Genomic DNA, 144,179 nt, shown 5'->3' with positions numbered 1-144,179 from the left:
AGGTTTTAATTATTCAGGTGTATTTTATCATGTGGCATTTCAAACAAAACACACTAGACTAATATTGAATCTGGAGATTTGGACTGCAATGTTGGTAATAAATCATGTGCCTGGTTAGTCATGGCTTTGTGCATGGTTATGAATTGATCTTGCAGCACATTGATGTCACACGCCAGTCTGTCTGTACAGTGCCGCATGAAGTTAAGGTTAGAGAGCCCACATAGCGGTTCGGGCAGCATGCATACTTTCCATATGTTGAGGACCTGCACTGATTCAAGCTTTAAACAGATTCTAAGATATGTCTAAGCCAAAGCGTTATCCTCATGAAAACATTTCAGTGATTTGCAGTATTTACAGTCAACCCCAGCATTAGCTTAGTATATTAGAGATGTCTGTAAACACTGTGGTTATGTATGCAACTCATTGTCCCACTGTTATTGGATGTATTTACTGTCTCAGCACTTCCTTGGGTGACAGATCTGCCAGGTGGTGTTTTGTTCTTCGATAGACTTATTCCGCTGATTCATATTTCATTGACCTTAAATGCATTATGACACATTCACTGACTGAGAACAAAACATCATTAATAAACCAACACTGCAGTGCTGTATTGCATCAAGTAAATACTAAAGTTATGAACTTTATAGTGCACCCCAAAAGACTTCACATCAGATGAAGACACATGGATGACAGACAGGCTAGTCTACATAAACATTCAGCTGTACATTTACTAACAGCAAGTATTTTTCATCCCATCACGCCATTTCTATCATAATTGCGAAGGTTGGCAATTTTTGAGATCAGTATCAAAATTTATTGGGTCAGAATAAATGTATTGGGTCATGAATAAAAATGTTGATGGTCTGTCCCTAGACTTTTTACTACTGCATGCAATAGTTACTGTACTGTAATTGGCACATACAAAGGTACATAGAAATGTTAACACATCCAACTGCTTTTTTTATATTTTGATATATTTGTAGCATGAAAAAACAACTCTTATACTCTCTTAATAAGTCAGAATGCATGAAATACCCATGACCCCCCCCCCCCTTTAATATATATGTGATTGCTTGCTAATTGTAGGCAATATGAAGCCATTGTGCAAGAGCAAATGCAACATGTGCTTTCCTCTGTGTTAATACCCCAATTATCCACTAATAGCAGATTCAAAAGTTGATTCATTCTCATCAAATGAACTCATATGTTCTGCAATAATCACGTCTATATGTGATACATGAGACATCTGTGACAGATGCTGGGGCGTAAAGCGTGAAATACTCATCTCTAACAATCGTCTCAAAGCCATGGCTTTCATTCTGAATAGAATAGAATAGAATAGAATAGAATAGAATAGAATAGAATAGAATAGAATAGAATAGAATAGGAGGGTATGCATTAAGGTCACTTTTCCACGTGACCACCACAGAACTCGCCTTGTTGGGTGGCAAAACATCCAACAAAATGGCTGGTTTTCAATGCGGCTGCTGCTAAAACGCCAGTAAAACTGACTATTATCAGCTTAAATTGAATTTAGTTGGCCTTAACAGTGACCCTAACAACTTGCCAAACAACCAGTAGTCTGTGGACATTGTCATATGGCCAGACATTGCTTTTCCTGACATATATGTTTGTCTTGCCTTACACTATTTAACCATTCCACCTTTGTATAAGACAAGGCTCATCATAATGGGTATTTTTTATATATATTTTTTTTGGCAAGTTTTTGCCTTTATTAAACAGTGAGGTTAGGAGAGGGCAGGAAAGTACAGGTAGGAGAGATGGGTATGGGATCGGCAAATGACCACTAGTCGTGAATCGAACTCGGGTCACCGAAAGTGCAAAAGCTCCACATGTTGGAGCGCTGCCCACTACACCATCGGCTCCAAAATAATGGATGTTTTTTAATGCAGACTCACTGACAAAACTTTGCAATTACACAGAATAAAAGTATTCATTGGTGTAGTTTTATAGGATGTGTTTATCCCAAAATGTTATGGCTAATGATACAACATATGGCTAATGCTACTGATTTACTTCTCCTTTGAGTGGCAAAATCTTTTTGCCAGGTATATTACACACGAAAAAATATTTTTTATAACATAAAAGACATTATATTTACAAATATTAAACTAAATGGTGGTTAGGGATGCACCGAAATTAAAAATTATTGGCCAAGGTTGAATAAAATGAAACACTCAGCCGAAGTGTCCCATACCCCTTTCTCCTCCCTGTATTTTCCTGTCCTTTCCTAACCTCACTGTTTAATAAAGCGAAAGAAACAACCAAACATGTTTTTTTTTCTTAATTATTTGACCATTTGCTCACCATTGCACAAGTAAGATTTTCAGGATGTAATTTTTATATTTATTTCACATTATTTAACAATGAAAATTTTTAACATAATAGCAGACATAGGGTCTTTGCACACCTGGTCACTTCTCTGATCAAAAGGCTATCTGACTTGTTAAAACTGTTCCATTTACATTCGACAACATAAATGTTTCTTGGCTAAACGAATATTAATCCGATCTTCATTTACAGCACAAAATGCAAATAACCTATTCATTACTCTGCCTTAAGAGTCTTGCAACAACGCTTATGCAGCACTGTAAAAAATATGGACGTAGTGTCCGTGATGTCACAAATAGGTTTGTGAAGAGCTTTTTTGAAGCCAATAGTTGGTAGAGCCTGACGTCGCCATCTTGGCAGCATATCACCGCACATCACTTGCGAATAACCAAAAATAGGTGATGGAATTTAAAATTTATGAGAAAGAATGAGAGTGAGTGTGTGGACAAAGAGGCAAGTGGTGGAGAGGACGTAACCTTCATGGAAGGAGTTTGGAAAAAGGAAGACGGAGATTTAGGCAGAAACACAGAAGAGATAAGTGCTAAGCCTTTATGCTGTGCTTTTCATGACTATGTGATGTGTCTTGAAGGAACATTGGATGTTTGGAGGACATAGAAAACGGATTAAACTGGAGAAACCATAGAAGAAGGAGAGCGAAGTCAACCCGTTGGTCAATGCTTTGGATTATTTGACATTTGTTATGAGAAGCGAAGTGTGCAAAGTTAAAGGAACAGTCCGACACTTTTGGAACTCCCCCTGCTTGTGTATTACCACCAGTATTTGTGCGGATTTCTTCACAAAAGCCCAAAATTGTAGTGCTGTGCTTTTGTCAGTGTTTGTCAGTGATCGTATTCTAGGGCGAGGAAAGAACCCTGCCCGAGAAGAGCCGAGTGCTGGTGTTGGACAGCCGTTTCTTATATGTACACAACTGGGGACCCGTTCAACCTTCCTCACCATCTGGTGGTGGCGCTGTGGCCATGAAAGTAAGGGCTGACTTCGATTACTGTGCCTGGGGTCAAGAAAGAGAGTGTTTGTATTTACCTGTTGCTGTTGGGAAGTGCACTGGCTGTCTTTGCGCATAACCATTCTCATGTTGAGTGTTTCCAGATGCCAGTTTATGCTCTAACGCCCCGCTCCACTGTTTGAAGAGGAGGAGATTTGAAGCGTTTGGCCTCCCTCCACCAGTGCACTGAACAGTAAGAACCTCCATCTCAACCTACACACCGCTGTGTCCCCTTTCATTGTTACTCGTCTCTGGTATGTGTGCTTGCTTAAAAGCTGAAGAATCACAGCCCTGTGTTCCTACCTGCCTTTTTTGCATGTGTAAAGTGAGGTGCCGTATCTCCCACTGTATGTCCATTGGAGCTAATACTAGTGTATGCACTTGTGTGTCCTCTGCCACCAGCCTGCAGGTTGAAGAGCTAATGCTCTGTATCGTCGCTTGACTGTTCTGCTGTATGTTGAAAAGCCAAAGCCATGGGTACTCGCCGTAAGTCTACCTGCGAGTGGAAAGCTAGGAGCCTTGTTGTCTTGCCTGCACGTCTCCTCCATTCACCTGAGCATCGAAGGGCTAAAGTCCTGTGTATTCACCCACTCGTCTGCCTGTATGTCGAACACACCTGTATACCTCCCCTGTACGGCCAAGAGTTAAAAGCCCAGTGTACTCACCTGTATACCTCCCCTGTACAGCCAGGAGTTAAGAGCCCAATGTACTCACCTGTATACCTCCCCTTTACAGCCAAGAGTTAAGAGCCCAGTGTACTTACCTGTATACCTCCCTGTATGCCCAAGAGCTAAGAGCCCAGTGTACTCACCTGTATACCTCCTGTACGCCCAAAAGCTAAAAGCCCAGTGTACCCACCTCTACACCTCCCCTGTACGGCCAAGAGTTAAGAGCACAATGTACTCACTTGTATACCTCCCTGTATGCCCAAGAGCTAAGAGCTCAGTGTACTCACCTGTATACCTCCCTGTACAGCCAGGAGTTAAGAGCCCAATGTACTCACCTGTATACCTCCCCTTTACAGCCAAGAGTTAAGAGCCCAGTGTACTTACCTGTATACCTCCCTGTATGCCCAAGAGCTAAGAGCCCAGTGTACTCACCTGTATACCTCCTGTACGCCCAAAAGCTAAAAGCCCAGTGTACCCACCTCTACACCTCCCCTGTACGGCCAAGAGTTAAGAGCACAATCTACTCACTTGTATACCTCCCTGTATGCCCAAGAGCTAAGAGCTCAGTGTACTCACCTGTATACCTCCCTGTACGCCCAAGAGCTAAGAGGCTCAGTGTACCCACCTGTATACCACATGTATGCCCAAGAGTCGAAGCCCAGTGTACTCACCTGTATACCGCCTGTACGTACAAGGTTATGTGGATTCTTCCATACATCTACCTGTACGCCCTCTTGTGAGCCTAGGAGACAGAGTCCAGAGTCTTCCTGGATTACTAAAGGACAGCTGCAGGCTAGACAGAATCTGCATTAAAACTATAAGCACTACATTTTGAAAGGAAAACAATGTATAGAGAATAACATTTACATATTCTGAATGTATCTTAAGACATCTAATGACACCCCTATTGCAAAGCTACATGTATGTACAAACAACTAAAGCCAAGTCTTTTTGCAACTCTTTATATCGCTTAAGTATGTGTTGTTTCTCATCTGTTCTTTCTTACCTCCATTGGGATACTTTTGGGTAACAGATGCAGATTACCACTGATTATATGCGGGTACTACTGATGTAGAACTAAAGCAGTCTGACTGACCCCTTGGGTCTAAACAACAGAGATAAAATGACTGGAACTGAAATGTTGACTGAATTCATCATGGTTCTCCTGGGAACATCTATCTGACAACAGCTCAGACATCATGGCTGCCTCCTGGAAACATTTATAGCTGATGTAACTCCTGCAGGCACCTTGTTTTATCTCGTTTTATCTCGTTCTGCTTAGTCATGTAAACTTTTTCCAAGCTGGTGTTCGGAAAAAGAGGGCACCTCAAATAATGCTAATAATTAATAGAATAATGACTTATTTTCCTATAAAAACCATTTAAACACCATCTTCAGCAGTAAGATATGCATGAATAATGTCCAGTTTAATGTATCGTGACAATTGATTTTTGTAAGATCAAATTATTTATCCACAAAGGGATGTCTGTAGGAGTAAATCGATTAGTGTCACCTCAGGTAGGACACAGAAGGGTGGTGTTCTATTGATGTTACTGTACATAACACTCCAATCTGACCATTCATCATTTAAGATTTTAACAATGGCAGTTTAATTTATTCATTAATTTCAAGATTAATATAACTAGCCTTCTCTAAGCCATCCATGAACCAGAAAGATCAGACTGAAATCTCAATACTGTACTTGTAATATATTTAAAAAAAAATACTGACCTATACAATGTCAGCTTCACTCTCATTAAAAACTGTCAATCCGTGTCAGTTGGCCCTGACACTTCTGTGGCTTTGATTTTGTCTCAGCAGCTGTCTGATCTAAATATAAACCCAATTTGCCCAGAAGAATGAATATGGGGTTTTCATACATCTGCTGCCTCTCATAACAATTAATCAAGCAGATCATGCAAGAGATTTTAAGGAATTCTGCCCTCCTTGGAGAGTCAGAGCATTCTAATAACTAATTCTTAGTAAAAGTGTGACTGAAATATAAGCACAATCTCAGGGTCTGTGCACTGTATACTCTCAGAAAAAAGGTACATGAAGGTACAAAAGTTGTCACTGGGGTGGAACCTTTTCAAAAAGTACACATTTGTACATAATAGATACATATAAGATAAACGCGGGTACCTTAGAGGTACTCTGAAAATTCATTATTTAATGTCCATAAGAAAAGATGCCATGCATGAAAATTGCAAAATTGAGGTGTGACCATTAGACAAGAAATCCCCATAAAAAGGTCATAAAAAATAGGATACAAGGAAAAGATAATATACAAAATGATTGTTAGTTATTAAAATTACTGTGGTTTGGAATTGGTAAAAGCTGTTCAGAAAAAAAGTGATCAAAATATTCTGCAAACACTGTAATTGTACTTGTGGCTCTGCCGTGAGACAGCGACTTCATTGTAACATTTATCAGGTCTCAGTGTTATCATAAGTTGGTCAGAATGGTTTGTTTACACATTGTGCACACCCACTAGCTAAGACAATTAGCAGATTTATAAAACCTGCAAAGCCTTACAGTGCTTGTTTGCATTTATTGTAAGTCACGTGTCAGCTCTTGTACTTTTCTACTAAATTATATGTAGTTGGTAGATTGCCTAAAGATGGGTGGTATTTGTGATCCCATGTAGTGGGCTGGTCTGGGCCAAAATGCCAGGGCTGATTTTTTTGTCCCAGTCCAGCCCTGCAAGTAAGTCATGTAAAGTTGTAAAGTTACGCTACAGATATACTAATTAAAAAGAAAGTTTTGTGTATTGAAGTGTATTGAAATAAATGGTGTCTCAAAATGACACAGTTGTGTACACTTAAATGTTTTTTAGAAGTACTAAAGACAAATTTGGTATATTGGTATTATTTGCTACACAATTAGTGCATAAAAAGAATACATTTATTAAGTATACCTAAAAAGTGTATTTTAGTGTTACCTAGGATAGCATTTGTTAACTCTTAACAACCTCACAAATTTTAATACCCTGGTTACCGCTATGTGTAGAATAAAGAATTGTCACCCAAGCTGGTAGGCTAAATATGGTTGTCTTTCTTCACAAAAACATGTAATTGTAAATGAAGTAAGTAAAGAAGATATTCATACACCGACTGTGCAGTCTGCAATTCATACAAATGAACGGCTTGAAAGGATTTAGACTCAGCCTTCACTCTGCGTAGGGTTTTAACGCCACTTTTCTGCAAGCTAATTTTCAAAGAATAACTTTAAAAATATATTTTTTACAATGTTTTCAACTTAAAAATACACACACAAAACTTCAAAAACAGATGTCATAATTAACGTCTAACAAATATTCGAATATACGTTTTTTTAGCTCAAATATTTGAATATTATTAATGAAAAATGCCCATACTTACTCATGTCATCAAAAAAACATTTTATAACAACAGAAGAACACCTTATGACATCAAAAGAATGCTTTATGACATCAGAAGAACACCTAATGACATCAGAAAAACAACTTATGAGTTTAGAAAATATCCGAGAATAAAACCAACAAAGCCATGTGCAGTGAATAACTTTCAGTGAATAACTTTCATTCTGTCAGTAAAATACTAGAACTTGATGTCTTTTAGTTACACATTTTTTTATCTGACTGTTTCCAATTTCACAGAACCAACAAAGGTTGGCAATTTTTTTATCCATTGCTAAAAGAGTTAGAGCTGTTAATCATGTAAGCTTAAGCATTTAGGCACAGGTATGTACAATTTCAGAAATGGTATTAAATCAATGAAGAAACTCTTGATTGATGAATATTAAAAAAGAAGATAATCTCAATAACACCAAGTGCAGTATAGTCAAAGGGCATGAAATGCATGAAAACCCTTCAGATATGGCAGAGGCTAATCAAGCTTAACAAGAAGCTCAAAATCAAAGACGATAATAATGAGATTCATTCCAAGTCAAAACTACAAAAGACAAAAGGATTTTCTTCACACACCAGCTGTTCTTGGTATTTCATTCAGTCTTTATTCTGGGCTTCTTTGTTCATTAAAAAAATTGGATTTTTGACAAATTTAAGTATTTGCTAAATTATATTCCAAACTTTTGAATAATTTGACAGCTAAATATTTTGTAAGCATAGGACTAGTCTATATAAAAGTATTCAATGTTTTATTCCTTATAAATTCGGTAAAGTTCATCAAGTATGACCAGCCTAAAATACTTAAGATCGGTAACTATTAAGCCCAAACCGATACCTAGAAATGTATCACTTCCTAATCCATTAGACATAACAATAAATAAAATTAAAAAATTCACTTCATTCTTACAGGCACCATAGTCTCTTGACAGAACCGTTTCTCACCTTTAGCATGGTTACTGTCTCACCTCAGAATCTAAGCGGATGAAGGACACAGCCTCTCACTGTAAATCCTCTACGGTTCAAAGTTTGTAGCTGTAAATACCATCTAAATGTGACAGCCAACACTCTAATGCCAATGCAGCATTGATTTATTTCAAACCAGTTTGCTGGAGTGCAGAGCCAAACCTGTCGAAATACAATAAAGCCTGCAAAATATATGTGTGAAAAGAGATTTTAATTTTCATCTTATCTGACAAAGAAATCCTTGGTGGCTTGTACTTGCTGTGTGGGATGATTAACTGTTAAGCTAAAACAGAGATCATGGCTATAGTTTAACTACATTTTAACTGTTTGTCATAAAACTCACTTAGGTAACAAAAGAGATATTTTTATATTATTACCTATACAAATGTTGCAGTAAAATAATGTTCCTGCAGTAAAATAATGTATTCTCTGGTAAAGAATGTGTTTTTAAGCGCCTTGTGTAAGATTTCAGCACCTGAGCTATGCCATGAAACAGTTCTGATATTGAGCTTTATTATTTATCTGCTGATGAGAGCTAAATATCAAGCAGAGATCTCCAGCTCAGAGGAAGCAACATTTACCCAGATCTCCCCGGGGACAGGAATCATTCTGTTTGCTACAGAATAACACAGCAGAGGTCAACGTCTAAAAATAAACTAAAGGCTTGAGTTACAGTTGAGTTCTGAGGAGAAATTACTGGGATACGAAGAATATATATGAAGAATTATATGGGTTTACGAATGCAACTGCAAACAATAACACTTTTAGCTCCGAGTGCTAAGGGTTTTGGGTACTTGACTAGGCTGGGAGCCCAGCTTAAGCAGCCTAAACCATCTTAGGTTTAAAAGTGGTGTATTGTATATGCTGTTGATCTAGCAGCATATCAAAACATTCATGCATATCCAGGGCTGGACTGGGACAAAAATTCGGCCCTGGCATTTTGGCCCAAACCGGCCCACACTACATATATTTACAAATACCACCCATCTTTGCACGCCTTTAAGCAATAGCAACTCCAATTCCATAAAAGCACTAAGCCCAATTAATAGCAGGTAGAAAAGAGTGAGAGTTGACACAACAAACACTTCTAGAACGTTTTATTTATTAATGCAGTAAAACTGTATAATCCACATGAATCCTTAAACAAGCTTCATCCTTCAAACATTTGTAAACATTTTTGTTAGGTCCTAAAAACACTATTCACTACACACCGTAGCCTATAATAAATAATGAACACAACAAAAATATTCCTATCTGATTAACTGTCATATTATATGTTGATTACAGTTTTTCTGAATTGCTAAAACACTAAACCCCAATCTCTGAACTAAATTCATAGCGGTCTAAACACATTCGTCATGCACTCTTTTGGCTAAACTCTAAACAAACTTCTGAGTAAAACACACATTTTACACTGCAATGAACTTGTTTTAAAAATGCTAAACACAGGCAGGCTGCTAAAGATGAACACAACTACAACTCAGTTGTCATCAAGCAAACACAACAACTCAAAATTGTACACGCTTTTTTCTAATGGTATTCTTTACCAATTGTGTGGATTGTAAACAGTCTGAGAGGCAGATGAAGAGTACCCTATGATGAAGATCAGGACACCAGAGATGGTGCAATTGGCAAAATTTGCCATTGAATTGCTGACTTTTAACAAAATACAAGTGCTGCTTACAGTAATATTAAAACCTGATTATTACTTGCAGTACTTACAGGAAAGTATTCACTACTACATTCACTGAACTAAACTTGTGTGATTACAGTAATAGAGCTTTTTAACATTATCTGTCAATTGTTATATACAATAAACATATATTTTGTCTGTAAGCAGATGTCCTGGATTGTTTGATTTTGCTTGAAGAGAAATGACACGTTTTGAAACAGACAATCAACGAAAAATCTACGAATCAGATACACTCTCGTAGTCACTAACACAGTCTCACCCCATGTCGTCAATATTTGACGCACTTGACCATTCGTCAATATGTGACGCGGAGGGTATACCTTTCGCGTCATTTTTTGACGAACTGGGGACTTCAATACTATTACGACGTCCGTTGCATTCTCTTCTCCACTTTTCTTACCATTTTCGCGTCGGTTTAGGGTTAGATTACGCAAAATTAAACAGTGTACGCGAAATTAAACAGTGTACGCGAAATTAAACAGTTGTCACCTGGCGTTGGGGTTAGAGTTAGGTTTGGGTAGGGATGTCATTATGTAAATCTAACCCTAAACCGACGCAAAAATGGTAAGAAAATAGGAGAAGAGAATAGTATTGAAGACCCTCCGCGTCACATATTGACGAATGGTCAAGTGTCGTCAAATATTGACTGGGTTGTAGTCACAGAGCAAAGAGTGCAATTATTTTGTTGCAGCTTTATCACCATAATTGTGTGTTTTTGACTTGGTTTTATCAAGGGGTATCTATCTAAACTTGTGTTTTGAAAGCAGTTCTGCTTACCGCAACTCACTTCTCCCTCGTCTCTCTCTCCCTCTCCTCACTGACATTTTGCGTGCTGGTGCTGCCAGTGCCACGCGCCACCATCATCATCATCATCATCACCAGCGACACGAGTTGAAGAAAACAGTTGTGTTATTTTCCAGCGTCTGCCTGAAGAGTCTGTTTCTTTTTGTCGCGCAGTTTTTCTGCACCTCCCTTGAGATTTTTTCTCCATCTCTCTCTCTCTATTTTGACACGTGAACTGACCGACGTTGCACGCTCGCTTGCACAGAGACCAAAGCGGTGATTGGGCCAGCTTTATGTCATTAAAAAAAATAACCAATTGGCTGCTGCTTAAATGTGAGTGGGCCGGTCTATTTAGGGTAAAAAAAGGACGATGACTGGGCTGGTCCGTCATTGGGCCAGCTTAATGTCGTTTAAAAAAAATAACCAATGGGCTGCTGCTTAAATGTCAGTGGGCCGGTCTGTCTAGGAAAAAAAAGACGCTAACTGGGCTGCTCAGACAAAAATAGTATGAGATGGATCGGCCCAAAAAGTACGTCGGCCCACCGGGAAACTGCCCGGTCTGCCAGATGGCCAGTCCGCCCCTGTGCATATCAAATGTTGAGCTTTATTATGTAAAATACCAAACAGAAAGTTTAGAGGGTTTGTATGTGGTTTCAAACTATATGATTTAACTGGTCATACCTCTGCTGACCCCAAGTGAATGAAGATGGCATTGCATATGGACATGTAAAAACGCATCCTTTCATATCTCCAATGCGCTTTTGCTATGTTTGGTATCTGTTCACAGAAGCCTACAAAAACAGACCTTCTTCAATCTCCAGGTGCTCTTGACTGCAGTCTTTCATGCGTCCACAGTTATCTGTTGCAACCGAGCAGGACTCTTAATTCATTTAATTAACTCACCCTAGGCTGAATCAGATGGTTCTGTTTATGGCTGTACCAAACTCCTGAGGACAGTGGCACCCCGGAGATGAGCAGCAATGGACCAAGTGGAATTAAATTCATTTCCAGCAGCTGCTGAGAAAAAACATACTGTCTTTGCATTTAACTCTCAAGAAAGCACATCAGTGAGGAATTGAAACCAGTAACCCTGACACCAGATTAAAAATCACATTCAAGCGATACATATCAGTATGTGGGTCAACGACGTGATGCTTATTTTTTTGTTTATATGGTTTGATTGTATTTAAAAGGGTTAATTTTTTGCAAAATACTTGCATACATTCTCTTTTTTGAGGACCTAAGGCCAGATTAACTAAACAGGCAAATAAGCGTGACAGCACAATTCCAAAAAAAGCGCCAATGGGAGTGATAATATCGGTTTAGGATTATTTACTAAAAAGGCACAATTTAAAAAACACAGGTTAAACAGCTAAATTTCTATAATGACCAACACCATCTACTAAGAGCAGCGCAAATTAGTTCAGGGTCGCAAATAAGCAGAACTGATGCTCCTGCAGGTGCGGGTGATCCTACGCCTGATGCACTTGAGTTCAGCACCACGGACATTGCAGCGGAAAATGCAGGGTGTAAAACCATCCCAACTAATGAATCCATAGTACATTGAAAAGAACTGAAAAACAAAAAAATTAGGTTTACAAGAAGTTTTGGAATACTATGTGTGAATTCTCCTAGTGACTCCTTTTTTATTTCCTCCAGCAAATAAAATAAAATGGCTTGGCAAACAACATTTTTGAATAATGTTCACTGTTAGACTTTTTATTGTATATATGCGGTAACTCACTGGCAACGTGCCCCATTACAGTACCTGTATTTTACAGTATGACACCTTTACCGCAGTTCCATTTTACAGTATAACACCCTTACTGTAACCTAGTTAATACATTGCCTTGAAGGGGAATCGGACCCGGGCCACCCATGTCGTAGGTACATAACACTATCACAGTGTCACAGAGTCACGTGATAAAAGTTACTCGCGAGTCGAGTCGCTACACTCCCCAAGTAGCCTCTTCTGTCACTCTCCTGACACTCCGAGGAGCGAAATCTTGGCGTCACTAGTGTTTTGAAGTCTTGAGGTCAAATTCAAATCTGACGGTCAAGCATTTATCCATAATCCCTTTCTTGTTTCTATCTACAATTCTCAATAAATTATTTACACTGCTGAAAAACAATTCACATTTTGAAATTTGCTTCACTGCTAAAAGCATAACAAATAAAATGTATTTCATTTCATAGATATTTTATTTTTCCATTTTCAACTACAGTAGCACTCAAAACATACAGTAAATAACTTTAAATTAAATGTTAATACCCATAATGCAATGCATATTACAGTAATGAACTGGAAAAGAAAATGATGGTATTTTACTGGGCATTTTGTGGTAAGTAACTGTAGAAATTACAGTTAAGTCTAACAGTGTTCCTGAAAAAATGTTTAATTTTTGAATAATAACTCCTCCTCTTATCAGCAACAATTGCAGCCATTTAAGTGCAAATATCAATAATATTACACACGCACACATTATTAAATCACATTCCGTGAATCATCTAATCTCCTCTCATAAATTTTGCGTCTAAAAGGGAAACTCCTAGAAATGCATGTGCAATAAGGTCAGTCTCAAAATTAACTAGACCACACCTTTTCAGCGCTAAGTATCCACTGCGAGTTTTTATTAAATTTACGCCAAAATTATGGTTTGTGCCGGCCGCAAACTGTTAGGAAATCTGTCCCCAAGTCTTACATTTCTGATTTTAATTAATTTAAGAAAATATTCGGGGGATGATTGCAAAAATGTCTATGTGGAGTTGATACCCCTGCCCTGAGGTCGGCAGACTATTGTTTGACTGTGTCATTACAAGTAGCATACTTGGACTAGCCTGTTTATGGGTCAGTTTATAGTTGCTCAGTGGGTAGCACTTGCAATTTATTGTGCAGCCCTACCTCACAGCAATAAGATGCTCAGTTTGAGGCTCAGCTGAGCCAGGAGGCCCTTCTGTGTAGAGTTTGTACGTTCGTCCAGTGTGGGAGTCTGGGCCATCCTGTTTTCATGAAAAACCAAAGACATGAAGGTAAGCTGGATATGCCAAATTGCATTAGTTTCAGGGGTCTCACAATTGTTACTCTATAAATCAATCAATTTAAGAAACGTCACTGTAAATGTTTTTTTCAAATGCCTTCCTGTAATTTTTCTATTCTTTTATCATTTAACTGTGCTTCAAAAGTTTGCGCTTCAAATAATCACACAATCATTGTTGTTCATCAAAAGGCTCAGCATTCCAGAAAACACTTCTAAGTCACTCAGCAGGAATAAAAAAATCTGCATTAGACTTCTGATAGCTTCATTGAGATCAATATATTTCCACTTAAAAGAGCGAAAAATGTAGGGTGTTATCATGCTGAACAGTTGTTCTGTGAATTCAGTGAAGTTAGTTTTTTCTTTTTATACTAACGCTTTCATAAAGGACTAAGATAGCCATGATTTTAAATGTTATAATTTATATTCAATGGGTTTCGATCGGTTTTCTTCTAGATTGCCTTGTAGAACAACACGCATGCTTGACATGGCAAGTTGGTGAAATAAAGGCTTCACAAAGTGTTTCAAATTATCAGAACAGCTGCACAAAATCAATGCTGTTTAATTATATATGAGTTCATTAACTTGTCTCTGAGAGGTGAAGAAGGGTGTTTTCAAAAAAGATAACTGTTTAGGATCAAAAGTCTAGTTTTTTTTTTTTTTTTTTTTTTTTTGTAAAAAATAAGGTAACCTTAAAATTGTATTTACTGCTCCACATTTCCCACAGATTTAATGCTTTAACAAATACAAACCATTTAAAACAGGTAAAATGCTAACAGCTAAATTTATTTGCTGTAAATACAGAAATAATAAAAAAATAAAGCATCAGGTTGATTTTTAAAAAATGCCATTAGATTATGTAAGCAATAAGGTACGAGAGGCTGTGCTGTATCGTGAATAAGCAGCCCAGTCTTTTGAAAATGCGTATAAATAGCACGAAGTGTAAAACTCGTGCAATACATACGCCAAATTCCACTTTGGCGTGCATATGATACGCAAGTCCTTCCCATTCACTTAAACGGGGCATCTTTTTTGTCGTTTTATTTATTGGTTTCTCAATTTTTTTGCTATTTTTTTACCATTTTCGCTTGGGTTTAAGGCCAGAACAACTTTTTGTTATATAAAAATGACATCCTAACCCAAACCCCAACTCTAACCCCAACTCCAAGCGACCATGGCTTAAATATGGACAAAAACATTGAGAAACCTGTATATTAAATAACCTTATTAAGCTCATCTAAAATCTAACCCTAAACCCAAGCGAAAATGGTTTAAAAAACAGAAAAAAATTGAGAAACCAATATAAAACGACAAAAAAGATGCCCCGTTTAAGTGAATGGGAAGGACTTGCGTATCATATGCACGCCAAAGTGGAATTTGGCGTATGTATTGCACGAGTTTTACACTTCGTGCTATTTATACGCAACCTCAGGAGACTGTACGGCTTCAGCCGTTACTTATTCACGATACAGCACTTGCCTCGAGTTCCTTATTGCTTTTATAAAACGGTTACCACACAATATTAAAGTAAAAAAAAAATTGTGCAACTTTCATGGTTAAATCAATAAAAGCATTCCTTCCGCTAGAAAAAATAGTCCCTGACTGCGAACAACAACATGAAAGCTCAAATAAAAACAACAAACTGTTGTCAGACTTTGTCTCATTATATGTTTATGTGTTGCTAAGGGTGTTGCTAAGGGCGCAGTGATATTAAATAGAACCGTTGGGTGGAGCGGTCATAGCAGTGTTTTATCGTGAATAAAGCACACCTATTGACCAATCAGAATCAAGGATTGGAACTAACCGTTTTATAATATTACATACATATTGTTTTTTTTTTTTTACAATTAGTTGCATCATTTAGAAGATACACAATGCTCATTTCGTGTTAACATCGAACTGATTGGTCTTCAAAAAACTGCATGTTTTATTAAACATTTATTGTAGGCCTACACTACACTGGGTAGTAATATGGACATTCTTGGTTTGGCAGTTTACAACACGATTCAATACAAACGTATCAACTAGTAAAGGCTGCCATCTAGTGGTCGTGCCCTCTTTGTGCAACTCTAAATTCGCAGACCAACCAGAGTTCAGTTCCATTATTGCAATCCAACACAACTTTGCTGCAAACTAACAATACAATTACAACATTTGACAAAATTATGTAGCATCGGCTTAAAGGAGAAAAACCATTATGTTTTAAGAAAAGTTAGGTGTTAAATTAAATTAGATGTACGGCCTGGTTTCACAGGCTTAGTTAAAGCCAGGACTAGACCTTAAGATTTCTAAACATGCCTTAGAAAAAGACGTTGGTGTGTATCTTGAGACAAATCAATGGCACAGCATATTTTAAGATGTCAGTGCAAATTATTTTCAGTTGAGAAAGCTCAAACGTGTATTAGCAAAACAAATGTGTGTTACACTTGTTATTAATTGTGACTGCAAACAGCGAGTATTTAAGTATTACACTTGTGAATATTCATGATTTCTGAACTTAGGCCAGATAATTTCTTGGACTATAAATTTCTAGGGGTGGTTTCCCGGACCAGGATTAGCTTAATCCAGGACTAGGCCTTAGTTTAATTAAGAAATAGAGCTTTAACAAACATGCCATACTAAAAACATTACCTTTGTGCATTTAGAGGTAAAACAAAGGGCATTGATGTATTTTAAGATATGTCAGTGCAAGTTGTTTTCAGTTTGGAGAGCTCTTTAAAGTGTTTAAGTCTAGGACTAGTCTAATCCCTGTCCGGGAAACCACCCCCTGTAACAAAACGTTATTTTTCGTATCCCACCAGAGGTCGCCAGATATGTAACGTTAAACAGCACAAAAGGGCTGAACTTACTATGACTAGTTGAATTTCTTAAAGCTCACATGATTAAATTACTCTTTTTATTGATTAGTATAATAAAGTTGAACATTGTTCGACTAAATGAAATGCATGAAACTAAAATAAAAATATTTACCATGAACACTACATGGGATGGGAGATAGCAAATAATTTATTAAGCACATAACTACATGACCTTTTTAATGGTTAGTCTAATGTGTAATCCTAGTGAAAATCAAATCAAATCTAAGCTAAATAAAAGCTAAATAAAATACGTACAACTAAAACAAACATTCCAACGTGTTAGCAGTTTTTAGAAATTAGTGTATTTATTATTTTATTTGGTTTTAAAAATTAATTTGTTTATAAAGCTGTAGAAAGTACAGTAACAGGGTTTGTCCATCTTGATTTCCTGAACTCCTCCCGGCGGATGACGCCACGCTGTGAAGTGAATCGCTAAACAGACAGACGCGCGCGCTCACAACAGAAGATGCATATAACGGTGAATCTCTCGTGCACGAAGTGACTGTACTGCACCTGGATAAAGTGAGTAAGTTATCATTTACACACTTTTTCCTTTATTTCTTCCTTAGGTTTATAACGTTATCAATTTTTGATGTAGGATCGCGTCTCCTCCCACCTTTCAGCTCGCACTTTCCCGAACTTGCATGTTGTTTTCTGACACTTTTACAATCGTGTTGATTTTTTATTTTATTTTGTTTGACACTTGCAAAGAGTGGTCCTTGTCACTGTGATAGCTTTTTAAATTTCTGCTTCTCGATGTTTTCACAATCCGTTTCAACTTGTCGGAGGTACACCCACCTCGCTGGTGGAGACAGTTACTTGCCTTACATAATGAAGACGGTAAATTTACTCTCTGAGACAGTGAACGACCCTCTATCTCACAATCTTACAAAAGGTCTTTAACAACCTTGACAGTATAGTTTCACATATCTGGCACGAAATTTACAGATTTCTGATCCTCCATGTGATTTTTTTTGTAACGAGTGTAAATGTTATCAGTAGGACTATCTGCTCAAACATTCCCTCAAAAGCTCCAAGTAACATATACTCGTGCTACATCATGTTTAATTTAAACGATATGAATGTTTTTCATTTCTCATATTTTGAAATACGTGGAAAATTCTTTCAGTTAATATACATATTTTGAGGAAAATCTGATTTCTTTTTAACACTTTTTAAATTATTTGATTTAAACAGGATACAATATCACATTTAATTGTATTTATACATTTAATAAGTATTATATATTGTTCAAATATTGTATACAATATAAAGAATATGACTAACATTCAGTTTTATGGGCAAGTTGCATGCATGTCAAAAAGCATTTCCCATTTTGCACTATATCCACAGAGATTTTCAGAAGTTGATAGTTTGATAAGATTGTGAAACAGGAGTTTAGGGAAATGCAGCACATCCTTATTTCACAGGCATTTCCTCTGTTTTCAAAACAAAAGGTGGAACATGTTCTGTCTTTCACAGAGCAGATCCCTTAACCCTCATCTCAAACATTAAACAAATTACTGTTCAATTTAAACAAATAAAATCAAATCAAGTAAAGTCAATTGTTGTAGAAATTTTGTCCACAACTTCTTGTTTTATTATCCTGTTTTCTGGAACATTTTGCTCAGTTCTGTATCAACTAATCTCTAAATGAATTGTGTTTACAAATTACTGTCTCTATTTGTGACCCAGTCTGTGAAAACATAGCTGGTCATTTTTGTGATTTACTGTTTTATTACATAAAATCATTCATAATGTAAAAACCAGTGTGTGAAAATATAACCATACAATCTTTAATACTGACTCAGTAAGGTCATATAAAAGATTCTAATCAATGAAATATATCAAACTTTGGTGCTCCTAATCTTATAATTAGGTTATGAGACTTTGCCCTGGATTTCACAGACAGGGTCACAATTGAATTTCAAGCAAAAACTCTAGATGCTTAAATAATATATGAACAAAACAACATCCTGTGAAATCTGGTTTCTTTCTGTTGTGAAATGCTTTACACAGTTGCTTGGTGGTAAAGTGATGTATCTCTTCAAGAATTGTTTTTCTTGGTTACTTAAACCTAATAGCTTTTTCTTTTACTTAAAGTAAGGCTTCACTGAGATATGAGTTTTAAGATCTCAAAAACAGTGATTTGCTTGAATGATATGATAACCTGATGGACTGCATTAGTTCATGCAGTTTTGTAACATGTCTGATTGTCTGTTTATGTGACACGTTCCCAGTACAGCTGGGCATTTTCTCTGAAGGCGCTTCTCTGTGTGTGCTTTTTTCCCTAAGGTGGTAGCCATGGAAACCACTGATGTGTATTGCTAGAGAGCCTTTTTAGTTCCTGATCAGACTTAAGAGGATTCCCAGTTCCACCCGAACACTATGCTACTTTTGATATCTAAAAGCAAGAGCCGTTTGATCCTCAAACTGATATAGCTGTAGCAGTTCAGATGCAAAAAGATTTGCAATCATTGAAAACATTACAGAAATGTCTTTACAGAAAGCATGCTGAAATCTGTTCTAAACTTAAAAAAAAACCAGGAAAGAAATCCTGTTTTCTCCACAGCATTTTTCTCCTTTTGTGCGTAAGAGGATGTCAGGAATTAAACAGACGTGTCTGGACAAGAATACATATTTCAAACCTTATTAACTGTACTTGGAGGCATGTAGTGGCAAAGTGTGGCCTCTGTATGTTAATAGAAATACATGGAAATGTATACGTAAATATATATGAAGAGTTTGGTTCCAAAAGGCAATAAATCAGTTTTGACTAATTTCGGTAAAAACGTGTTTTCTATACTAAGAAGTGACAAGATGAAAAACACAATTTTCTGTTACAAACTTTCACAAAGCATCTTTAGGTTATAATAACATTAAAAAATTCAAGTCCATAATTTGATTTTCAAATATTTATTATAAAAACTGATTATTTTTTTCAGTAAATTCAATTGCAATAAATCCATGACAATTTTTTTGTTTCAAAATGCTAAAAATCTATTGAATCTATACATAAATGTGCATTCATTTTTGCCATGTTATATTCATTTAGTTGACTAGTGGTATACACTAATAAAAAATAAACATTAATGGCATTAATCAAAACACTTACCATATTAAGAACACTGTCATTGCTGCTGTCATCCTTGGGACGTTGTTGCTGAACTTTTTGAAAGCGATCAGCTGTAAAATGTTTTTTGTCCTGCTCGATTTTCGTTGGCTTTGAGTAATATAATGTAACGTTTTTTGTAAGATCCCGTGGGGTCAATGTGGTAGCATGACAGAAGCTTGATGCTGTCGGGAGAACAAGCAACAGCCGACATTTTTTCAGTTTCCCGAGTGCCTTTTGCATAAATTATTAGATTTTGATGGCTTACGTTTCTTTCCCGTCACAGAAAACCACCACAGGTTTATCAGTGCCATCAAAGTATTATTTTGTTTGTTGACCACGAAGTATAAAGTAGATGAGGAAAACTAGGATTCTGTGTGTATTCAACGCACCGCAATTGCTGTTTACAATGCGTGGAATGGTGCCCTGTGATTTGTTGAGCAGATTAATTGCATTCTGCAGAGAAGGACTAGCGTTTATTGTGTTTTGGGGGAAAAGGGAGAAAAGATGACAGAATAACACGACGGATATTGGATTTTGCATAAAATTAAGAATCCTTTATACAGCAGCATAAAAAAATTAAGAGACCACTACAAGATTATTTTCAGTTTTTCTAAATGTACTAGTTATAGCTATGTGTTTAAGTAATTTTTTTTTCATTCTGCCAACTACCAACAACATATACTTCCGCGGCTGTATATATATTAAATTTCTTATCACTTTCTCACTTTTCTTTACATCAGATACTATGGAAGGCCAATAATCTCTCTCACAGACAGAGGAAAACATGTCAGAGAAAAGCTGAGATCAGAGTTGGAGTGCTGTAGGACCACACACCATGGCTGCCCATCGCATTCGAACAGCAAATCACAGCACTGCGCTGCCTCGATGCAAATCTGAGGGCGCGCTTATCGATATAAGTGAAGGAGTCTCAGAAGCCACCCTTACAGGTGTTCAAATTTTCTTCTCATACCTACCAGATAAATGACTGTATTGTTTGTAAACTTTTTGTCATATTTACCTCATTTTACAGTGCCCACACCTAGTGCCTTACGACTGGATGCCACTGCCTCATTTAGCTCTGTCAGGGAAGTTATTGCCATCAAGGATTACTGTCCGTCCAGCTTTACCACTCTGAAGTTCTCTAAGGGAGACTGTCTTTACGTTATAGATACATCTGGTGGAGAGTGGTGGTATGCACACAACAGTAAAGAGATGGGCTACATCCCAGCTGCCTATGTCCAGCCAGTCAACTGTCGAGATTCCTCGTTCAGCGATAGCGGCATGATTGACAGCCTAGGAGATACTTCAGAAGAGGTGAAAGAAATGGACACCTCTGGGGAGTGGACAGGGCTCTCGAAAGCCACAGATTCATGTTCACAAAATGGAAATCCTTTTATTAATAAGCGGTTGTCAACTAACCCCTTTCTGAATGGTGGGCTTCAAAGCACACCTGACCAAAACGGTAACCAGAAGTCAGCAAATCTGTTGGGTTTTGATAATCTCTCGCCTCCTATCTCAAACAACAACAGCACTATTAACAATAATGGGATTGGAAGTGGGCTATTTAACTCCGGCTCAGGGGCTGGCCAGAAGTTTCGCAGAGACAACCCATTTTTACGGAGCAAGCGTTGCTATAGCATGTCAGAACTATCAATCCTTCAGTCCCAGACTGATGGATCTCAATCTTCTTTCAGTTTCTTTGGTGGCATGAAATCACCTAAACCTGAGCATTTTCAGAGTATAGAGGATTTCAAAACGGCATGGTTAAATCACCGTAAACTGACAAGATCTTGCCATGATCTGGACTCCATAGGTCAAAACCCAGGCTGGGGGCAAACCCAACCCATTGAGACCAACATAGTGTGTAAACTGGACAGCTCGGGTGGTGCGGTGCAGCTACCGAACAGTAGTATCAGTATATATGTCCCCGAGGGCCACGTGGCATCAGGTGATACTCAACAAATATCTTTGAGGGCCATGCTGGACCCACCATTAGAGCTTAACAATGATAAATGTACAACTGTAAGTCCAGTGGTGGAAGTAAAACTCAGTAACTTGGAGACCAAGACTCCTGTCACTTTAGAGATGAAGGTATCTGTCGTGGTGAAGATAGAGAGCCGCAAAACGGCAGAGGTGGTTTGTGTGAGAAGCGACTGCAAGGAAGGGCCTTATGTCCCAATTCCACATGCATACATGTATGGAGATACGGTCCAAGTCACTCTAGACAATTTAGAGCCTTGTATGTATGTATCTGTGGTTGCCCAAGCCCAAGTGTTGGCCCCTTACAACACAGTCTGGGAACACGTCGTAAAAAAAGTTACTCTTGGGGTATATGGGCCAAAACACATCCACCCATCCTTCAAAACAGTGGTCTCTATATTTGGCCACGACTGCGCCCCGAAGACATTATTGGTGAGTGATGTAAAAAAGCACTCACAGTCTACTCCACCTGTCATCCTACAGCTCTGGGGAAAGCACCAGTTTGTCCTTACAAAACCTCAAGATCTTCAGGTCGGCGTCTATTCCAACATGTCCAATTTCGAAGTAAGAGACCTAGAACAGGGAAGAAGCGTAAGGGGCTTTCAGATAAAACTTGGCAAAGTGGCCCGCCTTGTCTACATGATCACAGCCCGTGATTCTGACGAAATCTCCGACTTTACGTTGCGAATTCAGGTCAAGGATGATAATGACTGTATCCTTGCCCAGTTTTGTGTTCAGACTCCACCTCCTCTACCAAAGACAAGCACAGGGAGCTCTGTGCAAAGGCGTTTCCTGAAGAAAAAGGAAGCCAACAAAATTGTATTGTCTCCTCTTGCTGTGACCACAAAGTACCCTGTGTTTCAGGACAGGCTTGTCAAAAACCTGAAATTTGCCAAGTTGCTGAAAACTGTTATAAGACAATCCAAAAGCCAGTATTTGCTGGAGTATCTTAAAGGAGATATAATAACACTTTTGAGTGAGGAAAAAATCAAACTTAAAGGACATTTATGGAACAAGGACTGGTACATTGGCTTCTATCATGGAAGAATTGGGTTGGTGCATGCAAAAAACATTCTTATCATGGGAAAAGTGAAACCTCCGCAATGCAAAGGGCCTGATCTTACCACAACAATCCTTTTAGAGCAAATGCTGAAGCCTTGCATGTGCTTAACTTACATCTACGCTTCAGTTCGGACAATACTGATGGAAAACGTCGCGAGTTGGAGAGCATTTGCTGATGCCCTGGGCTACGTCAATTTGCCTCTGACACATTTCTGCCGGACAGAACCAGACAGCGAGCCAGAGAAAGTTGCCTCTGTTCTTGAGAGGCTTAAGGAGGACTGCAATGCAGCTGAGGGCAAGGAGAGGAAGTCTTTCCAGAAGGAACTCATGAAGGTAAAGCACTGGGGAATTAGGGTGCGTATTGACAGCATCTTTAGGATATATAAATAAAGTAGAGGTTATATTAGACATACTTTGTGTTCAGAGTAGTTTATTACTGTCCCATACATCAATTACATGCTCTTTGCAAAGCCTGCATTATAGGTTCGTAAAACATTCAGCCCTGAAATGTGCTGACGGACTAAACTTATTAAATGACTTGAAATGATGTGGGACATTTTGAAGCATTAGGATCCTTTATGGATAGGATACGCCCATAAATAAAGGTACAAGATACTGTAGTACAAAAGGTGTCACTGGGGCATGCAGTACCTAAAAAAGTAAACTGATATTAGTACGTCAAAGGTACACAGTGGTACATTAGAGGTACATACTGGCCTTTTAAAATACACGGCCAGGAACATGTTTGGCAGACTTTCCCCACATTTTTCTCTTATCGTCTCTGGTCTACATGAATAATAATTCCTTGTGCTTTCGTCCTACTCCTCTTGACTGGGCTTGTTAAGTTTTTGAACTCCCAATGTCCATATTGATTTATATGCGGCAATGGTATTTGTGTTAAAGGAATATTCCATTTTCTTAAAAGAAAAATGTAGATAATTTACTTACCACCATGTCATCCAAAATGTTGATGTCTTTCTTTGTTCAGTCGAGAAGAAATTATGTTTTTTGAGGAAAACATTGCAGAATTTTTCTCATTTTAATGGACTTTAATAGAGCCCAATATTTAATACTTAACTCAACAAGGGTCTTATCTAGCGAAATGAGACGAGAAGTTGTGGTTTAAAAGTGGATATTTTCGCTAGATAAGACCCTTATGCTTCGCTTGGGCTCATTTATAGTCCTTTGAAACTACGTTGAAAAAAACTGTTAAGTGTTGAGTTAAGTATTAAATGTTGGGCTCTATTAAAGTCCATTAAAATGAGAAAAATCCTGCAATGTTTTCCTCAAAAAACATAATTTCTTTTCGACTGAACAAAGAAAGACATCAACATTTTGGATGACATGGTGGTGAGTAAATTATCTGGATTTTTCTTTTAAGAAAATTGAATATTCCTTTAACCTTTTAAGTCAACATGTTTAAAGAAGTCCATAACAAAATTTCTTTAAACAACAATATAAATCTTTTTACAAGTTTTGCATTGATGCTTATGTAGCAATATTCATCATGCATGTAGCACATGTCAGTATGATGAATAGCTCACAGTTTCATTAGTGCAGTCAGTCTGTTGAGAGAATTAAAGTGGTGCTGTAACAGGATTTGGAATATACACACTTTCAGCTGCATATATTTGAGAGGAAAGTAGTTTTTTATGAGCGCTGGAAGTGGGAAAGTCAAAACAGCAATTTATGTGGCCCTGCATGTAAACCACATTTTTAAAACCTGTAAGTCATTTTTTTATTTACTGTTTTCTACATAAATTCATATTACAGAAGAACATTCTGTGAAAATATAACATTGTTATCTTTCATATTGACTGAGTAAGGTCATGTCAAGATTAAATCAAACTTCGATTCTCCTGATCTCATAATTAATTTATATTACTTTAGCCTGGATACAGACAGGGTCACATATTATCAATACAACAATTGCCTAATAAATGTACTGAAGAACCACACACTAATTCACTCATACGGTCAATATGGGTAGAAATGTGTTTTTTAGATTCAGGTTTATCTGGTTGCCACCTTTGCCAGCCTCTGGAGACACTGTGTAAACAAACCGTTCAGTCAACAGGAATCTAAAGAGGATGTTTCTAATGTTGTATTTTAGGCATCTTGTAGATGCGTTTATATGCATGCACTTTGCTTGACTAAAATTAGGGAAGGGTCTTTGACGGTCATTTGCGACCATCTCAAACGTGACGATAGACCTGTGTTTGAAGATGCCGGAAGACTGATGGAGAATCTAAGTTGTGCAGATGTTTCCTTTCTTATTGTTAGCTTCTAAACAAAAGCATCAAATATATGGAATAAGCGTCCTAACTGCCAAACTCTCCACACCCAGAAATCTCCTTCCAAGAAACTGAAAGAGGTTTTGGTCATTAAATTTTGTGATTACAGGATTGTAAGCTGGAATGTTTTACTCCCCGTTAGAATCTGACCAATGTGAGGCATTATCAAAGGTTTGAGTTATTCAAAATTATAAAGAGACAGAGTCTGGAGGCAGGAGATTTTGTTTGCCTGTAGGTTCCTGACTGATGTGACAGGGTCACAGTTGAGACCCTAGGAAGCAGGTGCACATGAAAGGCGTTATCTTACTTCTACTAATGTACATAGTCTGTGTGTACACAATGTGATACATTCACACACAGTTAGCTTTTCTGCACTGATCCCACTATAAGATCATGTACTTGCACCCAGACACAGTTAATCACTGCTCCTATAGACGGTTTTAGCAGCAACAACATACATAAACAGGCTTTTTTGGCCCAAACTTAATTTTCGGTAGACTTCCACAAAGAATCAATACAACAGATTCCCTATAGGGTAAATTATTCTGATAACAAGCACAAGTAAATTACCTTCAAATCATAGCTAAATTCTCAGAAATAAAGTTATAAAAGTTGTCACTGGGACAGTACCCTTTCAAAAAGGTACACCTTTGTACCCAAAGAGTGCATATTAGTACTTCAAAGGTACATATTGGCAGTTCAAAGATACATATTTGTACATAAATAGTGGACCTTTTTTAAAGGGTACTGCCCCAGTGACAGCTTTGTACCTTTATTTTTGACAGTTTATCAACTACTACACTAACTTATATAATAGCTACAGATCCTTGAATTCAAGCAAAAAAGCCTAGTTAAACCAATTGTCAGTTTCTATATAATACTAATTAGCATAAGCACACGTTAGCATGCTAATGACACATTGCATGAACATGTGAGAAGAGATTGATCTTCAAACAGGCATTAACACAGTTAAAGAACTACGTACGTCACATCCACAACTTAACCACAAGCGCCACCCTTCTGCACGATGGTAACCAAACAATTTGTAAAAATATAACACAAACTCTTCTAAATCAATAAGATTAACCAACATTAAACACTAGAAAGTCTTTCTCTAAAAATTAATAAAATAACACTTAATTTAAAAAATTACTCTCCAAAGGCAGTTGCATGCAAAGCATGCTGTGAAATACAGATTCTCGGCCCAGTACGTAATAGCAACAAAAATCATTAATGTGGTCCCAATATAAAATGATTAAGTTTTTTATTTATTTAAGCAGATTGAACATTATAAAAATAGGTTGAGACAAAAAAATGTGTTGTATTTCATTTAAGTAAATTAGACAAGGTGCAAAAATATTTTTGCCTGACAGGTAAACAAACACAGACCAGAAGTTAACTTAGGGAGGCAGGTAACCGTGAGAAAGCGTGTGTGTTCGATGAAATCACCTATAGTCAGTTTGTTTATATTGCTTCTTAATCATGCATGTGTAGAGTCCTTATTTAAGCCATTTTCTAAAAGTATTATTGTCATGTGAACTGGATAAAAGAGAAATGAATCAAGGCTCACCCTCATCTCATTTTTCTGTTTGGGGTCGGTCATTTAGCATGTCTTCTGGGGCATCAGTCCTGTGTTCCTCCCCCTCTGAGCAGACATCCTGTCATTCCAAACATTCCAAGCCATGGAACTGGATCAGAGATTAGCAGGTTTAGGGAGTGTAATGTGTGCTTTTCTGCACTTGCTGCTGTTTTGTGTTAAAATTTATGTTGAACATCTGCAGTTTTCGAACTCTTGTGAAAGGGCAGAGAACAAACAAGACATTAAAAAAATAAAAAATTACATTCATGTTGCTCAACTTAAAGAGAATTGCGGTAGCAAGCGCAAAGGACACGGGATAGAAAATGTTTAGCTTAAATGCACTTTACATTGCGTTTGATAAACATGTCTGTCAAATGCATACACGTCAATCATTGTTTTGTGATGCTAAATACACATCGTGCTAAAATTCCTCTTTCAATTTTTCCTTGCTGTTTTAAGTGGTATGGTCTGCTGCTCTGAGGCATACTTTTTAAGGGAAAAAAATAAAAATGCTAGATTAAAAATTGAAATATATAAATAAGTGCAAGTAGTTACAGAGATCAAGCAATACGTTTAGCTACAAAATATTTATGGGGCTTTTTCCCAGACAGGGCTAATACTACTGTAGTCCCAGACTAAAATGCATGTTTGAGCTTCCTTAATTTAAAAACATCTTGCACTGACATATCTTAAAATATATCAGTGCCATTGTTTTGTCAAAAGATTCACACCAGTATTGTTTTTTGTAAGATATTTCTGTAAAAACTACATATATATTCCTAAGGCCTAGTGCTGGATTAATATAAACCCTGTCCGGGAAACCGCCCCTAAATGTCACACCGACTCTCTGGGGCAAAGGAAGATCACATAATAGAGAGAGTATATGCCAACTGAACAACCGGATATCCCTCCCTAACATTTCCCTCATTCAATGGGACTAGAGTTGCTCTCATTATATTGTGCTCATTAAAGCATGCATCTCACTTCCTGTCCACATATCAGCACATTTATCAAAGCACTGTGATCTTTACTGGTCATAGGGCTTTGTCTTTATCAACCATTGAGATGATTTACAATCATAGTTGTAGTTTGTGTTGTTCTCTATCCATTGAGACTTTTGAAATAGTCAAAGAAATTGTATTGGATCCTGAAGACAGGCATCAACAAGAATACTACACAAGTTTATTTACAAACTACAAAATATATTTCAGACTGTACATACCATTGACTCAAACCGCAGTAGTTTACTTTGAGATTTGGTTTGAATGCTTTACTATGTTAAATATTTGCACAGATTAAATTTCTTCACTTGTCATAAACATATTACTATTGAAAGATCAGATAATTTCTGCATTACTGAGTTCGCACATCAACCAGGTCGAAATCCAGACTTAAAAGGTGTCCAGCATCAGATTTTTTTAAAACCATTGAAGCCAATTTTATTTTTTGCACATATAATATTAAGGTCTTAACTCACTTTAACCATTATTTTTAGAGGATTTAAAAAATATTTCCTATAGAATTATTTACATTTTTTAGATTATCATGATCAAAAATTATCATTACCGCAACATGATATTAGATTAAATATATGAATTTATAAACTCATGTTTCGGTAATGAGAACTATAAAGTTGTCTAGGTACTATGACAAACAAAATTTCAACATTTTTCTAGAAAGAAAAAATAAGAACTGCTTACCTGGTAGCCATTTTGAGTGTCACAGTCAATTATGTCCCTTCCAACTAATTTATTTATTTTTTATATTTTGAAAATGTTAGTTCCTTGAGGGCTTTAACAATGATTAAAAATTGTTGCGGAGGATAAGAATTTTTTTCTTGGACACATTTATATTCCTTATTTTTGTCTCTACATTTATCAATGATCACCAAAAAAACACATGTTTCTTTGCTGTAAATGTTTATAACATGCCCAGTAGCTTTTTATTTTTAAAATGTTTTAATTATAAATATTTCCATGTCAAAGAACTCAAATCCAGTTACGTTAATGAAAATATTCCCCTTAAATGTGGAAAAAAATAAAATTGGTTTGTATGATGTCATTTGAAATCATGTGCAAAATAGTACGTGAAGAGATGTTTGTAACTGTATGCTTCTTATTTTGATACTCTTACTTTACATTTACTTATTTTATCCAAATGTTTCATGACCCCTCATAAGTCTAATTTCGCAAAAATCACCCAACCGCATACCTAGTTTCTACCTTAAAAATCAATTAAAAAGCAGAATAAAGTACCCGTTCTCACCAAGATGCGTACAAATGACACGCAGTGTCATTATCGTGCAATAGATACGCCAAATTCCGATTTTGCGTGCATATGATACGCCAGTCCTTCCCATTCACTTATATGGCGAATCGTTTCGTGACGTTTTATTTATTGTTTTCTCATTTGTTTTCTGTTTTTTAAACCATTTTCGCTTGGGTTTAGGGTTAGATTTCACATTTGTTTGAGCAGGTTATTTAATATACAGGTTTCTCTATGTTTTTATCTATATTTAAGCCATGGTCACTTGGAGTTGGGGTTAGAGTTGGGGTTTGGGTTAGGATGTCATTTTTATATAACAAAAAGTTGTTCTAACCCTAAACCCAAGCGAAAATGGTAAAAAAACAGAAAACAAATGAGAAAACAATAAATAAAACGTCACGAAACGATTCGCCATATAAGTGAATGGGAAGGACTGGCGTATCATATGCACGCAAAATCGGAATTTGGCGTATCTATTGCACGATAATGACACTGCGTGTCATTTGTACGCTTTTTGGTGAGAATGGGTTGGAATAAAAGTAGACCCAGACATGTTCTGCTGTCCTCTGTGTGATAATAAACAGATGGTTTGCTTTATCTGTAATTCAGGCACTTCTGAAGATGGACTGTCAAGGCCTGGTTGCACGACTGACCATGGACTTTGTACTGTTGACCACAGCCGTGGAGGTTGCAGGTCGCTGGAGAGAGCTTGCTGAGAGACTGGCTAAAGTCTCCCGCCAGCAGATGGATGCATATGAGGCTCCACACAGAGACAGTGAAGGACAGCTGGAAAGTGAGGTAAAAAAAAACTCAGAAAAGCCTCACTTTTGTCGCAGGAAATAATATAGAAATGTTTGTTTAGTAATACTGTGTTTTGGGAATTAATAATGTATGTGTCACATAGTTAAATGACAAAATTATATTCCTGCATGAATCAATTTTATTTAAAAAACAAGATAGAAGAAAAGAGGAACAAAATATTTACAAACATCTTGCTACAAGCTTGCTCTCATGCTCTCAGTTTCACTGGTTTAGATTTTAGCATTTACTCTAAGCATAACAACTTTTATGTTGTTGAAACTCAATTTAGGACCACTGCAATATATAATAAATATTTAAAATCACACAATTAGGTGTCAATATAATGTAGTGTTGCAAACCTTTCATATCTGCTTTTGTGTCTCTCTAAGGCCATGTGGAAACCTGCCTATGATTTCCTGGTCACATGGGCAGCTCAAATTGGAGACAGCTATAGAGACGTGATTCAAGAACTTCACACAGGCTTGGATAAAATGAAAAACCCCATCACTAAGCGTTGGAGACACATCACCGGCTCCCTTATTCTTGTCAACTCTCTGGATCTCCTGCGGAGCTCTGCCTTCAGCACCTCCCCTCAAGATGACTGTGCCATATGAGGAGTCTTGTTTATACAATAGTTTTAGTTGTTGGTGTTGCACAACAAATTGAAAGCCAACTGAGTTCTAATGAGATCTGTAGGGGTTTAATACAAAATTTAAAAAAAAAATAAACAAGGGACTTTAATGTGAAAAAAGACTACATCTCTTGTTAAGCATATGTTATTGTTCACTGTAGAATACATGTTTTGTAAATTTTGTTCAAAATGTATAATTTTACGTTTTTAATATATATCATACTTTTTGTTTGTTGTTTTTATGCATGCTGGATGCTAAATCCCTGTTTTAGCTTTTCTCTCTGTTTAAAGTGTTTGGTTTATTGTCGATACAGTTTTGCTAATGCATTAAATACTTTTGTATAAATATAAATGCTGGAATAATAAGTGAAACAGTAAAAAATAAACCATGATGTTACAGAGATCTATATGATGACTGATGAGACTAAGAAATAACTTTTGCTGTAAACAAAATGTAAAACAAAAAAATATATATAGTTCAAATACTGTGTACTATATCATCCAGATTTGGGTCTAGCTGTTTCCTGCATTACAGTTAGAGGCAAAGAAACAATAATGATATTTCTTACTGACATAATAAAGCAGAATATATAAAAATATATTTAAAAAAAAACGTTTTAATAAAAAATCTGCCTAAGATGTTTGCACACTACTGTATACAGTACAATTCTGTAGACATTTTGTATTAACATTATGGAAATGTACGTTATTTTTAATAACATGCACTTTGCTGGTTTACCATGATGATGTTTGTAGTTTATGTAATGTGATTCATGTAACTTGTAAAGACATTTTAATATGCTGTGTGTGTGTATCTAGTATACACTAAGCAAAGTCTTAATTACCATGTGTATTAATTTTCCACAGACAGGCACGTGTCTTTTGTGATATAGAAAATAAAAGAAAGAGTTTTTAAAAAATTTCAATACTTTGACTTTTCTCACTGGACACTTAAGACATCCTGTAAACTTGACTGTATTGCATACAAAGACAAACAGGACAGACTTTGCTTGACAGAATGTTTTCAAGTTCATTTTCTTGAAATGCCAAATGAAAGTTTTACAACTCCCAAGTTCTTTCTAGATGTGAATTCCTGCTTTATCACTCCTGCGGAATTTTTCTCACAGCTTGACAGCTTCTTTCAACAACATTATGACCAAAGCAAACAGTCATCACTGTGGGTTTAAGAAAAATGTACTTATATTTGCCCTTACTGGAGACATGGGCATGAAGGGTGCATAATTCACTTTCACAAGCCTTTAATCAGTTCTCTCTAAACACACACACACACACACACACTGGGGGCTGTTGATAAGAATCCATCAGTGTGATGAGTGTACACATAATAAATGTATACAGTCAGTTGTGTAGTATTTTTATGAATGTGTGCATGATTCTAGAACTATTTGAGCTATCATTTCTCTCTACACAACCCAAACTTTTCATTTAAACACTGCCAATTTCTATTGCAAATCTACCACCTAGTGGACAAAAAGTTAATGTTTATGTTTTATTTTGTAAAGACACCTTTGACTTTCAGATTATGCTGTTCTAGGAAGCATGACACTTTGCTTGCACATAAGTAGTTGAGCTGATGATTTTGATTCAATTGCTTAATTGTAAAATTAAAGGGGAAATGTCCAGCTTCATCAGCAAATTCGCTTTTATCAGATTTTAGTGTCCTTTATCTTTCATGCTATAACAAACAACAGAAGCCATCAAAGAAATACTATTGGTTTCTATTCAAATACATTTAGGAACTTTTAGCTTTTACTATTAAAACCTTTGTCGTGGTGTAGTGTGTTTCTTTTTGTTGTGTGTTTTGGGACATAAAGGAATTAATGATCCCACAAGTAGAACCCCACACATACCAGTAGGGACCATTATAGTGCTAATTACAAACAATAAAATTCCCATTAAATGCATTAATTTAAATAGAATTTCTATGATGATTCATATTGTTTTTTCCAGCATGGTTGTATTTTGGCTCATTTAAATTTGGCAAACACTTCTGGGGTCTTATTTAAAATATCCTTTTGTGAAATGATTTGTTATTAATCTTCACACAAAAGGACATATACAAACTTTGTTAGGGATAAAGTAGCTACTAATATGGACGGCAGGTGGCGCGCTAAATCAAGAATGTTCGTACCTCAGAAATAAAATAGGGTTTCCATATAAAAAAAACGATAATTTCCTTTATATATTTTAAAAACATTCTCGTTTGTTTACAGCTTTTGGATGGTTGATTTGCACAAATAATTTAGTTACTGCAATGAGCACTTTCCCAGTGGCTTACATTATGCTATAATGTCATTATGTAAACAATTTACGACGGGATGTAAACAAAGAGTTTCGACAACAAGTGTCGAGATTAAAATGTGTATTATGTAGAAATGTTTTTCCTCACATAATGATAGCGATCGTGATAAGCAGTGCACAGGGGGGTTGTTTATCACATGAATACGGGCGGAGTTTGTTCAGCGTGTGGGGAGCACAGCTGCTGCTGCAAGGCTTCATTCATTACTATACATTCACTCGTGATCACCACTGCGGGACTACAGACCATTGTCGTGTACCCTTAAAAGATTTTTCAGCGTCTTATTTCTTCACTAATGTCGTAGCGAGCCCAGGGGTCCGAAGAAACTGAACACAAGCCAATCGGGTCCTTCGTGAAGAATTTTAAGCAGTTTGAGAAGAAAATGTTGATGTGAGCTGCGACTGCGACTGCGCAGACTCTGTGATAGAGGAGCAGCAGCAGCAGCTGATCTCAGCAATAAACGCGAAGCAATGATCCCTACAGCAATTTCAATCTAAATTTGGTCGAATTGCTGTTGTTTACCGCAGTGGTTTTTACAAGAGGAAGCGGGATTCAAAATGGGAAACAGTTTCTCCAATATATCCGCGTTTCAGTCTCTCCACATAGTGATGCTTGGCTTGGACTCCGCAGGGAAAACCACGGTTCTCTACAGACTGAAATTTAACGAGTTTGTTAACACCGTGCCCACGATTGGATTCAACACGGAGAAGATCAAGTTAAGTAACGGCACGGCCAAAGGATTAAGTTGTCATTTTTGGGACGTCGGTGGACAGGAGAAACTCCGGCCCTTGTGGAAATCTTACAGTAGGTGCACGGATGGCATTATTTATGTGGTGGACTCTGTCGACGTAGATCGACTGGAAGAAGCTAAGACGGAGCTGCATAAAGTGACCAAATTTGCTGAAAACCAAGGAACGCCATTGTTAGTAATTGCCAATAAACAAGACCTGCCGAAATCTCTGCCCGTGGCGGATATAGAGAAACAACTGGCCCTTCAGGAGCTCACACCAGCCACTACATATCATATCCAACCAGCCTGTGCCATCATTGGCGAGGGACTTCATGAGGGAATGGATAAACTGTATGAAATGATAGTGAAACGACGAAAAGCCCTCAAACAGAAGAAGAAGCGATAACCATCGCTGATACCTTGAGTCATTGGACATGGCATTTTATCATTGCACTGTTGACATTCATGATGTTTGTTTTCAAGATGGACTTGTGTCTGACATTTCAAGCATGTCAATGAACCAAAAATGATTTCTTTTACATAAAAGGGCTGGTTCCCTTTAAGCTGCCAGTAATTTGCATAGCCCGAGTTTGAAGGACTTCTGTACTGAGCACTGTGAAATCCCTGTAACACTGTTATGTGGAAATGCTTTGTATCTCTTTGACTGTTTCACCGAAACAGTTATGTGGAGAACCCAGAATGAATTTGGGGTCTGAGAAAACTCCAATTCAAAATATTACTGTAACGTCACAGGCCTGATGTGACATCATGAAGATGTCTAGAAACTCTGAAGGACGTATGATGGTCCTGATGGATAGGGCTTTGCCTGCAAAACGGTCCATCTCTAAGCACTTTTTTTCTTACTGAGATAATAGTGTACAACACTGTAGAGCAGATATTAGACTGCCGGTGTATTACAGAGTCAAAATGAATCCAAAAGTATTTTTTGCAATTAAAATGTGTGGTAAAGGAAATGTCTCATCTCTCACATTCATTTTGGATCTGCATTAGTAATCTGAGTGTTAAACATATTTATAATGAGTTACGATGTCTAATTCAAGACTAATCTTAAAGTCTTTTACATTTTCCAAGAAAATTAATGTTAGACCAAAGCATCTCTTCATAGATTCTTCAGAAATTCCTAAATAATGAACTGTTTAAAATATATATATATATATATATATATATATATATATATATATATATATATATATATATATATATATATATAATCAGAAAGCTATATAGACATTAACCTATGCATAAACAACAATTGGCCTGTATAAATAAATATGTAAAAAGTTTTGAAGTTTAAACTCTAATGGCTCTAACTTTGAATCTCTTCATCTTCAACACACCTGAATCAAACAAAATAGGCTTATATAGACTATAGACTACAAATATGACGCACTTTCAATAGAGATTAGAAATGCTCCTTTAAGTGAGCGAAATCAACATTCGATTGTTTTTTTACTAAAAACACAATTCTTTTAAGGTTTGCATTTAACTCATTTCTTACAATTTGTGTGCTTGGATACTCATGTCCTCTTTGTTATATCGGCTGCAGGTAATAATACCCCGCCTCGTTCCAGCAATGTTGACAATGGTGTCTTTCTATCCCATTCAACTCTTTTATCTCACAAGGAATAATGCGGTCTATACAAAAACTGCCATTTAGAAACCAGCTGCATTTAGCCAATTGTTGTGTTATTACCTGCTCTTTGAATATGAGTTCCTCAAATCTAATTTTTGTTTTTGTTTTTATGAACAAACTGTTCGTAAAAGTACTGGCTGTACTACATGTGATTATACGAATAGTTAGTTGTTGCATAAATCTCTTAAAAAGAGCATATTTTGTAATAATAAGAGCCGGTTGATCTGATTTGCTATGTGAGATGATAATAGCCTCACCAAACATGAAACTTTCATGAAGATCGGGTTTCAAAGTGGTTTTGTGGAGACAGAAGGCAATTCCCTGTGTACCATTAAATGGACAAGAGATGATGCCATAATGAGGTCATTGAGACGATCATTATTACGTTTGTCAATATAACATCCCTAATGTACAAAATCAATTAGGATTAAACACACGTTCATAAAAATGGAAAGGTGACGACATTTGTGCAGGAAATGCAGACTTGCAGCCAAGTATGTATAATAATGTTCTCCAAACTGTGGCAAATCTTTACTTTGTAAAGATAGTAACAGTAAGTCTGTAATGAGTCAAAGCCTAAAATTTCACTAAATAACTGCTTTGTTAACCTCTCCATCCCCCTTTAGATGTTATCTTTCCTGCTTACCTCAATTAAACCCGCAATGTTTGAAATCAGAAGAAACCTATGAATATTTGAGACTATGACTGTGTGTGTGTTTTGTTTGTAGGCTATTCTTCCACCTGTGGAACATGTTGTCAGTTTGTTTTCTCAGCTGCATTATGGCCTTGGGTTGGATCCTTTTGTTTAAAAGGCTGGCCTTATAATGCTATTATGTGTGTGGATGTCTGCTTGTCTGATAGGAGTACAAGCTTTTGCAAAAATGCAAATACCAGCGATTTTTATTGTGTGAAAATATATATAATTGTTTATTCGCTGGAAATTCGTTTTAAACACATCAATCGGCCCATTTCTGCTCTCAGCTCTGTGTTTGCAGCAAATGTGCCAGCCAGGAGGTCAATCGAATGCAAACCTCTGGCCTTATGTGAGCTCGGCTGGTTTCTGTGTTAATTGTGTGAAAGAGTGGAGGTGCCTGAAAGAATGAAAAGTGTGAGATGGTTGAGTGAGAAATCCAGGGAGGAGGGGAGGCCTGTTTACTTTTCCCTTGAGAGGGGGATGGAGGACAGAGACGCATAATGGCTGTCTGTGTCGGGGGTAGGGTTGGGTGGATATCTTAAGGTTCCTTGAGGGAGTATAAAGACGAAAAACCCCACAGTAAATGGATTCAAATCAATGTCCTCCCTCTCATGGGAGAGAAGTACAGAAGGAGATTCACATCCCCCAACTCTCCCCATCCGGTCAGTTTCACCAAGAATCACGTTTTAAAAATCTTAATAGGCATTTAACATTTATACTCATAAAGCATTATTAAAAGTGGCTTACAAACATGTAATCTGAATTACATGCTTGACATAAAAATGGGATATAAATCAAATGGGATACATAAAATGTGTAAACTTGCTTTTTTGCAGACAGTCAAAACAATTGTGGTTTTCTGTCAGCTCAGTGCTTTATGAAACATTTTTATAAATGTAACAACAACACAGTTAAATAAAAATTACAGAGTGTCTGACACCAAAATGTAACCCATGTTGTTATGTATATTGGTTGGTTGGTTTGTTTGTTTTGAACAGTATAGTCCCTAGAGTTTGATTCCCAGTAGACAATAATTATACCATCAATTTTACATTGTAAGTTGCTTTGGATAAAAGCGTCAGCTGAATGCATGTATTTAGACGTTTTGCATCATCATCATACTTATCTTGCACCACCTGAACAAACATCGGCAGTGAAAACAACACAGTAACATTTCAACATACTCATTTTTATTTTATTTTATATTTCAGCCCTTGAATGTGCCTCCTATTCAATCTACAGTCAGGTTACCCTCTTTTCCCAGCATGCTCTGCTGAAAATGCAGACATTGTTTGGTGTTGGATTGAATTTCTAATTTATAATAAGCACTCTTGAGAGACATATAACTGCATATTATGTAAAAACAATCAAAACAATCAACTGATATATCTTCATGACTGGTTTGCAATTTGTTTGTGTGTTTAACCATTTGGTCTCAGGAGAGAGTGCTTAAAATTTCCCTCAAAAACAAAATCTAAATCACATAGAGACATATACAGTAGCTTGGCTTGGAATAAACAAACACTGCCAGACAAAAGCTGCACTGTACTGCCAAAGCCACAGAGCTCTCTGAAAACCAAAGCAATGGGAGTGTGAGAGAGCCATGATGCTTTATTTCGTTATTCAAAAAGCTGGAGATGAAATATTATCTTATGTACAGGCTTCAGGCAGAACAGGCCTTTCCTGCTAAGGCCAGCTTGACTTTCTTATCATTGACTTTAAATGTAACAGCAACAGAAACCACAAATGGATAATAGATAAATGAGAAACAACAGTTACACCCAACTGTCTTTTGTGTATGAGGTAGAAATCTGGGTCACATCCCATATCCACCTGTGTATCTACTGTAGTCTTTTATGTTTTTAGGTTATTATAAAATAATTTCTTTGGTTGTGTTTAGAGGCCTATGACAATGTAATATAACACTGAGGCTTGAGAACAAAAAGTAAACAAATAGTAATTTTTTTTGATAATGAGTGTTATAGTTAGTTTGGGCAGATCAAACCATGATCATTTTCAACCATGGTTTGATACTTCTATACAGTCATGCTGATGCCACCTCCACTTTCCTTGAAACTGTGAGACAGCTACTGAGGTGAAGATGATTTTCGTCTTCAGCTCTCTCCAGCTCAAGCTGGGAAAGTCCTTTCAGATGGAAATGGAGTGAGTTTTTGTTACCCTGCTCTCTATTGTCTCTCTCTCTCTCTCTCTCTCTCTCTCTCTCTCTCTCTCTCTCTCTCTCTCGCTCTCTCTCTCACATTTGTCACATTGACTGAATTCACAAAAACCTTCTATAAAATTCTATAAAAACCTTTATATTCTATAAAAACCTTTTTGCATTTAAAAGGTTTCGGCTTTTTGTATATGGTTCATTATTTTTTAATGATGATAATTAATTGATAATTATTTGTAATCAAATGTTTTGAGGTGTCACTATACTTTATTTATTTGTTTATTCTTTAGTGTTTAAAAAATAAATTGTAATGCAATTTATGCAATTTACCTATAAAACTGTACTATGTATGTTTTTGAGGGCTTTCAAATTAAAAAAGAAATTGAAAAATTTGAAAAATTCCCACAGGTTATGCAGATTACATAACATGTTGTAACTAAACTTTCTACTTTATACCAGAGATGTGATGTGAGTACATGTTGTACTATTTAATGTTATTTTACATTCATCTGGTCAAGAAAAAAAATCTTGAAAAAAGTTTAATTTTTTCTTAAACATGTACTTCAAGAAAAAAATCTAGAAAAATGTTCTTACACCATTGGCAAATTTGTTTGCTTGTTTTAAGAAAATATTCACTTGAATTTTATATTTTTTGTCTAAAAACTAGTTTTATTTATTTTCTAAGGTCATTTTCAGTGGCGGCTCGTGACTGCTCTTCCAAGGGGCGCAAATTCAAAATATGTGTTCAGAGTGTCATGTGTGTTGCTCATGATTGTGTTTGTTGTGTCGTGTGAACCATTTGCATCACGTGTTTTGTCAGAATAAGTGCCTGCTGCACAAGTGTCAAAACCGTTTATGATAAAAGAGACGCTCACTTTAACAAAATACACTCCCAACACCGTAAACTCTGATTACACATGAGATTATGCAAGTATCTGGCAAATGCAAGCCTCTCTTTATCATAAACCCTTTGGACGCGTCTGCAGCGGGCACTTGTTTTGACGTGACACGTGATGGACACAGGTTCGCTCAACGCGGCGAACACATTTTTGAAATTACAAACCACACACATGACGGGCTACATACATGTTGTCATGAACTTTGCTTCGTGCAACCTCGAAAAAATGTCATTTTGCTCATTAAGAAAGTTCAACTTGATTTAAGATATAATTTAGATATTTGTACTTATACTAAGTAATAAAGTCATTTTTTGCAGTCTTTATAACATTAGACTCATTGTGAATACTTTTTATACCAATTCTGAACAGAGCAATTCAATTGGGTTCTATTTTTCGCCTCTTATAATTCTCAACAAATCTGTCGTTGAGGTGTGGTGCTGCAAACCCGTCTGTTTACTTGTTAAATCAGCTCTTCAGTAATGGATGTCTTGATTATAACTAAAAACAAAGGCTGTGAATTAAAAGGTGTGACTTTGATGAATGTAGAATATACAGGTTTACAGCCCAGAGATAGATAGACATTCTTTAAGTGAATCCTGTCCATTCAGCACTTAACAGTGCCTGTATGAATGGTTTCATATTTTGTGACAAGACTAGCATGATATTTTTGTGTAACTTATACTGAATATAATTCACCACAACCATAAGATCATTCACTCAGAGCTAAATGTGTATGTAACTGGAAAATAAAGTTGAGCCTTATTTTATTATGTAGATTTATTTTTGCATTGTGTGTGTGTGTGGGGGGGGGAGCCCAGTACAAAAATGCCACTTACTAAGGGGTTGAAGGGCAAGCAGCACTATTTGCTTGATTGAGCCTTTTTGCAAAATCTGTCAGAGGTCAAAGGTCAAAGTTCTACGAGTCTGTGCATGGTTGAGTAAACAAATGAGCTTTGGGTGCAGCAGTTAAACTAATGGATCACTCAAATACAAAACCGCAACATCCTGAGGAAACCTCATCCTTCATTATATTCAACAATCCTTTGCTTCAAAGAACACAACAAAAGACATCCCATTTATACAACAAACATTCAATTAGGATTTTCATTATACAACAAGCTTGTATAATAGGTGATTAAACAGGTTAAAATAAGGCCAGTGAAGTGGAATTTTATTTAAGGTATAATTATATACTAAAATATGCAAACTCAACTCCACATAAGTCTGCTGCATGTTTAGGAATAGGAACTTGTTAAACAATCCAACCCAAAATGGGAGAAAGAGTTTTATTATTGATGGCATTGTGACTGACTTCACCTCTCTAGATGAAGTACAAGTGTAGTGATCGTTTTTAATCCGACATGGTGACACAGAGTGTCACGTCTCTATAAATGGATGATTAATGTGCTGGATTACATCGTCTCATTATGACCCAAAATATTCCATGTGACCCCACAGCATGCTCCAAACTGAATGAAAAGCAGTGCAAAACTTAAAAAAAAAAATCAGAATCCTTTGATTTTTCCAGAGGGGAGGAGAGCTGCTGTAAGTAATAAGCATGATCATCTTATTTCTGCTACAATAAGATTCTCAACATGGATGTGAAGGTGTGAAATCAGATCTTATAACTCTAAGCTGCTCACAAATCGCTTTCTAAAAATTCTTTCTACACTGTCTAAAAAAGAAGTACCAAATATATACAGAAATTAAGTGTTAGAAAAATTATTTCAGTACACTAATGACTTTGCATTATAAAAAGTACACTGTAAAAAAATCTTTGCTGCCTTAATTTTTTAATCAGCTCAGATTTACAAGTCATTTTAAGTTACTATTATTTATCTTGACAAGAGACGAGTTGCTACAACTTATAAAATGAAGTTGATAAATTTCAACTAGTTTATAGCAGGGGTTTGTAGTGCCCGCAATGCCCGCCAAAGCACATTCTATTAATAGTCTCAATTGTAATATTTATTTACAACATATTTTTTATATTAGCTTGGCTTGGTTTACGTATTTTACATTTTAATACTAAAACATATCAACAAGTAAAATAAAATAAAATCAACAAGTAAAACAAAAAAGTTTTGAGTAGACTATATCAAAACGTAGCCCTCCAGATTGTTTTATCCATTGTGGTAGCCCTTGCTTACAAAAAGGTTTGAGACCCCTGCTTTATAAGTATAACAACTAATCTCTATAGTGGAATTGACTTGTAAATTTTAAACCAAAAGACCAGTATTAGCTGGTGAGCTGGTTTTAGCTGGTCTCCCAGCTTGGTTTTAGCTGGTATTGCTGGTGTAGCAAGCTGGTATAGTTTTGGTCACTTTTTAAGCTGGTCTAGCTGTGTTTTGGTCACTTTTTAAGCTGGTCTAGCTGGACTTAGCTGGTCAGGCTGAAAGACCAGCTGATCCACCAGCTTGACCAGCTTTGCCAGGCTGAGAGGACCAGCTTAGACCAGCTACTGCCACCTTAAACCAGCTAAAACCAGCTACCAGCTTATGCTGGTCTTTGCTGGATTTTTCAGTAGGGAAGGGAGCAAAAACTTTTAAAGTGTGCAGAACAAATAAAATATTTTCCCCATAATAAGAACTATTAGCAGCACATTTTTTGCATTAATTTATATTGACAGACACCATCCAAACATCACACCTTACCATTCTCATCAGCTGAAATGTGAGAGTGAGACAGAAGGATCTAGTAATGAAATACAGCTTATTTATGATCACCCCACTTTCACAAGAGTGAGAGGGAATCAAGAGGTTGACATGGCAACCAGTCCATCTGGTCACACTCCAGCTGTCTTGAGAGAATCGTAGGATTTCAGACGGGGAAACTATTCACAAGAACGTCTTGAATGTGAAACTCTGTACTTCCAACCTCAGATAACTCGGTGTTCATGTTTAACAGAATAAAAAAGTGTCTGAGCCAACTATTAATATCTTCCCAAAAAAATACATTATAATGTCAATTTGTCAGGTTAAAAACAGCCTAAATTATCAAAAGTACAATATTAGAAGCGATATACGATCTTTGTGAGACATGCTAATACGGTTCACTGTCAAACAAATTCCCAAGTACCATTTAAAAGGGTCTACTATTTTGGTACAGGTATGTATACATTTGGTACTAATAGACCTTTTGCATGTTTGCAAACAGAGATGACGTTTTGTTGTGGGCGGAGCCCAACTGGTGGCAGAAAGTGAATGCTTCTCAATAGCTGTGTGAAGTGTTTTAGCATTAAACTGTGATCTTTAAGAATCCGGTGTTCTGTAGAAGTCTGTTTCCCCTATATTTCCCTTAAGTGTAATGTTTCTTATAACGTTTTCACCAAGTTACGTTTATTTTTTAAATAAATTAAAAGTTTAAATGGTATTGAAATACAGGCTACTAATTGTGTGCATGTATGTAATGTATATGTATTGTTTTTTATTGGTAAATCAATTATTTTCACAATATGAATCGCTGAAGTACTTTTAAGAGCAATACTATCATGTATTCTGTATAATATCATTTTTTAAATATTTCATCATTTTCCTGTTTTCAATTTCTTCCTTATATTTATAGCTTACGTGTTTGATCTAAAACTATTATGTTTACATACAAATTAATTTGTATAGGCCTGTTTATATATTATTAACACTTTACATTGTGTGTGTGTGTGTGTGTGTGTGTGTGTGTGTGTGTGTGCGTGCGCGTGCTATGTTTATATATTTATTAGTAAACATCATGACATAGGCTAAGATATAAGGTAAAAAGAAGTAATAGAAAACGAAAAAAATACGAAAACGTTAAAAATGGTAATATTATTGATATTATGAACTAATTCAAATTTTTAATCTTTCTAAATAAATTATAAACGTAACGTGATGAAAACGCTATAAGAGACACATAGAGGGATCAGACTTCGACAGAACACAGATATATTCTCTAATTATTTTCTATTCAAATTATTAAAAGATTTTCAGATGATTTCATCATTCCAGTCTGTCCGGTTGAGGGCTTTTATTGCAACCATAAACACCTACGTTTATCTTCAAATGGTGTCTTCGACGACGGTATACTATAAAAATGAAGGTCATCTATTTTGGCATTCCTATTCTGACACTCAACAGCACAACAAAACATTTTCTAATGAGTTATATTGTTTGTTTCACTCGTGTCTCATTCATTTCCACTGTTTTTCTGCCACCACATGTGCGCGTGACGTAACTGTGACGTCGACTCGCAAAAGGTCTATATGCACTGGTACCAATATAGGTACTATGAACTTTGTAAGTGCAAATGTGTACTTTTTGTAAGGGTACTACCCTAGTGACAGCAAGAGGGACAATTTCTTTACAATTTTTTCTAATAGTGTTGGTGGCTTTGTTCTTTGCTGGCAGAGAATCCAGCAATAACATTTCTTTGTGCTCTCTATGTATAATCTTTTGTTCTTGAAAGAGCATGTCATTGTGATAACTTACCTGTTTTTGCACAATGTGTTTATTTAGTGGATCCTTCCGCTCTCTCCTTTTATTTACGAGAGAGTTCTTTATATAGTGACAATAAAGAGTTGTATGCGATTTAAACTGGATTGATGGTAAACCTTTTGCCACGGTCTTCTGTGGTCATCGTCTGTTATATCATTTTGCCTCCACAAGTGGTGATTATAGCTGTAGTGGAGTCTTGTGGTTTCCCTGCTTTGGTGTTTCATGGTCTGCAGTCGTTCCTTTTTTGCTCATAAATGGAAAGGTTTAAAGTAAAATCTACAATGTCATCATTCCGTATCATATATTATGGTTAGCCACTGTTTATGCTACATAACATCCATAAACCTTTTTATGTGTAGGTATGTAATTGATTGGCTGATCACATACATTTTCGTAAATACTCTCATCCTGTAATTAACCCCCAAACATTTTTTTTCTCCAAATAAATATCACTTGAAAGAATGTATTAAATTCTTCCTTTGACATAACAAGAACAATTATCTATTTGTTTATGGTTTTTAAATAATTCGGTTTATAAGGCTTTTGTAAAGATTTATTCATTTATCTTTGTGTATACACAATTATGGTAGTACATCAAACGTGATTATTTTTCCATGATAATCATACATTTCATTGGTCAAATGTAACCCTTCACCCAGAGCTTTTGCTGACTCTGAATTTATTTAGCAAAGTTTGTGGAAAAAATAAGAGTGGCTGCTATATTATTGCCAAATCAATAGATTGACTCACTGACCCATTAACAGTGAAAGCATTGTGACTAGTTTGACATTTTGATTTGAATATTTCACAAGACTTTTTTAAGATGTCAAATAAATTTGTGTCCCCAGGGTACGTACGTGAAGTTTTAGCTCATAATTGAATTTATTATAGCATGTTAAATTTGCCACTTTGTAGGTGTGAGCAAAAATGTGCCATTTTGGGTGTGTCCTTTTAAATGCAAATGAGCTGATCTCTACACTAAATGGCAGTGGCGTGGTTGGATAGTGCAGATTAAGGGGCGGTGTTATCCCCTTCTGACATCACAAGGGGAGCCAATTTTCAATTACCAATTTTTTTAACCCAATCTCACGGAGTTGCATATAAATAGCATGAAGTGTGAAAATTGTGCAATACATACGCCAAATTTCACTTTGGCGTGCATATGATACATCAGTCGTTCCCATTCACTTATGGCGCCAATTGAGATTTTTCTTTTTTTTGCTATTTTTTTACCATTGTCGCTTGGGTTTAGGGTTAGAACAACTTTTTGTTTTATAAAAATTACATCCTAACCCAAACCCCATACCCCAACTCCAAGCGACCATGGCTTAAATACAGACAAAAACATTGGGAAACCTCTATATTAAATAACCTCCTTAAACAAATTTCAAATCTAACCCTAAACCCAAGCAAAATGGTATAAAAAACAGAAAAAAATTTAGAAACCAATAAATAAAACAACAAAAAAAGATGCGCCGTTTAAGTGAATGGAAGAACTGGCCTATCATATGCACGCCAAAGTGGAATTTTCACACTTCGTGCTATTTATACGAAACTCCATGAGACTGGGTTCAAAAAATATTGGGTTCAAAAATATGCATCTATATGAGACTGGATACATTTTTTTTACATGCTTGCAGAGAATGGTTTACCAAAACTAAGTTACTGGGTTGATCTTTTTCACATTTTCTAGGTTAATAAAAAAGGGAACCCAATTATAGCACTTAAACATGAAAAAAGTCCCCTTTAAGAAAAATATACACAACTTCACATCCATTCCACTGGACATGTAAGCAGATTAGTTTTTCATCACTGTCCAAATTATGGGAAAAAACATTATAAAATTGTTGAAATTGTTATATTCATGTTGGGTTATTTTCAACTCGGTGTTGGGTCAAAAAGAGACGAGCGCAGTTAACCCAAAAATGTTTATATTTAACAATGGGTTAAAATAACCCAGCATTTTTTAGAGAAAGTAATAAGAATGTTTAGGGAATACAGATCTAACAGCAATGACTAATATAGAGATTTAAATAGATTAAATATTAAAGCCCTAAATTCAATCTACCTTTGCAGGCCCTCCTGGGAAAACATTCCACATGGAGAAAGGGATTTAGTCACTCATTGTTCCTTATAAATCAGGTAAATGACCTTAGAGAGAGAGAGAGAGCGAGCAAGACAGAAACGAATGCTTGTACAAAGACTGATTCATGACTGAGACACCATTAGTCAGTAACAGAAGATCAACTCAACCCTGATGAAAGCTTGTAGGGGCGGAGTTATCAGCACTAAAGAACAAGGTAGGAGATTTTACAGGTAAGGCCACAGGAACCCAAGCTCATCTTTATAGTCTCTTTTAATGTTTCTCAGGCTATAGTTAAATGTACAAACACCTGCGGCATAACACGTTTGTCTTTATTATAGTCATAAGGAGTTATCAAATGAAATACACTCTCATCCCTGAAGAAAAACAGTTAGACATCGCTGAAACTGTATCTTGCTACTTTAGATTAGATGATAGGTGGTTTTGGGAATTACAACAAAGAGTTCTTTGTTCTTTTCTTTGTTCGTCTCTTTTATAACCATTCCCTCTCAGGAAGCAATTCCCACACATGAGCGGCCCTCACTGAGCTAAGACTACAGCCTTGCTCTTTGTGGTACTGAAGGTCAGAGGTTGTTCTGAGGGGTCTCCAGCTGGAGAACGTAAATTCAACTTTGACTGACTGCCCTGGCTTTCGGGTACTTTGATAATTAGCTTTTCAATGTGCAGTTTCTGGGTTACATTTTCTTGCATAAATGGTACTAAATCTGCCTTATGAACATATTTCAGCCAAAAATTGGTTTCTCACCTCAATGTTATTCCAAACTTTTTTTAAGCACACATACTACCACTGAAAAAAAATTATTCATTGAATTTACTCAATTTTTAAGGCAAGTGGTTGCAATCAATTTATTTAAGCTACATTTAAACAAAAAATATTAGTAAAGTAAAATAAAATATAAAACTTTTGTTTAAATGTAGCTTAAATAAATTGATTGCAACTACTTACCTTAAAAAAATTATTAAATTCAATGAATCATTTTTTTCAGTGTACACTTTATAGTCCCTATGGCTGTTAACAGTGAAGATTTTGAAAAACTTTTTTTTTTTTCATTTTATGTACAATTATTTGTGGAATATCTTCCCCTTAGGTTAAATTTCCAAGTCACCCATTTGACCACAGAGGATGTGAGACCCTAATAAAGGAAATCAACTGAGTCATTAAATTTCAGCATGCAGCTGACAGGAGCATTTATTTGTGTGTACAGAGATTGTAAGACGTGCCTTAACTTGTTCTTGCATTTCTAGCAGTGTTTGTATTCTGAGTCAAACATTATCCAGCTTGAATAAGGGCTCTGGGTGTTTCTCAATAACAGGGTGTAACAATCTAAAAGCTCAACTTTCATAATCACATGTGTCCTATTTACATCAAACAAACACATCTAAAGGGCAAACACAGGCAACATAACAGACATACAGTACATATTTATTTAAAATCATGCCTTCCAGTAAAAAATGTGAATGAAACATATCCAATAGATAGATTTTTTTTTTTTTTTTTAGAAAAGTTAGTTATGATAATGTTGCAACAGAATACAGTCCTATAGAAAAGATTGAAATAACACTGTGTGATTGACCTCAACCTGCTGATTGTCCAAAAATAGCAGCTCTATTTACAGTAAAGCCCAAAATGACATGTTTAAACCAACACTGTTTTAAAGCAGATGGAAAGATTATATACCACTGGTATGTAAGTTAACGCTTGCTAGCTCTTGTTATGCTTTAGTTTGCTTGCACGCCTTATTACATAAGCTTAATTATAAATTCTTTATAGTAAACTACCAAATTTAATATCTCCCAATAAATAGCTTCAGTTAGATGTTTTGGTCATGACTCTTATAGGATTACGCAATATGAAGGAGTTCAGTCAAGTATTTCCTCTATTTGTTCACAGTTGCGTTATCGCAGTTATTTTAACAGCATGTTGAAACATTTAGAGGCGTGTCTGAGAGCAAATTACGTACAATCTGCGCAGAGGTCCAGGTAACCACACCTGTTCTCTGTGTTTCTACTTGTTCGTTATTTCAGAGGAAAATGTGTCGGTTATGGAGTGCCGCAGGGATGTCATATTTTTGTAGCGAGTTAGCATTTTAGCACTTCTGGTTGCCAAAGGGTTTTTTGATTGGGGTTTTGGTTAAACACCTTAAATAGGATCTTGGGTTAACATAAGCCCAAGATATTTTTTAAGTTTTATTTTACGACCTAAAACACAGCAGTAATACCCCCACTCGTGACTTTTCAAAGTGTTTTTTAAAGTGCGGTTGCTAAGAAGATGCAACATTGTCTGGGACTTTAAACATCATCACGGATGATTAGGGTGACCATACGTCCCATTCTTCCTGGACGCGTCCTGCGTCTTCCGGAAGTCGTATTTGTTGACTGCATACGTCATAGAGGATTGTTATTATTATTATTATAAAAAAGCAACTGTTACATTTTAAGGTAAGAATGAAACTATGATTGTATGTCTTATGTTTTTAACTGCGTATGCGGTCAACAAATACAACTTCCAGAAGATGCACCGAAATCCTGACAGGGATGCGTCTGGGAAGAATGGCATGTATCGTCAACCTGTCAATCTAAAAACCAATGCAACACGGGCACAATTTTCAACAAACATTCATCCACAGAGTATTTTCTTATCAGGGAACATGTTTTTAAAAATGTGCATAATAAAGTTTGAAAGAGTTGCATGACGTTGATATCGAGAGATCATGGTGTAGTTCCCTTGTAGCTTAAGGTTAGCTTTTACTAGTATTTTGACTTCAAAATCATAAAAGTTATGTTCTTAGGCCTATATAAAGATTATCTTGTTATCTTGGCATACAAAAATACATCATCCCTGCGTCACTATGTTGACTTGAATCTTTAGGGGGCTATCATAAACTTAATTGCTTGAATGCCATTGCCCTCCCCCATTTGCTTTTGTTTGTAAACACTGCATTGGAAACCAGATGCTACATACTAACTTTGGCTATGAAGGACATTGGTGGAACATTTACTCATATGATATGCCCAGTTGCACAAACAAAGGTTGCACATTAACATTCCCAAGGGTGAGGAACTTGGGTTACAATCCTATTCACTTGCAACAGCTGTTTTACTGGCAGCATCCATCATATGTTTATTCCCGAGGCGGATGCATCACGAGAAGGCTCTGGATTGTTTGCTAACTCAGTAAATTTAATAAGCCACAAGTTGTTGATGCTGAAATTTCGACTCATGACTGATGATGGAAGATGGAGATCTGCAATATGAGATCTATTTTTGTCCTTTAATAAGAAATACATTTATATTGCTTTGAATATCATTATGAGATAGGCTGACATTCACCACATGAACTGAGATCTCCAAAGGAATGATTTCGCAGGAAAACCCCTGTCTATTTGCACGGTTGTGCCCTTGAGTCCATCTGCCAACACGTTGCAGACGTCTCTATCCATCAGTGATTGGCATTTATTAGATGCCTGTTTTCACCCTCCCCCTCCATATGGTAGCTTATGGCTGTTGTCATAGCAACAGTTGCACCCCTTTGGTTCCCTATCATACATTCCATGAGCAGCAATGATGTCTTAATCAGCGTTGTTGTTAATAGGATCCTATCCCACTGTAAACTTAAAGGATTAGTCCATTTTCTTAAAAAAAATCCAGATAAATTACTTACCACCATGTCATCCAAAATGTTGAAGTCTTGTTCAGTCGAGAAGAATGTTTTTTAACATTCCAGGATTTTTCTCATTTTACTGGACCCCAACATGCAGTTTAAAATTGCAGTTTCAAAGGACTTTAAACGATCTCAAGCGAGGCATAAGGGTCTTATCTAGCGAAACGATTGTCATTTTTGGCAAGAAAAAAAAAATGCCCTTTTAAACGACAACTTCTCGTCTTCCTCTGGTCATGTGACGCGCCAGCGCGACCTCAGTAATACGTCATCACGTCAAGAGGTCACGGATGACGAATGCGAAACTACACCACAGCGTTTACAAGTGTTGAGAAAGAGGACCGTTCCGACATTGTTGTATGTTGAATGATACTAATTAATGTCTTTGTGTCAGTTTATTGTTTAAAATGGTCCGCAAATGTGCATATCATATATGTAACACGTGACCTTTCCACATCATTACGCAATTACGTGAGGTCGTGCTGGCACGTCACAGGACCGGAGAAAGAAAAGTTGTTGTGGTTTAAAGTGCATATTTTTTTCTTGCCAAAAATGACAATTGTTTCAGACCCTTATGCCTCATTTGGGATCATTTAGAGTCCATTGAAACTGCAATTTTAAACTGCATTAAAGGAATATTCCATTTCCTTAAATGAAAAATCCAGATAATTTACTCACCACCATGTCATCCAAAATGTTGATGTCTTTCTTTGTTCAGTCGAGAAGAAATTATGTTTTTTTGAAGAAAACATTGCAGGATTTTTCTCATTTTAATGGACTTTAATAGACACCAACAATTAATACTTAACTCAACACGTAACAGTTTTTTTCAACAGAGTTTCAAAGGACTATAAACAATCCCAAACGATGCATAAGGGTCTTATCTAGCGAAACGATTGTCATTTTTGACAAGAAAAATAAAAAATATGCTCTTTTAAACCACAACGTTAGGTCTGGTGCAGCGCGACCTAACGTAAATGTGTAGTGAGGTCACGTGTTACATATATAAAGCGCACATTTGCGGACCATTGTAAACAATAAACTGACACAAAGACATTAATTAGTATCAGTTGACATACAACAACGTAGGAACAGTCCTCTTTCTCAACACTTGTAAACACTGGGGTGGAGTTTCGCGCTCGTCCTCTGTGACCTCTTGACGTGATGACGTATTGCGTGGGGTCACGCTAGCGCATCACGACCGGATTTAGACGAGAAGTTGTGCTTTAAAAATGTATATTTGTTATTTTTCTTGTCAAAAATGACAATCGTTTCACTAGATAAGACCCTTATGCCTCGTTTGGGATTGTTTATAGTCCTTTGAAACTTCATTGAAAAAAACTGTTAGGTGTTGAGTTAAGTAGTAATTGTTGGTGTCTATTAAAGTCCATTAAAATGAGAAAAATCCTGCAATGTTTTCCTCAAAAAACATAATTTCTCCTCGACTGAACAAAGAAAGACATCAACATTTTGGATGGTGGTGAGTAAATTATCTGGATTTTTCTTTTAAGAAAATGGAATATTCCTTTAAAACTGTTAAGTGTTGGGGTCCATTAAAGTCCATTAAAATAAGAAAAATCCTGGAATGTTTTTCTTCAAAAAACACAATTTCCTCTCGACTGAACAAAGAAAGACATCAACATGTTGGATAACATGGAGGTGAGTAAATTATCTGGATTTTTAAGAAAATTGACTAATCCATTAAGCATCTAGATATTTTGCCTTTACACCCCTAAACTAGATTCCAGCAGCGTGGTCGTCTGTGCCTTTAAATCAATACAATTCTAAAATCCAGCCCTTTGTCTGGTGTCTCATGAGCATGGTGAAGAGGATTTGTGACTTCAAAACAAGAAGACCAAAACTAATCTTGTGATTATGTGATGGATGGACAACATGGCCTACAGAATACAGAACACAATGTAACGGCAAAGAAACCCAAGCAATGATCAAAGCATGAGCTGATCTCAGTTAATATGTGCATAATAGAAAAAAAAGAGTTTGGAAAAAAGCTTTAGATCCGTAATGAACTTATTGAGCCATTAAAAAATCTGATCTGATAAAAATGAGTTTCAAAACTACTTCTGTTAAAGTCTTATGAATGATGATTGAGTAATTAATGTTAGCAAGCATTCTTTTTTTTTCTTCTATTCCTTTTATAATGCACCATGACTGTCTGGAAGTGCAATACATGGATAGTAAATGATGTTAAGATTAATATATCTGTCAGAAATGTTACCAAACATCTGCAACCATGTGCATTAAAACATCTGCAATACTCATGTCCTCAAAATGCATAAACCACATCAATGCAGTAAAACATTGATTAAGAAGTCGATAAACAGTAGTTTCCTGGATCGGAGCGTGGAGGAAAAGTCATGCCAAAGGAGATAAAGTGTCAGATCTGCAGCTGTGAGCCGTAGCTCATATGATCTTGTGCTGTGGTATGCTTCACATCATCGCTGGAATGCTGCTCCATTCACCGAACAAAGCTTTAACTCTGCATTTAGTTCATCTGTCTTAGTAGGGTGGAGAAAATTGAACAGGTTCTGAGTTACTGTATAGCCTGACCGGCCTGGGAACAAAGTGGAATGAGAAATGTGAACCATGAGAACATTTAACTATCAGCTCCTCGCAGGCATGTACAGTATAGCATGTGAAGAGATGCACCACTCCTCAACTGTGTTATTAACAAGACAGACCCCTTTGATTTCGAGTTTCTTTTTGAGTCTCAGATGTCACTCATTTAAAGCTTTTAAATAGATAATATTTAAAATGATACAAGAATGTGCTATTCTGGGAAAACAGCAACATTGTATCTAAACTAAGCCTCTTTGACATGTGAGAGTTGTGGAATCCGAATAAGTCAAAGACCAGTTTGCATTTATAGACCCTGAGTCCAAAAACAACACTGAACAGCTGTAACAGTCATTTCAAATACGTCAGTCAGGGATTTACACTTGAGACAGGGGAGGAATGGCTCGAGAGATTCCTGTCATTCCCTGTAACTTTGGGGGAGCGTTTAAAAGCTAGACTCCCATCTGAACCTCACTTTCAATCGCCCAAGAGATTTTGGCTTCTGTGGTCCGTCTGTCACCATGGCTCCAAGCTTTAGTTTGACTCTACGCCTGTTTCCAGTGTGAAATCTGTTCATTCAGCAGTCTGACACTGAAAGCTCACGCTGAGCTTCTTGCAGAAGTCCTCTGAAATCCAAGTGTCGGAAACCGGAAAGGCAGATGGTAGTTTCAACAAGTGGTGTTTATTAGACTGAACTGAATTTAAGCTTACTGGGTGTATGTTACTGAATTACGAAAGATTTAACCAAGAGGCAAGCATGTTAAATGTTGCCTATACTGTACTTGGTCATAATAAATCAACGCACAGATCTCTGGGACACTGGTTCTGATTGGTCAGTCCCAGTCCCTTTTCTGATAACAACCATTTAAACTGATAACACACCGCTTTTTTAGGTACTGCGAGTCGGTACAACTATCGATTACATATAAAATCTTTTTTTTTTTACAAATAAGCTAGTAAAATATTTAAAATTGATATTTTATGTTCAGTTATTTAATCATGTTGTATGTAGTCATACAATAAATCAGAGAATGTACATCATGCTTGTTAATGCAATAAACCTCTTGGTCTTCTATCACTATGTCTAAAGGGGTCAATGTTGCGATAATATCCAGCTGCATGTATATTATCTTTTATTTATCATATATCTATTGACAAAAATGCAATCTAATATACATATTTAACTATTATGTTTTTATTACATTAGAATGAACAGTTTTTATCTACATACACCGCGGGCCCCTTAAATAGAAGTTGCCCTTTTGCACCACCATTTCTACAGCAGTGTCCTGAAACGGTGCTGACATCTTGGGTCTTGAGTCTGGGCAGTAGCGATTTCGGGACCAGTCATTGCAGTAATGAACAGAAAGTAAAGCCACGAAATCAAGGCCCCGCTCTCGCAGAATGCGCATATCACCGCTGTCAATCATGACGTGACACCACCGTTTTTATAGCATTAAATAACTAACTAAAAACAAACTTATTTTAAACAAACACTTGAATTTACATCAGCGTGATAAAAACTCATGTAAATAACAGAAAACAGCTTCAGAAAAAAAGATAATTGAAGTTGTTTTAAATTGATTTGTTGGTCTCAAGTCCCATTGAATAACACGGGGGAGGTGGGGTTTATGATCTATACTGGGACCAGTCACTGGAGGGCAATCGAGACGCTTTGGCTTCACTTTTCAGAGCTTGTGCGGCATGCTTGGTTTCGAAAGAGAGGGGTGCACTAAGCCACTGGTTGCAATTCACAATCTCACCACTAGATGTCGCTAAAATCTGCACACTGCACCTTTAACCAGCACTAATATTGAGAAACTATATGTTGTTGTTGGAAAGCTCTCAGATTGAGGTTTTCATATTTCATCATCATTTTGCAAAAATAATGATATAGTACAAATAATTTTCTAAAATGCCAGTGGCCAACAGGTGGGCGCAATGTGTTTTTACATATTTATTATTAGATATCCTATAAACCTGAAATAATCTTGACAAACTAAATATTGTTGTAAAGCTCTAAGAATGTAGTTCTTAGAATGTAGTTCATAATTTTTTATATAAATGATGCAGTGACAGTAATTTATCAATTTGTGATTTGTTAATATGCAGCAAACCGTTGAACGGTTGACACCTAGTGGCCTTAGTTGGTAAAACAACTAAAAGTGTGACAAAAACCTCATTGTTTGTGATTTTAACTTGCAATTTGGATCAAAACTAAATGAGACTCATGGCCTTATTTTCATAGCATATTATGAGTAAAACATTTTCATTTTTATGGGTTTTTAATATCAAATATATACTTAATTGCATTATTTTATTTTAATCATTAAACTTAAACTGCTATTACTATTTTTAAATTTAATATTCACAAATCCAGACACTTCACTGCAAGACTTGGTGTCTTCTTTAAAAAGAGACCCAGATTTTGCTTCTAGACAGAGAGTTAAATTATTTCGAAGGGGAAAGGGTTAATCAAAGTACTATTGTATCCAATACTGTCAACAAGTTTTACCTCACTCTGTACAGAGATCCCACACACTATAGTGCAGTGCAAACTTAGTAATTTGTGAATTTATCTGTGAGAGAAACAATAATTTGTGATGTCTGCAAAGATCACGTGTGAGACACAAATCTGTCATCTTTCTTTCGGTGCCTCCTGCTGGCTGTATAAAGTATAACAAATACATTTGCACCTATTACACATACTTAAATCCTTTAATTTTATATAAACAGTATTTTCTTTACCAAAAATCAAAGAAACAAAGTCCGTAATTACAAACCTGACTTTATTTAATACAATAAAAATGATAATAAATGTGTGTGATTTGTTTAGTATGCAAGTCGTGTAAGTTTTTTTTAACTATTTGATTTGGTGTTTTTTTAACACGTGTGTTTATGTTTATGTCTATATATTTGAGGGTGGCTGGAGGGTTAATTTCTTTGTCATTAGTAAACTATAGTCAGTCTGTTAAACTGGGAGTGTAATTGCTTGTTAACATTCCGCCATCTAGTGTTCAGAAATGATAAGTGCACAACACCTGATGAACAGCAGTCACACAGAAATCAATTTCTGCTTCATTATGGATATCCAACAGATGTAATTATGGTCATAAAAGGATACCTACAACATATTTAACACTGACAGAAAAAAACTACTTTAAATTGGGTCCTGTGTTCTTGTAGCTCAGTTGTTCGAACATTGCATTAGCAGTGCAGAAGTTGTGGGTTTGAATACCAGTGTACAAACATATTGATGAAAAATGTTTACATTAAGTGCCCTGTAAGTTGCTTTTCTACTAAAAGCATAAATGCAATTCAAAGTAAATCCTGCAGCTGTTCAGATGCCTGTGTTAGCAGTGCAAAAGTATGGGTTTGAACTCATGATAAAAATTGTATATTATGAATGCACTGTAATTCAGACTGCCAAATGCATAAATGCAAATTTTAAGTTTTTCCTTTTGCCCTCAGAGTGAATTTAACCCTATGATACATCTATAAAACTATTGACATGTGTTCACTTGTTAGGGTTACTGTTAAAGTGTGCTTATTTGCAATGACACATGTTTTTAGTATAACAGGTGAAAAAACAGAAATGATTAAACACATTTAGACAGTTTTTTTTAAGATTTTATTATTTTTGTACAACTTTTACAGTTAAGCTATTCATCTTTCACATGTTCTACATAAATATAGATATCAGTAGTATTACTAATGAAGTAAATGTACATTCAAAACCTTTCGTCTATGTGCCAGACATGATTTTACATTGGAAATGTTGTGTCTGCATTTGCTTGTGTATGCATGTGCTCATATGTTTGTGCAGCATTTAGTGGGTAAAAGGTTTGTCTACATGCAAAGCACAGCAGTGAGTATTGCTTACGTAAATGCTAAGACTACACTACAGCATTACAACAGACATGTCTTCATGTCTAAGCCAACTAAAACAGGGCCTAACTAGTAGTTTAACAGTTTTATCTTTGGAATCGAGACAGATTTGTGATTTGTACAATCTTTATAAGTTTAACCAGGCCAATATAGGAGTCATACTCATTGTGTGATCCTGTTGATCTTAATAGTAATCCACAAGCAACAATAGCCACTAAAATCTATGACCGTACAACACCATTCTCCAACATTGGTTGATGATACATTAGGATCTACTGTACACATGTGTAGAGATTTACAAACCAGCACAATACGACTAATGAGTTTTCCTGTAGCTCAGTGTTTGAGCATTAACAGTGCAAAAGGTTGTGGATTTGAAGCCAGAGAACATACATAATGTACGTATAATATGCACGTATAAGGTGCTTTGGATAAAAATGCATAAATGTAAATATAGTGACAAATGAGAACAGAATAATGCAAATAAACAATAAAAAGTGATCTGACATTTGAATATTGTTAGTACTTAATACCAAATTGTGTAAACAAAATATAGCATTCGGCACATTAAAATAATATAGTCACCATTGGCAGTGTATACACATATACAGTCTGATTCAATACAGTATGAAACACTGAATTTGAAAAACATTCAAGTTAACAAAATATGTCAATTGATGCATAAATGAAATGAACATAACACCATTGTAATACATCATGTGCCAATAGCTTCACCTGTATATCAATATCCATAATAAATACATTAAAACTAACCATTTTGTCCTGATAATTTAAACAGCACAAATATGTCAAGTTTCCCTCTTGAGATGAAATCACATTCAGCAGTACACAAAAGATTATTTCTAGGCTTGTGATTGTCTGATATTATTGTTGTACTTGATACATCAGTGTGCAATACAGTCAAAAAAATCCTTGGTTGTTTCAACATATAGTTGGGTCAAATATGGACAACAGTTGGGTTTTAATTAACATTATTCTGGGTTGTTGTTACTCAACTAAGGGTTAAACAATCTAGCACATGGGTTGAAATGAACCCAATTGTTGGGTTTGTCAATATTTGACCCTGAAACAACCCAGCATTTGAGTGTAGGTCAGCTGCGAATTCATCACAGTCATGTACATTCAGTTACATTTCAGTCCCAAATGTATGAGACAGACAACAGAAGACGTTTAAAACGATCAAGTGCTGCGTATACACTATATTCTTTATAATAATACATAGTATGTAATGAATAAATACGTGTGTATGATACTTTGTAAAGAAATGTTTCCCACAACTGCTAAATTGCTTTCATCACTAGTAAAAAATAACAGAAATGAATTTACTGTGCTTGTCAGAGGGTTTATCCTGCAGATATATGGGGTTATTATAAATAAACAAATTAAAGATGAAAACTCGTATTTCACATTAGTATTGTTAAACAGTGTGCTACTTAAATGTGCTTCATATTCACAATGTATTGTTTTACATTGTGGACTACACGCCCTCTTCACAAGCTCATCATAACCCACCAATCATTCGTACTTTATCTGTCCCCTAAAGCCAGAATCAATCATTTGTGCATCAGACAATATTTCAACCTGTTCAAGCCATCATCTAACCTGGCACTAAAGAATAGCTGATAAATTCAATTTAAGCTGGCAAACTTTATAATAGATCCCCACATAACAAAAGGTTAATCAGATTAATTGCTGCTTTTAAGATTGCTACATATAAAATAAGACTAACACCCTGTTTTACAGACAATGCTTAAAGGGACATTCCACTTTTTTTGAAAATATGCCCATTTTCCAGCTTCCCTAGAGTTAAACATTTGATTTTTATCCATTCAGCTGATCTCCGGGTCCGGCGCCAGCACCCCCAGCATAGCCCAGCACAATCCACCGAATCCGACCAGACCATTAGCATCGCCCAAAAAAAATTAACCAAAGAGTTTCAATATTTTTCCCACTCAAAACATGACTCCTCTGTAGTTACTCTGCGCAATAAGACCGACAGAAAATCAAAAGCTGCGATCCTCCATGCATATATGGCTAGGAACCACACTCTCACCCTAGCGCAACAATCAAGGACCCCGCTAATGCAACATGGCTGCAGCAGGCGCAGTGACACTATGCACTGCCTGAAAATAGTCCCATCAGGCCCTGTCCCAAATGGCACACTCCGGACATGTGGTCCTCCTCAGAGTCCACACTTTGATGACATCATGTAGTGCAGACTTTAGGGACCCTTGATGTGAGTCTACGTGGGTGCACCAGAGTCGTATTTTGGGACAGACTTGAGCATCACGCCGGAAATACGAAGAGAAGTTTCCCATCAGTGTGAACTCCTCCCTTCCATCGTCTGATTGGTCTGAATACTCTTTCGCAAGGACTTCTGGGTTGGTAAAGTGCGCGAAGCCTGCTGCAGTGCGTGCTTCGCCGAAGATCGCATCAAGGGGGCAAAGGGGGCGCTGATGAGCACACTTCGAAGCGCAAAAATGACAGATGGGACACCCAACGGACTCGTAGACTAAGCAAGCACACGCAATTTAAGGCCACGAGATCGAAAGTCCACATGAAGTGCGCCATTTGGGACAGGGCCTTAGTAACTTTCAATGGTAGGGGACTATTTTCGGCTGCTGCGTAACATCACTGGGCCCCCTGCATCCATGGTTCGGCAGCAAAGTCCTTGATCACCACGCCAGAATGAGAGCACAGTTCCCAGCCACACCTGCCCAGAAAACCGCAACTTCCAAACCTCCGCCAGTCTAAGTACACGATGCAACCACAGAAGAGTCAAGCCCCAAATAGGAAAAATATCGAAACTCTTTGTTTTTGTTTTTAGTTGCGATGCTAATGGTCTAATCAGATCCAATGGACTGTGCCAAGCCATGCCACAAGTGCCAGCGCCAGACCCAGAGATCGGCCGAATGGATTCTAAAATGGTGGGTGTTTTCACACCTAGTTCCCTTGAGCCCTCCAAACACCCCCCTAAAAGGACCCAAAAGCAAACCGAACTCAAACCACGTCTGGAGGTGGTCAAAAGTGTGATGGTCTGAGTACGGTTCGCCTCTGGGTTCTTTTGTGGTTCGATTTCTTTTTGATATGTGAAATCAATTAGGTCCCGGTCCATTTCGCGTGTGGTTTTGACATTGTATCAAAATCACAGAAAGCTGGGGTCTGAGTTCGTATGAAGTTGTGATGTGAACAAGAAAGGGTCTGAGATCACTTCAGTTCTGAAGAGGACTAAAAAAGAACTAGGTCCTCTTTTGAGTCCACTATATTGTGAACACCAAAAGGACTGAGGTCACATTCAGCTAGTTCCTTTTCTGGTTCACTTTAAGTGAACTGGGTTTGGTTCTTTTAAAATGAACTATATGTGAAAACACCCTAAAATGTTTAACTCTAGAGGAGCTGGAAAACCAGCATCTTTTTTAATCGTGCAATGTCCCTTTAAGGCTAGTCCTAGTCACATGTTTGAGCTGTCTCAACTAAAAATAACTTGCACTGACAAATCTTAAAATATATGCCATTAATTGGTCTCAATATACACACCAGTAATGTCTTTTTCTAAGGCATGTTTATAAAAGATTCTTAAATTTAGAAAGAAAACCAGAAATGTTACCACATTTAGCTATTTTTGCTGTATTGGTGATGTTTGGATAGGAGTCAAGCTATTATTAACCACAACTCATATTGAGGGGTTTGTGCTGGTTGAACATTTCCATTATCAACACATACAGGCTCAGTGTAATCGTAATCTGTATTGTTATCCCCCTTCACAGATACCTGTGGACCCTGAACTGTGGATGAGAGAAACCTTTAATATGCACTTGTCGCCCCAGTGCATGTTTAATGTGCTTTCATTATTGAATGAGTACTGGAAGTGCTCTGAAAGATTATATACAATATTTTACAGTCAAATATTAACATACCATACATCGTGTATAATATATTCATTTTGGGAGGGAAGAAACGATGAATGCTGGCTGTCTATAGAGATATCACTAATGCTTAGTGCATTAAAAGCTGCAAATAGTTTTAAATACACATTGACATTAATTATACAGAGATCAAAATTTACTCCAAAATATGAAAGCGAAACAGTATTTAAAAATGTGGCAAGAAGACTATATGGACACTATAAATGCACATCTCTCTTTAAAATCAGAATCTCATGTTAAAGAAAGTGCCTGGACTTAGTGTTTCCCCCTTTAGCTCTGCATTTATGTTAATTCCCCCTTATTCACCCACAAGATTTTATGCTGTGTGAAAGAGGACATCATGAGATCAAAAGTGTGATGAGTACTGATCATGATGCTGAATTGGCTGCCAGCAGACTTTATTCTTGGATGTCTTTGGGTGTGATGAGAGAGAGGCAGGGGAGGAGCAGAGGGTGGGGGTGGTATCTCAGCATGGATGGATCCATACCGTTGCCTTTCTTCTCTGATCCAGGTTTACTCAAAGCGCTCATAGTTTCGAGTCTGTCTTACTCGTGGTACCATGTCAATCAGCAGCCTGCAGGAGAGAAGTGCTATGAGAACCTCAGTGAGACCCGCATTGCAAGGACCAATGCCTTTAAAACCACATTTTCTCTCTAAAAGTTTTAGAGGACATTAAAGGGGATATATGAAGACTTTCGTTGCAAAACGAGATAACTCCGTTTTAAAAAATTTTGTCAAAACATGTTTATTTTCATGTTATTATTTTGTTTTATGGTGCTACTTAGCCGTATTTGAATTGATATTAATTAGAATGCACACCAAAAAATGAGATTTCTGAAAATTTAAAAGATTTAAAAAACAGAGTTATCTCTTTTTGCAACGAAACTCTTCAGAAAATCTGATGTTTTTAAGTGCTATAAGTGGGTCCCCAGTGCTACTATCAACCTAGCTAGAAAATGTGTAAAAGAACAACCCAGTAACTTAGTTTTGGTAAACCATTCTCCACAAGCATGTGAAAAAATAGGTCATTGATATTTGGCTCCCCTTGTGATGTCAGAAGGGGATAATACCGCCCCTTAATCTGCATTATCCAACCACGCCACTGCTATTTATGGCGCTTTTCCATTGCATACTACCCTAAGGTTTGGGTCAGCTTACTTTTGGTGGTTTTTCAACTGGGTGCAGAACGAAGTACTTTTGTAGGACCAAAAAAGTTGGGGATTCAAGCGACCCGAGCTGATACCAAAATGTGATGCGAAAACACTGTAGATCACTGATTGGTCTGAGAGAATTGTCACTACCTGTGTCATCACTATAATGTAAAAGATTAGCTTTACCATCATGCTAGCTTGCGCTGTCTCGAGCAAACATGTTGTCATCTGTACTCTGCTATAAGTTCCCAAACTCCCTTTTAGCAATGAAAAACATCCACAGGTTGACAATCAGGAACACCATACCAGTTTTTTTCCAGACTTGCAGTTTGTGGCAGCCAGTGTTGGGTGTAACTAGTTACTAAGTAATTAGTTACTGTAATTTAATTACTTTTCCCTTGAAAAAGTAAAGTAAGGAATTACTCTTATTTTTCTTGTAATCTAATTACAGTTACTTCTGATGTAACTAAATACTGTGTATGGACTGTAAAACAATTATGTATACTATAATACAATAGTGGATTTAACATGGTTTAAGTTTACAATTCTCACTATTAACTGGTTGATTATTAGCATTAATATTAATGAGATGCTGGCTGTTTATTAATACTTAAAAGCACATATTAATGCCTCATTCTGCAAAACCTTATTCTATGTCCTTAACCGTCCCCAATTCTACCAATACTTAAAATTAACAACTTCTTTAGTATTAATAAGCAGTAGTTGGAGTATATTAAGGCAAAAGTAATAATTAGTTAATAGAGAGAATTGGACACTTAAGTGGGATCAGGTTAATTGATGTATTTTTATATATTATTTCTTCGAGCTATATCAAGCCTATCCTTGTATCATGTACTAAATAGGATTTTGAAAGTAATTAGTAATAAGTAATTAAATAATTTTTGGAGAGAGTAATTTGTAAAGTAATATAATTACATGATTGAAGATGTAATTAGTAACTAGTAATTAATTACTTTTTTGAGTAACTTACCCAACACTGGTGGCAGCACATTGGCGACGCGCACGTCCGCATATATGCTTAAATGCAACTTGAATGAGGCTCAGTGGAGTGTGTTGACTGACGCCACGGGTGTTTGTACAGAAACTGTCATGTGAGACAGAGGAAGTGATAACTGCAATGTGTAAACATCTATTTGCCAATTTTACTTTTGTGGCGGACTGAGAAATAACGTTAAATTAATGTGTATGGGGATGTATTCCAACGACGTTCTCACTTGTATAATGTCACAGCAGTAGGCAGCGCAAATATAACGACGCGCCCATATTCTCTTCCACTCAGAAGTGTTACTAAACTCGATGGAAAAGCTAACCAAGCCAAAGTGAGGTGAGCTGACCTGACCCAAACCAAACCATGGGTTACTATGGAATGGAAAAGCGCCATTAGTGCATAGATGAGCTCATTTGCATTTTAAAGGACACACCCAAAAACGGCACATTTTTGCTCACACCTACAAAGTGTCAATTTTAACATGTTATAATAAATTATCTATATGGTATTTTGAGCTAGAACGTCACATACTGTATGTACTCTGGGGACACCGAAGATTTATTTTACATCTTAAAAAACCCTTGTGAAATGTCCCTTTTAAAACATTATTATGCTCTGCAGGTAATAGATTGAATATTCTTACTTGATCCCATAAGCTAGAATGATGAGTCCAATCAGGACCCCGGCGGTTCCATCCAGATACCAAACATTTTGGTGATGTTTAAACACCTCAGCGCTAATAAGGATTGAAAAGCCCATGATGCCTCCAACCAAAGAATTAAACCCTAATAAAAGAAAATCAAATGCGACATCATTAGATTTTCTGTTAGCTCATCAATCTTCCAAATTATACAGCAAGCTGCCACAAAAATCATTAAATAGGAGAATGATGTTGGTAACACTTTATTGCATTCAGAAAAAGCTCTTTTTTATCAAACTACTCTGTAATAACACGATAATGTCTTTTTACAACACTTTCACAGTTGGTTTTTCTCCTAGATTAAATCTGATCACAAGTGGTCACAGGAGACACTTTTGAAATGCACATGAATAGCAGGTGTAAACAGAAATCTCACTCCTCTCACCACTTGTGATTGGACCCACCAGAGACAAATGTGAGAATAATAGCAAGTGTTAACGCGCCAAACAGACATGTGCAGTCATTTTTTCAGAGGTGTCCTATAGGAGATATTCATGTTTCCTTAGATTCCAACTGTCAGAAGCAGTTTGTTTAAAGGAATAAATACAGATACGTATATGACTCAACAGTTCAAAGTGGTTGGTAATAGACCTACGTCTCATTGGAATTACGTACCTCTGCCTAACCTGAAATACATTGCCCCTGATACATATCTTGCTGCATCTTTCGGTTGGAGTGTCAGTTTTGATGTGGGTTCATTCAAGGTTACAAAGCAGACAATACTGAACATAATTGGCGTATATTCTTTAGTTCATGCTTGTGTGGCTGTAGTGGATAAATGTCATTATTGATCGTGTTCTGATAAGGGTATGTCAAGAACGTGTTTCCAGGAAAATGTATTAATTGGATGTCTTTTATTAAAATTAACCCACAAGGACACCATAAGTCGCTAGGCATGCTGTGCATTTCTGTGCTTCATAACTTTCCACCGTCAAAATTGACAAAAACCAAACACCTCTATTGGACATTCCATTGAAAGATGCTGAAATATGTATATGTGGCGCATTGTATTTACACTCACCTAAAGGATTATTAGGAACACCACACTAATACTGGGTTGGACCCCCCTTTCGCCTTCAGAACTGTTTTAATTCTATGTGGCGTTGATTCAACAAGGTGCTAAAAAGCATTCTTTAGAAATGTTGGCCCATATTGATAGGATAGTATCTTGCAGTTGATGGAGATTTGTAGGATGCACATTCAGGGCACGAAGCTCTCGTTCCACCACATCCCAAAGATGCTCTATTGGGTTGAGATCTGGTGACTGTGGGGGCCATTTTAGTACAGCGAACTCATGTTCAAGAAACCAATTTGAAATGATTTGAGCTTTGTGACATGGTGCATTATCCTGCTGGAAGTAGCCATCAGAGGATGGGTTCATGGTGGTCATAAAGGGATGGACATGGTTTAGAAACAATGCCAAGGTAGGCTGTGGAATTTAAATGATGCCCAATTGGCACTAAGGGGCCTAAAGTGTGCCAAGAAAACATCCGCCATACCATTACACCACCACCACCAGCCTGCAAAGTGGTAACAAAGCATGATGGATCCATGTTCTCATTCTGTTTACGTCAAATTCTGACTCTACCATCTGAATGTCTCAACAGAAATCGAAACTCATCAGACCAAGCAACATTTCTCCAGTCTTCAACTGTCTAATTTTGGTGAGCTCGTGAAAATTGTAGCCTCTTTTTCTTATTTGAAGTGGAGATGAGTGGTACCCGGTGGGGTCTTCTGCTGTTGTAGCCCATCTGCCTCAAGGTTGTGCGTGTTGTGGCTTCACAAATGCTTTGCTGCATACTACAGGTGTAACGAGTGGTTATTTCAGTTAAAGTTGCTCTTGTATCCGCTTAAATCAGTTTGCACATTCTCCTCTGACCTCTAGCATCAACAAGGCATTTTCGTCCCACAGGACGCCGCATATTGGATGTTTTCCCTTTTCACACCATTCTTTGTAAACCCTAGAAATGGTTGTGCGTGAAAATCACAGTAACTGAGCAGACTGTGAAATACTCAGACCGGCCCGTCTGGCACCAACAACCATGCCACACTCAAATCACCTTTTTTCCCCCATTCTGACATTCAGTTTGGAGTTCAGGAGATTGTCTTGACCAGGACACACCCCTAAATGCATTGAAGCAACTGCCATGTGATTGGTTGTTTAGATAATTGCATTAATGAGAAATTTAACAGGTTTTCCTGATAATCCTTTAGGTGAGTGTAGGCTATGCAGAAATATAGGCAGAGGTACGTACTGTATGGCGAGTAAGCTTGGGTTGTTATAGAAACATTGCCTCTAAGGTTTATAAAGACTTGCACTGTAAAAAGTAAAAGTTGGATCAACTAGAAAAAAAAACTTCAATTGGTAAAGCGTGAAATGAAACATTTTTTCAACTTAAATTTTCTTACTAATTAAAAATGTTCACTTGAAGTTTATAAAAATATTTTTAGGTAAGTTTTTTTTAAGTAGAGCAGATTTAACTCTTTACAGTGTAGTACAGGTTGCTAATATTGTGTGTTAATGAGTGTGTGTGCCATACCATCAGTTATGAGGGCTCTGCTGGTCAAAATCCTGCCCAGCATAAACTTGGCAACAGCAAGAATGATACATATGATGCCACTGACAATGGAAACACTAAACAGAAAGTCATCCTGATGAGAGAAGACAAATAAAGCCATTTTCACAGCAGAAATGTAGAGATTAACATACTGTGTATATATACACATATGTTGAAAGGTATAAGGTGTATATATACGAAAGGTGTATATATGAGGTATATATACACACACATATATATATACAACATTACTAAACATCTTTAAAACCAAGAATGTGGATGAAAACCAATTACTTAATTGGTGAATAAATTTTTATGTATAAATTGAACATTTGTAATAAGGATAACACTTATATGTCAAATGTTAGTGTAAGTACAAATGAGAAAATATATAGTCAAGCATTATATATCAGTGGTGCATTATGAAATAAACAATAATGAATGTCCTGTTTATACTACTCAAAAAAATACATCAAAAATGAACTAAAGCTGGTTTTGTCTCTCCTGCTTCTCTTTATTTCTTTCCTGTCTTGCTCACCCACACATATCCAGAACAACTTCTCCTACATTTCTATTCAGCCGGTCTGTTCAGAGACCTTTATCTGTAAGTAACAGCTGAGAGACAAGGGACGTGTTGAAGTTCAGACTTTCATCTCTTAAGCTGCAGACCAGCCAGCTGAGACTGCCAATTTAGATAAATTGGATCACACAGCTGAAGACACCAGAGGTTCAGTGCGTTTGTCAGTGAAGTGTACTGACAGGAAGGGCCAGGTGATTAAATTAAGAGACTAATGAATGTGAGAGGAAAAAAAATTCCAAACGAATGCCAAAAAGAGAGTTTTAAAAATGATGGAAGCCCATTTCCGAATGGAAATTTATCCAAGTGCAACAGAACAAAATGGATGAAATTAGAGGGCTTACAGCCAGCACAAATCCATCATTAAAATCAGCTCCAGTGGAGTTTCATTATGGTGCTTGAACCAAAACATGACAAGAATCCATTCAAAACAAGACAATGTCAGAGTCATCTTTTCATTTATCAAACCGGCCACATATTTAACAGGAAGAGTCATTTATCCAGAAGAGCAGATAATGTTTAACTCCCCTCGGCTTTTTCACAAAGAGCTGAAACTCATGAATGAGTTGAATTACATTATGAAGTAGGACATGCAGAGGAATGTATATTTTGCCACAGACATGCACTGTCAGTGTTGTTTTGTGAGATGCATATGCTGTGATTGGAAACAAACAGTGTAGTGTAACTATTAGCGGTGGCCAGGACTTATTTTTTGAGGGCGAAGCACGTCACAACATGCATTTAGCCCGTTGTGTGTGTTGTTCGTCATATGCACGTCAAGTAAACTTATATGCTTCATGCGTCTTGTCAAAATAAGTGCCTGCTGCACACTCATGATAAAAGTGACGCTCGCGTTTGCCAGATTCTTGCTTAATCTCATGTGTAATCTGAGTTTAGTGTTAAGTAAGTGCCTCGCGAGTATTTCGTGAACATTAAAATCTTTTATCATAAACCCTTTCAAAGCATGTGTAGGCACATATTTTGACAAGAAGCATGATGCACATGGTTTACATGACCCAAGGAACACAAATTTTGAAGTCACGCCACTCGGAAGAGAAGTCACCAGCCACCACTGGTAACTATTTTGTTATAGTCACAAAATCTATTGGTTCATGTTCTTGAACACGATTGTCCTCTTTCTTCATGTCTCTCAGCGCGTGTTTAAAAATGGTCAAAAAGGGTCCCTAGCTGTCACGGGGGTAGCACCCTGTCAAAAAGTACACGTTTGCACCTTAGGAGTGTACATTTACATATTGGTATCAAAGAGTGCATATACCTCAAAGCTACATATTGGTACCAAATGTATGCATATCTGTAGCCTATATGACATAAAGTATCTGACTTTTTTTTAGAGGTTACTGCTCATTGATAGCTTGGACCTATTTTTCTGAAAGTGTAATGTATTTCAACAGAAAGTATTTTTTGTGCCTGCACCAAGTTACAACACAGACGCTGTATTGTTTTTTCTCTCTCTCTCATTTTTAATTTATTTTTAAACCAGTGTCACTCTGACACTCAAATCTCTCAAATCTAAGAGTAAACAGTACCGATGAGTCCACTATAAAAATGGCTGGGTTATTTTTGACTCATAGTCAATGGGTAAATATTGGACAGAACACGTGCTGGGTTAAAAATTGTTCTGTCCAATATTTACCCATTATGGGTCAAAAATAACCCAGCCATTTTTAGAGTGAACCATTACTATGGTGAACGAACCAGCTCAAACTATTGTGCTGAGTGACATGAAAAATACGAAAAGTTTGTGTCCATGAACACGAATCAATAGATTTAAATTTCAAAATTTTACTAAGATACGAACTTCTGTAAGAGTTGCACTGGTGGTTTTGTAGCTTAGCTCTTGTATGTGAGCAGTGGTTCCCAACCTTTTTCCTTGAAAACGCCAATCTGAGCCCCCCCAGCCATTTGCATCCAACTTTCCTCTTGATTTTGCTGTTACATTGAGAAGCAAGTTGAGATAGAGCAAGCAAAATATGTATTATTATTTTATCTTGGCATTGTAAGCATATGATTAAAAAAAGTGTATAAAATGATTAGTGGAACGTTTATGCATCTTTATTTGATAACAAAGTATATCGGATCCTGGGTTGGGAACCAGTGGTCTAGAGTATGTATATGTGAACATAAACATAGATGATACAGTATATTGTGATGCAGAGATGATTGCTCTGGATCTGACCATCAATAAACCTTAGGTTGATAGGGGATTGTGAGAATACATGTTCTGTTGTAGGGTTTTGATAACAGATTTATCAGAAGTGTAAAACAGATTAAATTAAAGAAGATTAAATTGCAAAACCATCACAACCTCTGAAATAATTATCCAGCAGCTCACTGGAATGAAGCCAGTCCCAGAATTATTAATGAATGATGACTGAACAGACTGCTGTTAGCTATATAGTGAAAAATCCACATCTGACTAGTGGGTTTAAAATACTTATTTTAGTTTAGCAAGATTCGCCTTAATAGTTCAACCAAAATTAAAATTCATAATTTTCCCTTATTTTTGTCATTATTAAATCACTCTAATGATGTTCCTAAAAGGAAAAGTAACACTTTACATCCAATACAATATGTGGAGCTTGAAAGCTTCAGTCCCTTACTAATGACATTTTAAAGGGACACTCCACTTTTTTTTGAAAATGTGCTCATTTTTCAGCTCCCCTAGAGTTTAATTGGATTTTTGCCGTTTTGTAATCCATTCAGCTGATCTCCGGGCCTGGCGGTACCACTTTTAGCATGGCTTAGCACAATCCATTGAATCTTATTAGACCATTAGCATCGTGCAAAAATAACCAAATAATTTTGATATGTTTCCTATTTAAAAATTGACTCTTCTGTAGTTACTTCATGTACTAAGGCCGACGGAAAATTAAAAGTTGCAATTTTCTAGGCAGATATGGCTAGGAACTTTACTCTCATTCTGGCGTAATAATAAAAAATCAGAACCGCCTGAAAATAGTCCCCTGCAATTGAAAGTATCCAAGGGGACTATTTTCGGGCAGTGTGTAATATCACTACGCCTGCTGCAGCCATGTTACAGCAGCAAAGTCCTTAATGATTACACCAGTTTGAGAGTATAGTTCTTAGCCATATCTGCCTAAAAAAATCACAACTTTGAATTTTCTGGCGGGCTTAGTACACAATGGAACTACAGAAGAGTCAAGTTTTAAATAGAAAAAATATCGAAACTCTTTGGATATTTTAAGTGTGATGCTAATGGTCTAATAAGATTCAATGGACTATGCTAAGCTATGATAAAAGTGGCAGCGGCAGACCCGGAGACCAGCTGAATGATTCCAAAATGGTAAAAATTAAATGTTTAACTCTAGACGAGCTGGAAAATTAGCATATTTAAAAAAAAAGCGGGGTGTCCCTTTAAAAAAAAAAACACTCATATGATTTTGGACTGACCTGTGTATGAGTAAATGATTCCAGAATTTTCATTTTTGGGTGAACTATTCATTTATTATTACATATTACCATTATATTGACCCACTCACCACTTCAGGAAGAAGCTTGACAGCCAGATCATGGATGGCCTTCCCCAAAATACACAAAGAGGACAAGATGAAAATAACTCCAAGTATCACACAGGCTATGTAGATAGAGAACAGAGGAAGCTCATGTTGATAAGGCCCTTGACTTTCTGTTAACATTTATCCAGATTCAGAGAGGATGACTAAACATCTAAATATATATAGAACTACCAGCCGGATAATTTTTCACAAAGGAAGTGTTAGGGCACATGCAAAATCCACTTTTACAAGGTCTTTGGACATACATGTGTGTGTACGAACTAGGGAAGCAACAATATGCATACAGTTCACGGTTTAATATGTATTCGGTTTAGTTCTAGCCCATTACAAGGTTTTTACATATTCTATAGGTGACAGGAACAGTAAGATGTTAGGAAGGAAAAAAGTTTTAATTGCAATTCTCTTTATTTGACGTAAATCCAAAAATCTACTTTTGATAAATAAACATACAAGAAAATAAACATACATAAATTAGCAATTTTTTTTAGTACTGCAGTACAGTAACTTTCATTTAGATTGCAAAGTGCAACATCATGTTATGCTGTGTTACACAGTACATATATTCATTCGTTCCTTGCTCTATAACTCAGAATTTTACTTTGCATCATGTGAATTTTCCGTTTGAGTTAAAATTCTCCTCAGTCGCATCGCCCTGCGCAAATTTGTGTCTATTTGCATCTTTGCATTGACTTTGTATGTAATCTACTTGAGCAAATAATTAACCCACACTACAAATTTGAAAGACGGCTGAGCAGCCTTGCATTGCTTTCTCTCTTTTCTGCTCGCCATGGTAGAGTGTGTGTGAAATCTGACACCAGCCTCGCAAGCATAGTTAGCCGCCTGTAGCCCATAGTGACTTGATATTTACTAATGCAATTCAGGCGTGTATTAACCCTACAATTAAATAATCCACCCTCTCCTTTTTTAATCCCTATTAAACCAAAGCAGTCTTATGAGATATGCTGTTTTAATTATCTTGTTAATGTGACATCACACAAACAAAGCCCCACCTACGGCCACTGACTGACTGGTTAATTTTACCCAAAAGCCTTTGCTAAATGTGTTCGTTAGCACACTGCTGTCTATTGTCTCAGACATTCACAGGAATCAGATCTATTTTTAACCACTGTCTGTTGGTAATGCTATAACAAATGATCTGTGGGGTATTTTGAGCTAAACTTACTGCCTGCTTTGTAAGATATAGGAAATAGTGAACTAAATCGATTTACAAATACTTTGTTTATATTTTCCGTCCAAGATGAGCGGCCCCTGGTAGACCTACAGAGACCTTCACTTCTTATTCATCATTGCTCTATAAATCTTCCTTTCTGACACACTGACCAAAGAAATGAGATTCACAAGCCCCCTCACAGACTGAAAATGAAACCAGCGCAGAGGCCTTTATGTATGTAATGCTTTTTGAATTGAGACATTCAAGGTGAAAGCCAGAAACAAGGCAGATATTTGATCTCTCAATAAACTTGATAAATGACACAACCATCTTCAGACTGATAAATGCTTTACAGAATTTCTGGCTAAATTTAGTCGATGGGAATGAGACTTTATATCCTAAGATGTTCTTGGTTTAGTAGTGATCAGACTAAAATAAAACATTTATAGACGTTTTATAAATGAATATCTTTAACCTCAGAGCTGCGGTGGAGTCATTTATTAAATATTTAATAATTCATATTACACTATTCCTATTAACTACAGTCATTTACAATGTTACCAAAAAGAGCATTGACAATTCTAAGAATAGGTGATTTTTAAAATAGTGTGCAAAAACATTATCAATCAAAATATTATTGTCAATTATTTAATATTTACTTACATGTATTCTCTATGGGCAGAGTGCACTGCTGCAGCATTGCTATAACGCCACAGCACTATAACAGAGGAGAGAACATCTAACATGGCATCAAACTGAAAAACAACAGTGATTCATTAGTACCATAGAAATGATCAGATCACCTTACCATTTTATATGCAGTCCAGTGATATATTAGTCTGTTGTCTTTTAAAATCAATCCAACATACTGTAGGTTAGAAGATTGGTGTCCAAAACATGGTTTTAAGGCATAATGTAAAAAAAATGTAAGTGAAAATCTAGCCAAATATCAATGTACTCACCGTCAAGCATCCGGAATACATATCTCCATCACCTTTCAGACAAACACATTTGAAGTTATTTTAGTAAGTGTTCTTGCTTTTCCAAGCTTATAATGGGCAAAAACAGGGATGAATGCACGTTTTGCTGTTAAAAGTGAGAAGTTGTTCCCTAAATCCTGTTTCTACCATCTTGGAAGAGCAAGGACATTTACTAAAATAACTCCAAATGTGCTCATCTGAAAGATGATGTGCATTTTTATCTCAGATTGCTTGGGGGTAAGGAAATCATGGAGTAATTTTGATATTTGGCTGCAGTATCTCTTTAATGCTCTCTTATGCAGCTTGTTATATTTGTTTTGACTTACAGCAAATCCAAACGCTGATGCACTGTGCCTCATGAACGATACAGCTGTGGGAAACAAAACAACAGAGAAGAAGTGTAAGAAAAATGCAGCTATATTTATACAATAAACCAGTAGGCTCTGACTCTGAGACTGCATGGTGCAGCACTTTATAGAGTTGACTAATTTACAACACCTTCTTTATATGGTGAAAAGTATAGTAACAAGCGATTGCTACTGTATTTTACAGATTTCTACAAAACACAGTTTACAGTACACTGAAAAGTATACTTATGGTACAACAACAGTTGGGAATCAATGTGTTCCTGAGACAACATTAAACAGGATGTTTAAAAGCACATTTTGCTCATGAACTGATTTGTAGCTTGAAAACATATAATTTGAATAAAACAGCAATACGCTCTTAAAAAGTTCTTCACAGCAACGCCATAGAAGAAGAATTTTTGGTTCCTCAAAGAACCATTCAGTCTTATGACATTTTATAAAATACATTAATTTATCATAAATTCTGTGAAATTAAGGCTATAACCAACAGGAATACGTTATATAAATTTAATATTTTGTTTAATTCAATTTTTAAGTTTTAGAATGTTTTATGTCATACATTTTCTTTGAAGGGCCTAAAAAGTGTGTTCAATACTTATTCCCTGTTTCATTTCACTTTATTTATTATGACTCAACTTGTATACCTAAATGTTCTGATTTCTTTGTATGGCTTGATGGCTACATCTGGTGAAAATTTTGTGTCAATAGCCCACTTAGAAATCCCCTTACTGATAAAAATGATGATGTGTCAAATACTTAATTTCCCCGCTGTATAATATACACTCTAAAAATGGCTGGGTTATTTTTGACCCATAATGGGTAAATATTGGAAAGAACACATTCTGAGTTAAAAATTTACCCAATGCTGGGTTATTTTAACCCAACTGCTGGGTTATTATACCCCATGGTTGCATAACAACAACCCAACATTGGGTCATTTTCAAGCCAGCACATGTTCTGTCCAATATTTACCCATTATGGGTCAAAAATAACCCAGCCATTTTTAGAGTGTATCAAATGAAAAAACAGACCCTCTGTTTTCAAACAAACAATAAACAAACAAAACGGGAGAAAAAACATTTCATCATATCTATATTTTTTTTCTTTGTTTATACTCTTAAATATGGGTCTTTTTCTTTAAAAATAATTTTTTAGCAAAAAGCTGAAATAATTGCATTTTTGTGAAGGAATTTTGTTAGAGATCAGATTCAGAATGATTATCAAAACCAACCCATCCTCACCCCATGTCGCCAACACTTGACGACACTTGACCATTCGTCAATATGTGACGGGGAGGGTATACCTTTCTATATACTATTACGTCCGTTGCATTCTCTTTCCTATTTTCTTGCCGTTTTCGCGTCGGTTTAGGGTTAGATTTACATAATGACATCCCTACCCAAACCTAACTCTAACCCCAACGCCAGGTGACAATTGTCGTACCTAACTCTAACCCCACCGCCAGGTGACAACTGTTTAATTTCGCGTGCACTGTTTAATTTTGCGTAATCTAACCCTAAACCGACGCGAAAATGGTAAGAAAATAGGAAAGAGAATGCAACGGACGTAATAGTATTGAAGTCCCCAGTTCGTCAAAAAATGACGCGAAAGGTATACCCTCCCCGTCACATATTGACGAATGGTCAAGTGTCGTCAAATATTGACGACATGGGGTGAGGATGTGTTGATCAAAACATACATAGAGTTTTAAATTAGTAAATAACTTTTAGCTTCACTTTTTTCATATATTGGGTAAGTGCATCTGGTGGATAATTGCTGTATTGCAGATTAGCATAACAATTCATCAGGAACACGTTTTCCATGCAAATGTTTTCTCCTAATTGATGAGATAACTTGTCAATGGTGGGGAAAGGGTTAAAAGTGTAAATACATACCATCAACAAAGGGATTAAACCAACCTTCCAATTTGTAGACAACCTACATGAACCACTGAGCCACTGCCACCACCAACCCAAATAAACCCAAATTTAGAGGGTCGAGATTAAAATCTTTTTGTTTTTTGGAAAACCTGACCACTAATATTATTTGAACATCAAAGATATTCGCAAGCCACTATCAAAATTAAAAAGCCCAAACCTCAACGACAGAATGAAAACTATATTTAAATGTCCTGTTTACTGTTCTTTTCGCATCTCTTATAAAAAGTGAATTATAAAAGACTGCCTGCTGTGTTCTGACAGAACGCTTTTGCTGAAGCTCTTTGACTGTATAGATGTGAAGCTCTCCACTTTACAAACCGTGATCCTGCATTTGATGGGCTTTATTTGCTGCCCCCTTCTTGGGTCGAGAACACTCACTGTTCTATTGATCTCTAACTTTAAAGACAGACTCAACCAGCATGTGTCATAGCAACAGAAGAGCTAGACACTGCTTGATATCTTACACGAACCATAAAGCCAAACAACAAGTCTGTGGATGTGGTCGTTCTTGTTTTCTTTTTCAGTTTTAGGAAGCAATATGTTGAGTTAAATAAATTGGGTTTTGTTACATAACAGGTGGTGAATTTATTTAAAGCTTTAGCAAATGCTGGTGTAGTTCATGTATTGCAATCACATGTGTGAAGTCCAGACAAACAGTGCCCACACAGACTTAAGCCATTGGTTAAGCCAGTGTTGCTGAGCTGATGTGGACGTTCAAACAAACAGAGCAATGTGTTGATAGCACCACAGTGTTTAATAAAGCATCTAGACTTGAATTACGGTCGTCTCAGGACCTTGGATCAGAAGAAAAATAATAATACAATACTACACAAATAAATAAATAAATAAACACAGCTGTCAGTAATTAACGTTCTGCATAACCTTGTGTGTTTCTCTGAAGAAAAAAAAAACTTAATTCATAACCTTCTATTCCTGTTTTGTCATTGTCGATGCTTTGGTTGTGCATCGAAATGGTTGGCACATTTTTTCTGATTCACACTTTGCACATACCACATTCATTTTAAAGAGTAACTAAACCCTAAACCAACTTTTTTTAGTTAATGATCTGTAAGAATGATGCTTTATTGGTGCTGTTCATTGATTTTAGTAAGTTTTTTGACATTTGGATATAAAGTGTTTCAAAACGTCTGAGTGCTGCCCTCTTCAGGTTGAACGGTGGGTACTGCAGTTGAATTTTCCTATTGGATGTTGGGTCCAAAAAAGAACTCGTGACGTAAGCAGGTTTAAGCTCACCACGCCCTTGTTACCATAGATATGTATATAAAGGCTAGATGGCTCAAGGCGGAGTCCCTAACGGCATCACCTGGCGGCCATCTTACGACAGGGCGCTCGCTCACTCGTAGCATTGAGTTTAATGGTGCAGGTACTTTTAAATGACCATAACTTGCTCAATTTTCTACCGATTTTCAAACGGTTTGGGTTTTTACAAACGTTATTAACGTGGCTATAATTCTGGATGCTTTAACATGTTTCATGAATTTATTTTTTATTTTTAGTATAGGTATGCAGTGTCATAGGTACATCTTTGACGTTTATAACAAACCAAACCGTTTGAAAATCGGTAAAAAATTAAGCAAGTTATGGTCATTTAAAAGTACCTGCATCATTAAAACTCAATGCTAAAATGCGGACGTTGCACTCAATTGGCCAGCAGCGCGGACGAGCCATCTAGCCTTTATATACATATCTATGCTTGTTACGATCTCACCACACACTTGGTACGAGCTTAGTTCCTCCCCTCTATCTCCGTTGGGATCTGCCCACTTTTCTTGCATTTTTCAAATATTGCCAGTGGGTGGAGTCAGGCTCTGACCAGGGGTTTAGTTACGCTTTAAACTAGTCTCAGGTGACAATTTGTCTGCTTTAGTCCATGAGCGTGACTGAGTTTTAATAGGTAACATCTGTCGTTTTAAGCATTTTACATTTCATTACCAAAGCTATTAAAGTAGCTTGTAATAACACTATAGACTCCTGTTTGCAACTCACCATTTTAAAATCATCTTCACATAGAAAGCCTATTTGTAATGAATGAGAAATGATGTGAATATCCTTTCTCTCTTTGCTGTGGGCTGATAATGGCCAATGGCTTTTCATCTTTCTAATCCTCGTCTCAAAGGAGCTGAACTAACCGAGGCTGTCATTTTCTAGTAAGACTGTGTGTGCTATGAATTTCAATGGTGGCCAGAGACGACAGTTAAACCACCTGTTTATTAATTAGATTTCAAGGAGAGGTCAGAATTGTTTTCTTGCTTTAAATATTCATATCAAATCCTCACTTCTGTTTCCTTTATAGTTTGAGTTATGACATTTATTGTCATGATTTAGCTCAGTTAATGCTTTGTTTTGAACGGAAATAATCCACAACCCAATTAACAATAGCAGCACAGAAAGTGATTCTTGAGAAAGGTTTATGGCTATATTGATGTCTGAAGCACTCTTAATATCACACACTTAAAATGAGAACAGTAACAGAGCCACCAAAATACACCACACAGTCACACGTCGTAAGAGGAAATCAATTCAAGTGTTTGTGTGTGTGCAAAGCAACTGAATGCAAATTTTTCAATCCGCCATACCAGCAATGATCGTCCTCAGCCCTGCTGTAATACATTGTCTTTAATAATTCACAATCAGCACTGGGCCATTTGCCACATGCAGAGTAGAGTTTACTGCACTCATCCCAGTGCGGATAACAAATGCTGGAAGAATTGAGAAATTGCAGAGTCTCAGGTTTCATATGAAATATGGGCATCATACTGTATATGCGGCCCCTTACAATAGAACTGATGTCATTTGTTCTGTGAGTGAGATGTCATATTTATAACCTTGCATGACTTGATTTGGGTTTGATATAATTTGATTTTCAGAAACTGTTTCCAACTGTTCACATTCTTATTGAACAACTACAGAGATCTTCACTTGCAATAAAAATAACTATAAAATATAGCTGCAAGCAGCAATTACCGGGTTCAAGCCAAAAAGGGCACAGAAGAAAGTTGAGTTCAGATGAGCAGTTTAAAGAACCTAGGAAATTCTCTTGATTTCAGACAAAATAATATAACAGTTATCAGCTTAAAAGCTGTGTTCTCATTCAGCTAAATCTCTCCCTCTCTTCTTGAGGAGCATTGACAACTAGAACACTAAAGGAAATGTGAGTGGTGCTTGCCATGTCAATACTCAGCTCACAAAATGTTAAAGTGGTGTTAATGAGTCAAAAGAGCCCACCCCCATGTCTCTACAATGTTCTGATGCAGAAATATAGCTGTTGCAAAAATGGTTGATACGGTATTCTCATTGGTTGCTAGGGAGTGGATTTGGCATCCACCAATGATTATACTCCAAGCCATTAAAGGCTTAATCCGTGATGACTCAAGATTTTAGTTGTAGTGTAGCAGCAGTTTTAGGCAAAAAATACCATATTTCTATCATAAAAACCACTAGGTGGCGCAATGACAAAATTGTGCATGCAACCTTAGGTCATAACTGTGTTGCATCTAGTTAGTGTTATGACTATACACTTTAGTTTAGTGAAGAAAGTTGAAGAAGAAGTTGTATAACCAAAGGGTTGCTTGATTTCACAGGTTTTGTTCAATTATAAGGCCAACTAGTGGTGAAAGCATACAGTTTTTTTGTGTAGCCTCAGACTGTAGTCGTACATCGCCGTATCAAATCTGGTGAAAAAATCTCATTTCTTTGCAGAGTTATAACTATTTATGTGTAAAAAACAAAATTTTTTGAGGTAATTTTTCGTTTTTTGCAATTTTCGGCCATTTCTGATGGAAATTTTAATATAACGCCAATGGAGTTTTTTGTTCAGAAGGTAATGCATTGTTCTTCCTATGGTGTTTTCGAGTCGATCAGAAAAACGCTCGCGGAGATATTCGCGTGTGTTTAATAAGCGCTATTTTGATGCACAGGGCTAACCGTAAGGCAAATCCTGGCATGTTTGGTATCGTTGGACTCGGCAACTATTCAAAACTCCAATGAAACAAGTCCCATGAAAATACGTCAATCACAGCCAAAGTTATAGGCGTATAAAACATTCGTCTGGCCACTAGGTGGCGCTGCAACGAAACTGTGCATGCACCCTCAGTTCCTGACTGGCATCACAAGTACCAAGTGTCGTGTCAATAGGCCTAAGTTTGGCGAAGATACAGCCTAAAATGTGTTGGACTTTGGACTGACCTCTATCAGTGTGCCAAATTTCATAACTTTCCTACGTACGGTTCTATGGGCTGCCATAGACCGCAAGGGAACAGGAATAATAATTATAAAAAGAAAACGAACGGATACAATAGGGGTCTTCACCTATTCTGGGCTTGACCCCTAATTACGTTACTAATTGAATCCCAATGGAAAATAGCATTTCAGCATCCAAATAGTATCTGCTAGTTTATCCAGAAGCACTGAGGTGCTGCTCATAACATTCATACCGAAGGAAGTAAAATCCTATTATGGGTTTCAGTAGTATATTTGTACTGGTAAGATCTTGAGTCAATGAGGGCTGTTTGACCTGGCTCCTGTCCACTGAAAAGAGACAAAGGAGGTATTTAATTGCCATGAAAAAGCATAAATAAACAGTCAGAATGTAGTGAACCAGAGATGTATTGACTGTGTGTGTAATCAAATTAGAGTTCAGTTGTGTGCTGGAGAAAGCGAGTATTTATGTACTGATCCACACAAGAATTTACACATTGGAGGCTTAACCGCTTTACACATTTACACACAAAAGTTTTCCCTATGTGTATTGACTGCTGTTAACCAAGATTTATTTGTTTGTAATTGCAATTAAAAAGTGTAATTTAGACAAACATTATAGCAGTAGTGGGCTAAACATATAATAGTAGTACAAGTAATGTGTGTAATCTCTGTGGCATAAGGGGCAAATTAAGTTGACTAATGTGGGGAAGTTATTGAATAGACATACGGCATGAAACAGTATAAAACACAAAACACATTCTTTGTATATTTGATGTATATGTTAAAATTATATGCTCATACGGTTCCACATTATATAAGGTGTTTTAAACTACCTTGTACTTGCACTAAGTAAAAACCTTTAATACATTGTAGGGCTTAGGGTTAGGTATGGAGCAAAAGTGTAATTACATGTATATACACTATGTATATTGTACATTATACACACAATCATTAGATAAAACAGCTGAAACCAGAAAATGTTATAAGTTAAAGGCATAAGTTAAAGGTCACATTTTTCCTGGTGTCATTTTTCAAACTTTAGTTAGTGTGTAATGTTGCTGTCATAAATAATACCTGGAAAATAATAATGCTTAAAGTTCACTGCCAAGCGATATATTTTCTTTAACAGAATTCGCTTTTCAAGGACTACAGAGAACGGCTGGTTTGGACTACAGCCCTCTACTTCCTGGTTGAATGACGTCAATATAAGAGTTTTGACTAAACCACGGCCACAGAAATACGTCAGTCGCCAGCTAAGCTCAAACGGCTCTGCTAAGCTAAGCTGCTGTCGAATCACAACAAACTAAACAAGCTACACAAACAGAACTCAATACTTATTTCTGAAGGAGGGACTTTTTTGAGGACAGTGAAAACAGCGCTATACAGTATACAGTAAATTGTGTGGAAAAATACCACGTTTTTTTACACGTCAAACATGAACACTTGTTATATTGCGCACTGTAAACACAATCAAAACTTCAAAAACACAGAAGAATGGGATCGTTAAATTATAACGCAACATGTTGGGTTCTTCCTTTTTTGACCCAACAAATCATCCAGCATTATTAGAATATATATATTTTTTGTATGTAACAGCATAGTTGTTACGGTCTAAACAATGATAAGTTATTTTCATGGTTTGGTAAATATAATTAATTAATTAATTATGTAATTAACCAACACAAAATTCTGGATTGTTTTCAGCCCAGCACTGGGTCAAAAAAGGACCAGCCCAGCCGATGGGTTAAATTAACCCAGAAACCGCTTATATATATATGATACTTGAATTACAACCAAAGGGGTTGGGCTCATCCCTTTTTGACCCAACGCTGGGTGGGAAATACCCCGGCGTTTTAAGAGTGTATAATGTCCAAATTGGCCCAATCACGGTTTCAAACAACCCATCATGGGTTAACTTAAAAGTTGTGCATATAAATAGCACAAAATGTCCACATTTGGCCTAACCATGGTTTCAAACAATTCATCATGGGTTATCATCCTTATAACCCAAAGGTTTGGTTTGTTCATGAAAAAACACAACATTTTTAACAAAGTGTACAGGGGCAGTTTCCTGGACAGGGTTTATCCTAGTCCCAGACAAAAATGCATGTTTGACCTGCTTTAATTTAAAAACACCTTGTCCTGACTTATTTTAATATCGTTGACATTGTTTTGTCTCAAGATGCACATGAGTAATGTTTTTGTATAAGGTATGTTTGTAAAAACTACTTAAATGTCCTAATATTACTAAGGCTAGTCCTGGATTAATCTAAACCCTGTCCGGGAAACCGGCCCAAAGACACCTAATATAATGTGACTTAAATTTTAAGTCATACGTAAAGTTAATTATTTTGCCATTGCTGATTGCAGGCATATCAGGTCATAGCTAAATAATTCTAAAAAAACGAATTAAAAGAAAGTGCAGCAGCATTATTCACATAATCAATATATTCCTTTAAGGGGACATGCTCAAACCACACGACCCACCCACCTCCACACCTTCAGCATCCCTGTGGGATCCAGATTTCAAAGCCCTAATCTAGGTTGATTTATTGAGGTCACACTCACAGAGCATGCAGCTCACGTCTGAGCTCAGCTTCCAGGAGCCCCTTGAGATTAGAGACTCCCAGCCAACACGGCCAGTCGAGCACATTTGGTTGCTGTTGTTCGTTTAACAGACTGTGCATTGCACCTGCTTTCTGCTGAAGAATATTACCACATTTACACTGATATGGCTTTCAGTATCTGGCAGAATGAAAGCGTTTTTTTTTATTACAGTCAAATGGTTTGTGTGTGTGCGTTTTTGGGGCATTTAGATTTGATGCTATGTGTGTGCAGCATGTGACAAGTACCTCAGAAACGTGATCAGTGCTCGCTCACAAGTAAACGCCCCAATGGTTCTTTTCAACAAAATGAATTCTGCAGAATTGAAAATAGTAATCAAGGCCATGCTGTATGCACAGTAAATATACTTATTAAGGACCAAATGTAGATGTCAAATCTTTTTATATTTCCATCAGCAGAATTGGAGCTTATGAACTTGAATGCAAAATTAACAAATAACCAATTTCTATGACAGATCACTTGCGCTCACCTCCCATTTGTAAACAGATGGAGAAAGGCAAACTTTCCTGCTGAATTGACAACCTGCACAGGAGCCACAAACGAAAAACATCTTTTGAAACAACAATTGCAAAACCTGTCTGGATCAGCATAGTGCAACAATCCAAATTAACTGTAACTTTACTGCTTTTCCACGAGATGGAAACAGCTGCGGTAGGCAAAGGGTATGAAAGGGTTGTTGCAGTGTTTCTTTTGGTAAGGAAGGTACGCAATATGATTGTATTTTGATGTTCTACTTTGATGAAACATTGTGTTGCTTATGTAGTTTGTTTTCCTCTACAAATTAGCATAACAATGTTTATGTTTTCAAAATTACAAGCAAACTACTACGCCTACACAACCGAAAACGTGCTGTATCTATTTCTGATTTAAAACAGTTGTTTATGTTCGTTATTTTGGTAATGTTACTGTCAGGACTCTGCCATAAGAGTCTTGTTTTATATTTGTTTTATCGTGATGGCAGGGTTCTGACAGTCTCTTGTTTTATGTGGAGGCTAATGGCCTTATATATTGGGTCATGTGCTTCTGGTGTCTCGTTCCTAGTCCCTGCCCCCTTGTTCTCCTTGTTAATTAATCATTATTGGTTATCCCTCTCACCTGTGTTGCCCTCGTTTAGTTCCCCTATTTAATCTCCTCTTGTCTTGTGCTGATTCATCGTGTTCACATGTGTCATGTTATGCTGTTCTTATTGTTCATTCAGTTTTGTTTTTTAGTCTTGTTAATCAAGTTGTGTCAGTGTATTGTATAATCATGTTTTATGTAGTTTTGCCCCCTTCTTGGCTTTTTCATGTTTGATGTAATAAATGTTCTATGTTCACTCCCCGATATCGTCTGCGCTTGGGTTCTCTTGTCCTCCGTCCCAAACCCTGAGAGTTATTCACTTTGTACTGCAAAGTTTTCTCACTGATGAATGGGCTTCCGGTCTGTGCGTGTTCATGTGTTTTGCAGGAGGTGTGGCTTTGGATGGCGACTTGAACGGAGGGTGGGATCGTGATTTCAATGCTAGTAGGCTAAAGTTTTTTGCATTTTTCAAAATCAGACACCGTGCCTTTAAGGTGAAATAGACTGTAATATCCTACTCGTATTCTAGAAAAAAAACATAATTCCACATCAATCCATGCGGTCTAAACAAATTCAGCTGATAAAAATTTAGAAGAATTTAGAATTTAGAAGAATTTAGTTATCCAGTCTTTATTATGCTATTTTACACATTTTATAATAGGGAAAGTCTCAGCGACCATACAGTATGTAACATAATGTAAAACATTCTGTGAAAATATATCAATAAAATATAAAAACATATATATATATTGAGTGAGTAAGGTCATGTCAAAGATTAAAAGAAAATCAATGATTAAAATCTAATTTTGATGCTCCAAATCTTGTAGATTATGGGCCAGATTTGCAAAACGCGGCAAATTAGCATCAGAGCGCAATTCCAAAAAAGCTCAGATGGAAGTGGTAGCATCTGTGAATTAAATACGGGCGCAACAGCTGATTTCAATAATGACCAATGCAAAGAGCAGCGCAAATTAGTTCAGGGTCGCAAATAAGTAGAGCTGATCTTGAGGTCAGCACGACGGACATCGCAGCGGAAAATTCAGGGGATGTAATCCAAGCTAACGAAGCCATAGTACACTGAAAAAAACTGAAGGACAAAAAATGAAGGTTTACAAGAAGTTTTGAAATGTCTGGTATTGTGTGACTTCTCCTAGTGACTCCTGTTTTATTTACTTCAACAAATTAAAAATAACATGGCTTGGCAAAAAACAATATTTTCGAATTATATGTTCCTCTGGTTTTCCAAATAAATCCTCTGCATTGTATCACGCGTTCTCTACAGTACTCTCTGTGATGCCTCTTCTTTTTAGCAATAATTGCAGCCATTTTAAGCACAAAATGATTTAAGATTATCAGAGATAAATAATGGAGCAAATAACACACGCGCAAACATTAGTACATCACATTGCATGAATCTTTCTGAAAGGGAAACTCTTAGAAATGCATGCAATAAGTTCAAAATTACTACCAAATCTTTTCAGTGCTAATGGTCCACTGCGCGTCTTTAGAAAATCCTGTTATTTACGCCAAAATGATGGTTTATGCTGGCGCAAGCTGTAAGTAAATCTGGCTCTATAAGTCTTAAGGGTCACATATTTACAATGCCTCCAGGCAGTGTTTTCAACCCATTCTCATGAAATGAATATAAATGGTAAAAAATGGTAAAATGGACTGCGTTTATATAGCGCTTTCATAGACCAATGGCCATCCAAAGCGCTTTACAATTTGCCTCACATTCACCCATTTACTCACACTTTCATACACCGACGGCGGTGTCAGCCATGCAAGGCGCCACCCAGCTCGTCGGGAGCAGCTGGGGTTAGGTGTCTTGCTCAAAGACACCTCAACACTTGGCAGGTGGAGCCGGGGATTGAACCACCAACCTTCCGATTTGTAGACAACCTACATGAACCACTGAACCACTGCCACCCCGTAAATAGCACACAGTGTGAAAATATGCCAAAATCCAATTTTTTTAGCATATGATACACTACTCATTCCCATTCACTTAATTTAATATATAGATTTCCTCATATTTTGGCAATTTGTAAACTATGGTCGCTTGGAGTTGGGGTTACAAATTGGGGTATGGGTTAGGATGTCATTTAATGTGGCAAAAAGTTGTTCAAACACCAAACCCAAATGACAAAAAATCACTTGCTAAGTCGCAATGAAACAACAAATAACCAACAAATAATCAATTGCACAATAAATTTGGTGTCCCAAGCTCAAATTGTGCTAAAACATAACACTGCAGCATCCTGTTAATATCTATGGTCTTTGATAATACTAAAAATATACTTTAGTAGTATATCTTTTAAAGTTGGCGATACCACTGATCCCAACAATGCCATGCAGGTGAAGGATTTCGGAACAAAACAGTATAGAACGAAATAGAACAAAGTATCTCATGAGCACCAGGAACATGGCTACCGCTGAACACTGTTTTCTTTATCACAGTATATTTTGTGGTGCCAGTCTTGCTAGGTCCTACCTAAATGGTCTAGAAGGATCACTCAACACAAAGACGTAATGTGTTTAGACAGTTTACTAATGGAGCAAAACGGCAGACGTCTCAAGTGCTCTACTCAGGTTACAGGCCTGACAGAATATACATGCAACTCATTTAGCAAACCTTGCGTTGATGCTTCAGAGGAACAGTAAGGTGTAATGCCCAGTTGAGAACTGTGATAGCAAAACTAGGACAAAACAACAAATGTTATTCATTATTTTGACAGCATGGTGAAAAAAGGCTTTAGGCAGTTAAACAATGTGTGCATGAGAAAAGAACATTCTGTGTGTGCAGAACATAAAGTGAGGATACAAATGACACCCATGTGCATAGACCTAAATCTATATTAACTTCCCAGAAAAAAATACACTGTAAAAAAATCTTTGCTGCCTTAAATTTTTTGTTGAATCAACTCAGATTTACAAGTCATTTCAACTTACTATCATTTATCTTGACTAGAAATTAGTTGTTATAACTACAGATGAGTTGTTATAACTTATAAAATTAAGTTGACTTTTTCAACTATATTTTAGCGACTCATCTCTTGTCAAGAAAAATTAAAGTAAGTTGACATAACTTGTAAATCTGAGTTGATTCAACCATAAAACCATGTTTTTTACAAACATAACTTATACAAAATTTAACGTGAAAAAAGTTGATCCAACTTGTACTTTTTAAAGTGTATTATGCTGATCTGTATGTTTTTATAAATATGAGATGAAGAATACAACTCATATACATCTGGGATGGAATGAGGATGAAATTTTCCTTTTTGGGTAAACTGTTCCTTAAATTTTTAGAAAACTTTAGCACTTTATTTGTCAAATATACGCCTGACAAATATACTGAGAAGCACCGTGTATGATGACAATAAGTCATCCAATATGATGGGTTTATATCATAAGAAACTTTATAAATCAATGCATTTTAACTCTTTAATTTGCAAATCCACATCAGTATCAAAATGAATGCCATGAATTGGGAAACTTATATCCTGTCTATCAAACGGGATGGAAATACACATCAGATCTTAGCATCAGAATACAGAATTTTTTAATTATGTAACAATCAGAATTGCATTTTGTATGCTGTGCACTTCTATTTCATGACATAATACTTTGAAACAAGGAGTAAAAATCAGTATCTACTGTATCGGTATTGGTAGATGTCATTTTAAGCAATCGAATATCAGTATCGCACAAAAATGTTCTATCTATTAGGACACTTGTAAGCACTGAGATGAAAATGTTTTCTTGACACCAGAATGCTTGGTTGAACTTGATTTATATTCTATCAGAAAGAGAGAAAGAGAAAAAGCAAGATATTCAGTGAATTTATCTTCTCTGGCTTATGGAACCACGTGAGTATAATCCATTATATGAAACTAATAGCTTGTAGTACAGGTCAGGATGACATTGATAAAGACAGTGCCAGTGTAAATATACAGCACTCAAGCAAGATCCAACAGCCTTTTAGTGAAGCCACCCTAATAGGCAATATAAGACTTCATGTGTACTATTTTCATAACCCTTAATTAACAGTGAGCAGCACTGTAACTATCTGGAGAACGTCCACGCCTCAGTCGGCTAAATGTCAGTTTAATTCATCAGCACTACATTAGGATCTGTTGTTGTCTAGAATCCCATTCGTAATGTATAAATTAGTATCATAAGACATCACTACATAACTGACATGACATACAATAGAGACATTCATAAGAATTGTGAATGCAATGCACACCAGCACAATAACAAAAAAGAACAACTAATTTACCGTTTTCGAAATAACTTATTTTTACATAAATAATGTAAAAAACCTTCTAATATTTTTATTGTTGGGCGAGTAAGGCCATATCCAGGATTGAAATTAAAGTGAAATTAATGATAGAAATCAAAATTACATTATGAGACTTTAGCCTGGATTTCACAGACAGGGTCACATATCAGTAACAAAATCAAAGCAGAGAATTCTCAAACCTGACGGTATAGAGGCATTAGCTGTTGCGTTATTTTTTACTATAAAAATTGCACAATAAACACTATTGCTAAAACAGGAAATCATACATTCACGTGACTGGTAGTAAATAAAAACTATGAACATGCCATTTTTTATTTTCAGGTATCCTGGATCTGACTCTCTATACATCTAGATGTATTTATTGCTGTTTCATCTTTATTCTGTGTACTAAAAAGTAGTGGATGAAGCTACAGAGTAAAATGTTCAAAGGTGACATTGAAGAAACAAAACAGAAAATTTGCATTTATTCCCAATACACAAACTCTAAAATATTCAAATGTCTAGTTATTGCAAAGTGATGAAGATTCAAATTATTTTCAAAATAAAAAAAATGGTTGGAAAATATAAAATATAGTATTTTAAGCTGGTCTTCAAAATCTTTTTTATTAGCTAAAACATCTGTGTCTAATTCTCACAAGACTGAAGAGTTGTATATTCATAATCACATACAACAAATGACTTTAAAAACTGATACATTCAGTAAGGCATAAGAGTTACAGCCGGTACAGAAAACCACATCTGCCAGCAGCTATGTTTAATCAAAGGCCTTTTTTGTGAAATCACTGCTGGGTAGAGGCACCCAACCATCTCTCATGACAATGACTAATGAATCCAGAGATAAAATCTGCTGATATGTATATTACTGTATATTACAAAGATATGCTTCTGTTGATAGACCCGCCCCACACATACGCAACCCGGCAAGGATGTCGGTTAGTAGACACGCTCCTTACTGCTGATTGGCTGAAACTGTGTTTTGGTAGTCGGCCTGTCTCCTTTTCCAAAGCGTTTTTCAAACATCGTGGACTCCGCCTTTAAGGGTAAATCTTAGTTACTGCTCACATCATTTATCTTATGAAGGTAAAGTGAGCTGGTCCATTTTAAACCCTATAGCGTTTCCTTGACAACCTAAACTTTTTACCTGACATTTAATTGGTCATTATCCCACCAAAGCAACTGGACGAATATTAAACCTGCAGCCTGCACAATTTCTCTGAACATCGTAAAACTGTGCAGCTCCAATAGTCAAGTCACATAAAATGCAGTAATATTACAATCTAAAGCCCTGTCCTCAAAATTAACACTTGATGTGGGTGTGCAGTTATCACATTTGTAAATGCAAGTCCACGAGCCCATTTTTCCCCATTTGTTGTTTAGGGATGGTGCTCACCCTTATTATGGTTGCCATACACCCTCAATGTGGCCTTTTTGAACCTTGGTTTACTCTGCATGCGTAACATAAAAGGGGTATGATAACAATGCAGATTCCTGCTATATGCAATCTAAAAAATCCTGGGTTATTTTCAACCTTGGGTCAAAAAGGGACAAACCCAACCCGATGGGTTGTAATTTAAAGGAATATGCCAATTTTTTGGGACTTTAGCTTATACATGGTATCCCCCAGAGTTAGATAAGTCCATACATACCCTTTTCATCTCCGTTTGTCCCGTAACTCTGTCTGACGCACCCACTGCTAGCTTAGCACAAAGACTGGAAGTAAATGGCTCCAGCTAGCATACTGCTCCCAATAAGTGACAAAATAATGCCAACATTTTCCTATTTATACGTTGTGATTTGTATAGTCACAGCGAGTACAAATAACAAGGTCATATGAGACACAGCCATCTTTTAACTCTTTCCCCGCCATTGACGAGATATCTCGTCAATCAAGAGAAAATGCTTCCCCGCCAATGACGAGTATTTCCGTGTTTCCGCAATACCTCTATTATCCACTAGCCCTTTCGCAACTTTTAAAAACCGGAAGTATAGCCCTATGGCAAGCTGCTGCATGTCCGTGTTTGTTTTAAAGATCGCTCTGAATGGGATCTCTATGAAAAGTCCGTCACAAAAATGGAATTATCCCTGCTTTTTGCTCTAAATGTGGTGTTTTTGCAGAAATCTACCCATATTCAAACACTGATTACAAAAGAACTACTCAAGGCAGGATGAAATGTTTTTTTTTGTTTGAAAGCAGAGGGTCTGTTCTTTCAATTGGTATATTGTATGTTTATATATATGAAGAATAACATTTTCTGGAAGGCATTAAACTTTTGTGAAAATCATGAAAAAAGCTGGCGCTGGCTGGCAACTTTTTTTAAAAACGCTGGCGGTGAAAGAGTTAATCATATACATACTGGGAACTATATTCTCAGAAAGCAAAGCACTGCTAATTGGGTGGAGTGATTTGCTCGCAGCACCTGAAAAGTCTGTGGCGAGGAGTAGAGAGTTCTCTTAGAAAACGTACAAATAAAGATCATTTTAGGTGTTTGATGACTATTTACTAGAGCCCGACCGATATATCGGCAGGCTGATATTATCAGCCGATACTAGGCATTTTTCAAACTATCGGTATCGGCATTCATAATGGCCGATAAATGAATATTAAAAAAAACCAGATGAAACAGCCTTCAACCATGTCATGAGTGTTGCCGTTGTATAGTTTGTCCACCACAGGCACTCTACAACCTCCCTGTTGGCAACACTCATGTATAACGCGTCACACATCCTGCAACATGCTGATCCAGCCAGAGTCGGGCAGAGAGAACCGCGCCGCAGGACGCCTAATCGTGCCTTTGCATTGACTTAACATGTAAATCACCTGCGCTTGCTGCCTCTACCGCGGCTGGTGTAAACGCAGCATAAGGCTAATATCTAATAACGTGCTAGGCCTTGGGTCAGAAATTGTTAAAATGAATTTGCGTTAATGCGTTGTTAACAGTCCTAAAGTTAACCTATGCCGAGTTGTTATAACCCAAAATGCTGTGTTGTTTTAATTGAAATTTAAAAATTTTTTGGGTTATTTTAACCGAATGACTGAGCTTGCCCCATTTTGACCTAACAGTGGGATTAAAATAACCCAGCATTTTTTTGAGTGTAGAGTCGATTTATTTCTTGCAGTGCATTGAAATTGTATATTTGGTAGCATGTACCCTGGGAAATGAACCTGTGACCTTGGTCTTGTTAGTGCCATGCTCTAGTTGCGCTACTATGAACACTATGTGGAAAACCAAAGTGCAACAGCAGACAGTTGTCAGAGAAATAAGATGTTTGCTGAAATTTATCATAGGACAGTATTCAGATTGGTATTATGTAAATGTTTAAACAAGCTGTTGTTCACTGTTCATACTCTCAATAAATCTCTAAGCAACCCTTCCCAAGTCTTAATGACAAAACACAGATTTTATGTTTTCTCTAATAACGTGTCAGTATATCATATGATTTTTTTTACATGAACTAAAAAATTAATCCATTTAGTTCTAACAACAAGAAAAACAAAGCTGGGTTTTATTCTAAGAATCCAAAGACAGTCACAAGGCATCATATCTTGCATTATGTTACGTGCTGGAAGTGTGATACTGCAGCAGCACTCAGTCACACTCATCATTAAGTGTGACACAACATTGTGCAGAAATGCCAAACATGCTGCTATAAGCATGAGACAGTCAGACTTCCTGTGGACAGGGCCACAGGCTTTGGGTTAATGAAGGATACTGGGATGAGAAAATCAAATAGTACAAATTCAGGTCACAGTCATTAGTAAATTCTGGTTTTGTTGCTTAGGGTGTAATATTGGGGGTGTAGCATGTGGACAAGTAGGGTTTTGGGTGCAATGTATGGGTTCAGTGTGTGGTATATTAAGGTTTAGGGTGTAATGTGTGTTTTTAGGGTGTTGTATTGGGATGTAGAGTGTGGCCATAATGGTGTAATGTGTGTGTTTAGGTTGTAGTAGTGGGGTGTGAGTTCATGACAAATGTGGCTGTAATAAAATGTTTATATTACAAAAGCATAACAGTCCTCAGTAAAGAAGAACTGCTCTTCTGTTTTATTCAAGGGCTATAATATAAATCATAATTTCGCCCACCCCCTCACCCACATACACACACACACACACACACACAATTTGAAATGATTCGAGCTTTGTGACATGGTGCATTATCCTGCTGGAAGTAGCCATCAGAGGATGGGTACATGGTGGTCATAAAGGGATGGACATGGTCAGAAACAATGCTCAGGTAGGGCGTGGCATTTAAACGACGCCCAATTGGCACTAAGGGGCCTAAAGTGTGCAAAGAAAACATCTCCCACACCATTACACCAGCAGCCTGCACAGTGATAAGTTCTCATTCTGTTTACGCCAAATTCTGACTCTACCATCGAAATGTCTCAACAGAAATCGAGACTCATCAGACCAGACAACATTTTTCCAGTCTTCAACTGTTAAATTTTGGTGAGCTCGTGCAAATTGTAGCCTCTTTTTCCAATTTGTAGTGGAGATGAGTGGTACCCGGTGGGGTCTTCTGCTGTTATAGCCCATCCGCCCCAAGGTTGTGCGTGTTGTGGCTTTACAAATGCTTTGCTGCATACCTCAGTTGTAACAAGTGGTTATTTCAGTCAAAGTTGCTCTTCTATCAGCTTGAATCAGTCGGCATTTTCGCCCACAAGACTGCCGCATACTGGATGTTTTTCCATTTTGATACCATTCTTTGTAAACCCTAGAAATGGTTGTGCGTAAAAAACCCCAGTAACTGAGCAGATTGTGAAATACTTAGCCTGGCCCGTCTGGCACCAACAACCATGCCACGCTCAAAATTGCTTAAATCACCTTTCTTTCTCATTCTGGCATTCAGTTTGGAGTTCAGGAGATTGTCTTGACCAGGATCACACCCCTAAATGCATTGAAGCAACTGCCATGTGATTGGTTGATTAGATAATTGCATTAATGAGAAATTGAACAGGTGTTCCTAATAATCCTTTAGGTGAGTGTATGTGAACTACTTTTATCTTCACGTAGTTCACATACCCAGTACATTTTCAATGCGGCTTTACAAAGAATTCTGCCATAAAACCCTCACTGTGCAAGCTAAAGACAAAATGACAAGAAAAAACCTCTTGAGGTGGTTAGGCAGAAACAGGAAGAGAGATCTTTCTCTCCATGGCAACCTTTTCATGCTCTCCATCCCATTCTCTTTAACAAGTACAGTATATCTCAATTTATGCATTCTGAAAGCATGAGGTAAATGAGATCTGCACCAAGCACATTCATTCTAATAGAAATATGCATCAGCATATTTCTGTCCTAGATACCTCTAAATTATAAGCGCGAAGGCTGCAAAAAACATCAAAGAATCAGGCGTCTTTAAAATCCTCAGATCAGTTGTACAGCTGTCAGAAAACTTTGACATTTTAAACGTACGTATTTCACCAATGTTACACACCGGATGAAGACAGAAAACATTCCTGTAGCTAAACTGGAAGAGAATGCTGCCGGCAACACCAAAATCATAGATTTTGTTTGATTGATTGTCTGCCAAATGCATAAATCTAAATGCCCTTGGATAGTCTAGATGTAGCCTTAATTTATCATGAGTAATGATGTGACTGTCAATAGACCACATAATGTGTAACAAAAATAACATTCAATAGACAAAACTAGGGTTTGTTTGAAAAGTTCATACAACAAAAACCTCTAAGTGTGTCTGACATGATTTCTTGTAAATTAGCATTTTTATCATGCTCTTATGTTCAGTCCCACCTGTGTAATTTCACTTTAATGGCAATTAAAATGTAATTAGTCTGTAATTGGAATGCCTTATTTTCACAACAATTTTCGCTTTAGTTATTTCATTGGTATTTAACAAAATTGACTGTCTTTTACTGCAAAAGCATGCAAGCTTTTTTTGGCAAAAACCTCCAATCCAAACAGTCGCAAAATCACTAAAGATGCAACTAGAAACACTGCAAATGATAAAAGTCAAAATTCAAAAGATAAATATGAATAAACTGAACCGCACATTAGGGGGCACTGATGCATTTGGGTGCCACATTTGTGTTGTATTCAGGCCCAACTACTCACAAAGGACCCAAGTTTGAATGCGATCCACAGTCGTTTCACAATCATCTGCCAGACCTGCCAAACCTCAACACTAGCAGGCAAAACAAGAATTATTTTTGTTTTCTTTTTAAAAAAAACTAACAACCAACTAATAGTAAGAATTTACAATTTAGAAGTGCCAGGTGAGCGCCCCCTGGCCACAATGGCAAATTCTAGCTTCAACTTGCTGCATTTGCCAATTATTTTCTAAAGGCCAGCACTGGCAGTGACAGTTCTAGCTTTAAATGCATGTGCCAAGATCTTCTTGATGACAGTTACTGCCAATAATCTAGCTAGTCATAGCCAGACCTCTCTTTAAATGGAAAGGTCTGGTCCATTATTCATGGCCAAATCCCGCTCACATGATAGACAAGAAGTCAGAGATTTCAAATGTAGCTTGCCATATCTAAAAATTTGGTAAGGAAACAGACCGTCTGCAAGACTATTTCAACTCCAACTATTAGACTTTCAAAGCCAGCATAAGGATCATGAACTTACTGAAAGCTGCCACCGCCAGGATGAGCGTCACTACTATGGAGATCCAGGACACCCACAGAGCTTTCTTCCTGTAACTCTGAGCTTCATGAGGCTTCAGGCGCATACTGCTCTCCAAGAGACCTGTCAAATAAGTAAATAAAACACTGTTTAAAGGTAATTACACAATTAAATCAACTGAACTAAAGGAGAACAAACAACATGGGCTCATTATTTACTCACTGGGCCATTGAGCCAGAGGCATTGAGAGAGATATTAATAAGCTTTATGTCAAAAGCAAAGATGAACAGAAAAGAATCTGCACTGTTAAAAGAATAACTCTGTGTTTAACAAGCTGAGCAAAAAGCTTTAGATGTCAATAATTAAGTCAGGTTATGAGCCATGCAGGTGTACATTTCATAGCAGTGCAGCACATTTCAGCTTCATCTTTCAGTGTCGGGTTGGAGGACAATGAATCTTTATGTTAGTCATATATAGGCTTATCTGTTGTTTGCAGCATTTTATAAATGTGCGCATTTAGATCCAGCACCATGCAGTTTTCAATTAAGATGGTGCATCTTATAGTGTCTTACAAATAAATGCTACACCACGGGTCAAAAATTTTGTGAGTGAAACTAATAGTAAACTATTGGCTAATGGAAGCAACATAACCTGTTGATTGTCTATTATGTCGTATACAAGCAATGCTCTGTTGTGTTGTGTTTCCCACAGAGGTAAAAACTCAAGTATGCCTGTGTCATCTGTTCATAAAGAATTCAAGATATGTCATAGTGGGTGGTTATGTATCCCCCCCTCCACACACATGCACTATAGTCCAGACTGATCTGTCAGCCTGTGTCAGTCACATGCTAAGGGTTATAAGAGTCAATGCTTGGTCAGTGTGATTACACAAGTTAAAAAAACAGTGCTAGGGAATGTGCCTCTTTTCCACTCACATGATCTATTTCCTCAGTCAGAATAGAGAGCATGCATTGCATTCAAATGTAACCCTACCGTTCTAACTCAAGATCCATTGCCACATAAACCTGTGAGATTGCTCAATTTGCTTACAAATGTTACAATATATGCACATAAAATGGTTTAAAACTCAATAAAGATATTGCCTGTCTGCCTGCTAATCATGTGATAGGCAGACATCCACATGACCCATGCAGCATTTCTTCTATGATTAGGGTTTTATATAAAAGCGAATGGGCTTCCCGTGGGCTCAGCTTAAAAATCATTCAAATTGTTTTTTTTATAAATATTTGCATTATCTCCTGTATTTGTATTATCGCTGCAAAATGGAAAGTGTAAAAAATGTATCACTAGGACAACTATTACAACTGTTTCTGCGATATTCTCAGTTTTGTGTTATTCTAACACATTCAAATTTTTTCAGAAGATCAGTGGTGAATTGAAGGGTCCTATGAATTATTCATTGCTTCACAGTGATTGCACAGAAGGTGCTGAAGCACACAGCAACACTCATATCCTGCAGGTGTGGTATGATGCTGATCCGAGATCAGTTACACGTTTAAACAGTGCTACTTATTTACATAGATCAGGTGGGAAATATTTTTGTTAGAAATTACAGTTGGTGGGTGGTAATGATATTTTTTCTTTATTCATATTTGCAGTGACTAAGAAAATCACACTGTGACGTAACACACAAACGCTGGGTCACAGCAGAGGGCAATTTTTATGTATTTGTTCAAAAATTTGTATAGGGCCTACCATATTTTGATATGTGATTTGTTTATATGACAGGTAATAAAAAGTCACAGCAAACAGCAAGCTGTCAAAAGTTGTCAAAAGTGTCAAAAGGATTCAGTGCCACATACAAGGGGACCTGATGAAACTGAATGAAACTGAAAAGCTGCTCCGAGCAGACATTACATTTGTCAGCATGCAGGACAATAATGTTTTACAAAACATAGCCTACAGATTTATTATTATTTTATTTCCTTAAAAGCTATCTGGCTTCAATCTCTACATTTGAACGTGACTCTTTCAAGATTTGTAAACCCAGAATGGATATTGTCTCAGATTTCTTCTTTAACTTAAGATGTGTTTTGTGCTCACCTGAATTATTTATAGCTCTCAGGGCGCCTGCGTGCTCTGTTGGACCGCAACCTTCGCAAGCACCGTTTGTCTCATTCACATTCCATCCCAAATAAATGACTTTCAATAAATGTAATTATTTAAATATTATTTCTGAAACAACTCCACAAAAGTAAAGAATTATGGTTGTTTAATAGCCTTACCTTCGCCCTCAACGGTCTCTGTGATTTTCATCTCCTGGTCCCGGTCCATATTAAAGGGATCGCCCTGGCTTCCTCTCTTAGGTTGGTTCGGATCCTGGGCAGCGGCGCATTGTCCGTTTCGCACAGCCGTCGGGTCCACGATAGTCGCATTGGGAACCGGGCATGAATCTGAAGTCGTAATGTCTGTCATGTTTGTTTGTTTGTTTTCTTGTTTGTTTTAGAAATCGGATGAAGCCCTCAATAAATGATCTCACGTCGACGCGCAGCCATCCAGTGGCAGCATTAAGAGAAGCGAAGCAGAGATGCGGAGATAAACGCAATCTGCCCAGCATCAGCAACGGACCCCAACCCCACCCTCCCACCAAAACAACTCCAATCCGAGCGCAAGAATTTCAGTAGCAATACATCTTGAATAAGCATGAGGGATATATAGCTAGTTAATTCAGACGTGTTGTGTCACTCTCTATCATCCCCTTTTGACTTTTGCCTACAATCTCTGCCAAATGCTACACATTCTACCTTCTTCAGATCGAATTTGAGAAACAATGTCGTGATGGCATGTAACGACAAATTCTCACTATTTAACTCTATTTGTAATATTTTGCTACAATATTTTGTTATTTTCGATTAATAATGATTAAAAATGAAAATTACAAGATCAATGCTCTCAATTATGTAGGCTACGTAGGCTATTGTGCGTCCGCGCTAATAATAGTCAAAATTGGTCACACTTTGCCTTTTATGCTGATTAATGTTTACGAAAGCTGCTAGAATGTGACAATTATGATATCCTGTGCTATTTTAATATTATATTTTAATAAATAAATACTTTGTTCTTTAGTATCGGCGTCGATAAACATATAAACATAAATAACATTTCAAGAAAGTTGAATGAATGAACTGTAAACACCGAGAAAGGCGTCACAGTGATTTATAATATAAATGAGCGCGTGACGTAGTACCTGCGTTAACCGCTGGAGGTCAGTGTTTAACAGAATGTGATAAAATTTTGATTGTAATAGGTGACATTTATTCATGTGTCAAACACTTTAATCCAAAGCTACTTTTAACAATCTTATTTTATCAGTGACTCTTTGGCCTGCTAACGCAATCCTCTACCAAATTATGTATAGGAACCCACAGCCTAACTCCTAGAGCATTACATTAGCAACCAATTGTTATTGCATTGATGCATTTCATTGAATGGATTAAATGCTTTAAGTTGCTTTAGAGAATTGTGTTTTCAGTTTAAGTGGATGTTATTGGGAATATGTTGCGACTGACCAATCAGAATCAGGTCTTGTAAGATTTTTTTTTAATATTCTGCTTAAACATTATTGCTTTCTGAAATAAACTTGTGCAATTTATAGTCCAAGACAAACATGCTAAAAAAATCATTTAAATAATTAATAAACTGTGTACAGGAATGAAGCCATTTAAATTTTTTAAACCGGCGGTCATCAAAATCTATGTTTGTTGGCGTTTATTATCTCAGTGGTTTTCATTGGACCATTTGAACAGATTCAGGGGTGGGAATGTTTGTTTTCTGCAGAGTGTTTCACACACTGATTAACATTCCCAACTAAACGTTGCGACCATTCAGTCTGTCATACAATCTGGTCTGTATGATTTAAACTCTTAATGCCAGAAGAATGAAGATTGATATTCATAATCATATTTTGCCAAAGGAATGGCCCGACCTCAAAGAGGTAGGTTGCTTTACGGGAAAATAAAAGTGATCTTCAATTGTGTTGTAATGGGTTAACCATGATTTACTGTAGTCATATTTCTAAATTGTATCACTTGTCAGTTTATATGAAAAATTGTCTTCATAATCCTTGGCTATGAAGTTATTTATTTTTTGCTCCAAACCAAAGCTTTACTCTTAACATGCAAGTATCTGTTAAACATTAAACGAATGGTTTGTTCACTAACCCTGACCTTTATTGCTTGTTTATCTGGGCAAGCCATTGAAGATCCTACCAAGCATTACTTATGTCCTAATACACTGACTTCAAATCCATTTTTTCTTTTAAAGGTCCCATATTTCAAGGCTTTTTAGGGTTATATTTTAGGTTATGATGTCCTTAAGAATATATATTTGCAGTTTAAGTGCCAAAAACAATCTCTATATATTTTTACAGCTCCTCTTTCAGGAGCTCTGCTAAAAACAGTTTTGGCCTGTAATAAGTAATTTTGACAATATGGGACCTTTAAACTACATCTTTTTGATCTAAGATAGCTGGCTTATTTATTTTTACATATTTTTTGTCTAAGATACCTGGCTTATTTACTTCTTTTAAATTACAAATATCGTATATACATTGGTTTTTAAAGTGTATTTTAAATTACTGCAGAAACTGAAGAGAATCAAGAATTTGGCATGGCATAGGCCTACATATAACTTTCTCACTTTTGTTTTATACAGAGATATGGATATGATGGGTTTGTTCAACTCCACCATCACTGCCAAGTAAGTTTTCTGCCAAGTAAAAATCAGCTGAGATTAATAAATGCTTTGTCATACGTATTTACTCATGAAGAAAATCAGCTTGATCTGCAGTTTGGTCTAATGATGGTGGAAGAACACCAGCTGGTAGGAAAAGGCTTTGCTTGGCCATAGATCCTGCTGGCATGATCTTATGGGAGCTCTTCCTGTGTGTGCCCAATTGTCCCCACAAAGATAGTAATAACAGTATTTTTATGACCTTGTGGGGACATTTTGAGGTCCCCATGAGGAGACAAGCTTATAAATCAAACAGAATGATGTTTCTTGAAAATGTGAAGTGGGAGAAAGGTTTCTGTGATGGTTGGGGTTGGAGTTTGGGTTAGGGAAGGGAATAGAATATACAGTTTGTACAGTATAAAATGCATTACGTCTATGGAATGTCCCCACAACTAACATTCCAAGGGGACATTCCAAGACTCTTATGAACGACTAGTGATGTAGTTGTCCTGGTTTGATGTTTTGTGTTATTTATCTGTGACTTTGTTGTTTTTACTTTGTACAGCACATTGGTCAATGATAGTTGTGTTTAATTGTGCTTTATAAATGAATTTAAATAGAAAATTAAAAATTGAGGGGAATGCACAGAAAGACCTGATCCTCCAATTTATGACAGGCAGGTGTAAAAGGTGGCATAGAATGTAAAACTGTTTTAGGCATAGATGAATAACACAAGCTCTGTACATGGTAATGACATATTGTGAGCCTCAAATACTACTGTTTTCTCCTTATGTAAACCTTGTGCATGCGAAAGACAGCTGGAAAACAGGCCAATCTGTCGCAATGCAGGCCCCCGACATTAAATTACAAATTAAAATAAATACAATGTTGTTAAAATCCTAAAACAAAGTTGTAACTGCTGAGTTAGCACTATATCCTAGTTAATGCTATATGCTAAAGTTTAGGCTGAAGTTCTATTGACTTTACAGTTACTTTTTGCAGATATGAAAAAAAAAACACAAAAATACCATTCAGAAATGTCCATAACAATCTCCAAACTAATGATTATTCCTCGAATTCCATATCTTCGTCTGATACAGCCTCAAACATAAGATCTGTTTACACACACACAAACAGTTATTCTAAAGACCAGCTCTGACAAACAGCCAATCAGAGCAAAGCTAAACATTATTATTCATGATGCTTTCAAATAAGGTAATATTAGACCATTTCATTCTAAGGGCAAGCTATTTCTAGGGTTGTAAATGGACATGTAAAAATTTCTCTGGATAATTTTTGAACTTAATAAAGCCACATACCTTCTATGTAGATTTAAGAGAACATGTAACATATTATTTTTTGGTACCTTTAAAGCATATACACATAAACACAACAATAATGCGCACAACTGGATAGTAAAATTATTTTTACATGTTTTGGTCAGGTTGTACTGCTACTCAGCTATATTATAAATAAGCCATTTTAAAACAAGACTCATTCTATATAAGTAGATAAACAGGACAGCAGGCCTTCCCTGGGCTCCCTGTCTGAGCAGCTGCAAAGCTCTGCATGGGGCTTTACCTTTAATATCAGACAAAAAGTAAACAACCTTAAGCTCATAACTGCACTGCTCCACGCATCGATCGACCTTTAGATTTAATCATATTCTGTATAACATACAGCATACGAAACAGTAAAATAGAGTAAATGCAAAAGATAAACTTTACTTTGAAATGTTTATATAAACTTTACTTGCTATATGTCAAATTCCCTATTTCTGCTGGATTCATATTCTTATCCAAATATCATAGTTTACCAATCTGAAAGGTACATTCATATTCTCTGTCATGCAGATGAACCTTGACTGCTCATTTAAATGAGCTCATGTCGCAAAAATGTTGTGCACCTCGTCTCATTCTAAAGTTCACTCACTGCACTAAAATGTATTTTACTTTGCTCTTGACTGCCACCAAGTGGTTAAAAATACTACAGGTGTCAGAATGTTGGTATCTTTGCATGATTACAGAAGTGATTCCCATCATTCAAGTTCACGGTTTACCTGTGACCTGTTTAGATTTATCATTGGGTTTGTGTGTACCAGGGAGAAGCAAAAATGCTGAAGGATGGAAAAGTGTTCCGTGTGATCCAGGAGAATTGCTGGGATGCTGATGCCCGAATTCGGGATATGGATAGGCATGGTAAATATAGTGTAGCAGTGTTTATATTCTGCACGATCATGTTGCATTTGTGAATTTTATTATGGTTATTTGTCAATAAATGTTAAAATGTTTTTTGGAATATATGTTATTTTCTCCATCTGAAATGGTTAGTTCATTAAAAAATACATTTTTACTCACTAGTGTCAACAAGAAAATGTAAATCCAAATGCAAATGACTTTATTAATGTCAAATCCTTAAACTTCACTTGTTTGTGTTAGTGCCACGGCGCTTTCCCCTATAATATCATTTTTCTTTTCCGATAATCTTTGTACCGTGTTTAGATGGTATACAGATTAGTTCAAATTTAGTTAACCGTTAGATTTATTGCAGAGATTTATTTTCATTTTCTTCAGGAGTGACTGTACAAGCCCTCTCCACTGTGCCTGTAATGTTCAGCTATTGGGTAAGAAGCAATAAAAAAATAAACCCTTTCAATTATGGAATGCAGGACCTTTAAGTATACAAATCAATTCCTTTTGATGCTTGTCCATTATCCTCTTCCAATTCCTTCCCATGTCTAAAGGCAAAACCCCATGACACACTAGATCTGTGTAAAATTCTGAATGATGATCTGGCTGCTACAGTGAAGCGATATCCGAAGCGTTTTGTTGGGCTAGGTACTCTGCCTATGCAGGCCCCTGATCTGGCAGTACAAGAGATGAGACGGTGTGTCAAAGAGCTGGGCTTCCCCGGTGTGCAAATCGGCTCTCATATAAACACATGGGACCTTAATGCCCCAGAGCTGTATCATGTCTATGCTGTAAGTCTGTTTTTTTTTGTGAAACATGCATGTCTTTCTAAACTAATCATATTACCTAATCAAGTATAATGTCATGACTAATAGCCTCTCTGGCACTGGTTTGGCAGCTAATGGCATATTTGAATTAAAAGCGGGTATAAGTGTTTAGTTCAACATAATAACAATATAAAAACTAAAAGATTAAACTTCTGTTTGTAAAGTATTAAAATAAAACAGACAGTGATTTATGCCCTTACCTCAGGCAGCTGAGGAACTCAACTGCTCGATATTTGTACATCCATGGGACATGCAGACAGATGGGAGAATGGCTAAATACTGGCTGCCTTGGTTAGTTGGTGAGTTCAATTGAATGCCTTCACCTAAAAACCCAGAACAGAATATAATGTAATAAAATCTGCAGGATTTAATTATGTACAATGGATTTTAATCATTAAAAACCTTTACACTGTTCCTTAATAGCCCTCTTGATAAAGGTCCTGCCTATGCCATTGTTAACACAGATTTGTCATTAAATTTTGATTTCAAATAATGTCTTAATAATAATAAATTCCTAATCAGTCCTGTGAAGTCTACTACCACTTATTTTTCATTCTGACAGGTATGCCATCAGAAACTACAATGGCAATGTGTTCTATGATTTTTGGTGGCGTTTTTGAAAGATTTCCCAAACTTAAGGTCTGCTTTGCTCATGGAGGTAAGATATACTTATACTACAGGAGGACAAAATCTTTAATCTGCTAACCTTGAATTATTAAAACAGGCAAACATTTTGCATGCTTTGTTTTTAGGCGGTGCTTTTCCATACACCATTGGTCGAATCGAGCATGGGTTTAAAGTGCGGCCCGATCTTTGTGCAGTAGATAACAAGATCAACCCACGTAAATACTTAGGATCTTTCTATACTGATTCTCTTGTGCATGACCCACTCTCTCTGAAGTTACTTATAGAGGTTATTGGAAAGGTAATTATAATTCTCATACAAACTTAAATAATACTAATAATACTTTTAGTAAAGATGCACCAATATATCGGTATCAGTGAAAAAATTTATAGGCTATTGTTGCATCTCTACTTTTTAGTCTCGCCAAATCTTATTTGCATGATGGGTAAAATTATTGCAAGGCATTTCTATTTTGTAAATATGTATAGTTTAATGTCTATTTTAGTTTTAATAAAGGGCTCTTTCTTTTAGAATAAAGTTATGTTAGGCACCGATTATCCATTTCCACTTGGGGAACTGGAGTCAGGAGCCTTGATTGAATCTATGGATGAGTTTGATAGTTCTCTTAAGGTAAACATCTCCATAAATACACAATAAACACTCTGGAATTTGTGGAGTTTGGGCTGACTTTTGCAAAAACATGGAACTTATGTGTTGTCATTCGTTGTTGTTGAATTTTTTGTGAAAAATAACTATATACAGTGTTTTTCTTTTAACAACTTGTTTGCGTTTTATATTTTTCTTTAGGATAAACTGCTTGCTGGGAATGCATTGGAATTTTTAGGACTATCAAGAAAACAGTTTGAGTGAATCTGAGTGTATTGATGAGAAATGATTATATTACCAGATAGATGGATTATTATTTGTTTTCATTTGTTTATTGATTTATCTTTATTTTTTGCAACATTCTGTAAATTGTTTCAAATTTGTTTACAGATTTTATCCTTAAAAATACTAATTACTCTTTTGTGATACTGTTATTCTATTAAATATTTTCCTGTTAAATCTTTTTGGTGCTGAAAAGTTTCCAACCTTAAAAAGTAGCCTACTTTTTCAACTTTTAATTTACTTACAAGAAAGACATTTAGTAATTCTCCAAAATTGCTTGGATTTACACTGACCACAGAAATATAAGCTATAATTTATAATTGCATATTTGTATAGTTGTAGTTTGTGTTGATGTCAAAATACAATTGTAAATGATAACAATAGCATTTTAATTAAGTTATATTCTCACACATATTAGTTGTGTGTGCTTTTGTTGTTTTATTTAACTAAAGGGGGCGCCATAGTAAAAGTCCGCGTAGGGCACAATAGCATCCCTTTGGCCAGCAGCGGCCCTTTCCATATTTTTTGTGGTCTTTTTTTCAGTTTATCCTCCACAACAAAATATTTGTAACAGACCACTATTCATTTTATTGTGATATACTGTATAGGTGGTGTATATGATGGCAATGAATGTGCAAAAGAACTGCTAATACCTAAAAAAAATGTAAATACATATTTTACCAAGTTCTTTCTTTTAATTTTGCAGTATTTCGATTCCCAGTTCCCACCAAAGCCGTTCTCGATCATGACAACATTTACGTGTAAACGAGTAGCACATAAACTACATTTCCCAGCAGCGCTACCAATGTCAGGGATTTGCGCCTGCGCGTGTGTGACGTAAGTGCGTGACTGTTCGTGACGTTTGCTTTCTGTTCGTCTGCTGGAAGGTAATGGCGGCGTGCCGGGGATCATCGTCCAAATGGTTCTTCACCCGGGAGCAACTCGAAAGCACCCCGTCTCGCCGCTGCGGAGTGGAACCGGACAGAGAGCTGTCGTATCGACAACAGGCCGCAAATCTTATTCAGGATATGGGTCAGAGACTAAATGTGTATCCTTCAAACACGCGGATCAACAGCAGGCCCGTTTTTGTGTCTCACTCGTGACTGTTTGGAATGATGTAACATCAGTAATCTCTAGTAATTTCGGTTATATGTTTTGCTAACTATACATATTTGTAAGATTGACAATATTCCTCGAGTTTCTCAAATAAAGCCGTTAAATCTAGAAAGGGCGCGCTCGTCTCGTGCGCAGGCGCGTTTTTCTTAATGATTTATAGACATAAGAAACACTTTGTGTAACTCCCGCGATGTTATTTCGTCTGTGTGATCGAAATGTAATAAAATAGTTTGGATCTATTTTTGTGTATGTTTACGCTTAGGTTCACGCGCAGTTCAAGCATACATTATGTGCTATGTGAACGGCAGGCGAACAAACCGGTTACTATTAAAGCACTTCCGGTCCCGCTCTAAACTCGTTTGGATGTCTGTTATGTAATTTGTTTTTTTCTCAAAATGTGTTTAGCATTGCGGTTAACGGGTATCATGTAGAAATATGTGTTTAGGTCAGATGATGGTTGAAATTCTCAAGTTTTCCTTGACTGTAAACATCAGTTCTCAACTCACAATAAATACTGCCATCGTTTACATGCACAGATTTTATATGTACCACTCTTTCACCAAATTCCACAGAAATGTAAGTGATTCCATCTATCCTTGGCATGTGTTATTTTTAATCATTTAAAAAATGCCATATACATTTTATCAAATAGCCTTGTTCTAGGTTTCATTTTAAATGTAAGCTTTGTTGTGTTTTTAGTGGAACTGTTAATGCAGTTACCAAAGTGCACTATTAATCCAAGATTAAGTACACTAAGGGGCGGTTTCCCAGACAGGGATTAGACTAGTCCTAATCTAAAATAAATGTAAGAGCTGTCCAAACTGAAAACAATTTGCACTGACATATCTTAAAATACATCAGTGCCTTTTGATTTGCCTCAAAATGCACACAAATAATGTTTTTAGTTAGGCATTTTTGTTAAAACTAGTTATATTTCCTATTTAAACTAAGGCCTAGTCCTGATTTAAAATAATCTCTGTCCGGGAAACCACCCCAATATCATTTTAGCTAAATTCTGACGTGGTACTTTCCTACATAATGTCAGGGAACTACACTAACATTTTCAAAAACCCCTTTTAAAACACATGCCGCCTTGTTTTCTTTAACGTTACAGTGTTTCCCACAGATATGAAATTTACTTGATTGCCCTTTTCACCGGCTAACACATTACCCACCGACAAAAAAATGGTCTACTATATACGTGACAAAGAACTAATAATGTGTGACACAACATAATAATTTGATTTATTGAACATTAATATTAATTTCACATCATAGTTCATTAATCTAACCACCCCAAGCTTTCTTTTCCATGATAAAAGCTGACACTGTTTGTCAAAGCACCATGAAAACACTTAAGCCGAAAGTATACTAGGGACGTCCGCGTATGCGCACCGTCCGCATGACGTCATTTTCGTCATCAAGAGGGTCCGCCCAAAATTTGAGACCGTGCGGACAGTGCGCGTACAGTCCGTGAAAATATTTAGACAGGGCACTCCACTATAAACAATTATACAAAGGAAATAGACAGCATTTGCACACACACTATCACACTATCGTTTTTCTTCTTTAACTCTTACTTCTTCCAAGAACAGAAAGCCCTGGAGCATGTTTGTTTGATTCCTGTTCTTTGTTGTCTTGTTGTTTGTTCTAAACTGTGTTTGCAATGGTGGATCAGTTACTTTCCTTCACCTATCCTAATGTTTTAATGTACTGTAAATGTCGCCAAATCAGTGCTGCCCTGACAGCCTGTTAGACTAATAATTTGAATATGAAATCATTTGTATTGCGTATAGTGTCGAACGCGGCCATCCCCGTGTAGCCGCGGGGAGTATACTCGAAAAGCTGCGCGGACGCGTGAGCGCGCGACGCGGACGCGGAAAAAAGGTATACCCCGGCCTTTACTGTTTTTGCGCTGATATATGAAGCAATTAGATGACCCCTACAATACTATGTATAGTATATTAATAGACAGTGTAGGTCTATAAATTATAAATGTGACTGATGTTATAATGGTTATAATTTCTATTAGATAGAGCAGAAGCAGTAAAAGCAGAAAAATCTTTCCATTTCTCTCTTGCCTTATGGGTTGTTGAGATGAGTTGCATTTTTTAGTTTTTTTATGTCTTAATTTGGCCACCACTTTCTCTGGGGTGGTTTCCCGGACAGGGATTAGCTTGAGACAGGACTTAGTTTAATTGGGAAATATAAGAAGTTTTAGCAATCATGTCTTAATAAAAACATTTCTTATGTGCATTTTGAGGCAAAACAAAGGGCACTGATGTATTTTAAGATATGTCTGTGCAAGTTGTTTTCAGTTTGGACAGCTCTTACATTTATTTTAGTCTAGGACTAGTCTAATCCCTGTCCAGGAAACTGTCCCTCTGTGTTTCAACAAATGAAATGATTTTTGGTGACATCTTATATTTAATTCAATTAAATTTTATTTATATAGCGCTTTTCACAATTGGTGATTGTTTCAAAGCAGCTTTACATTAATAGAAGCATTGGAAAGCACAGAAAATCGACAGATAACACAACATAATACACGATAACACAAGCAACTAAATTTGCTGTGACTATGAATCAACATTATAAGCGTGCGTATTACTAATGTAACGTAAAGAAGAGGGTGCTAAGTTAAGCCCAAGAAGGCTGCCTCCCCGGGTTGAAAAACCCCCTAGGAGAAAAAAAAACAGACTTTTTAGCCGGGGAATTAAAAACAGTCCCAGGAGGGAAAACCCCTTGGGGTAGATCAGTAGGTGTGCCGACTTTCACATTTACCAGAAATGGGTCTGTTTGTCTCATTGTCCTCGGAGTCGAGGACGAGACATAAAGAAAGAAAACAAAATCCTATTAGCGTAGGGGCCATTCACATGTATACACATGTACACACACACACACACGCATGTACACATATGTATTGAAGATACAATGTCACCCCCTGTGACAGACTCTGCACAGTTTGGTTTAGGGAGAACGAGGAAAATGCACGGGCCGGCGCATGTTTTTGGAGATCGACGCACTGACTCCCTTAGAAGTCCCACCCCCGACCAGTGGGATTAACGCCACAAATCTATACCCACCAAGCTTCATTGAAATCCGGTCGAGCAAGGGAGTAAAATTTACACATATTTTGAGAAAATACTTTGAATTTTTTAAGATACTCAACAATATACCATGGGCAAATTTACTACCCTTTCGGGTTGTTCGTGTGCAAAAAAAGCTACTAAATTAAATGGCTGTAAAATGTATCAGATAAATATTAAATATATAAATAAGTATCAGATGAAAATATATATTTTTTCATAAATCTGTTAATCACCCTCATTACTGATCAAAACTACCAAATGCTTACAAAATTTCCATGATTTAACTCTTGAATTGTCAAGTTCATAAGTGATGCCACCGATTTGATGAAAAAACACAAAATTACCTATTTTTAATATAAAAAGTGATTGTGGACTGGCCTACATGCACACACAAAAGAATTTGCTGTTATGCTCCATATAACTCAATGTACAAGCCAGATATTAAGCTCCATTTTTTGCACAGGCCTACTACAAAGGGTTAATGGTGCCACATGGTGATCAACAGAAAAAATGATACATTTTAGCTCTTGGCAAAAGGAAAAACTGCCAACAATCAAGAATGCATGATTATATGGTCTCATGGCAATCAAAAAATGTTGTTAAAATGGAAGTCAATGGGGCAAAAACAGTAAATGAGGGAGAAAAATAATAAAAACTGATACTGCACAAAAACTAAAAATGCATCAAAGCCAATGTTTTTACCAATCTTTGGCATCCCCAAGACTGGTAAAGGTATAAAAAATCCAGTCCACAATCACCAAATCAGTGAAACCACTTATGAACTTGGCAATCAAAGAGTAAAAATCATATAAATTTTGTAAACAGTACTGACGTTGATTAACAGATTTATGAAAAAAATTACACGAACAGCCCGAAAGGGTAGTGAATTGGAACCGCCTGAAAGGGTAGTGAATTGGAACCACCCACAAGGGTTAATCCACTCATTATTTCAGATTATATTTAGATTTCAAAGTCTACTTGCTGCCCCGGTGAGAGGGGATTTTACATTACAGCTTTGCGTTTTTTTTATATCTTGAGTCAGCTTGAGCTTTGCTCATTCACTGCAATGGGCTTGACATTAGCATTGCTTTTTTTGCTACCATATCTATGCAAACTTTTAGATTTTAGAAAAGATATGGTTTATTAATAATAAGGTTATAAAAAATAAGGAAAAAAAATTCAGCGTGGGGTCGTAACAAGAGCCAGTTGTTATCGCCATAAAAACCGGATGCACGTTAAAACTGCACTCAAGCTTTAGCGTGGTAGAGCTCACGGCCGTTCTCCGATTGACTCTGGTTCAAACAATAGTAATCAGACTTGGGACCCGAAGTAATTAAACTAGGACCGACCCCGACTGACCATTTAAAATATAAACCCAGAACCGTATGGGTCTCAGGTCTTCCATGAAGACCTCTAAAGGTAAAACTCTGCTCAAGTTCAGAAACATGGAAGGATACAATGTGACATTTGCTTCGCGTCGCACCGGCCTAATTCATTGAGAAACAGAGAGCACGCGAACGCACACCGAGAGAGACAGGACGTGCTTGCACGCAAAATGAAGCCAACTTAATGTGTTGAAGGCTCAGAGCACGTTATAAAATGTATTCTTAAAATACACATTTCTGTTTTCATAAATGCTCATAGTAAATCATAGCATATTGCCTAAAACATAAGGTAGGTATAGGGGTTATTCGATCTACGTCATCAATGTTCGCGGTGGCCATATTGTTGACACAAAACTTTCAGTCTGTCAATTGACAAGCGAGGCAGCGTGGGTATTATGCATGGTATTATCGGTGTAATTTTTTTTTTAAAACCGCGCGATGGTGTGTGGTGTAATACACGGATGTTCTAACAACAGCAAAAAGAACCCCGGAATTAGCTTTTATGCGATACCGAATGTCAGAAAACATGAAAGGAAGGAGACAGAGGAGTTGAACCAGCGAAGGAGAGACTCCCAACAGCAAAGTCTGTCCCCATCATTTTACCCCAGGTAACGTTAGGGATATATGCCTCACAGCCAAGTCTGTCCCCATAATTTGATCACATATGGTTAGCTGTAAGCAGTGGCTGAAACTGCTCTTTCAAATAAGCTGCCATAAATTGAGACCGTTATTAAATTAGTATTTATAACTATATGAACATAATAGGTCTGGCATTGATACTAGGTAGGGAATTAAGGGCCGTTCACATTATAACGTGTTATAATTATATAGTTTTGAAAATCGTTTTATATAAACAGAATAGCGGAGCTCACACCAAAACTATAACGATGCAGATACAATGAACGATATCATTGGGATCACTTTCTGAGCAATTTTTCCCACCTGATGAAGGATAAACCATTGATAGCATTAAAATCTATTTGAACTTCAAGTGCACGGCCACTTAAAATGACAGTGAGCTCATTGCTGAGGTCTATAACATTGGATTACCTCCAGTTGCTGTGAAAATTGACTACGTAATGCTTTTTAATCTAGTACATTAACTAACTGTTATGCCAAAAGGTAAGAGATTACACAAACTATTAGATTCACTGTTTAGAGTTACGCGAAACGCAGCGTGTTGAGGACATCTGCAAAAGTTTTCATTACAAGCAATATTAAAGGCAAGTGATTTGTGCGAGTGCCGTGAGCGAATTAGCATAAACGTTTTGTTTGGTTATGTGGACGATGATATAGTTATCGTTATAGTTATCGTTATAATGTGAACGGCCCTTCAGTGCTTGTATGATGAATGCGGATACTGTATGAACGATATAGTTATAAATATCCGGATAAGTTACGGCTGGCAATAAGGACGGATCTTTACTTAAGGCTATTTGATATGGTTCCACAATAATCAATCTCATCTTCTCTTAATACAGACGAGATGAAGCCATTAGGCTACTGCTCCCCTCGACTCAAATCTACGTGTGGCTAGGGGCAGGACAGATGTCATGTCAACAAGATGGCCGCGGTTAGCGACTTCCGGTGTTTGCGAATAAGCCCTATAAAAATAATCCGTGATGCATTTGCGACCCATTAAAAATTAGGGTCGCCATGGCATTTCAAAAGGTCGCATATGCGACCATTTTGGTCGCAGTGTAGTTCCCTGACATATTGAGCTAGTTCAAAGGGAAACCATTGTAGGACCCAATGTAGGTCACAGTGAAACTTTCTTGTTACACTGTAATAAATGTGTAAAACTGCATCAAAACTTGATAACAGCATTCATTTGAAATATCATGGCCACTTTTTTCCATCCACAGACCATTTCTCCGACAACATTATTTCTGGCTGCAAAAGTTGAAGAGCAACCACGAAAACTTGAGCATGTCATTAAAGTAGCACATGCTTGTTTAAATCCCCAGGAACCTCCACTGGATACAAAGAGTAATGTAAGTCTGAGGAGTTCTGTGAATTGTTGTTTTGTATTTTCACTTACCTCTTACTTTTCACCAAACTGGAAAGTTATTGCTCCACAGCTGTTGTGTCTCTACAGAATCAGTTTTTGACATCTAGTGTGTCAATGCTGGGATATCAATCCTGAACAGTGTGGTCGGATTGGTATCTCATTTGAATAAAGAAAAAAAATTCTTGAAGGCACCAACTTTTAAAGAAAGCATTATTTATGCTGCAAAGTGTTGCCTGTAATTAGTATTGAAAGACTACATAATTTCAGCCAGAATGGCTGGTTAGATTTCTGTCTATTGGTAACAGAAAGACACATTACAAGCATCATGTAATGATTGTCTATTGAACTTCAGGCATACCTCCAGCAAGCTCAAGAGCTGGTGATACTTGAAACCATAGTGCTGCAGACTTTAGGTAAGTGTGCTGTGTGGAAGGAGGTTCCTTTTACCTGAATGTAAGCGTGAACAAGGAAGGCTTGCTGACTGTGGTTCACCTTTAAAACCAATGAGGATTTTGAATGGTAAAGTTTGGCTTTGAAAGTTGGAACATTTCCACTTAAATGTGAGTTTTCACCTGGCAAACTGGATCATTTAATTTAGGTTTAAGGTTTGATGCAAAAAAGTTGATCTTGAATGTTTTTTACAACTACATGTTTTATTAAGGTTAATTTGTATTAAGAAGGCTTATTGCAAATGAAAGCATGGTAATCTTGTTCGACAAGTGTTGGAGAGTATTGTGAAGCAGATGTGAATAAAAGTCATGTTCTTTATATTGCAGGCTTTGAAATAACAATTGAACATCCACACACTGATGTGGTGAAATGTTCCCAGCTAGTGCGAGGTATAGACTTCATACACCCCCTCTATGACACCCTAATCACTGTGAGATATATATATATATAACGATTTAGTCTTTTAGTCAAACTATTGGCTTTTGAGCTAAAGCTAAGCAAGTAGTTTAATGTGAGGTAACCTCACTGTGTCAAGCATAATATTAGTTAAACTCACACTTATCCATCTTTTTTGTCTCTTTTGTTTCACAGCAAGCAAGGATCTGGCACAGACTTCCTATTTCATGGCTACCAACAGGTTGTTATCCAGAACCTCATTTGTTGCACTGTAACTGCACACTATAGCTTCCTTTACTGCAGGTTACCCTACCAGTGTCCAACACCCTCCTTGCACCGGTGGTTATCGGGAGGCCCCCCTCCCAAACATGTCCTCAAAGTGGGGCGGGGAGGGGGTTTGGCGAAACCGGCCCCGGTTGCAGTGCGGTGTATTGTACGGGGGATTATTGTTGGCACAGAGGGGTTGAATGCACAATGTGAAGTGTAGTGGTGCTCTTGAACCTCACGTTTGCTCGGTTACAGAAGTGCATTTGTCTAAAAAAAGACACTTTGGTAGCCTGAATAGCCGCTAAAGATTACACAGATGTAAACATTACATAGAAGTCCTCACGGTAAGTACCCCGACCCCTTTGTTTTTTCCTACTTTGTTATTCTCAAAGTGAAAAATGAACCTTTGTTTCGGTCACATTTTTTGTATTCTGACTATTTAGACATACTTTTTGTTTGTCATTCAACGCTTGGCTTGATTTTAGAATTAAGACATCTGTTGTGCTTGGGTTGTGATGTAGCCGTTTTATTGTAGATAAACCCATTAAGGACCTGATTAAAATTAACCGTGTAAACAATTGTTTCATTGGCAGTGCATTTTTGTACAGTACATATTATGAACTTTAAAATATTTGTGGTGTCAGGTCAGGTGCGACACAGTATTTCGAGTGAAAGGGTCCTTAAGGGGTGTAGTTTCCATTGTAGTGTACTTGGAGATATTTTCTTTGGTGTGCATTTCCCCCTCATTTTTGTGTTACTTTATTATTTTAAAACCAGTTTAGCTGTCATTAGTATGTGTACCCTTGTTTACGTAGGAATGCTGCAGCAATGTCTGAACATGGGACTGGAGCAGCATTTGTTCACATTACTTGCATGTAATGCAGTCTGTTGAATTTCTAACTCTTTCAAAATATATAATGTTTGGGGCCATAAGCAGTAACTTTTTGAAAAATGTCACTCTTATTTTGTAAAGCTGATGTAGTTCTAGTTCTGCACAATATATTGTAATACAGCAGATGTGCATATGGCAATATGTTCAAGCCCATGTTCAAACATTGGTTCTGTTCAATGGCACACGGTTACCATCCAGCTTTTAACAAAGGCAAAGGTTTTTTATTGTTTATTTAAAATTCAAGTAAAACTACCTAAAAGTTAGTATAAGGAAAACTATATTTCTGCTATGTTGTGGTATGGAAAGCTATACTTCTGGTAGCTTTTTTCCAAGTATTCTTGCAGTGTAGATGTGTATTGTCTGGTAATATATTGCCATTGTAGAGCAGAGCAAGTGCATTTTCATGTCAAACCTTAAAGTAGTGATATTTTAGATTTTGGAAGAAGTTCACAGAGATAACTGAAAAGGCATATAATGAGACAAAAGAATCAATGTCTTGCATAACCTGGGCTTGTAGACATGGATGGTAACCATATGCTTGTATCAAGTTTGCACTTGATTATGAGTAACAACTCTCTTATATTTTTTCTTGAATTTTTCTATTCAAATATGTGTGCTACTTCAAATCTCAAATACTAATTATTGGAAATCTATAATCATGCCATTCGATTTATACGCCTGTACAGGGTTTCCTGCAGAAAATTTGTTAGTTAAGGTGGTAGTGGTGGGCTGGTGGGTGTGGCCGAGGGTGTGGCAATCAAAGGGGTGGGGCGTATGCGTCAAGATGAAAATTAAAATAAATTAATAAAATATTTATTTTTAAAACACTCAAATAAAACTTAATTTTGAAGAAACTATGACAAAAAATGAACACATACCAGATTATTAATGAATGAAATGTTTTTACCTCTAACGGGAATAGCTGCGTGATGAAGTGAAACTAAAGGGTTAATAAACACAAACTAAAGCAGATGTTGTAGAACGTCTGCCGAACGATGATAGATAGCGTAAAAATGGTAAAAATTGATTATTTCCCACTATTAATTACATTATCTTAAAGCTCACGTAACACACGCTGTTTCTGCATTTCTGATATCAATCTGGAGTACCTATAGAGTAGTATGACATCCTTTATATCTCTGAAGAGTCTTGAGTTTAATCAGATTTATAAAAGAAATATTAGCTTTAACGAATCTTTCCGATAACGTACGAAAAAATGAAGAAGGAGGAGTTATAACATGGGAGGAGCGAGTACGAGTCATGCAACACTATACAACACTTATAACGTATGATTCACTACATGTTCGTGTCATTTATATAATATACACGCGCCTATTTCCAACATAAGACAGAAGTCTTACTTACCACGTGTAACTCGTCATGACCCGGTTCTGAAAATCCACCGCATCAAACACACACGCAAAACTTCGCTGCTAATCCGGATAATAAACTATATCCATTGTTTCCATGAGGCTGGATGTCTTCTCCTTACATCCAAAAACACACTTCTTGTTGTGCCATTGTTGACTTTTGAAATTAAACAAAGCTGAGTGGCGTGATAAGCTGTTAGCAAGCTCTAGCGTCTCCCGCTGACTGACGGCTGGGCGGGGTTTTCCGGGGGAAGTTTTCCGGCGGAAGCCCATATAAAGAAGTGATACGTATCGAAAACCCCTGAAACGTCAGTTAGAACCGTAATCGAAAAAAATTAGCCGAAACTTGTACGAACCCTGGCGAAGTGCATTCGGCACAGAAATACCCTGAAACACGCCCAACTGCATTTTTGACACTTTGCCTACGTTTAGCATGAGGAAACAACTCTATAACTGTGTTAATAAGTCAGAATGCTTGAAATACCATTAAACCCCCCCTTTAAAGGAGTGTAACTACTGTAGCATGTAAATAATGCACATAAATAAAGTGAGCAAGAGCGCTCAACAGTTATATCTAATCAACAGGCACGTGAAACCCTAGCAGGTTGCTCAAACAACAAAATCACCAGCTAACTTACTTTTTTGCAATAACTATAGACTAATACAATAACAGGCTGGCTTAAATAACCCCAAAACATAAGTCCACTTACAGTTCTCACAGACACGCGTTTTATCAACTGGCTATCCTCCAGACATGACGGACCACGTCTTATCTCATTTCGGCCGTGTGGTGCGCGTGCATGTCGCTGTGTGAAGCGCGTCTGCGCTATTCTCCGAGATGTTTTATCAACTGGCTAGTTATCCTCCAGACAGTGACGGTCGGGACCACGTCTTTCTCATTTCGGCCATGTGGCGCGCGTCCCCGCTCGCGGTGTGATGCGCGTACGCGCTATTCTCCGAGATACACTTGACGGCCTTTTGTGCAGCGATTTGTTTTTTTTTTGGACGACCTAGTTAAGGTGGTAGGGTTTCCAAGCTTAGGCGGGCCGCCTTAACTGAAATATGCTGCGGGAAACCCTGCTGTAACAACAATATCTTCTAATACAACAAAAAATATTTTTAAATGATGTTATGCTAGTTGTTTTTCAACTCTGTACAACCTATGTGGCTCTTAGGGACGAAAATATGAAAAAGCATTTTCTGTGCATCATAAGACCAAAATTATTTCTTTAAATTTTTATTAATTCTCATTCTTGCATTAAAACACATTTGCAGATGCGTAATTGATTTGGTTTTAGATTTATGCATATATAGTTATTTGTTTTCTGTTTTGGTCTGGTTCAGTACATCACTAGTGACACTAAAAGTGTAATTAAACTGCATGGTGCTGTAATTTTTGACTTATGGCAGCAAATTTTGGAAGCATGTTACTCATAATTGAGGAGTTTAGTTTACCCTTTTAATGTTATTTTTGCTAATGTTATAATACCTTAACATTTAATAGATGTTTAAGATTGCCTTGTATCTCCTCAGCGACTAATAGCTTTTTATTTTCTTTTGTTGTCTCTCTTTCTCCCATTATGTGATGCTCTTGCAGTCTGCATCTCACCACCTTCTGCCTACAGCACAAGCCCACGGTCATCGCCTGTGTCTGCATTCACCTGGTATGCAAGTGGTCCAATTGGGAGATCCCAGTTTCTACTGATGGAAAGCACTGGTGGGAGTATGTTGACAGCTCAGTTACACTTGAGCTTCTTGATGGTATGTGATGCATTTTCTCTAAAAACAGGTTGCACCTGCTGTGTATTGTACTTTGGGCATTGTGTTACCCAATTACCCCATAAAGGTCAATGTGCATCTATGTTGTAGAACTGACCGACGAGTTTCTGCAGATTTTGGAGAAGACACCCAGCAGGTTGAAGAGGATTCGTAACTGGAGGGTACGCAACGTATGATAGTATATAATACACTCTCATGCATTTAATTACTTTTGAATTGATTAAATTGATTTAAATACAATTCTGTGTTCCTTTCCAAATTCCAAATTATTACTGTATTTATTTCTAGGCTACACAAGCTGCTAAGAAACCTAAAACTGATGGTCAGTCCTCAGACAGCAGCTCTTTAGCGGGACCCTCACTATCCCAGGACCTGCCCTTGATGGATGCCTTACCCGGAGTCTCCACAAATACAGCCTTCTCCAAAGCCTCCACGTCTTTTCCAGTGTCCCTGCCAGGCAACCCAAGCAGCACTCTTTCCCTGGATTCCATTGCCAACATGCAGGGAACTTCGTACACATACACCGCCCCAAGTGACTGGCCTCAGGACCAAACTTTTTCTGTCAAACAACTTCCCTCACACTCTATGCACCCTCACAAAAGCGCAGAGTTCAACCCTGTGAAACACGAACATAAGGCCAGCGTTGGGGTGAAGCATCAGGCTGTGACCTTTCCTCCACCTCCTGCACCTACTCAGAAAATGTCTTTGGACAAGTACAGGGAAAAACATGCTGCTGAGCTGGCAGGGCAGAAGCGCAAACAAGACCCGCAGAATGTGGAGACTGAGGTTAGGGATGTCTGTGGTGCTCCAGCACAGACAGAACACCGTAAGCACCTGCCCCAGCATTTGCAAGGGCAGCAAGGATTTAGCAGCAGTGCCGGTGGCACCACCTCCTCGCCCATAAAGATGAAGCTTGCCATCCCCGGGCAAGACAAAGTGGACAAACGGGATAAAGGAAGCTCCCTAAAACTCCGTCTCCCTGTCCCCTCCCAGAGTGAGAAGGGGGGGTCGAGTAAGGAGGAGCTTAAAATGAAAATTAAAGTATCCTCTGAGCGGCACAGCTCATCAGATGAAGGCGCTGCAAAGAGCAAACATTCCAGCCCACACGTGAGCAAGGAGAAACACAGAGACCACTCAGCCCATCGTCATCACCACAAACACGTCCACTCCCATACACATAGCGGAAATGGCAGGGGTGTCCTCGAGGTGCCAGCGGCAAGTTCGTCCCTTCGGAGCCCGGTAGGTCCCGGTGGTGACGGTGCAAGCTCAGCTTCCAGCTCCGGCTCCTCACGCAAGAGGGGGAACCTCGACGCCAGCCACAATCACCACTCCAAAAAGAGCAAAAGCTCTAAGGGTGGCGCAGGTAGTTCCTCTCATTGTTCCTCTGTTCAGCAGTGTGTGTCATCTCACAACTCTGTTCTTAACCTTCCCTTCCCCCCTCCCCCTGTCACATACCAGGTGGGCTACGGACATCTCAGCACCCTAGTGAAACTGGACAGGAAGCCAGTGGAGATCCACGGCCCTGAGGGCGACGGCCTAGCTAATGGCCAACACACAGACTACAAAAATACTTTTGATGTGCTTGATTCGCTGTTAAGTGCCCAAGAAATGAACTCTTGAACCTATAGGAAAGGAAGATAAAAAATCTAAAAGAAAAATCGAGCATAGTTATCATTATGAAGAAAAAATCACGAATGTGAATGAAATGGAGTAAGAGAAAAAATAAAAAATGCTTCCCGATCTTCTGGCAGTTCGGTTCAGTCTGGGCATTTCTCTGTATAACTGCTTTGTCCTCACTGTTTCTTCATAAGCAGTTTGCGTGTACGCGTGAGCCAGAGAATGAGTGTTAATACAACAACATTTATCTTTACATAAGATATAATGGTGTAACGAGTGATAGTGTTTTTTTCCCGCAATAATATTTATAAAAAATTTAAAAGACTGAAAGCAGCCTCTCAAATGACTGACACTCGTATTTGTTTAAAATTAAGTTTGAAGAGGAAATTCAAAATTAAGCAATTTAAGTTGTATAGTTCTTTGAATGTTTCTTCATTTCATTTTCTTCCTGTCTGGTAAGTTTATTATGAAAGGGATGATATAGAGTTGTTTACAGAGCGTTGACAAAAACATACATTCTTGTATGTTTAAAGCTGTACCTTAACTTCTCAGGGTGGAGCTGCTTGTAAAATTATATACACACACCACACACGTGTATGTGTATATTTGGGGGACGCATTGTGACTCAGTGTTAGAATCTATCGTTGGCATTTCTAGCAGCAGCTTTCTAGCAATGTTTGTTATATATTGCTGCCAAGATTGTGTGAAATAACAGGCAGTCAACACTTTGTCAGTTCTTGGTATGTTGTCAGAGGCCATGCAATTTGTACCTTTTGTGATCTTTAAGCTGGATGCCAAAGGCTGTGCCTCAAAAAGTGCAAGCAGAGTTCTTCGAAGTTTACATAATCTTCGCTGTGAAGTGCATTTGATATATTTCTTAGCCTGAAGCAGTAGCCCATTTGTGCAACCAATAGCAAATAACTGGAAACATTGTTCGGTAAGAGAAAAACTGCTTTATTATTAAAGTATTGACCTGAAGAGACGGGCACTTGTAGACCCTCAGTTTAACATTATTTCTGAACACAGATTATTGGTTTTGATCTTGTTTGATTTTGATTCTTATAAGTGAAGCTTTGGGTAAATAAGGCCTGCATTGTAAAAATTATCATTTAAATAAGGCAAGTAAAAATCCTGGCACTTTATTTTTATTTTTGTCTTTTGCCCCATTTTATTTGGATTTAATAAAAAATCCCATGGTTTCCAATACCTTAACCTCAGTCTTTGTGTTTGTGATCATTTATTTAAAAAAATGTAATGGCACATTTATCATTGGCTATCTATGTGATTTCATAGACTACATTATTTGTCCATGTCAAATTGGATTACAGTAGTTTTACATATTCGTCAGTTTGTCACTTTTCTAGGTAACCCTTTGCTTTAATGAATGGAGATGTTTCTAGTTAAGTGGCTTTTTGCAGATTTGGCTGTGATGCGAGACAAATTGATGCCTTAACAATTCCTCAGCAGATGGCCGTTGACTTGGATCTCTGTAAATAAAAACAACATTTAAAAAGGTCATCTTTACAAGCACAAAATAAACATTGCAAATGTTGTCCTCTGCTTTGAAATGAATTGATGTAATTTTCATTTGGAAACAGAATTGTCCTTAAAGGCTTACCTGGTTAAGCAAGCCTGGACAAAGCCCTTTGCGTTTGTAGAGAAGTCATCAGACAGACAAGGCATCAAGCCTTTTCGAGCCCCAATGTAGAAAAGTGCTGCCATCTTGGCCATGTGTGCAAGGGGTGGCTTTCCTGTGGCCATTTCAAACACTGTACAGCCAATGCTCCAAATGTCTGATTTTCGTCCATGGCCTGTCTCATTGATCACCTCCGGTGCCATCCAGTATGGGGTGCCATGCACAGACTTCAAAAGGTCACTCTTACTCAAAGTTAAGCAGGTGATCCGGCGAGCGCATCCAAAGTCAATTAGCTTGACTACTCCAGTGGGCATAAGCATGATGTTGTTCCCTTTCAGATCCCTGTGGATGACTCTATTAGCGTGAAGATAGGCAACCCCCTCTAGAATCTGTCGGGTGTATAATGCAAATACTTTTTCTGGCAACGGTCCAAACTGGCTCAGTATACTAGAGATGGAACCGCCTGGAACATACTCCATGAAGATGCTTACAATGTTCTCACACAGACCTGTGCCCAGGAAACCAACGATGTTACTGTGCCGAAGGTTCTTAAGAAGGTCTACCTCTCTCTCCAGACGATCATACTCTTTCTCTGCAATTTCTGAAGTTGAAGCGTCCAGTACTACCTGCTTGACTGCAATCAGCTGACCTTGACTGGTTAACCCACAATACACCTGCAGATACAGATAAAAACCACAATGAGAAATCTACAATCTTTTAATTTGCTCTTGATATGATGGAGCTTGTTGAGTCAAAAAGGGACAAACCCAGCCATTGGGTTAAATTAACTTGTAAAATATTTATAGTTGACCCAATGGGTTAAAACAGCCCAGCATGGATTAATTTAGAACCCAATGGGCTATGTTTAGGACCCAGCCATTTTTTTTAAATCTAGCGCAAGTGGTGGGCATTTCTGGTCCTGGAGGGCCACTGTCCTCTAAAGTTTAGCTCTAACCCTAATCTCAAACAACTGAATGCCCTTTCCAAGCTTGATAAGATGCATTTGATTGGGGTTGGGGCTGAAGTTTGTAGTGCAGTAGCCCTTCAGGTCCAGGAATGCCTACCCCTGGTCTACAGTGATGCCGTTGACTTTTTAATTTCGATTTCCCAAAGAACTTTCATTCTAAGGTTCTTCAAAGATCCATTTTTTTCTTGGCTAGTTTGTAGAACCTTTAAATACAAAGAACCTCTGGTGCGGGGGTCCCCGGGCTCGGTCCTGGAGGACCTGTGTCTTGCAGAGTTTAGCTCCAACCCTAGTCAAACACACCTGAAGCCGCTATTTAAGGTGCTGAGGCAAGTTTAAGCTAAATTCTGCAGGACACTGGCCCTCCAGGACCAAGTTTGGGCATCTCTGCTCCAATGTAACAGAAAGGTCCTGAGAATTTTGAAGGTTCTTTATTGGACCATGTAGTCTGACAAATATCCTTTTTAGGAACCTTTATTTGAGAGAGTGTAGAACTATTGAATGAAGAGTGCTGTGGAGTTACACCTACTGTTCCATAGGCTCCTTTTCCCAGAACTTCTCCTTTTGTCCATGTGATAGCAGCATCATCCAAACATGATCTCTTGGAATAATGCACTTCGCTGGAGGAAATGCCCTGACGGAGAACAGACACTTATTGCAGGTAGTTATTTGATATTAAAGCTGGTTGTATGTAAAAGTGAAATCTCTTAGCAGTTACCTCATTTAACAGTTTCTTAAATTTTGATGGTAAGTTATTACTAAACTCCTTGCCGTCATCAAATTCAGTCTCGGGTGTTTCGTCATCTCTTTTCTCCAGTGATATTAAGCCCTCTGCCAAAGACCGCAGCAAGTCATCTGTAAGAGGTTCATTACCCACCTCATCGAGGAAACTCTGGTATACAGGTGATACCGTACTGTCACTTGTCCATGTATTGATCAGAGGGTGTGCTGGGAGTTTGGTCACACTTGATAATTCAGGGTTACCTGTGGAACATGAATCTGCTGGAGTCTGGGCCTCTTGATGATTTGAATGTTTAATGAGATGCGATTCAGATGTTGAGGCTGAGGTATGTTGTTGAAGAATATCTGTTTTAGACACAGTGTTTGAAAGTACTTCTTCAATGATGGACAGCATGGAACCGTTTTGTCTTTTAATAACTGAGCTAGAAATTTCCTTCCCATCATCCCCAGTAAAGGGCATTTTGCAATTCTGCTTTTTCTCTTCCTCGCAATCAGAAGTTACAATGTGACATTTATTTCCGGAAGAAGGAATATGTTTCTTTGACAGTTTTGGAACATTGTCTCTTCGCTTGTTTTGCTTACATTTAGTTCGGATGTATCTTTCTGATTGAGCTTGTTTCCTTCTGTTAACTTCCATTGTTTTTTGATCTCTTTGTTTTCTATTGATTTGTCTTTCAACTTGAAGTGATGTATTGACTGGTTTGGTTTTCTCAGAAGAATTGTCTGCTCTAAGATTTTCATACATTGGAGTTGCAAACATTTCATAAATTTCTGGACCTTCATCCCCTTGACTGATCTTTAGAAACATGTCCTTGTAAGTGACATGCTCCACAGCAGATTTTGCTCGCAGTGGCACTCCTAAAGCTGGCTTTTTGGGTAGTCCTGCGCTTCTCAGATCTCTGGGAAATTGGTTTGGAATATTATTACTCACTTTCTTGTCATTGACACTCAACCTCGTGTGTTGATAGGGTTCAGATACCCTCTTTGTGATTGAGATGTCATCTGTAGTTTTTTTGCAAGATATTGTAGGTGTTACTGTTGGCAAATGTGATTGATAAGGTGTCTCTGCTACATTGCCCAGGCTTGTGGACTTACTTTCTCTGAGTTTCACCTTTGAGTGAATTGGTGATTTCTTTCCATTCTTGGTGATTGAAGTAGTAGTCTGATTTCTGCGTGCCAGAATATTGAATGATTGATTTGTGTGAAAAGACGTTTTGCCTTTTCTGTCATTTCTTTTGATAATCTTAATTGGTTTGCTCTTTTTATGAAGAATTTGATCTACACTGATATTCACAGTAGTGAGGTAATTCTCACCTGCAATAAAACTGGACCCATCAGAGTTTAAGTCATGTCTCATTTCATTCTTGGAATCCCTAACAATGGGTGATCTGATAGGCGTATCTTCTTTCCTATCATCTGAAATTGTAATGTTTGTGTTTTCTGTGTTATTAATAATTACAGAACTAATTAATTGCTGAAAATCCAAATTGGATCCTAGTTCCAAATTCAATGACTTCTCTAAGACATCAAATATTGTGTCTGTCTCTTGAGGAACATTCTCTTCCTCTTCTTGGCTACTACTGCTGTAGGAATTACTCTCCTCACTGCCTGCTCTTGTGCTTCTGGATCTTCTGAAAGACTGCATGGAAATCCTTTCCACTTTATCTCTGGACTCTGATGAGAAAGGCAATGTGTTTGTTGGTTTTGAGGGCAGAGGGTGCTCAAGACTGGCAAGACAAGTGACATCCCTGTATCTTCTGTCCAGAGGAGCTAGATGTTTAGGTGTCCTTAATGAGGTTGGTAGTGACATCTGGTGAAGCATAACAATATAATGTTACATTTAAAAGACTTGAGTGAAAGCTTTATGCAGATATATTTGAAAATACATTATTTCTTTACCTTTTGTGTAATAACATCATCTTCTGTATTACCACCTCTAAGCCCTGCAGTTCATTGAAAAGTGTTTATACTTGATCTGACAATCTTAAATTATTCCAATATTGTTAAAATTGTACTCTCTCCGATACTTCTAGAGCTGGGAAACATCATCTACCCCTCACCTGTACTTATTTACCTCGCTAACAACACAGTACTTAAAGGTTTCTTAACTTTTCCAAGACCTGGGAAGCTCTTTGGCATCTACCTGATCTATTAAAATTTTGGGGAGACTGAACCCAAGGCATTGTCAGGTTTATGTTTAAAAATTTGACTTTATCTGCCTTATTCAATTGGAATCGATTTGGTCTCTCTGACCTAAGATGAAACTCTTCATGATCTAGCTGGATGGTACTCACAGACTAATAAGCTGACTGACTCGAGGGCTGTTGTTCAAACATGGCAATAACACTGACACCATAATAAACTGTACTATCTTTCTACATTCACTGGATTATCAGATGTTTTCTGACATCTCTTAGTTTGTACCTTGTGTCAGCAATGGCATTGTCTTGTGCTGCTGATGTTTATTAGCAGGACAAAATAATGAATGGAAGGTTTCTAATGCCCCAGGAATCCACTAAGGCTAGTTAACATTCATTCACTCCATCAATTGAAGAAAAGGTGTCCTCTCCATGATTCTGACTTTTTTTCTGCCCACTGGCCTCTGTTCAGTGCCAACTTTTTTTCCTCTAATAGTATTATATTCAATCCCGGTTTGTATAATGACATTGTACAGTTTAAATGTCTCATGCATCCTTAAGTTTGATTTCAGTCCAGTCCAATTTTGTAATTTTTAAACAAAATAGCCATTTCAAACTAAACAACTATCTGTACTTACTGTTATATATGTTAGCCCGTGCTTGCAACAACATACTGGCATGAAGAAGAGGTTCCATCAGCGCTGGTGTCGACTTACTAAGCTGAGTAAATTGAGGAGCAGGACAAACAGGTATTGAGAAAGTTTCTTTGAGGGATGGATGCAAGGGCCTTGTTTTGTCCCAGGTTTTTCTGCTGTACCATAGGCTGGGCAAGGATGATGTCAGACTGGGTGAAAAATGATTTGCATAATTAGATGAATTAATTTGACAATTTTTGTTGACAAAATTCAACACTCTAAAAGGATGTTAATTTTTTTAAAAATTTTTGTGTTATGCTATTTAACAGATTGGGTGTCATTTTGTGTTTTATATTGTGTTAAAATAAATAGAAATTGGCAAAACCATTATCCTTGGGTGGATAATGGCACATACTGAAACTGCACTGTTATGCTGATGAATGCTTGATCCTGTAACCAAACTCCTGTGTACAGTCTTTGTGTAAAAATGAATGAATTTTACAGACCTGGTTGGTTTGTAATTTATATTTGTACAGGTGCTGTTGGTGTTTTTGTGTGATTTCATCATTAGCAATTGGCTCTCTTTGTTTATTTAAATGCTAATGTGGTTTGAGATAGTGATGAATGGATGTGTGTAAATTTAGCTAGCTAACCTGCTTTGTTTCCCCTCATCTTTACTGTCTTTTCCCATGTTTATCTTTGGCTCCATGAAACCATCAATGCCAATCCTGTTATCTGCAGAAACACACACAAATTCACTTTTAGGTTAAAGGGCAATGTGAAACCACCCCCATGGTCAATACAGTGCTATGCAGTGCTAAATAAATTCAACAACTGTATTATTGATAGTAAGGATCACTATACACAGAAAATAAAACTAATACATATACATTTTGAACTTATATCAAGACATATATTAGACTGTGAACTAAAATTGTATCATATAAAATAGAAATATGTGGGTCAGTCTGCGGTCCTGGGCTTAGATTTAAATTCTGAGCTTGGATTTCCCCCTTTCTAGAAGACACCTGCCTGTAATGCTGAGCATCTTGCAGGTGCGTTTGAGTAGGAAATTGGGTTTATTTGATCTTGCAGATATACACGCACAAACATAAATAGATAAACATGTATACACAAATATATATGTAAAAAGAATTGCTCTACCTTTTTCAAATTTAGGCCTTTAAGAAACCTAAGCTTCACTGAAAGCAAATGTTTTGCGGTTCTGCTTCGTCTTGGTTTAATCCTTATCTGAAAGTGTCAGTACATGGCGGTTCTCTGTTGCCGACTGTGTAGTCTGATTAAGTCATTTGGGACAGAAGAGACCAAAAAGTCAGACACACCCCTTACATTGTCATGGGTCGCTTGAGGGATGGGCTAAGAGTGTAAGATGTTTTCCAGTATGGTGAAAGCAGCAACCAATAGGGGTGTTTGAAAGCCCAAAGGACACAAAGAGCCACTATACTTCGGAAAGAAACCTGCAGGTGTTTCTCTGGCATTCTGTAATCTTTCCCTTTGGATGAACATAACGTGATAGTTGTTGACTCACCTTGGTAGATGTCTGTCAGGTTATTTTGGGCAATGACAGCCTTAGTTGATTCTCCCTGCAAAACATACATTCAAAAAGTTTTATACAGATATACATTTAAATAAAGAAAGCAATTACGATAAGGTTTTTAATAACAAGTATCTGAAAAGAATGCAAAATAAATAAATTAGCTGCGTAAAAGCGCTTGATTGTAAAGGATTAGTCCATTCTCTTAAAAAATCCAGATAATTTACTCACCACCATGTCATCCAAAATGTTGATGTCTTTCTTTGTTCAGTCGAGAAGAAATTGTTTTTTGAGGAAAACATTCCAGGATTTTTCTCACTCTAATGGACCCCAACACGTAACAGCCCCAATGCAGCTTAAAATTGCAGTCTCAAAGGACTCCAAACGATCCCAAACGAGGCATAAAGGTCTTATCAGCGAAACGAAATTAAACCACAACAACTTGTCTATCTCCGATCCTATGACGCGCCAGCGCGACCCCACGCAACCGCGTAATGCTGTCAAAAGGTCACGTGTTACATATATGAAATGCACATTTGCGGACCATTTTAAACAATAAACTGACACAAAGATATTAATTAGTATCATTCGACATACAATAACGTCGGAACAGTCCTCTTTCTCCACACTTGTAAACACTGGGGCGTAGTTACGCATATGTCATCTGTGACCTCTTGACGTGATGACCTATTGGGCGAGGTCGCGCTGGCGTGTCGCAGTACAGGAGATAGAAGAGAAGTTGTGGTTTAAAAGTGCATTTTTTTATCTTGTCAAAAATGACAATGCTTTCGCTAGATAAGACCTTTATGCCTCGTTTGGGATCGTTTAGAGTCATTTGAAGCTTCATTGAAACTGCATTAAAACTGCTAGGTGTTGGTGTCTATTAAAATCCATTAAAATTAGAAAAATCCTGGAATGTTTTCCTCAAAAAACATAATTTCTTCTTGATTGAACAAAGAAAGGCATCAACATTGTGGATGACATGGTGAGTAAATTATCTGGATTTTGAAGAAAATGGACTAATCCTTTAAATATAATAACCTCTCACAGCATCACACCTGGCTTATTCACCTTTTGACTACTGACCATCTGGAGATCCATTCAGTCAGCTATTATCATCATTAACCAGCTGTAATGCCTGACAGCAGTGAACAAGGCTCAACCAAATGGAACGCAATGAACTACTTAATCATTCAAACAAATACACTACATGTGATTGCCTTAAATTTATAGCCTCGCATTTCTGTTTTTGCTCCATTCAGATTCTTGTAGAAAAACAGGCAAAATTAACTGCACTGAATACCGAGTTAGAAATTTAAGAAGACCTGACCTTTATCCCAGGTGTGCAAGAGTCACGTGTAGGAGAGGAACTGGGGGATACGGCTGGACTCCCTGGCCAACAACACTCCAGACACGTGAACATTGTTTCTCAAGAATACCAAACAAAAACTAAAATGAGTCGGCATATTAGGAGCCTGAGTACTTAATTAATTATATTGCAAATACTTCATCGATACAGTTTCTTACAAATTAGGTTGCTATACCACCTGCAGTAACTCCCACTGTCCATAGTTTTCTCATCCAGTTCTCAAATCGTTTTATATGCGATTATATGCAATGAAACAATGAGTTAAGAATGGGATGAGAAAACTCTGGGTAGTTTAGGAGTTATACAGCAGGTGTTATAGCAATATTACTTTGCTTTAATTTGAATTAAATGTTAACTGGACAATATTATATAATGATTAGATTTAACTTTGATATATATATATATATATATAAAGCTGCGTTTTACCATCTTGCATTGCAGAGTTCAATATTTGGAGAACTTCCTCCTTTTTGGAGCTTCTGATCTGAGAGACATACCACAGTGCAGTGTGACTTCTTTTGTCTAGGATCTTTGTGTCACTACAAAGCAGAATAGGTAAACTGGTGAAGACTTTTTTATTCCTCAGGTCACATACACCGTTCTTAATATTAATTTCTATATGACCATTTGAACACCTATGATGTGACCAACCCTGTTTCATTTGGAATGTTCTAAGCTCTTTGTACCGTGTAGTTGATGAAAAATACTTTTTCTTAAAGGTGTAGTGGAGGATTTTCTCGAATTTTAGAAAGAACCACCTTTTCCACTTTTTTAAAAAATGCAATTGCGCAACACTCCTGATTGACAACTAGGAGGACCAATAGTTTTGATGATCCACCCGGAAAAAGAAAATCCTCCGCAATACCTTTTAGTCGATCAAGGACTTTTGGTTTGTGCTCACTTGTTTTTTCTAACTTTATAAGCAATTTATTTGTAATGGATATATTTTTATTATGGATGATTCCTGCTTATGCAATTCAAAAGGATTTATTTGTTTTCATGCATGTTTAATGAACTTTGTTAAGTGGTGCTAATGTATATAGTATCTGTCTAAATAACCGTGGGGGAGCAAAGTGGCCAGTTTTGAGCACTTTAGTTTCAAATGACCCTTCAATATGGCGACCATGATTGTTTCGACTCTGACGTGCCCTTCAAAGGGGGAAATATCACATTTTGAACGCACCCCAAATCCAGTCAAACCGGTTCCTTACACTGAAAGAGACAACAGTTCCTTCACCACCTCCACAGGCTGATATTTCCATGGCAACCGCAGTCTTTCAAACAAATCCACATCTCTTACAGCCAGCATCAGAGGGGTCAGTCCATCCCTGTTCTGTTTATTCAAGTCCACCATGTCTGTTTGGGCCTGTGGCATGAAACCAAAGTAAGTTTTCTAACATTGCAGCTAGTAGACTTTTACTTTAAAGATTTAAAGTAAAATATCTTCATGACAGATGGCCAACACAGATCCACCAGAGAACTCCCTATGGAGTCTGACCTGCTTTGTCTGAACATTGTGTTGGTTTCAGATTTCAGATGGTCAAATGGCAAGTGGAAGTTGAAGTCTGAGCTGCTTACCATCAGGTCCTGTAGACTGCTGAGGTCTCCCCTCCAGGCTGCATCTGAGAGCTGCATCTGTTGGGGTAAATCTCTGTTCAAAGCCAATAACAGCTCATCCTGAAGCTTTGGCTGACTAACATGAAGAGCTGTCTGGTTGCTATGGTTACAGAGTGTAGCATCTGCTCCACTTTCCAGAAGAAAATGCATCACCTGTGTTCACAGGTGAAGAAAGTAAATCAAATGAAATTGTTGAGTATTTAAATAAAATAAAAAAAGTATTTTCTGCTACATGGGATTGTATAATAAAGCACTCATAAACAAAGTACATAGTGATTACCAGTTAAATACGATATAACATCATATATACACTCACCTAAAGAATTATTAGGAACACCGTACTAATACTGTGTTTGACACCCTTTCGCCTTCAGAACTGCCGTAATTCTTTGTGGCGTTGACTCAACGAGGTGCTGAAAGCATTCTTTAGAAATGTTGGCCCATATTGATAGGATAGCATCTTGCAGTTGACTGAGATTTGTGGGATGCACATACAGGGCACGAAGCTCCCGTTCCACCACATCCCAAAGATGCTCTATTGGGTTGAGATTTGTTAACTGTGGGGGCCATTTTAGTACAGTGAACTTATTGTCATGTTCAAGAAACCAATTTGAAATTATTCGAGCTTTGTGACATGGTGCATTATCCTGCTGGAAGTATCCATCAAAGGATGGGTACATGGTGGTCATAAAGGGATGGACATGGTCAGAAACAATGCTCAGGTAGGCCGTGGCATTCAAACGATGCCCAATTGGCACTAAGAGGCCTAAAGTGTGCCAAGAAAACATCCCCCACACCATTACACCACCACCACCAGCCTGCACAGTGGTAAGAAGGCATGATGGATCCATGTTCTCATTCTGTTTACGCCAAATTCCGACTCTACCATCTGAATGTCTCAACAGAAATCGAGACTCATCAGACCAGGCAACATTTTTACAGTCTTCAACTTTCCAATTTTGGTGAGCTCGTGTAAATTGTAGCCTGTTTTTCCTATTTGTAGTGGAGATGAGTGGTACCCGGTGGGGTCTTCTGCTGTTGCTGCCTATCCGCCTCATGCTTGTGCGTGTTGTGGCTTCACAAATGCTTTGCTGCATACCTGGGTTGTAACGAGTGGTTATTTCAGTCAAAGTTGCTCTTCTATCAGCTTGAATCAGTCAGCCCATTCTCCTCTGACCTCTAGCATCAACAAGGCATTTTCACCCACAGGACTGCCGCATAATGGATGTTTTTTCCCTTTTCACACCATTCTTTGTAAACCCTAAAAATGGTTGTGCGTGAAAATCCGAGTAACTGAACATATTGTGAAATACTCAGCCGGCCCGTCTGGCACCAACAACCATGCCACACTCAAAATTGCTTAAATCACCTTTCTTTCTCATTCTGACATTCAGTTTGGAGTTCAGGAGATTGTCTTGACCAGGACCACACCCCTAAATGCATTGAAGCAACTGCCATGTGATTGGTTGATTAGATAGTTGTATTAATGAGAAATTGTACTGGTGTTCCTAATAATCCTTTAGGTGAGTGTTTTCTAACCAATATATTGTACTTATATATTCTAGCTTTATAACATCGAAGCCACCTACAATGACAATTGTTTAGTTTTGATTATATTACTCCATTATACCGTAGTAAGGCCCATTCTGCAGGCGATAATAAGAGGAGTACAGCCATTTGAATCAGGCAGATCCATTTCTTCCCAACAGTAAATTCCCTGCTCCAAACCTTCAGCCACGGCCACAAGCTCTTCCTTCAACAGCAGCTCCACATATCTGCTGCTTTCATGAGTCTCCATGCTGATTGTGCTCTGGCAGATCTCACAGTTCACATCTCCAGTTCTAGTGTACTTTCTGTAAGGTATATCCTACCTACATATACAGTTATTTAGCAGATACTTTTATCCAAAGCGACTTACAAATGAGACGGCATTTAACATTTCTTTCAATATTTTTTGCTTACATAAAGGTAAATTTACAAAGCCATGTTTACAACTAGGAAATGTGAACAACAAAGAAGTGTTTAGGGGTTACTCAGGTGACTGCGCGAAAATGTGTGTTTTTAGTTTGCTTCAGTTGGCTTAGTATTCTCAACAGCACTATGCGAAAGAAGCGTTCTGCTTTGTTGCCCTCATGTGGTTGTGTTTATGACAGCCTTATGTTTGTAATCACAGTACAGTTTGAGGAGACTTTGGATATTCTTTTTATCATGAATAATAAATGAACAATTAAAGTTATTTATTTACTATTTCTACTTTATTACCCAATTGATAATTCATTACTAATTTTAAATTAGGTCATTAGCATGGAGAAGGTGTTACAAGAATAACAGGTTTTAACTTGAAGATCAAAAATAACAATTAGATGGCTGTAAAATACATAATTAATAAATCTTAAAACTTTGAGACAAATTAGGTTAGGTTAAGATTTAGTAAATAAGAGAAAGCTGTCAGTTGCAATAAGCCAGTAAGACTCACCTGTGCCAGCAATTTGTTGTCCATTTTCTGGATTTAGATGCTTTAGTTCGAAGAGCAAACAGTTGTATTTACGTCCTTGTGTTTTTAAGGGTCAGTTCTTCGACTTCATTGCGTCTTCATGCCTCAAGCAGCCTTGAGTTTACAGCCTGTTGCCGAGGTGACAACCGCTTTGGCATGAAAACAATAAGCTGACTGCGAGACCTTTGTTTTGCTTTTAAAAGGAGAAGTGTGCAGAAATGTCAATATAGCATGACTTGGTTGTTATGATTATGTACAACATATCTTTTATAGAAAGTTTTGTCTGTGTCCATGACAAGGAAATATAATGTAAAAAAATCTGCTATATGGAAAAGGAGTGCACTTGAGTGTTGATCATCAGAGAGGGTGCATCGTACTATATACAGTTAAACAAAATAGTGTGTATATATAAACAACTTCCATATAGCAACATGGGCTTAATGGTAAAATCATATTTAACTTTTCTCGTCAGTGTTTTAAAAATATCCTTTAAATTTTTTAGGCAAATACACTATTGTCAGCTATAGAAGTTGTCTTTTGTAACCTCTTTTCATGTGTTGTGCAGAAGGTGTGTGGCAGTCATTGTGTTTAAACCCATTTTCAGCATTATGCATTTGTTACAATCCAGGATATCTACTTAAACTTTCCCATAAGTTATTGAAACACCATAACATGAAAGATATTGCTTTTTTAGGAAACTAAGCTACATTAAATGCAAGAAAAAGGTCTTTTGATAATTTTGTAAACTTCATTGAAAAATCTCTGTGCTGCCCAAGGTGAATATGGCCATGTAATGTTTAATAGCTACTGTCTATCCAAAAGGCTTCACATGAAAGATTCAAAAGATCTACATGCAATATTAGGGCAATGCAGAACAACACACAGAACGCCACGACCTCTAGTGGCCGCTGTGGAAAGTACACATCAATACAGTCTGCAAGCTTAAAAACAGCCTGTTTCATACTATAAATAGAGAGTACGTGAAGGCTGCAGACCTGGAGCAAGGCGGATTACTGCAGGCAGTTTTACGACCCTGGTGTTGTACCTGATGCTTCCAGTTGGGTGTACAGTGAGTTCGCATAATCAGATCAGATTTGGCAGAGCAAGTTTCGGAACGACACGATATAAGATAAACAAACTGCTGTCACAAACCTACAACACATACTTAATATAACTTACACAGACTTTAAAAGGAAAATGTAGAAAAGTTGCTAAAACATGCGATTTTTGCCATACAGAATTCTTGACAGCCTTGCTCAAGTGCACTATAGTCACAGCCCAACAGATGTGAGACTCGAACTACCAACTTTTGGGTTAAAGGTCCGACTTTCTAACCAGGCTGTCCCAGGTGGAGGACAATGGGAGGTGGAGGGACCTTTCAGGTAATGACTTGTTTCTCTATTATACTTTTTACCTTGCGTAATTATTATAAATATTAGCATATGTTTTAAGTGAGACATTTAATGAAGAAAAAAACTAACCAATGACATTTTTTGCTATACAGATGTATTGCCAGCATTTTAATTCAGAGGTGGATGACAGTGGGAGGTGGAGGAACGTTTATACAAAAAATATTTTCCTTTAGGTAATAACTTAATTGTCAATTATACTTTGTACCTTACATATTTACTATAAATATTTTTTTGTATAATTGAAACATTTAATGGAAAAAAATTAAAAGCTGATAAACGTTTTGCTATACAGATTTATTGCCAGGATTTTAATTCAGAGGTGGATGACAGTGGGAGGTGGAGGGACTTTTATACACAATTTTTTTCCTTCAGGTAATAACTTGATTGTCTTATACTTTGTACCTTGCGTAATTATTATAAATATTTGTATACGTTTTAATTGAAACATTTAATGGAAAAAAAATCCTAAACAAATGATTTTTTCCCCATACAGATTTAATGCCAGCTTTTTAAAATAAAGGTGAAAGTGACATGCTTGTCAATTATGCAATGCATACTCATACTGCATTTAACCAATCCCAGTGAGTAGTAAACACACACCCGGAGCAGTGGGCAGCTATCCCAGCAACCAGGAACCAATTAGGCCAGTGGCGGCGCAAACTCAAAATATGTGTTTGTTGCGTCATGTGAACCATGTGCATCACGTGTTTTGTCAAAATAAGTGCCTGCTGCACAGTCGTCAAAACCGTTTATGATAAAAGAGACGCTCACATTACGCACCGCACACATGACAGGCTACATACATGTTGTGATGAACTTTGCATTGCCATTGCCTTCATTTCTTCATTACTTATAATAAATTAAAAGATTGAAACTACATTTATTTTAGTTTACAGTTCTGCATTACTACATTAAAAGTTTGATTGAGTTGTTTGAACTGCAATGGAATTTAGTGTAGGAGAGAGAGAGAGAGAGAGAGAATAGGAAAACCTATAATGGATCATGAATATAGCTTATACAGTGGATTGTTGTGTGTTCAGTTAGTTAAACCAATATGATGTTTAGCTGATGTAATGTGTTCATTATATTAATAAGATAAATAAGCGCTGTGGTCACTTTAAGAGTTTTAAAACAGAAGCGACGGTGTGTGTTTTCATTCAGTTCAATCAACAGTGAATATCTACATATATTTTAATCTTTGGTATGGATCATTATACTGTTTATATCTTATATGTCAATGTAATTAATTTATGTTTAAATTCACTTAAATGCTCAATAAATACATTCTTCTCCCCCTATTGGACGCATCAGGAAAAACATGGGTGTAAAAACTACAACTGTCTAGGACCAATACCAATGGAAATATACAAATATACATTGCTAAACAGTAGTTGTGAGGCTTTCAGGGCTGAAATGTAAAATTGTATGTGAGATTGGTTGGCACAGTGTCTATTGCAGACAAATAGGCAACCACTCTATAGTCACTGTGCTAACCAATATCACATGCAGTAGTAGTACTAACAATTTTACATTTCTTTGTCTAGAAGCAACACATAGAAAAGATAAGGTTTAAAGAGCACCTATTGTCAGAATCACGTTTTTACATTTCCTTTGGTGTGTAAGTGTTAACAATATGCAAAAGGTACATACCCCAAAAGTAAACGATGACATGAGTTATCGTATCCAACGTTTATCCTCTTTCTTGGACAACAAACACACGGATTGTAGGCGACGGTTTACATCCTGGTATTGGTAATGTAGTAAGGACCGACATTATCATAATTGCTCCCGCTTGGACTCACAGCCTGTAAGTTAACTCCTGTTAGCATCGCATTGTGCGCAAATCTTTCAAACATGGTAAGGAGCGTCACACTGACGTCAGAGTTATTCAGGTCAATCACAACATACAAAGCTGGCCAATCAGGGACACAGAGCTTTTCAAATACGTGCTTTTCAGGAAGAGAGCGAAATCTGGAGCTACAAAAATGTAAGGTATGTGGAAATAATGTGTTTTTTACCATTAACCCAATGTATTATACCAAATACACAAAATAATAATGTTTTTTTAGCAATGAAATAGGTGCACTTTAAACTTAAACAGACACCACTCCTCGACACATGTATCTTAAAGGCTTATAGTTTTTACTGATTAATTTGAATAACTATATTACTCGCGTGAAACATTTTACAATCTTTATCATGCTTTGTAATTACTTAAAAACAGTGCCTTTTTGAATGCTTTAAGTTTTATTACATAAACAAATTCTCATCTCAGTTTAATTGAAGTCGTTAATAGACACAATGAGTTTTGGGTAAAGAGGTCAAGTTTGATCGTTTTTTATTTGTGACAGCATTTTTAATGAATCCTGTCAACCAGTCGCTCTTCACTCTGGTCTTCTTTAGTCAATTATTCTTGTATCTATCTATTCATGAACGTGTCGACTTTTTATAACTGATTAGCCTATTAATTTTTGATTATGCTTATTGAATAAAACGGCCCAAAGTGCAGGGCTATCAAATATCAGTTTCCCTCTTTCGGGGCTACATGTCGTGCCTCGTTGTCCTCTTATTTACATTATAAATTATTTATCATCCATCTAATTCTTCTAGAAATTGACAGAATATGAATCAACTCCTGTCCTGTAGTCTGTAGTCACAGACTGCTCTGTGTAGAGGCGCTGTTGGACAGTACAAGCGGCTGAAAGGGATCAGCCCATCATCACACCGCGCGCAGTCAGTCAGCAGAAGGTGGAAGTGTCCGATGCGCTGATACAGAAGGTGGACTCTCGGGTTTTGCTGCAGCAGATTCCGCCAAACACGACCTTAGCCTATAATCCATCACGAAATTAAGTGATTTTGAATCCAAGAGTTGAATATATAATGTAAGGTTGTTTTATTTTCCCAAGCTTTTTCGACGCACGCAATGGACATTACGGGCTGAAGAACCGGCAAACATTAAGATATCGATTGTTTGATTGATGCGTCTTTCTGCAAAGTGCCGAGTGGACGCCAGGATCTGCTGACAACAGATAAAGTTTCGTTAAATAAAGTCAGATTTATCGTACAGGATGGTGGATGCAGCAGAATGTTGTGTAAAGGTGATGTGCCGATTCAGGCCACTTAACGAATCGGAAATCAACAGAGGTGACAAATACATACCGAAATTCAAAGGAGAGGACACCGTCGTTATTTCGGTAAGATTGGTCTTAAGACACTCTGATATTTAGTTACTTTGATGGACAGAAAGTTTGTAAAGCATTTCATTAGGATCAATGTCTTTGCTTAGTAAGTTATATATGAGATTTATTAATCATTTTATTAATCATTTTATATCGCAGTTCTGTTATATCGTTGGGAGATTCTTAATAGGCTGTCTTGTTCTGGATTTAGAGATAACTGCCTCTGATGCTAAAAGTTAAAAATATCTGACTTGAAACATCTTGTTTCAGTTTAAATATAAAACCATATCGTATATTGAGTTGAATTGTTTTATAAGCATGCTGATGTTTTGAGAGACGCACATGACGTTAACATGCTTTCTTTTGTTTGACAAGTTGACATTTTTTTTGTAAAATTGTATTATATTTTTATTTGCCCCTTAAAAATTATTAACCAATGACACAATACACGAAAATAATAATCGAGCAAACAGATTAAGCAATTAAGTTACCTGCTGAAGTTTATTGAAGATAGGCTATTTGTATTGTAAAATTGCCATAATGTCAACATTCCCTTATATATGCTCGATACCTCGTTTAAAAATAATAAAATAAACAACATAATCAGTATAATAAAAATTAAAATAATTGATTATTATACCCTAAATAATTGAAATCTGCTCTGTTTCCTTTGTTTACTGTAAGGATCCTAAATGGCATTATCAGTTATTGTTCCAGTTTATTTATACTAATTTCTAACGCTAAGCTATTTACATTTCATATAATTTCATTTTATGACTGTAATTCAGTTTTACACCGGAATACAGATCTTGGTAAATTAGCTTGTTGCATTCTACCATTTTGTGTCTGATCTCTTGCATACGTAATACAGATATTGAATAAAATTTGAAATGGCAGAATGGTATAAATGCATGAAAACTGAATCTTGTGGATGTTTTTTTTTATGTATGACTGTCAAGAAATGCTGATTTAAACTAGAGCCATATCCTAATAAGTGAAAAATATGATAGCATGTCAGCAGTGTGCAATGCTTTCACTTGTAAGAATGGAGTTATTTTTTTCTTATTTCACAATAAACTGTACATTGTTAAATGGAAGTATAAGCCTGATAGCTTTTAATTTGTTTTTTGAACGACTTTTTATGTGTGTGGGTGTGTGTCTTGCTTGCAAGCTGAATAGTCTACACAGTAAGACACTGATGGTTTTTATGTTTTACAGTAAACCTCTAGAAATCCCCCGTGCGAACACAATAGCCCATATTGTATGACCTATTGAAATGGAAATCGACTTTCCTATGCCAAATCAGCACAAAATCAAGTGTAGCACGTATTAGACTTCTTCTTTCAATGTAAATTCTCATTAATAGTACCCTACGGTCTTAGCTTAGCCTGATGGGCCTAATGCCAGACATTTAGCTAGAGGATACAAGTTCAAAAACAATGTAGTTCTCGGTAATATATGTACATGTTTTATTGCTAACGTTTAACTATCTGCATCTCATTAGTGATCTTTTTTGTGATGTGTCACAGTATGCACTAATCTTAGCTTTATCCCTTGAGAATTTTAACAGTCAATAAAATGTAATGTATGTTTGGGGGGAAGGGTTTTCACACCTCCACCCCCAGCAGCACTGATGGATTGACAATGAAGAGGTCTTTCTATAAATCTAGCTTCTGTCAAATCTGTCTCAAACAGATAAAACATATTTGAGTTAATACAAAAAACACATTCTAAATACAAACGTTAACATGTGAAAAGAAAAAGTGGTCTGTTATAAATAGTAAATATCAACAGGCAATCCTACATTTTCAGCATTGTAAAATATAATTTATAACTGAATTAATGCAAGATAAAAAAAATCCAAATATTTGTCATTTAATCAAAATAGTTATAGTTAGTACTTGTGTTAAATGCAGATTTCAGTATAATGATGTATATTTGTTATCATAGCCAGTTATTTTTATTTTCTCCATAACCAAATCTTCAGAGAAAAACTACATTTCTTTTTTAAAGGAATGTAAAATGATGTAGATTACATATAATATAGCAATATAACTGCTGTACAAAGTTAAGTACAGATCGTTTAAATGATCATCCATTTGCTAAACATTTAAAGGGATATTTTACTGGCATTTGTGGCTATAAGAAATTGTATTTGCTAATCATTGCCTGTCGATATCAGGCTAGATTTAATGTTTTGTTTTTTGGGGGTTGTCTGGTTAGAAGTGTTCAATGTGGGTCCTAATGTCCTAATATATGTGCAAGGCCACAGAGGGTCCCAGGGCTCCTGCATGTAATTTATGTTGCCGTAGTGACAGAGGTGCCAGTTCAGGGGCCACACATGGCAGGGATGTTTTATTGGAATATTTATGCAAGTCCACAGAGGATTGGGAGCACGGTTGTGTGATGCACGCCTATAGTCATGCTTATATATTAACTTTTATCTGTATTTCTCTTTAGTGCATGTATGTTTAAAGGCTGAAGCATTGAAAATCCTTAGGTATTATGCATTGGTGTTTGACCTAAACTTTCCCGATGCATTTTCCTGACCATTATGTGTTTCTGGAGTATTTGCACCCTTTAGTGCACACAAAGGTTAGCTTTGCTGTTTTCTGTGCATTTCATCCATAAAATGGTATTGTCATAGAAAGTATTTGTGTTTGTTTGTTTCAACTATGTAATTGGGTGACAAGAATGAATTCAGTTGGTATATAAGGATTTATTTGACTCATCACAAAATAGAGTGCAGTGATGGATAGAAATGATGATCGTTTTCATTTCTTCCAGTCATTTCACTCTGCTCCACTATTGGCCAAGAGACAGGTGCTGCCTTACAGCCAATCAGTGCATGGTTTTCCGGACGATATGTAGTTTCCGTGGTGACGGTGTGGGTTTGAGCAACAGCTCTCATTTTTGTCTCACCAGGGATTCTTGACCCCTACCTGCTGAATCAAACGCACCGTGAGGAAATTGTGTCAGTCTGTGAATCCATCAGTACAGCCACAAAATAAAAAACATCCTGACATAAGGATTAGAGATGCTGGTGTAATAGATGTTGGTAATTGGTGTAAAACAGAATTGGATCTTTATGGATCTAGATCTGGGGTATCATGTTGCTCTATGTAAAACACAGATATAAATACATGGATGGCGCATTGAGCTAATGTGGATGCATGAACAGATCCAGTTGCATGAATGTCCATATAATAGTACAGTATATGAGATCCATCCTATATAGTTCATTATATGCTTTAGTTAATGCTGCGTGTTGCTGGATTTTGACCTTCCTTTATATGTAACCATTACTAATATAGATAATTATTTCTAGAAAGTAACATACGACTGAATCTCATTTACATCTTTTTTTCCCATAGTCCTGCTTTTGTTTGCATAATGACAAACTTTGTTGAGTTCTCATTGATTATGGATTTTAGCAGCAAGTTCAAAAGGGAAGCAAAACAAAAGAGATTTGTTGGAGCTCAATAACATTGACTGGCAGATGGGGGTGGGGGGTGTTCATCACAAGGTCCTTCTTATTTTCTCTTTAACAATGTATACTGAAGTCCTCTGGGGAACTTCATATCCATTATAGAGAGTCTGTGCAGCGTCAGCGGATAAAACAGGAGGTGGGTCTGTTTAAGAGTGACCTCTCAATGCAATTAGAGAATACTTCATGAATTCGTATTATATATATAATGAAATCAGACTTATTCATAGTCTGTATTGGGTTCTGTTTACATTTCTCTTGTGTCTTGGTGTAACCTAAATCCTTAGTTTTTTAAACTATTGTTGTGTTTGTTCTACTTTATTTGTCTAGCCAAATGTCTAGTCGCTTACTGTTCTGTCATGCTTGTAAAATATGCAATGGGATTTAAGAGCTCTCTTCTCAGTCGGAAAATCTGCTGTTTTCATTAAATCCTCCATATAATGCGTTCTTATAAAACACTGGGGTGAAGGTTCTGGCCAAATGTGTGTTGACACGTCTATTATGCTTCAGCTGAACGAAGGAAAACATGAATGGGTTTTTAAATCTTAAAAATGTCAGCAATATGAGCTGCACTTTACTTGTTAAAATCTGTTTTTATTTGTGTTCTATCTGATCTTGCTTTTCATTTCGGGCAAGCCATACATCTTCGACCGAGTTCTTCCACCAAACACAACGCAAGAACAAGTATATGACACCTGTGCAAAACAAATTGTTAAAGGTTGTATATTCATTACTCACATATATACAGGCTAAATGGAAACGACTAGACAAATCAAATGTTTGAGAGTTCTTCTGTAAGTTACCATAACACCTGTATGTAATATGTATATCTTGCATTTCAGATGTACTCGACGGCTATAACGGTACGGTCTTTGCATATGGCCAAACTTCATCAGGAAAAACTCACACTATGGAGGTAAAGAAGAAATTATAAGAACCGTTAGATAAAGTTTCATAGCTCAGTAACCTTTCAACACAAGGGTCTTATGGGAAAGGAAAATGTCACTGCGCCCAAAATACTGTAGATATCGCACATGAAATGACTAAAATGCCAGACTGTTGTAATGGCTGCAAAATGCCAGTTGACTGCAGACGTTGCCCTGGAAACAACCGGAGCTTTCAGCATGTGAAGTGATGTGAATACAAAGTAAAATAATTAAGGCAGACAGATGTTGTCTTTGGCACTTAATGTAAAAAATATATTTCTGTTTACATTTGTACATTTGAGATCAAAACTACTAAGGATGCCAAGCAGGATGTCTTCCTAAATCATTCAGTTGAAACACAGATGTTGTTTTTTAAAAGATTAAATTACACTGTACACAGATTAATTTATCTTTAATTTAACTTATCAAAATTTGCTTTGACAGTGTCACTCACATTCATATTATTGTCTGTCAAACACACACAGGGAAAGCTGCACAACTCCCAGCAGATGGGCATCATCCCTCGTATTGCCCAGGACATCTTTGACCACATCTACTCTATGGATGAAAACTTGGAGTTCCATATCAAGGTATTAGGGATATATTCTAACATTATTCCAAAATTTCCAACATTAAATCTGAAATGTTATAATGCTATAAAAATGTTATATTGTTATATTGCTACAATATGCATATTAGCAAATCGGATGAAACATTAATCTTTTGTCTAAAATATAATTGGATAGCAATTATATCAGTTATTTCCTGGTATAAAGCGTGTTATATTCTGTAACATGATATATTAATGCATTAGTGGAAATTGAGAGGGTTTTTTATCATTACTTGGGAAAGCACATTTAAAGGAACAGTATGTAGGATTGTGGCCAAAATTGATATTGCAATCACAAAACTTGTGGCTAAAACTGGTACTGCAATCCCACAACTGGTGGCCAATACACAACATGACAACATAAACATCAGTTGAGGGCTGCAACTCCACTTTTTAAATGATAATATCCTGGCCAGACCACTGTTGTCAGTGATATAAGTATTTGAAATGAAAAGGATTTCTTAATGTCTAGTGACATATCAGGGCCATTTTATGATTAATTTATATACATTTCTTACATACTGTTCCTTTAAATTAAATAATAGGTCATTGTGGACTTAAGGGCTCATTATAGTTGTGTGTACGTTCTATGGCGTAGCCGCGAGGGCGTAGGTTACGCGTCAGTTTTCATATATACTTTGCGTCGTCATCCGTGTCGACGTGCAAACACACATGCAGACCGCTGGCAGTATCCATGCGTGTAACCACAGTAGTAGCGCGACCGTCAATAAAGAAGCAGTTTGTCCAGTTAACCCACAAAGGAAGAAAAAGAAGAAACTTGTTGTGTATGTTTTGAGAAGACCAGCAGTGATGGAAGTAAATAAACAGCGACTTTATTGCAGTTTAAGTTAAATCACTCCTCAACTTGGCCTATCTTTGTTCCCACCGTCGCAAAACGGAAATACCTATGACACCATTTTTTTACCTGCCGGGAGGGATTCTAGTCGACCAATCAAAAAATTTTGGCAAGGGGGATGTCAAGCTATGCACAGGCTATGGATAACCTACGGTGTAGCTATGGCGTAGACCTTACGCACGACTATATCATGGGCTTTACATGCATATGCATATATTGTATGCGTAGGTCACGCATGCGTCAAACGTCAGCACATATGTATGAGTGAAATGAACTATGTTTTGCAAGGCTGTGCGTTCGACTGTACGCGTATACTCGCATCCATGTGTAAAAAACAGACTATACCCAGGGCTTTAAGGCCGAAATATTATCCATTTTTTACGCTAACACAAGGTAAAATACAGACTATACCCAGGGCTTTGAACCCAGATTATATATTTTTTATGTGTATGCACCAGTGTTGTAGTCGAGTCACCAACTGTCGAGTCCGAGTCGAGTCTCGAGTCCCAGTGTTTGAGTCCGAGTCCAAGTCCGAGTCACCAACGAAGAGTCCGAGTCGAGTCCAAGTCGAGTCACCATTACCAGAGTTCGAGTCCGAGTCGAGTCTCAAGTCCCCAGTGTTCGAGTCCGAGTCGAGTCTCAAGTCCTGTATTCGAGTCTGAGAGTGCCTACATGTCTCCACTCTGGGACCTTCAAAAAACTGATACAATGTTTTAAAGAGGTTCTACATTAAACAAAAAATGACACCACTGTCACGATTGCAAAGGGAGTTTATTTACTGATTTGACATATACACTTTGCAAAACACGACTTTGTAACTTTACGAAGCCATCAAAAGCATGTGTGTACTTCCATTGTTGTAAACTTGTGATTGAGAACTAGCGTAGAAAATTTACAAATTTAATGTGTAATCATGCTGCATTTGGTTTTTTGAGGAAATAAGAACAAACAACTGAGTTGGAATTGAAGTCCATTAAGAAAACATCCTGAAATGATTTTCTTTAAAAAAACAATTTATTTTCCATAGTAGGAGTCATTTTTTGGACCCAACATCAAATAGGAAAATTCAACTGCAGTAGCCACCGTTCAACCTGAAGAGGGCAGCACTCAGACGTTTTTACACCATATATTGTAGTATTGAAACATTTTATATCCAAATGTCAAAAAACGTACATCAAAATCAATGAACAGCACTATTAAACCATCATTCTTACAGATCAGTAACTAAAAAAACTTGGATTAGGGTTTAGTTACTCTTTTTAAGTTATCAACAGACAAAAAAAATGCTGTAATCTGAACCAGACATATATTAACCTTAGCTTCTTATGTTTGTTATATATGCATTAGTCAGTAATATTTTTTGAAAAAAGCTAACATTAGGCAATAGAAAGCATTTTACTTACTTTTCTGGGTGCATCCGTGACAGGTGTCTGTTAAAGTTTGAGGTTGTCCTAGTCTACACACACAACATTTAGCGCTGCTCTTTCCAGCATTAGAAGCAAAATTCGCGTAGGCGAACTTAACGATCCAGGGCACGTCTTTCTGCATTTTACAAAAATGAACTTTTAGCCGCGAATCATGCATGCATTGCACGAGCGTAAAAGTGAGTGACGTCAGTGAGTGTGTTGTCAAGCAAAGAGAGCGAGAGGTAGCAGTGTCTGTGAAGGGAGATCGCGACCGGTCTTGGGCACAAAACAGGAAAAGTGTAACACCTTATATAATTTTTTATAACATATTTAGTCAAAAACAAAGTGATGAATGCTCAAGTCCGATTGTATATATCCTCGAGTCCGAGTCCAAGTACGAGTCATCAATCCGCGAGTCCAAGTCGAGTCACAAGTCCAGAGAATGGATTCTCGAGTCGGACTCGAGTCCAGGACTCGAGTACTCCATCACTGGTATGCACGCGAACATACACGCACGGTCGAATGCACAGCCTTGCAAAGTATAGTTTATTTGATGCGTACATGTACACAGACATTGGACACATACACATTTTGACAAAATGCAATGCATCTCATAGGCTACATATTACATGCTTCTGTAGGGGCATGCGTGATCTACGCATACAGTGTACGCAGGGTTTGAAAAATTCGGCCGTGCGCGTACTCTTCTGATGACAAAAATTGCGCCATACACACTATATGCACTATACGCGTACACATCCTTTAGACAACATGCTCACTTTTTGTTCTTTCTTTCTTACCACAGGTCTCTTATTTTGAAATCTATATGGACAAAATCAGAGACTTACTTGATGGTGAGATTAAAAATAAACACATGGTTTCTCAATATCTTTGGATGCTTTTTTGAATCTCTTCTATACTGAATGATTGCTTTGTATTTCTAAAGTTTCCAAAACTAACCTTGCTGTACATGAGGATAAGAACCGAGTGCCCTTTGTCAAGGTAAGACCCATGCCCAGACTAAAGTGTATAGATTTAGAAAATCCTTGTTGTTTTATTTCTTGGTGTGTTTCTGTGCCAGGGCTGCACAGAGCGCTTTGTGTCCAATCCAGACGATGTCATGGATGTGATAGATGAGGGAAAAGCCAATCGTCATGTGGCTGTCACAAGTAAGTGACCTTCTAACCCCACACATTAATCCCTGAATTAAACATAATCTGTGTATTGCGCTATAACTTATAGTCCTCTAATGTTAATATTTGTTTTTCCACAGATATGAATGAACACAGCTCCCGCAGTCACAGTATTTTCCTCATTAATATTAAGCAGGAAAATGTGGAGACAGAGAAGAAACTGAGTGGGAAGCTTTACCTAGTGGATCTGGCAGGAAGTGAAAAGGTTTTTTATTAGTTTGTTTTTTGTCTTTGTCTTTGGTTGGCATTGCTACATAGACGTGACCAGGTCTAAAACAGGGCCGTAAGAATCTAGAATGGTGGTCTGACACCTTCAATTAAAGATGCATACAGCATAGTACTATCTCTTTCTCTTTGGGACTCTCTCTTACAGGTCAGTAAAACTGGAGCAGAAGGATCGGTATTGGATGAGGCTAAAAATATCAATAAGTCTCTTTCTGCTCTGGGGAACGTCATCTCGGCTCTGGCTGAGGGAACTGTAAGTGCTCTGTCTAACGTGTTCTTCTTCATCCTATCTTTTCACTGACATGAATCATATCCGGGGAACACACAAACCGGGCAATATGTATCTCCTACATTACAAAACAAAAGCTTTATAATTTATTTATGGCTAGCCTCATTATTTTGTCATTACAGAAAACTCACGTACCATACAGAGACAGTAAAATGACCAGGATCCTCCAGGACTCTTTGGGTGGGAACTGCAGAACAACCATTGTCATCTGCTGCTCTCCCTCCGTATTTAATGAGGCTGAGACCAAATCCACTCTCATGTTTGGCCAGAGGTGAAATCATATATAAATATATCATATATATTTGTCTGTGTGTTATAAGTGCACTAGTTTCAAAACTTATTTTTAACACAGAGCCAAAACAATCAAAAACACTGTTTCTGTGAACATGGAACTGACAGCAGAGGAATGGAAAAAGAAATATGAAAAGGAGAAAGAGAAGACCAGGAATCTAAAAGTCATCATCCAGCGGCTAGAAAATGAGCTCAAACGATGGAGAAAAGGTAAACAGAAAAGCGAGAAAACTCATAAAAACAAAAACAAGCTTAAACATTAAATAAACCATCAGCTTGCCTCTCTTTCCTGTTTATTATGGTATTCAAACAAATTGGCAATTTTGGGGCGGATTTGAATTAGGTAACAGTAATGATTCGGATTGTTGTTTTGTGGTATGATGAGGTCAAGTTTGCAATGAGGCCGTTAAATTTTTTGATGTAATTGTCTTAACAAAAGCTTTGTTTTGCGATTTGAGACCTGAAATAGGAACGATGAAATGGTTTCTAAGAAACAGAACCAGTTATTTCTGCTGTTCTGCTTCACTGTTTATTACTTATTAAGGCCACAGCTAAATTGTGTTTTTAAGTACAATAATGTTTCTGTAGTATAAGCTATACAGAGAGGAAAATAAGTATTTGAACACCCTGCTATTTTGCAAGTTCTCCCCTTATAAATCATGGAGGGGTCTGAAATTGTCATCATAGGTGCATGTCCACCGTGAGAGACATAATATAAAAAAAATCCAGAAATCACAATGTATGATTTTTAAACACGTTTAGTGTTATTATGACCAAAAAGTTCTATTTTGGTCTTATCTGATCACATGACTTTCTCCCATGACTCCTCTGGATCATCCAAAGGGTCATTGGCAAACTTAAGATGAGCCTGGACATGTGCTGGTTTAAGCAGGGGAACTTTCCGTGCCATGCATGATTTCAAACCATGACGTATTAGTGTTTACCCAACAGTAACCTTGGAAACGTTGGTCCCAGCTCTTTTCAGGTCATTGACCAGCTCCTCCCGTGTAGTTCTGGGCTGATTTCTCCCCCTTCTTAGGACCATTGAGACCCCACGAGGTGAGATCTTGCATGGAGCCCCAGTACGAGGGAGATTGGCAGTCATATTTAGCGTCTTCCGTTTTCTAATGATTGCTCCAACAGTGAACCTTTTTTCACCAAGCTGCTTG

General features: G+C 37.1%; 7 protein-coding genes across 11 annotated transcripts in view; 5 read left to right on the top strand and 2 right to left on the bottom strand.

Annotated features, from left to right (window-relative positions):
• The first annotated feature begins 17,118 nt into the window (after nt 1-17,118).
• On the top strand, nt 17,119-30,550 carry sh3bp4 (SH3-domain binding protein 4). 2 transcript variants are annotated; one of them, XM_055215682.2, is made up of 5 exons: nt 17,119-17,265; nt 20,599-20,805; nt 20,889-23,233; nt 29,648-29,836; nt 30,229-30,550. In XM_055215682.2, the coding sequence occupies exons 2-5, from the start codon at nt 20,694-20,696 to the stop codon at nt 30,451-30,453; spliced, it is 2,871 nt and encodes a 956-aa protein (XP_055071657.2). In that variant the 5' UTR covers nt 17,119-17,265; nt 20,599-20,693; the 3' UTR covers nt 30,454-30,550. The 2 variants fall into 2 exon arrangements, with proteins under 2 accessions (XP_055071657.2, XP_055071656.2); XM_055215681.2 differs by having other exon boundaries at nt 17,128-17,269.
• A 2,395-nt stretch (nt 30,551-32,945) lies between these two features.
• arl4cb (ADP-ribosylation factor-like 4Cb) lies at nt 32,946-34,494 on the top strand. The gene has a single exon (XM_055216022.2). It carries the CDS (start codon nt 33,348-33,350, stop codon nt 33,924-33,926), a length of 579 nt encoding a protein of 192 aa, XP_055071997.1. The 5' UTR covers nt 32,946-33,347; the 3' UTR covers nt 33,927-34,494.
• Nucleotides 34,495-56,926: 22,432 nt separating this feature from the next.
• tmem163a (transmembrane protein 163a) lies at nt 56,927-95,004 on the bottom strand. The gene is made up of 8 exons (XM_073855139.1): nt 94,638-95,004; nt 92,395-92,514; nt 71,610-71,653; nt 70,972-71,058; nt 69,097-69,198; nt 64,981-65,092; nt 62,384-62,525; nt 56,927-60,154 (listed from the first exon to the last, which is right to left on the bottom strand). Exons 1-8 carry the CDS (start codon nt 94,825-94,827, stop codon nt 60,094-60,096), a joined length of 858 nt encoding a protein of 285 aa, XP_073711240.1. The 5' UTR covers nt 94,828-95,004; the 3' UTR covers nt 56,927-60,093.
• A 1,181-nt stretch (nt 95,005-96,185) lies between these two features.
• On the top strand, nt 96,186-102,026 carry acmsd (aminocarboxymuconate semialdehyde decarboxylase). Its single transcript, XM_055215638.2, has 10 exons — nt 96,186-96,346; nt 97,066-97,110; nt 99,185-99,281; nt 99,657-99,706; nt 99,827-100,063; nt 100,305-100,398; nt 100,662-100,757; nt 100,852-101,024; nt 101,256-101,354; nt 101,532-102,026. The coding sequence occupies exons 1-10, from the start codon at nt 96,290-96,292 to the stop codon at nt 101,592-101,594; spliced, it is 1,011 nt and encodes a 336-aa protein (XP_055071613.1). The 5' UTR covers nt 96,186-96,289; the 3' UTR covers nt 101,595-102,026.
• A 399-nt stretch (nt 102,027-102,425) lies between these two features.
• Nucleotides 102,426-117,204, top strand: ccnt2a (cyclin T2a). 4 transcript variants are annotated; one of them, XM_055215637.2, is made up of 10 exons: nt 102,436-102,660; nt 103,223-103,304; nt 109,071-109,199; nt 109,569-109,629; nt 109,993-110,055; nt 110,258-110,303; nt 114,189-114,352; nt 114,461-114,531; nt 114,659-115,733; nt 115,829-117,204. In XM_055215637.2, the coding sequence occupies exons 1-10, from the start codon at nt 102,503-102,505 to the stop codon at nt 115,894-115,896; spliced, it is 1,917 nt and encodes a 638-aa protein (XP_055071612.1). In that variant the 5' UTR covers nt 102,436-102,502; the 3' UTR covers nt 115,897-117,204. The 4 variants fall into 4 exon arrangements, 2 of the variants coding, with proteins under 2 accessions (XP_055071611.1, XP_055071612.1); XM_055215636.2 differs by having other exon boundaries at nt 102,434-102,660; nt 114,659-117,204; XR_008646950.2 differs by lacking the exons at nt 114,461-114,531; nt 114,659-115,733; nt 115,829-117,204 and adding an exon at nt 110,585-110,673 and having other exon boundaries at nt 102,426-102,660; nt 114,189-114,329.
• Nucleotides 117,205-117,336: 132 nt separating this feature from the next.
• map3k19 (mitogen-activated protein kinase kinase kinase 19) lies at nt 117,337-130,372 on the bottom strand. The gene is made up of 14 exons (XM_055215633.2): nt 129,119-130,372; nt 128,273-128,513; nt 126,604-126,795; nt 126,237-126,391; nt 125,452-125,564; nt 124,987-125,084; nt 123,651-123,705; nt 122,755-122,836; nt 122,105-122,310; nt 121,228-121,271; nt 119,306-121,138; nt 119,117-119,221; nt 117,606-118,297; nt 117,337-117,474 (listed from the first exon to the last, which is right to left on the bottom strand). Exons 2-14 carry the CDS (start codon nt 128,438-128,440, stop codon nt 117,384-117,386), a joined length of 3,834 nt encoding a protein of 1,277 aa, XP_055071608.2. The 5' UTR covers nt 128,441-128,513; nt 129,119-130,372; the 3' UTR covers nt 117,337-117,383.
• A 2,893-nt stretch (nt 130,373-133,265) lies between these two features.
• The window catches only part of kif5c (kinesin family member 5C), a 21,464-nt gene continuing 10,550 nt past the window's right edge, over nt 133,266-144,179 (top strand). The window contains exons 1-11 of the mRNA XM_073855137.1: nt 133,266-133,743; nt 137,846-137,932; nt 138,057-138,130; nt 138,626-138,730; nt 141,818-141,866; nt 141,959-142,014; nt 142,094-142,181; nt 142,286-142,410; nt 142,579-142,683; nt 142,842-142,990; nt 143,072-143,220. Of these exons, the coding sequence (XP_073711238.1) occupies nt 133,617-133,743; nt 137,846-137,932; nt 138,057-138,130; nt 138,626-138,730; nt 141,818-141,866; nt 141,959-142,014; nt 142,094-142,181; nt 142,286-142,410; nt 142,579-142,683; nt 142,842-142,990; nt 143,072-143,220 (1,114 nt within the window). The 5' untranslated portion in view covers nt 133,266-133,616. The remainder of the gene's footprint in view (nt 133,744-137,845; nt 137,933-138,056; nt 138,131-138,625; nt 138,731-141,817; nt 141,867-141,958; nt 142,015-142,093; nt 142,182-142,285; nt 142,411-142,578; nt 142,684-142,841; nt 142,991-143,071; nt 143,221-144,179) is intronic.

Source organism: Misgurnus anguillicaudatus, chromosome 17 (assembly GCF_027580225.2).
Source record: "Misgurnus anguillicaudatus chromosome 17, ASM2758022v2, whole genome shotgun sequence".
Lineage (NCBI taxonomy): Eukaryota > Metazoa > Chordata > Actinopteri > Cypriniformes > Cobitidae > Misgurnus > Misgurnus anguillicaudatus.
The sequence above is the reverse complement of the archived record's forward strand: the minus strand, read 5'-3'. Positions and strand labels throughout refer to the sequence as shown.

Bases quoted from the DNA above. Each gene is read 5' to 3' on its own strand.
- map3k19 (XM_055215633.2), bottom strand. From the start codon at position 128,440: ATGGAGACTCATGAAAGCAGCAGATATGTGGAGCTGCTGTTGAAGGAA. The intron at 123,706-124,986 runs GTCAGGTCTTCT...TATGTTTTGCAG, and splicing joins CTTGCACACCTGGGATAAAG to GGAGAATCAACTAAGGCTGT. The intron at 118,298-119,116 runs GTAGGTGTAACT...CTGTATCTGCAG, and splicing joins GAAAAGGAGCCTATGGAACA to GTGTATTGTGGGTTAACCAG.
- ccnt2a (XM_055215636.2), top strand. From the start codon at position 102,503: ATGGCGGCGTGCCGGGGATCATCGTCCAAATGGTTCTTCACCCGGGAG. The intron at 102,661-103,222 runs GTATCCTTCAAA...TGTAAACATCAG, and splicing joins ATGGGTCAGAGACTAAATGT to TTCTCAACTCACAATAAATA. The intron at 114,532-114,658 runs GTACGCAACGTA...ATTTATTTCTAG, and splicing joins AGAGGATTCGTAACTGGAGG to GCTACACAAGCTGCTAAGAA.
- arl4cb (XM_055216022.2), top strand. From the start codon at position 33,348: ATGGGAAACAGTTTCTCCAATATATCCGCGTTTCAGTCTCTCCACATA.
- acmsd (XM_055215638.2), top strand. From the start codon at position 96,290: ATGAAGATTGATATTCATAATCATATTTTGCCAAAGGAATGGCCCGAC. The intron at 100,399-100,661 runs GTGAGTTCAATT...TCATTCTGACAG, and splicing joins CTGGCTGCCTTGGTTAGTTG to GTATGCCATCAGAAACTACA. The intron at 100,758-100,851 runs GTAAGATATACT...CTTTGTTTTTAG, and splicing joins GGTCTGCTTTGCTCATGGAG to GCGGTGCTTTTCCATACACC.
- tmem163a (XM_073855139.1), bottom strand. From the start codon at position 94,827: ATGACAGACATTACGACTTCAGATTCATGCCCGGTTCCCAATGCGACT. The intron at 71,059-71,609 runs GTAAGTCAAAAC...GTTGTTTTTCAG, and splicing joins CATCAGCGTTTGGATTTGCT to TTTGATGCCATGTTAGATGT. The intron at 62,526-64,980 runs GTATGGCACACA...TTCTTTTATTAG, and splicing joins CAGAGCCCTCATAACTGATG to GGTTTAATTCTTTGGTTGGA.
- sh3bp4 (XM_055215682.2), top strand. From the start codon at position 20,694: ATGGCTGCCCATCGCATTCGAACAGCAAATCACAGCACTGCGCTGCCT. The intron at 20,806-20,888 runs GTGTTCAAATTT...CTCATTTTACAG, and splicing joins CTCAGAAGCCACCCTTACAG to TGCCCACACCTAGTGCCTTA. The intron at 23,234-29,647 runs GTAAAGCACTGG...TCTGTAATTCAG, and splicing joins TCCAGAAGGAACTCATGAAG to GCACTTCTGAAGATGGACTG.